The sequence below is a fragment of the Thalassophryne amazonica genome, chromosome 11 (assembly GCF_902500255.1).
Source record: "Thalassophryne amazonica chromosome 11, fThaAma1.1, whole genome shotgun sequence".
NCBI classification, from domain to species: domain Eukaryota; kingdom Metazoa; phylum Chordata; class Actinopteri; order Batrachoidiformes; family Batrachoididae; genus Thalassophryne; species Thalassophryne amazonica.
In genome coordinates this window covers 107,105,153-107,249,331 of record NC_047113.1, presented here as the reverse complement: position 1 = coordinate 107,249,331, position 144,179 = coordinate 107,105,153, and the positions used below count along the sequence as shown (strand labels likewise).

Genomic DNA, 144,179 nt, shown 5'->3' with positions numbered 1-144,179 from the left:
GCAGTCCATAGATGCATGGAGTGCTGCCCCCTGGTGTCTAGTTAATTATTACATCCCTGTGTCACTTTCCGTTTCATTCATATTCATGTATGGCCTGTTCCTCTGCTGCCCCCTGGTGTCTTAGGTTAATAATTACAGCACTTCAGTTTGGTTCCAGCTGTGTTGAATTTGCTCATCAGTCCTTTAGTATTTAGTCTCACCTGTGTTTGTGTTTCTTGGGGGTTCATTGTGTGTCTTTGACTACTGAGTGATGGTGTAGTGTTCATGTCTGCTCTCTACGGCTTATGGTTTTTTGGCTCGACCTTTTGGAATTCCTGGTTTCTCCACTACTCCACAGTTTGTAAGTAATTTATTTTGTTTTTGCACTTCCCTAAAGATTGACTGCTTTAGTTTGGTCCTTGATGTCTCACACCCTGGATTCACATCTCTCTGAGTGGAAGAAGATTGTATTTTTGTTGTTCCAACCCCTCATCAGTTTTTGTGCCCTGCACCCCTGTTGTAAATAAAGTCTGCTGTTTTGAAACTCATCCCATGTTTGGTGTGACCTGCATCTGGGGTACATCCTTGACTCTGTTCCTGGCACCCTTTAACATAACACTTTGTCTTTTGCAGTGGGATAGATGCACCCAAGATGACCTCTCTGCAATTTTCACTGCAGTGGGGGTGGTTAGCAGCATTTGGAATGGACCCTCCCACTTCGGAGATGGCCAGTTTTTTCTCTTAATGGTCTTTATCAGGACCTAATCGCCAATCTGGATCGGATTCTCAGGGTCCTGCACAGAAACAGAAGAGTCTGGTATCTTGTTAGCGTGTATGATACTCTTGTGGGACAACACTCATCTCATATAGTCAACTAATCCCTCATCTTCACTGTCAGGCCCCATTATTTTCTGTAAGTCTGGTAACCTATAGGGCCTGCCATACAGAATTTCAAATGGTGTAAGAGATAGATGGATCTTTTGACCCATCTATATAGATCTCACAATAATGCCTGTATTTATACCTCATTTCTCCAAATTTGTTCAAAACGATTAAATCATTGGTACAACTCTTTTTTTTTCTTTTTTTTTTTTTTAGAAATATGTTTATTGCCTTTTTCATTTTATACACAAGGTCATACTAGGAGACAATAAACAGAAATAATAAAATAAGTTACAAGATAAACAAAGCAACCAACAAGCAAACAAACAAACAGTGGCCCGTACAGAATGTGGCATTTTTCACTTCAAAATACAAATGCTGATGAAATTTCCAGTCCCATGTATGTTATGAAAAGTTCCGAAGTTTTATGGAAGACATCATCCTTGTGGTGTAGTCAGCAGGTGAGAGATAGTCCAAGGAAACATAACTGAAAACAGTTTTATGCCATTGTGTCTTACTGGAAATGTGGTCTGAAATCCAATTAATAAGCAAACACTTTCTGGCACAAAAAGTAAGCATTCGGTACAGTTTCGTATGAAATTTGTCAGTAATAATAGGGTCATTTAACCCAAGCAGCAAAAACAAGGGGTTGCAGTTCAGATTGGTTGAAAATATTTTGTTCAGTTCCTGTCCGATCATCTGCCAGAAATGTTGTACCTTTGAGCACGACCAAAAACAATGAGTAAGAGTGCCAGTCTCAACTTTACACTTTAAACATAACGGGGAAGAATCAGGTTTGAATTTGTGGTGAAGATATGGAGAAATAATGGGCTCTATGGAGAATCATGAGTTGAATCACTCTAACTCTATTACAGACACATAAAGTTTTTGCATTTCTCCAAGTAACCTTCCACTCATCCTCAGAAATGACACGGTTAAGTTCCTTTTCCCCCACTTCCCTCAAATGTGAGGTGTGAACTGTAGAGTACCTTTTAAGAATATTATAAAATATTCTAATGGAGCCAGGTGACTCATTTGAAAAGATTTGCCTTTCTGTGTCTGATATGTCTAGTTGCACAGAATCCGAGTTCAGAACAGTGTTTGATCACCCTAACAGAGGAGAGACCGCTTCAACAATGCTGCTGTCAATGCGACAGGGGCGCCGGTGCGCAGCCGAATATGCAGTCGACTTCCGCATCGCGGCTGCGAGGTCCGGCTGGAATGACGTTGCGCTCCGCGCCGCCTTCATAAATGGACTGTCATCGGTCCTGAAGGAGCATCTGGTAGCTAAGGAAGAACCGCGGGATTTAGATGGGCTTATCGATCTCGTTATACGGTTAGACAATCGGTTGGAGGAACGCCGTCGGGAGTGAGGCGGAAGACGTGGCTGGGTACGCGCCGTCCCTCTCCCTTCCGGGTTCGAAAAGGGGCCGCCCTCCCCACGCTTCACAGCCGCAGCGCTCCGTGGGGCAACAGCTCCCCCTGCTGACGTTGCTAGGGAAACGCACAAGGCCAAACCGAGAACAGATGACAGAATGAGGAGGCTGGTCCGCGGGGAGTGTTTTCTCTGCAGCTCAAAGGAGCACAGACAGAAAAACTGCCCCAAACGGCCACAACGACAACAACCGATCTTAGAGACTGGGCTAAGGGGGGGTCATAACATTCACGTGGGACACACACATATTGCCACACGACTCCCAGTTACAATCCTGAGCGAGGATTCAACCCTTCAAGCCCCAGCACTGGTGGACACGGGGTCAGAAGGGAATTTGCTAGACAGCAGATGGGCAAGGGAGGTAGGGCTCCCTCTGGTGGCGCTTCCTTCGCCATTGCAGGTGCGGGCACTAGATGGCACCCTCCTCCCTTTAATCACACACAGGACACAACCAGTAACTCTGGTGGTGTCTGGAAACCATCGGGAGGAGATTGATTTTTTTGTAACTCCTTCTACCTCCCGCGTGATTTTGGGCTTCCCATGGATGTTGAAACACAATCCCCGGATTGATTGGCCGTCTGGAGTAGTGGTTTATCATCTCCTCTAACTCCGTCGCCCCTGATCCGGCCAAGGTTGCGGCGATGAGAGATTGGCCCCAACCAACAAGCCGTAGGAAGCTGCAACAGTTCCTCGGCTTCGCTAATTTCTATAGGAGGTTCATTAAGGGCTACAGTCAGGTAGTTAGCCCCCTGACAGCCCTGACCTCTCCAAAAGTCCCCTTCACCTGGTCGGATCGGTGCGAAGCCGCGTTCAAGGAGTTGAAACGACGGTTCTCTACTGCGCCAGTTTTGGTGCAGCCCGACCCTAGCCGCCAGTTCGTGGTTGAAGTGGACACCTCTGACTCAGGGATAGGAGCCGTGCTATCCCAGAGCGGAGAGACCGATAAGGTCCTTCACCCATGTGCCTACTTTTCTCGCAGGTTGACCCCGGCTGAACGGAACTATGACGTCGGCAATTGAGAACTCCTTGCGGTGAAAGAGGCTCTTGAGGAGTGGAGACACCTGTTGGAGGGAGCGTCTGTGCCGTTCACAGTTTTCACGGACCATCGGAACCTGGAGTATATCAGGACCGCCATGCGGCTGAACCCCAGGCAAGCCCGCTGGTCACTGTTCTTCGGGCGTTTTGACTTCCGGATCACCTATCGCCCCGGAACCAAGAACCAGAGCTCGGATGCCTTGTCCCGGGTACACGAAGAGGAGGTCAAAACTGCACTGTCGGATCCACCGGAGCCCATCCTGCCTGAGTCCACTATCGTGGCCACCCTCACCTGGGACGTGGAGAAGATCGTCCGGGAGGCCCTGGCACGAAGCCCGGACCCGGGAACTGGACCAAGAAACAAACTATACGTCCCACCAGAGGCCAGGGCTGCGGTCCTTGACTTCTGTCACGGTTCCAAGCTCGCCTGTCATCCGGGGGTGCGAAGGACCATGGCAGTTGTCCGGCAGCGCTTCTGGTGGGCGTCTATGGAGGCCGACGTCCGGGAGTACATCCAGGCCTGCACCACCTGTGCCAGGGGCAAGGCTGACCACAGGAAGTCCCAAGGTCTGCTCCAACCGCTTCCTGTGCCTCATTGCCCCTGGTCCCACATCGGCCTGGATTTTGTCACGGGTCTCCCACCGTCCCAGGGCAACACCACCATCCTCACGATAGTGGACCGATTCTCCAAGGCGGCCCACTTCGTGGCCCTCCCGAAGCTCCCTACGGCCCAGGAGACAGCGGACCTCCTGGTCCACCACGTCGTCCGTCTGCATGGGATCCCCACTGACGTAGTCTCGGATCGTGGTCCCCAGTTTTCCTCTCACGTCTGGAGGAGTTTCTGCAGGGAACTGGGGGCCACCATGAGCCTCTCGTCCGGGTACCATCCACAGACGAACGGACAGGCAGAGCTGGCCAACCAGGAGCTGGAACAGACCCTTCGCTGTGTGACATCCGCGCACCCGACGGCCTGGAGCAACCACCTGGCCTGGATCGAGTATGCGCATAACAGCCAGGTGTCTTCTGCTACCGGCCTCTCCCCATTTGAGGTGTGTTTGGGGTACCAGCCCCCATTGTTTCCCGTGGTGGAGGGAGAGGTCGGTGTGCCCTCGGTCCGGACCCACCTTCGGAGGTGCCGTCGGGTGTGGCGCACCGCCCGTTCTGCCTTGTTGAAGGCCCGGACGAGGGCCAAGACCCATGCAGACCGCCGGCGGTCCCCGGCCCCTGCATACCAGCCCGGGCAGGAGGTGTGGTTGTCGACGAAGGACATTCCCCTTCAGGTACAGTCACCAAAACTGATGGACAGGTTCATCGGACCATTTCACATCCTCAAGGACCTTAGCCCTGCCGCAGTGAAGCTCCAGTTCCCAGCTTCACTGCGGATCCACCCGGTGTTCCACATCTCCAGAATCAAACCGTACCACACCTCACCCCTCTGTGCTCCCGGTCCGGCGCCGCATCCTGCCCGGATCGTTGACGCGGAGCCGGCTTGGACGGTGCGCCGGCTCCTGGACGTCCGTCGAATGGGCCGGGGGTTCCAGTATCTGGTGGACTGGGAGGGGTATGGACCCGAAGAACGCTCCTGGGTGAAGAGGAGCTTCATCCTGGATCCTGCCCTCCTGGCCGATTTCTACCGTCGACACCCCGATAAGCCTGGTTGGGCGCCAGGAGGCGCCCGCTGAGGGGAAATCGTGTGGTTCCGGCTCTTCTCAGGACAGACGTCTTCTATCCTCGAGCCTGCCCACACGTCACCTTTGTGGATTGACTGTTATCAGATTCTGAGATTGTCTGTATATTCGTTGTGCACCTTCACAACATTAAATTGTTACTTTTTTGGCTCATCTATTGACCGTTCATTTGCGCCCCCTGTTGTGGGTCCGTGTCACTACACTTTCACAACAATACTGATAAAAATCCTTCCAAGAAATATCAAATTTTCCTTTTAACTGATTAAAAGACATAAAAACATGTCCCTCGGAAAAGCCCTTCATTTTAGATAAACCTTTATGGGCCCAATTTTGAAATCTGTTATCTGCCATGCCAGGTGCAAACTCTAGATTCTTCCATAATGGTGTGAACATAGACATTATGTTTGTGCGGCCTTCAAGGCTTCTTACTGTCCGCCATGCTGTAACTGTAGGAAGAGTAATCGGATTAGAGCAAGCGAGCCTTATGGATCGGATCTTTCTGAGAAAGAGTAGGTTTGCTAATGGACATTCAGACATGGAACTTTCTATGTCCATCCATAATGAGTTAGCTTTATTATGCACCCAGTCAGCTATAATTCGTAAATGCGTACTCAGTAGGTAATTTTTAATTTCTGGCAAATCTAATCCTCCCTCTACTGAGGGACGGCATAGTATGGCCATCTTGAGATGTGCCTTCCTTTTAGACCAAATAAAGGAACTAAACCAACTGTATAACTGTTTGTCTTATGAGACAGCATTACCGGTACCATTTGAAGTGGGTAGAGTAACCTGGGGAGAACATTCATTTTTAGTAATGCAATTCGGCCTATCCAGGAAATGGGAAGTGTATTCCATCTCTCCAGGTCAAGCTGAATGCAGTCGAACAGAGGGGGAAAGTTTGCTTTGTACATCTGCTCAAATTTAGGGGTTACTTGTATTCCCAAGTAAGTAAAACCCTCCGGAGACCATTTGAAAGGAAAAGGTCTCACAGAAGCTTGTTGCAAATTAAAAAGGCCCAGAGGCATAGCCTCAGACTTGGTAAAATTTATTTTGTGAACCGAAAAAGTACTGAAAACATTAATTGCCTCAATAAGGCAGGGAATAGAGGTCTCTGGATTGGTCATAACAATCAAAACATCATCAGCATAAAGTATAATTTTATGTTCCTTATCTCCAATTCGAAGACCACTAATGCTATCATTGTCTCTAATAGCCTCAGCCAAAGGTTCTAGAGCAAGAGCAACGAGCAGAGGTGACAAGGGGCACCCCTGCCTTGTTCCTCTAAATATGGCAAAGTAGGGTGAGCGCAATCCATTTGTGAGTACTTCTGAGAGAGGACTTTTATACAGAATTTTAATCCAGTTTATAAAGATTGTTCCCAGACCGAACTTATTTAGTGTGTAAAATAAGTAAGGCCACTCTATGCGGTCAAATGCCTTCTCTGCATCTAGGGAAAGCACAAGGCCGCTTTTAGAGTGATGTTGGAAGTATCGAATTATATTTAGTATACGGCGCATGTTGTTATGAGAATTCCGACCTTTTATGAATCCAGTTTGGTCCTCTTTAAAACACTTTAGAAATAATTTTCTGATTGACGTTTAATAATGAGATGGGTCTATATGATGCACAGTCTTCAGGAATCTTGCCTTTTTTAACCCCTTAACGCCTGAATTTATATAGCTGTATATAAAAAAATGTTTTGTGTGTATTTTTGCATTTAAGTAGATGGTAAATAATGTTGAGATTATTAATTTCACTTTTACACAAAAACTAGATAGTAATATTGGGTATTCTGGTAATGACTTTATGTTATAATGTTATAATAATAATGATGGTATGTTGCAAATTTGCGATAACAGGCATACAGGTCAATATGGTAAGTTGCATATTTGAGTCAGAGATTGTAGCATATATGTGACGATGGGAGTTAAGGGGTTAAGAATCAAAGAAATATTTGCTTCTCTAAGAGAGTGTGGTAATGTGCCTTTAGTTAGGGAGTCATTCAGCATGTTCAACAGAGGATCAAATAATATATCATGAAATTCTTTATAAAACTCCACACTGAGTCCATCTGGACCAGGGGACTTATCAGATTGTAACTTTTTAATGGCATGAAGTACCTCTTTTTTAGAAACAGGGGCATCAAGAGCTGTTTTCTGACATGCAAGGCAGGTTCAGCGAGGGAAAGAAATCATTCATTTTCTGAGATGAGTTAGGATGTTGTTCAGACTTATATAAATGTTCATAAAAGCTTTTAAAAGCATTATTGATGCTTAAGATGTTGTGTGCTGGGGTGTTTGGCTGGCTTGGTTTTTGTTTTCTGTTTCTCCCACCAGGTGGTATGCATTCAGGACTGAGTGGCTGAGCATTAGGACCTCATCCTGAACACCTGAGGCTTGTTTTCACGTGCAGGTCATCAGGACTCACAGCTGTGGTGTATTTTGTCTTGATCAGAGATTGCTGCATTTAAATCTTGAATGCACAGTGTGTGATTGCCAGAGACTCGACCTTGTGAGCAGATGTGTGAGATCGACGTCAGGAGAACAATCTCACCATCACGGACGCAGAGACCGCTCCAGGTTTGACGCCACAGTCTGTGAAGGAGGATTGGGTGAGGTCTCACGCTCTTCAGCACACTTCCTGAGGTAATTTGGTTTTGGTGACTTTTATGAAGTAATGACAGTGGATTTGGTGTCCCTCACACTGTTGTGTGGGCCGCCAGAAGAGGAGGTACTGCTGGCCCACCACCAGCGCTGCCGCCTCAAGCCGTGGTGACAGCTGTCACCCATCATCTATGACAGCTGTCACTGATCATCTCATCCACATCTGGAATAAAAGCAGGAAGACACCTCCACCACATTGCCGAGATATCATCTTCTACAAGAGGTAATATCCTCAGCCGTTCTGTAATTGCAATATTTGTATATTGTGAGTGTTTGCAGGAGTACCAGTTCCTCCGTCGGTGAAAGCTGTACAGTACTCAGCAGTGTTTGAGTGAGAGGTGGAGGTGGAATTCCCACCAGGATTGTTACTGGGTGTTCACACACCCACACCCTTGACTGTCTTTGCTTTCTGCCAGCAGTACCAGATCCGACATGCCGTGACGGTGGCCACCTGGGGACTTCGGGACTTGGCGGCTCCAGTATTCCTCGGGTTCGGTGGCAGTGGAAATCGTGTGGTTCCGGTTCGTTTCCAGACGGGCGTCTCCTATCGTCAAGCCTGCCCACACGACACCTGTATTGATTGACTTGTGCACATTCTGTAATCTGCTGTGTTTGGTTGCGTCATTCACAACAGTAAAGTGTTATAATTTGACTCCTTCCATTGTCCGTTCATTTACGCCCCCTGTTGTGGGTCCGTGTCACTACACTTTCCCAACAGGATATCTCGGCCAGCGTCATGGACTCCGAGGGGCGTCACCAGGCTGTTGAACGACCAATGGGAGAGCAGGGAGCGTAGGCGTCTGCAGGAGGCGTGATTGGTGAGCTACAGCATATTCTCACCGCCTTTACGGCTCGGATGGATCAAATAGCCGAGCAAAACATCCTCCTGAACCGCAGGGTGGAGGCTCTCTCCGCGCAAGTGGCGGCGAGCGCTCAGGGCGCTGCTGCAGCTCCTCCTCCTGCCGACCCTGTGCAGGATATAAATGTTCCAGTGGTGGTTCAACAACCCCTCCCACCATCCCCTGAAGCATACATAAGCCCTCCTGAGCCGTACGGAGGTTGTGTGGAGACGTGCGCGGACTTTCTCATGCAGTGTTCGCTCGTCTTCGCACAACGTCCCGTCACGTACGCGTCAGACGCAAGCAAATAGCTTATATGATCACTCTGCTTCGAGGAGAGGCACGCGCTTGGGCTACGGCGCTTTGGGAGCAAAATTCACGGCTCCTTCACACGTACACTGGGTTTGTGAGGGAGTTCAGAACTGTGTTTGATCACCCTAACGGGAGAGACCGCTTCAACTGTGCTGCTGTCAATGAGACAGGGATGCCGGAGCGCAGCCGCTTATGCAGTCGACTTCCGCATCGCGGCTGCGAGGTCCGGCTGGAATAACGCTGCGCTCCGCGCCGCCTTCGTAAATGGACTGTCGTCAGTTCTGAAGGAGCACCTGGTGGCCAAGGATGAACCGCGGGAATTAGATGGGCTTATTGATCTCGTTATACAGTTAGACAATCAATTGGAGGAACGCCGTCGGGAACGAGACGAAGGACGTGGCCGGGCGCGCGCCGTCCCTCTTCCTTCCGGGTCCGAAAAAGGTCCGCCCTTCCCACGCTCCCTGGCCTCTACGTCCCGTGGGGCGACAGCTCCCCCTGCTGACGAAGCTATGGACACGAGCAGGGCCACATTTAGACCACCTAATAGACAGAGGAGGCTTCCCCGCGGGGCGTGTTTTGTTTGTGGCTCAATGGAGCATCAATTGAGCAATTGCCCCGAACGGTTAAACACCAACGCCCGCCCCTAGAAACTGGGCTTAGGGTGGGCCAAGAAATTCACGTGGGACACACACATATTGCCACACGGCTCCCAGTTACAATCCTTAGTGAGGATTTAACCCTTCAGGCCCCAGCACTGGTAGACACAGGGTCAGAAGGGAATCTGCTAGACAGCAGATGGGCCAAGGAGGTAGGGCTCCCTCTGGTGGCGCTACCTACACCATTGCAGGTGCGAGCACTAGATGGCACCCTACTCCCTTTAATCACACACAAGACACCACCAGTAACTCTGGTAGTGTCAGGGAATCATAGGGAGGAGATTGAGTTTTTTGTGACTCCTTCTACCTCCCGTGTGATTCTGGGGTTCCCCTGGATGTTGAAACACAATCCCCGGATTGATTGGCCGTCCGGGGTGGTGGTACAGTGGAGTGAGACCTGCCATCGGGTGTGTTTGGGATCCTCGGTTCCTCCCGGTTCCCAGGCTAAGGAGCAGGTCAAAGTTCCCCCCAATCTGTCGGCGGTGCCGTTGAGTACCACGATCTTGCTGACGTTTTTAGCAAGGATCGGGCACTCACTCTTCCCCCGCATCGTCCGTACGATTGTGCCATCGATTTGTTGCCAGGCGTGGCGTTCCCGTCCAGCAGGCTGTACAACCTCTCCCGACCTGAGCGCGAATCAATGGAAACCTACATCCGGGACTCCTTAGCTGCCGGGCTGATCCGTAACTCCATCTCTCCGATGGGAGCAGGTTTCTTTTTTGTGGGCAAAAAAAGATGGCGGTCTTCGTCCATGCATTGATTACCGGGGGCTGAACGAGATCACAGTTCGCAACCGATACCCGTTGCCTTTGTTGGATTCGGTGTTCACCCCCCTGCATGGAGCCAAAATCTTCACAAAGTTGGATCTTAGGAACGCATACAACCTAGTTCGGATCCGGAAGGGAGACGAATGGAAGACGGCATTCAACACCCCGTTAGGTCATTTTGAGTACCTGGTCATGCCGTTCGGCCTCACTAACGCCCCCGCGATGTTCCAAGCTTTGGTTAATGACGTCTTGCGGGACTTCCTGCACCGATTCGTCTTCGTATACCTGGATGATATACTCATCTTTTCTCTGGACCCTGAGACCCATGTACGGCATGTACGTCAGGTCCTGCAGCGGTTGTTGGAGAACCGGCTGTTTGTGAAGGGCGAGAAGTGTGAGTTTCACCGCACTTCTTTGTCCTTCCTGGGGTTTATCATCTCCTCCAACTCCGTCGCCCCGGATCCGGCCAAGGTCGCAGCGGTGAGAGACTGGCCCCAACCTACTAGCCGTAGGAAGCTGCAACAGTTCCTCGGCTTCGCAAATTTTTACAGGAGGTTCATTAAGGGGTATAGTCAGGTAGGTTAGCCCCCTGACAGCCCTGACCTCACCAAAAGTTCCCTTCACCTGGTCGGATCGGTGCGATGCCACGTTCAGGGAGTTGAAACAGCGCTTCTCGACTGCACCTGTCTTGGTGCAGCCCGATCCTAGTCGCCAGTTTGTGGTTGAAGTGGACGCCTCTGACTCAGGGATAGGAGCCGTGCTATCCCAGAGCGGAGAAACCGATAAGGTTCTTCACCCGTGTGCCTATTTTACCCGCAGGTTGACCACAGCAGAGCGGAACTATGACGTGGGCAATCAAGAGCTCCTTGCGGTGAAAGAGGCTCTTGAGGAGTGGAGACACCTGCCGGAGGGAGCGTCAGTGCCTTTCACGGTTTTTACTGACCACTGGAACCTGGAGTATATCAGGACCGCCAAGTGACTGAACCCCAGGCAAGCCCGCTGGTCACTGTTTTTCGGCCGTTTTGACTTCCGGATCACCTACCGCCCCGGGACCAAAAACCAAAGATCGGATGCCCTGTCCCGGGTGCAGGAACGGGAAGTCAAGACCGAGCTGTTGGATCCACCGGAACCCATCCTACCGGAGTCCACTATCGTGGCTACCCTAACCTGGGATGTGGAGAAGACCGTCCGGGAGGCCCTGGCACGGAGCCCAGATCCTGGAACAGGACCGAAAAACAGATTGTACGTCCCACCAGAGGCCAGAGCTGCCGTTCTGGACTTCTGTCACGGGTCCAAGCTCTCCTGCCACCCAGGGGTGCGTAGGACCGTGGCAGTGGTCCGGCAGCGCTTCTGGTGGGCGTCCCTGGAGACTGATGTCCGGGCTTATGTCCAGGCCTGCACCACCTGCGCCAGGGGCAAGGCAGACCACCAGAAGGCACAGGGACTTCTACAGCCACTTCCTGTGCCTCACCGCCCCTGGTCCCACATCGGTCTGGATTTTGTCACGGGCCTCCCGCCGTCCCGGGGACACACCACCATTCTCACGATAGTGGACCGATTCTCCAAGGCGGCCCACTTCGTGGCCCTCCCGAAGCTCCCGTCGGCCCAGGAGACGGCAGATCTCCTGGTCCACCATGTCGTCCGGCTGCATGGGATACCTACAGACATCGTTTCGGATCGTGGTCCCCAGTTCTCCTCGCAGGTGTGGAGAAGTTTCTGCCGGGAACTGGGGGCTACCGTAAGCCTCTCGTCTGGGTGTCACCCACAGACTAATGGACAGGCTGAACGGGCCAACCAAGAGTTGGAGCAGGCCCTTAGGTGCACGACCTCCACACACCCGATGGCTTGGAGTGAACATCTGGCCTGGATCGAGTACGCTCATAACAGCCAAGTGTCCTCTGCCACCGGCCTCTCCCCGTTCGAGGTGTGTCTGGGGTACCAACCCCCTTTGTTTCCTTTGGTGGAGGGAGAGGTCGGTGTGCCCTCGGTCCAGGCCCACCTGCGGAGATGCCGTCGGGCGTGGCGCACCGCCCGTTTGGCCTTGTTGAGGGCCCGGACGAGGGCTAAAGCCCATGCAGACCGTCGACGGTCCCCGGCCCCCGCATACCAGCCCGGGCAGGAGGTATGGCTTTCCACCAAGGACATTCCACTACAGGTCAAGTCTCCCAAACTGAAAGACCGCTTCATTGGACCCTTCACCATCCTCAAGGTCCTCAGTCCTACCGCAGTGAGGCTCCAACTCCCGGCCTCACTGCGGATCCATCCGGTCTTCCATGTCTCCAGAATCAAACCGCATCACACCTCACCCCTCTGTGCACCCGGTCCGGCGCCGCCTCCTGCCCGTATTATCGACGGGGAGCCGGCTTGGACAGTATGCCGGCTCTTGTACGTCCGTCGAATGGGCCGGGGCTTTCAGTATTTGGTGGACTGGGAGGGGTATGGACCCGAAGAACGCTCCTGGGTGAAGAGGAGCTTCATCCTGGACCCGGCCCTCCTGGCCGATTTCTATCGTCACCACCCGAACAAGCCTGGTCGGGCGCCAGGAGGCACCCGTTGAGGGGGGGGTCCTGTTGTGTGGGCCGCCAGAAGAGGAGGTACTGCTGGCCCACCACCAGAGGGCGCCCTGCCTGAAGTGCGGGCTTCAGGCACGAGAGGGCGCTGCCGCCTCAGGAACAAGCCGTGGTGACAGCTGTCACCCATCATCCATGACAGCTGTCACTGATCATCTCATCCACATCTGGAATAAAAGCAGGAAGACACCTCCACTACATTGCCGAGATATCATCTTCTACAAGAGGTAATATCCTCAGCCGTTCTGTAATTGCAATATTTGTATATTGTGAGTGTTTGCAGGAGTACCAGTTCCTCCATCAGTGAAAGCTGTGAGAGCGCTGAAGGCACTCTTTTCCCCTGAGGAATCTACAGTACTCAGCAGTGTTTGAGTGAGAGGTGGAGGTGGAATTCCCACCAGGATTGTTACTGGGTGTTCACACACCCACCCTTGACTGTCTTTGCTTTCTGCCAGCAGTACCAGATCCGACATGCCGTGACGGTGGCCACCTGGGGACTTCGGGACTTGGCGGCTCCAGTATTCCTCGGGTTCGGTGGCAGTGGAAATCGTATGGTTCCGGTTCGTTTCCAGACGGGCGTCTCCTATCGTCGAGCCTGCCCACACGACACCTGTATTGATTGACTTGTGCACATTCTGTAATCTGCTGTGTTTGGTTGTGTCATTCACAACAGTAAAGTGTTATAATTTGACTCCTTCCATTGTCCGTTCATTTACGCCCCCTGTAGTGGGTCCGTGTCACTACACTTTCCCAACACACACCTTGTGTTAGTGAGCTGTCACGTTATGCTAATTGTCTAATCAGCTTCTGCTGCAGTGGAGATTTGAACTGAGTTGTTCCGTGCCTGCAGGGTGAGAAGCTGATGTATAGCATTACGCCAGGAAGTGTTTGCTGATTGCGTGCACCTTTGAGTTGTGTCTCTCTGTGTGGAGTTGGACTCACCTCCATGTTTTCTTTCTTCACAGACTCGGTTTGTTGTGGCCAGCTGGGGGTGTCGGCGGGGTCCCTGGGTCCGAACTGCTGTGGCTCCGGACCGTTTGCGCTGTTAAGAGCGCGCCGTGTTTCCACCTCACCAAACCGCGGACTGTTTAGTTGTTTAGCACTTCTCACTGTTATGTTTATTAAATTCTGTTATCCTTTGAACCGTGCTCTGCTTATTTTATGCTGGGTCCTTCAAACGCTGGGTCGGTGCTCCGACCGCGTCCGAAACATAACATAAGGCATCAAAACATTGGTTGCCTTGGTTATCCACAACTGAGCCAATAGTTTGAGAGTCAGATTTTTTTTTTTAAGTATGCCAATATTTCCCTGCTTTGTCACCACTTTCATACAATTTTTGTTTTGCGAATCTGATCTGATTTGAAGCTTCCATTGTCAGGAGGGAGTCTAAAGCACATCGAATTGCAGATACCTCTTTAATTTTCTCTGAAGAAGGCCGCGCGCCACATTCTCTTTCAGCACGTCTTGGATTCCAGAATTTTTTTTTGTTCAGCCTGTCTTTTCCTTTTAGTTGAAGCGTAGGATTTAATGATACCCTGAGAAAAGGCTTTTGAAGTCTCCCACAAAAGGGATGAGTCATTAGTAGAGCTAGAATTTGTAGAATAGAAAAACCTAAACTCGTCCCTAAAGTATGAGGAAAACCTCTCATCTGACAATATAAGGGGGTTAAATTTCCAATATCTAGTTTGAGTTAATTGGTATGATAATTTATACTGCAAAAAAACAGCAGCGTGGTCAGAGATTATAATTGGGCCTATTGAGCAACTAACAGAGCACAATGAAGATCTAGGGAGCAAAAAATAGCCATCCTTGAAGATGAGTGTGAAGCACCTGAGAAAAATGTATATTCTTTTTCAGTGAGATGCTGAGCTTTCCACACGTCTGCATAATCCATGTCCTCACAAAATGCATTAACTATCTTGGCATGTGAGGAAAGTGAGGGTCCACCAGGTGGAGATTTATCTATAACAGGGTTAAGATGGCAGTTAAGATCACCTCCTATAATAATATGTTTAGTGCCGAGATTAATTATTTCAGAAAATGCAGAGGATAGAAAATGTGTTGGGTAACCAGGTGGGTTGTAGATGTTCAATATTGAAATTTCTTCTCCAGAAAGAGTTCCCTGTAAAAGTACATAACAGCCTGAATTATCTTTTATACAGTCCAGACATTTGAAAGAAGATCATTTTGTATCAAAATAGCTACACCACGGCTCCTTGGTGTGAAAGATGAAAAAAAAAGACCTGATTAAACCCCCCTGTTGAAGTTTTAAATGTTCACTGTCATTTAAATGTGTTTCCTGCAGTAATACTACTTGCACCCCCTCCTTTTAAGATAGTTCAGAACCTTTTTATGCTTTATAGGTGTATGTAAGCCCTTAACATTCCAAGTACACAATTTAAGCCCTGACATAAAGACAGTTAAAGCGCAGAACAGCAAAGCAGGAGTCAGTCATCAAAGTTTGGAGCATTGCAATAATGAACACTGGGCCAAAAAAGACACACTGAACATTTAGAACAGAAAACGGTGTACTCAGGGTACACACTATTAAACATAGAACAAAACGCTGTCCTCCTCCCGAACACAGAGGAAATCGAGCATTGGGACCTCTAGCGGTAAAAAGAAACATCAGTCCGCGAACACCTGTCTTTCCCTACACAGTTATTTGCTGATGTACAGCTCCATTCTTATTAAAAGTTCTCATCAGCCTTTTCCTGATTCACTTACAAGTAGATGAGAGTCTGAGATGTTCCATGCTGTGCTGAGCAGTTTAAGCGTCACTCGTCATCAAGAGCGCCTCCATCGAGCGCGTGCACATATTGCTCAGCCTCAGCGGGGTTATTAAACACTTGGCTCGAACCATGGTACGTCACCTTCAGTTTGGCCGGGTAGATCAGCCTGTATTCTGCACCAAAAGCCTGGAGACGCTTCTTCACTGTGTTGTATCCTTTCCGTTTGCGGACCAGAGCCGCCGAAAAATCCTGGAGAAACATAACCATGGAGTTTAACCACATGATTCTTCCTTACGAGTTCCCGGGAAGCATCCATCACGTGTTGTTCGTCCTGGAAGTTATGAAAACGAGCTGGTCTCGGTCTCTGTTTAGGTGAGGGTTTCGGACCGAGCGCGCGGTGTGCTCTCTCCAATTTGATACGTCCGTTCTTCGTTTTAATTTGCAGCACTTCGGGGAGCCAGCGCTCGAAAAAAACGCGTTGGGTCCGTGCCTTCCACATCCTCAGGCACTCACAGAATACGGACATTCATTCTGCGCCCCCTGTTCTCCAGTTCATCCACACGCTCAGCCACAAAGTTCACAGTCTTTTCCAAAACATCAGCCTTGGTTTTAGCTGGGTTCACTACGTCCTCCAGTGCCGAAATCCTCTGCTCTGTATCAGTTAGCCTCTTTTCGTGGCTGTCCAACGTGTCGCCGAGTTTTTTTTAGCAGCTCTAATACTCGTGCGAGTTTCTCATCAACAATTTTAGTGACACTTAATGTCACTTTGCGCACCTCACGCACCACATCATGCAGCGCAGCCTGGAGTCCAGCATCAGTCCCCCGTTCAGCACTAGCATGCTGCTCTGCCACATTAGCTTCATTAGCACCCTCTTCAGCCATGGTTACTTGCCGTTCGTCAGTAGTATCCAAGGTTGTATTTTTCTTCCTTGGTCGCGCTTCTTGTCTCAAAAAATAGCTGTTAATGCTCATCTTAAACAGATCTATCACCAGATGAGTGGAGTTGTGGTCTTTAGTAGGGTTAGTTGAAAATATTAATGAATAGATTTACCAGCACTCCCGGACCTGACTTCTCTCTGTGCCGCCATTTTGAAGTCCCCGGTACAACTCTTTTTAAATGTTCTTAGTGATAAATCAATTAATGGGTCAACGAGCTTCCAAGGGGGAATATTAGGTATGCGGAAAGAAGCTATATTAGTAGTACCGAGTATGCATAATAGAGTGTCCTTACTACGTAAGCCAAAAGGTTTAATAGCTGACAGCCTACACGCATAGAAAGTAGAATATCGAGGCATAAAAGTACCATCATACGTCAGATTACGACAGTTATTTTTTAATTTAATTGCGTAGTGAAGAGATAACTTTTCGAATCTTAAATGTAACGGTAATTCATTCACCTCCACATAAAGGCTCTGCATAGGAGAGGTACGAAATGCTCCTAGACAAATTCGGAGACCTTGAGTCTGAATTGGCTTCAACCTGTCAAGGTAAGACTTATGGGCAGAGCCATAAACTGCACAACCATAATCCATTTTAGGTCTAACTAGAGATCTATAGAGTCGGAGGAGTACAATGCGATCAGCACCCCAATCCATTTTTGACACAACCTTTAGCAGGGCTAAGGCTTTAAGGCATTTTTGCCGCACGTAATCAATATGTGCTTAAATAAAGTAAGTTTATCATCAAAGATCAGGCCAAGATATTTAGTCTGACGAACCACAGGAATAATAGTGCCATGTAGTTTAATGTCTGGGTCAGGGTGCACTGATCATTTAGCACAAAAATGAACACACACAGTCTTGGTTTTAGAGAAGCAAAAACCATTCTCATCAGCCCAACTTCCAGTTCTATTTAAACAATTTTGCAGCACCGTTTCCATAAATAACATTTTGTGACGAACAAGAAATACAAAAGTCATCCACAAACAAAGATCTATCAAACCCAGGATTTACAACGTCAACAATGCTATTTATCTTCAATAGGAACAGGGTAACGGATAGGATGCTGCCTTGCGGCACACCCATTTCCTGATCACGTAAATCGGAGAATGTTGACCCGCGGCGAACTCGAAACACACGATTGGAAAGAAAATTCTGAATGAAAATGGGCAGTCTGCCCCTCAACCGCAGATTGTAGAGGTCTCTCATAATACCATACTTCCATGTAGTATCATAAGCCTTTTCAAGATAAAAAAAAAAAAAATCGACACAACATGATGCCACGAACAATACCATCACGAATGAAAGACTCAAGATGAATGAGGTGATCAAGAGTGGATAATGGATGTCATCTGGACCAACCGCCGTATCATGGCATTTACTGAGAGAAGTATTCAATTCAGTAATAGTAAATGGAATATTATATGTAATCTTCTACACTGGTCAATAAAAAGCTGAGTGCCAGGCTCTCAGCATGGGATTTATAAATCTGAAATGTAGGAGAGTAATGATCGGAAGACGAATTATGCCCAAATTCCTCAGCCAATAAATTCACAATGTCCTGTCCATACACTTAACACCGTTTGGTTTAATTAAATATGTTACAGAACAGCATGTGTATTTCCCACTTATTTTTCTCACCATCTCCCACACTTTAGTCATGGGAGTATTAATAGTAAGCTTAGAAACATAATTCCTCCAAGACAGTCGTCTCTTTCTCTTAATGACATTCCAGGCTTTTGCCCGCATCTCACGATATATTCGTAAATTATCCTGTGTTGGGTACTTTTTGAATTTTCTTAAGGCTTTTTTACAGCACTTGACAGCTTCATTACAGTCGGCATTAAACCAAGGATTATGTTTACGACATTCCGTACCTGATTTTGGTATCGTATGTGTAGCTATATCAAGTAATGTGCGAGTAAATAAAATCAAAGGATCCTCTGCATCCTGAAAATAGAAATATCGTGTGTACACTGAAGTAAAAAAGCATCCCAATTTGCTTTGCGAAGTTGCCATTTTGGGACTGTCTCCTCTGGCAAAGGTTGGACAATGTCAATAAAAATAGGGAAGTGGTCACTGCCACACTGATCACCATGAATACTCCATTGAAAATCCAGAAAAATATTTGGTAACAAATAGATAAATCGATAGCCGTCATGGAACCAGAGGCTGGATGGAGATATGTCAGAGAATCATAATTTAAAAGACATAAATCAAAATGAACAAGTGTCAATTCGGCAATGGTACCTAATCTATTTGAGTTTTGACAGCCCCAAAGAGAGCTGTGGGCATTAAAATCCCCCACTAACAAAAATGGCACTGGAAGCTGACTGACCAGTCCGTCCAATTCAACTTGTGTAAGGCCATACCTCGGCGGAATATACACCGAACAAATAGTAAATGTGCGATGAAGAGTTATCGTAACTGCGACAGCCTGGAGATTCGTACGAAGCTCAAGAGCTTCGCGAGGAACACCGTTCCTAATCAGTATAGAGGAAACCCCAATAGGTCTGCCGTCTGCTAAAGAAGCACTCGTTTTATTAAACATATCATAACCTCTAAACGAAACATTATCTGAATCATTCAAAAAGGTTTCTTGTAGACAAATGGCATATGGATTATGATCAAGTAAAAGACACTTAATTTCTTCAAAATTAGGCTTAAGCACTCGACAGTTCCATTGTATAATTTCTGCCTCCGTGTTGAAGTCTCACAGGACATGTTGTGACATGTCCACCTCTTCCACAATTTCTGGGATAGTCACACGACTGAAAAGCCACCGAAAACCGTCTGAATCTTCCGAATGGTGGAAGAAGTGGGCATCATTTTTCGGAGTCCAGCATGTCCTGTGAGACTTCAACATGGTGGCGCTTTTGTTCCACCATCAGCTTCATGCCGAAGCCATCTGCATGAATTTCGCTGCAACTCTTTTCATGGCCAAATCTTCTGTCACAGTGGAATGTGCAGAAAAAGTGCTGATGTCCACCTCTTCCGCAATTTCTCGGATAGTCACACGATGGTCCCACATCACCACTGCGTTCACTTTGGAAATAATCCGGTCGTTTCAGTATGTTGATGGCTGACCGGCGCGTGACTCGCTCTCCACCGTTGTGCGGCCGTCTTTAAACCGGTTGTACCGCTCCTTAATCTGTGTGATGCCCATAGGATCGTCACCGAAAGTCATCTGAATCATCCGAATAGTTTCCACCTGGCTGTCACCCAGTTTCTGGCAAAATTTGATGCAGTCGTGCTGCTCCAGTCGTTCTGTCTTTTTCCTTGCAAAGAAAAACGACGAGAGACTCCACCCATCCTCACACAAAGGCTGCTTACAAGCAAATGACGCAATCGACAGGCGTGAAAAAATTCACGAATGCGCACAAAGGTTCAAGGTTGGCTCATGCAAGCTCACGTGATTCAAATCCATCAGGTTTTTGAAAAAATAAAAAGGTTGGATACTTTTCTAACAGACTTCGTATATTGTCACCCTTATTCCCTTCATTAACTTGCAGGCTTCGGTCAAGGCTATGAGCTCTGCAGCCTGCGCTGACAGGGTAGGTAAAGATAGAGCATAAAGGCTCAATAAAGCATAAAGATTTTGTCAGAGGAGACTGCTGCATAGCCTGTAGCGTTGGTACCTTCAGGATGTTTCTTACAAAAACCACCAACAAAATTGATTGATTGGATGATTGATAAGCATTGATTAATATTGATTATTACGTGCATATGAGTATATATATCCTGCATATCCCCGCTGCTACCTCAGTTATCTGAGGTGAACACTTTAAGGCATGGTCTCCAATACAGGCTGATCTTAATATGACAATTCAATTCCCGACAATGATCCAATACTCCAATCAAATCAATACACTGCCTACCATGTAGGCATATGGGCAAATTTTTTCCCCACCACAGTACCCCAGTGCCATACCCTCATGTCCTAGTGAGTCAGAGCGTCACAGGGACAAGGTCGAGTAATCGTGACTGGGCCTGCCTTAGGTTGTCCCAGGGTTTAAGATGGGATCTTACCCGTCATGGGCTCGCAGCCTTCCATACTCACTTGAGAAAGGATATCAACTGGGCAGGGGCTCCAACGTGTGGGGGAACACCCATTAAAAGGTCTAATGTCAAAACAGTTTTAATTGCACAGAACATCAAACATGCAGGATCATTGAAAGTGAATTGAAGTATCTTTTAGTAATTTATCCCAGAATAGATCTGTTGGATTAATCAATGCTTAAACACCAGTAATAAACAGAAATAATGACAGAATCAGATACACAAACAATGTTTGGTTTGCAGGAATAACTATGGGTCAGGATGGACAATAATCATGTGAAAAGTTGTCCAACAATCTCTATCCTTTAAGGCCAAACAATCTGCATACATCAAATAATAATCAATAAGTGCTTGTCCACATATCATACAACCTTCTGCTCTGCTCTCTGGCTGGAGTGTTTTAATCACACTTTATCCAAAACAAACCACACTCTAAAAAAATAAAACGCTGAATTTAATTGGTAAAGTTAATGTAACGTTTCCCACATAACACTGTCTATTAAATGCAAAACAACATCGTTGCTGAAATTAATGACATCAAATAAAACAGTATCTTCCTTAATTTAGCAATTAGAAGCATACTGAAAATAATAGTATCAATCACATGTAAAACCCCTGTGTTTCATGTCTTAGAGCACGACAACACTCCGCTGCAGTGTTTCTCAATTTATGAAGCAGTTGTGTGGGGGGGGGGGGGGGGGTGAAAGTTTAGACCAGGGGTGGCCAAGTTCAGTCCTTGAGATCCACCTTCCTGACACTCTTAGTTGTCTCCCTGCTCCAACACACTTGAATCCAATGAAAGACTCATTAAAAGTCTGCTAATGAGTCTTTCATTGGATTCAGGTGTGTTGGAGCAGGGAGACAACTAGGTCTTGTCGGCAGGTAGTACGTAGACCGAAGTTCGTGGTAGTTCCGGCTATTTTCGTGGTGGAAAGGGGCGGAGCATTTCGCAGGCGTTTTGAGCGCAGTACTAGCCGCTAAATCCGCTGAATAAAGCGTCGTTTTGACGCCGTAGCATCCGGCACACGTCAGGAAACAGGGGTTAATACCCAGTTCTATCCTTTACAATCGCAGGTTAAGACACACGTGAGAACGGTGGTGTTCTGCTGCCGCCGATAATGCCCTGTGTACCACTGGTTTTATCCAGGCAAATCCTGTGTTACTCCAGGAACTTTTGCATATAGGCACCGCCCCCAGAGTACAAGGTCTGTCCAAAAAGTAACGGACCTTTTTATTTTTTGTAAAAACCATATGGATTTAAATCACGTGTGATTGCATCAGCCAAGCTTGAACCTTCGTGCGCATGCATGAGTTTTTTCACGCTTGTCGGTTGCGTCATTCGCCTGTGAGCAGGCTTTGTGTGAGCAGTGGTCCACCCCTCTCGTCGGATTTTTATTGCGAATAAATGTCTGAACAATTTGGAGCTTTGCTGCATCAAATTTTTCCATAAACTGTGAGAGACCTCCAGCTGGACACCATTCGGAAAATTTAGATGGCTTTCAGCGACAATTTTATGGGGATTACACAGATTAAGGAGTGCTCCAGCCGGTTTAAAGACCACCCACAGCGTCTGAGAGCGCAGCGCCGATCGACAGACTGAAACCCCACTTAAACAACCAGATCATTTCCAACATGAAGGCTTTGTTGATCCGGGACATCGTCTAACTTTCACAAAAAAGGCAGAAGGTGTGGACATCAGTACTTTTTCAGCACATACTACTGTTACAGGAGTTTTTTTCATGGAAAGAGAAGCAGAGGATTGCGCCACCATGCCGCTCATGGTGCGGGACAAAACTACCTCCGTGTTGGTCTCACAGGACGGCTTTCAGGTGGCTTTCAGACGGCTTCCAGTTGCTTTTCAGTCGTGTGAGTATCCGAGAAAGTGTGCATGAGCTGGACATGCCCCAACATGTCCTGTGAGGCTTCATCACGGCGTTGCTTTGCGCCATGTGGAAACGTCCCGACGCGTGGAATTCCTCCGCACGTCTGTCTCACTGTGCCAAAAAAGTGCTGATGTCCACGTCTTCCGCAATTTCTGTGCTAGTCAGACGACGTCCCGGATCAACACAGTGTCCAGTTTAGAAATGAACGGCACAGTCCACTGTTACAGGAGCTTTTGTCATGAAAAGAGGAGCGGAGGAATTCTGTGTGTCGTGATGAAGCCTTACAGGACATGTTCTGGCATGTCCAGCTCATACACAATTTCTCAGATAGTCACACGACTGAAAAGCCACCGGAAGCCGTCTGAGTCCTACTTATCTTTGTTGGTAGGTGGGGCCCCAGAGGCAGCTGACAGGTACCGGCAGGCCAAGCGTGCCGCAGGCCAAGCGTGCCGCAGGCCAAGCGTGCCGCAGGCCAAGCGTGCCGCAGCCCGTGCGGTCGCAGAGGCAAAAACTCGGGTCTGGGAGGAGTTCGGGGAGGCTATGGAGGAGGACTATCAATCGGCCTCGAAGAGATTCTGGCAAACCGTCCGACGCCTCAGGAGGTGGGAGCAGCTCTCCACAAGCACTGTTTACGGTGCGGGTGGGGAGCTGTTGTTCCAACTATAGGGGGATCACACTCCTCAGCCTCCCCGGTAAGGTCTATTCCAGAGTACTGGAGAGGAGAATTCGACCGATGGTTGAACCTCAGATTCAGGAGGAGCAGTGTGGTTTTCGTCCTGGTCGCGGCACCCTGGACCAGCTCTATACGCTCCATCGGGTGCTCGAGGGTTCGTGGGAGTTTGCCCAACCAGTCCACATGTGTTTTGTGGATCTGGAGAAGGCGTTCAACCGTGTCCCTCGGGGCACCCTGTAGGGAGTGCTCCGGGAGTACGGGGTCCGGGGTCCTTTGCTAAGGGCTATCCGGTCCCTGTACGACCGCAGCAGGAGCTTGGTTCGCATTGCCTGTAGTAAGTCAAACCTGTTTCCAGTGCATGTTGGCCTCTGCGCCAACTGGGGCAGTTTGCAGCTGAGTGTGAAGCGTCCAGGACGAAAATCAGCACCTCCAAATCAGAGGCCATGGTTCTCGACCGGAAAAAGGTGCTTTGCCCTCTTCAGGTCGGTGGAGTGTCCTTGCCTCAAGTGGAGGAGTTTAAGTATCTCGGGGTCTTGTTCACGAGTGAGGGACGGATGGAGTGAGAGATCGATAGACAGATCGGTGCAGCATCTGCAGTGATGTGGTCGCTGTATGGGACCGTCGTGGTGAAGAGAGAGCTGAGTAGGGGGGCAAAGCTCTCTATTTACCGATTGATTTTCGTTCCGATCCTCACCTATGGTCATGAGATTTGGCTCATGACCGAAAGAACGAGATCGCGAGTACAAGCGGCCGAGATGAGTTTTCTCCGCAGGGTGGCTGGGCGCTCCCTTAGAGATAGGGTGAGGAGCTCGGTCACTCAGGAGGAGCTCAGAGTCAAGCCGCTGCTCCTCCATGTCAAAAGGAGCCAGTTGAGGTGGCTCGGGCATCTTTTCCGGATGCCCCCTGGACGCCTTGCTGGAGAGGTGTTCCGGGCACGTCCCACTGGGAGGAGGCCCCGGGGAAGACCCAGGACACGCTGGATGGACTACATCTCTCGGCTGGCTTGGGAACACCTTGGGGTTGTGTGTGGATCGCGAGGTCTGGGCGGCTTTGCTTGAGCTGCTGCCCCCGCGACCCGACTCCGGATAAAGCGGAAGAAAATGAATGCATGGATGGAGTATCATCATAATATTATTTATCTTTTACTGCGCTAACAATATATTGTTACGAGTGTGTTTTAATGTTTAGAAGTCATCATTTATATATTAATAGAGCTTGTTGCTGTTGAAGAATATATTACTCATTTGCTCATAGTGATCAATATTTATCAATGCTTATTAAACACGTAATCAATAGCTAAGGTTAATTACATGGTATCTATACCAAATTAAAGGTATGTTATGTTTATGATTACATTTGCTTTTGTTCTAAGATTTGCTTTTGCTCAAATATTAGTTTAGTTTTTTAGCAAGCTGTCATGAAGATATGTTACTTATATCATCATTTTCAAAAGTCTTGTAAATGTGATGTGTCCCTGTTTCAGTGAGGCCCTGAAAATATGCTGACAGTTTTTCAGTTAGCAGTTGTTGCCCGAAAACCTTTGGACAGGACCATGCCATGAAATGGAGGGATCAAGATGACCCAGGTGAAGGACACCGCCCAAGATTATCAGAAAAAACCGTTGTAGTAGCATAGGGTGTATAAATACAAAGCCAGCCCACTGTTCGGGGTTCCTGTTTGCTGTCGGGTTGCTGGAACACCAGATTGCTGGTTGGAAGCTTGCCATAGGTATTAAAGGCACTGCGCTGTGGTGGTTTGAATCATATTTGTCTAATAGATTACAATTTGTTCATGTAAATGGGGAATCTTCTTCACAGACTAAAGTTAATTATGGAGTTCCACAAGGTTCTGTGCTAGGACCAATTTTATTCACTTTATACATGCTTCCCTTAGGCAGTATTATTAGACGGTATTGCTTAAATTTTCATTGTTACGCAGATGATACCCAGCTTTATCTATCCATGAAGCCAGAGGACACACACCAATTAGCTAAACTGCAGGATTGTCTTACAGACATAAAGACATGGATGACCTCTAATTTCTTGCTTTTAAACTCAGATAAAACTGAAGTTATTGTACTTGGCCCCACAAATCTTAGAAACATGGTGTCTAACCAGATCCTTACTCTGGATGGCATTACCCTGACCTCTAGTAATACTGTGAGAAATCTTGGAGTCATTTTTGATCAGGATATGTCATTCAAAGCGCATATTAAACAAATATGTAGGACTGCTTTTTTGCATTTACGCAATATCTCTAAAATCAGTGATGCTGAAAAACTAATTCATGCATTTATTTCCTCTAGGCTGGACTATTGTAATTCATTATTATCAGGTTGTCCTAAAAGTTCCCTAAAAAGCCTTCAGTTAATTCAAAATGCTGCAGCTAGAGTACTGACGGGGACTAGAAGGAGAGAGCATATCTCACCCATATTGGCCTCTCTTCATTGGCTTCCTGTTAATTCTAGAATAGAATTTAAAATTCTTCTTCTTACTTTTAAGGTTTTGAATAATCAGGTCCCATCTTATCTTAGGGACCTCGTAGTACCATATCACCCCAATAGAGCGCTTCGCTCTCAGACTGCAGGCTTACTTGTAGTTCCTAGGGTTTGTAAGAGTAGAATGGGAGGCAGAGCCTTCAGCTTTCAGGCTCCTCTCCTGTGGAACCAGCTCCCAATTCAGATCAGGGAGACAGACACCCTCTCTACTTTTAAGATTAGGCTTAAAACTTTCCTTTTTGCTAAAGCTTATAGTTAGGGCTGGATCAGGTGACCCTGAACCATCCCTTAGTTATGCTGCTATAGACGTAGACTGCTGGGGGGTTCCCATGATGTGTTTCTTTCTCTTTTTGCTCTGTATGCACCACTCTGCATTTAATCATTAGTGATCGATCTCTGCTCCCCTCCACAGCATGTCTTTTTCCTGGTTCTCTCCCTCAGCCCCAACCAGTCCCAGCAGAAGACTGCCCCTCCCTGAGCCTGGTTCTGCTGGAGGTTTCTTCCTGTTAAAAGGGATTTTTTCCTTTCCACTGTAGCCAAGTGCTTGCTCACAGGGGGTCGTTTTGACCGTTGGGGTTTTACATAATTATTGTATGGCCTTGCCTTACAATATAAAGCGCCTTGGGGCAACTGTTTGTTGTGATTTGGCGCTATATAAGAAATTTGATTGATTGATTGATTGATTGAAGCTTGCAGCTCCTGGGACCCTCAGAACTTCTGGGTATGTTTTTGTTTTATGTCACTCATTCTGTAAAACTTAAGTTCTGTCAAAATCTGTGACATTTAATTTCTGTTTAATAAATCTCTGAGTGGTGGTCTAGCCCTCAGAGTAATTGTGTTCAAATTTAAATGACTGGTTAATACCTTCTTTCAAATCAACGGACGCGCGGGATAAGAGAGGCAGGGGGAGGCGAGGTCACAGGAGACCCCTGAAATATCCCAAGACTTCGTAGTAAAAGAGTGCGGGTACTAGACTGGCCTGCCTGCAGTCCAGACCTGTCGCCCATTGAAAATGTGTGGCGCATTATGAAGCGCAAAATACGACAACGGAGACCCCAGACTGTTGAACACCTGAAGTCGTACATCAAGCAAGAATGGGAAAGAATTCCACCTAGAAAGCTTCAACAATTAGTGTCCTCAGTTCCCAAACGCTTATTGAGTGTTGTTAGAAGGAAAGGTGATGTAACACAGTGGGGAAACATACCACTGTCCCAGCTTTTTGGAAACGTGTTGCAGGCATCCATTTCAAAATGAGCAAATATTTGCACAAAAACAATAAAGTTTATAAGTTTGAACATTAAATATCTTGTCTTTGTGGTGTATTCAATTGAATATAGGTTGAAAAGGATTTGAAAATCATTGTATTCTGTTTTTATTTACATTTTACACAACGTCCCCCATTGTAATTGGGGTCGTAATACATATCTGGGGGAACTTAATTCCTATTTACTGATAATCTAGGTGAAATTGATTTACATTTACTAATTAAGTGGGTGAAATAAATTTACCTTTACTACATATCTGCATAAAAATGATTTGGATTAAGTAAATAAAACAAATTATATTAACTAATATTCCAGCACAGAAGTAAGTAAGCCCCTTCAGCTGCTCCCTTGTTTTCACTCAGGGTCACCACAGCAGATCCGAGGTGGACCTGCAAGTTGATTTTGGCACAGTTTTTATCCCGGATGCCCTTCCAGACGCAACTCAACATTCCATGGAGAAATGTGGCAGGGGTGGGGTTTGAACTGGGAACTTTCTGCACTGAAACCAAGTGCACTAACCACGTTCATACTGATGTAGTAAGTAAACTTGTAGCACTGTAAGCCTTTTCACTTGTATCACAGTAGATAGGCAGTTTTACTGTGTGTGACTCTTGGTGAATCTCAATGTGGTACCATCTGGGAATGGCCACCAGGTGGAGCAGTGGTAGATCTGTGCACCACTCTGTCCATTTCTCAATCAAGTCAGTGGGTAATGGTTCGTCCCAGCTGAGCCCTCTCTCCCACATTTCTTGGAAAAGACACTTCACTCTCACAGTAAAGGGAGTATGAAACCCATTGAGGTCAAATATGTGGGCTGATGCCTGTAATACACTTCTCTTTGTGTTTTCTTTGTCCTTTAAAATGTCCTTTAGCCCCCTTTGATCAAACACAAAATCATCAAGTCCTAGCACCTTGAGTACATTGTCACAGGACTCTGTATGTCCATTTACCTCTAATCCAGTCTCTTTCCACATGACTCTCAGATCAGGTGAGTTGGTAACCCATTTGCAGAGGTTCATGCCTGCCAGAGTGAGAAGGTCCTTTGCTGCTGTTGTCACATGTAGAGCTTCCTGCACAGTAGGTGAGCTGGAAATAAAATCATCTACATACAGAGAGTCTCTGAGAGTCTGTACAACCTTTGGCTGTTCTGTTTCAAACAGTTTGAGATGTTTTCTAATGGTGGCAGCGAGCAGAAATGGGCTGGGAGACGCCCCGAAAACAACTCTGTTCATTCTGAGGACTCGTACCTCATTTTTACACTCCTTGACTGGAGGTCCATGCACCCACAGGAACCTAACAGTGTCAGCAGTAAAGGCTCTTCCTCATGCAGTCTGAACTTAATGAGCACCTCCAGTAGGTTTGGGTTTAGGTTCGGCCCAGTGTGCAAACAGTCAGTGAGGGATGGGCTGTCTTCATCATGTGAGGATGCATCAAATACCACTCTGAGTTTAGTTGTGGCCTTGTCCTCTCTTACAACAGCGTGATGTGGCATTTAATATTTTACAGTCTCTTTGTTCCCTGCCACCGTTTTACCCTCTGAAACCTCCTCACAGATCCCTTGTTGTAGGTAGTCCTGTATTATGTTGTTGTACCTGGCGAACAAGGTTGCGTCAGTTTTCAGTTTTCTCATAAGGCTCTCAAAGCGTCTCTTTGCCAGTGGTGTCAAAAGTACACACATTTGTTACTTAAGTAGAAGTATAGATACTGCAGTTTAAAAACACTCTGGTAAAAGTTGAAGTATCAACTTGACCTCTTTACTCAAGTAAAAGTGAAAAAGTATGTGCTCCAAAACCTACTTAAAGTATAAAAGTACAAAGTAACCTTTAAAAAAAAAAAAGGTAGATGCCACTATATGAATTGAAAGCTTAATTTAAAAACTGATTCGTTCTACATGTGGCTCAAGACCCAAAACCCCAAATTACCCCCCAACACCACCTGCATGAAAATGTTTCAATTCTAGAAGCTCTGAAATGCAATCTGGGACTATTCCAGACAATAAACTGCAGTGAGTGCAGCATCCATTTAGTGAGAAAAAAACCCCCCCAACTTTCCTTATTCAGATTCATTCCAGTAGTATTCTGCTCTTACTAGGATGCAGCAGTTTTCTAGTTTGTCAGATAGTTCTGGAGAAAATAACTGAAGAAATTAACACAATGAAAATATGGTTTGACCGAAACAAACTGTCATTAAATAAGACAGTGATGAAGTGGAGGTGGAAGAGTCACTAGGTGTTCACAGGAAACACTTATTTATGTATGTATTTATTTATGTATGTATTTATTTACGTATGTTCATTGTTAGTTGCTTTTATATTTTCTGTTGTGTTTCTATTCAGGTTCTTTTTGTCTCTTTCTCTAAAATTGTATATAATAATCATTAGATTATTAATATATAAACAAAAATAAATTTAAGAAATATTACAATTTGAAAACAAATGCACCCGAACGTTATGACAGCTGCAACTGCATAATGCTAACTTTTAACATTGAAAATGCCATAGACATGCTAAAGCGTTAGCGTCGCTCCCGTTTTTAAGTTATAAAATACATCTTTCAACTGTTTCAGAAGACCATAACAGGTCAGTTTAACGTAGAAAAGGTAAATAATACTCACAGAAGTATGCTCTTTAGGATTTTAGCGGGGGAAAATTAAGCGAAAGAAAGAAAGAATAAACGAAGCAAAAGGTCGAAGCATTGCTTCAATCTGCGAACCACTGCTTCGATTGGTTCACGGTTCACAGCAAAGCCGCGCTGCAGAAAAGTTGATTACAGGCGCACATGATGTGAAATATATATATATAAACATTAAACTGAAGCCAAGAGTAACGAGGCTGTTTGTTTTAAAAATGTAAGGAATAGAAAGTACAGATACTTGTGTGAAAATGTAATGAGTAGAAGTCAGAAGTAGGCAGAAAAATAAGTAATGGAGTAAAGTATAGATACCTAAAAAGTGTACTTAAGTACAGTAACGAAGTATTTGTACTTCGTTACTTGACACCTCTGCTCTTTGCTACACTAAAGTTGTCTGGAAGCTGGTCTTTGTCGCATCGCCACAGTAACTCAACTTGGTAGCGTCCATTTTCAAATGTAGTCTGTTCAAAGCCTTGTAGGACGTCTGAGTCCTCTGGGCTCTCCGCCTGTTTGTTTACTGTGCCCAGGGACTCTACCTCCCAGAATACATGTAACTGCTTAGAGATCTGGGTGTCTTCAGTCAAACCAATGTGCATGCAAGTGGTCTCTGTAACACTGGAGGGAGTCACTGGTCCCTGTAAAGGCCCTCCAAAAATACTTTCAACTGCCACCAATGAATTGGTGACCTTTTGTGACCTTCCCAGTGACTGCCTGCCAGTAGTAGTCTGCCCCTACTAACACCTGCAACTCTTGGTCATTAGCACCCTCTAGTGGAAAATCTGCAAGGTGCAGTCCTCTTTTCTTTATCTCCGCTTGAATGGACTCACCTTTATCACAGCAGTACACACCTGAGGAGCCTCTAACTCACCATCTCCGGCACGGGAGTCGGACTCTCTAACCAGAAGGCTAAAACCCAGGGCTCTGGCCTTGTGACCAGAGAATCCTTTTGAGCTGTTGGGAGTGAGGTTTACTAACTACATCTGCACAGCGACACCTGCTGGCCTCCGTTACATATATACATACGCATATATGCATATATAAACATGATTGGAATTAAAAAAATAGGAGCATCTTATTTACAATATGTGAAGTAGAATTTAGATGTGATCCAGATGTGCCTCTACAGCTTCTGTCTCAAGTCTCTGTTCAGTGTTCCACACATTCTCAAGCTCAACTCTCACATCATTGTGTTTCTCTGTTACAGGAGTGGTGGAAAAACACGGACGTTCAGCGTCTCCTGCCTTACAACTGGCTGTCCTAATGCTCCAACAAGGCTTCTGTGAATGAAACTACGCTGGCTGCCTCCATCTAACAGGCAGCGAGTTATCTTTCTCTCTTTTGGCCCTACAGTCCATGTCTTCACAGTCTGCAGCAGTACCGTGTTCTATTTGTCTTAATCCTTACAGGGCTTGACACTGAAGACAACACAGCATCTGTATTTTCACTATTATCACTCGTGTCAATATCTGGCTTAGCTTCAGATTGTTCACAAACTGACAAAGGGGTGTTTACAGTCAGATAAGCTACACAAAACCTTCACTCTGCAGTATTTTGTATTTGTTTTGGGCCTAAGCAGACGAAACACCGTCCAAGTTTCCTCAGTTCATCCTTGCATGTGCTCAATGTATGTTCAGGACAGTTCTCTGGTTTGTGGTCACTCCTGTCACGATACACACAGGTCCGGGGTACACCACTGGCTGTCTGCAAAGCGGCCGCTGATGTGACGCTCCACTTTCTGGGTTTCTCTCAGGCGTAGGACGGCTTGTCCACATGCTTGTGTTGTGGGCTCGGGTCCTTCGATGTGTGGCCTGGTCTGGTAAGCTGAAGCGCCTGTTCTCTGCTTTGCACTTCAGTCTCCAGAAACTGAATCAACTCTGGCACCTTCCACTTGTTGGTTGAGTTCGGTTGGTGAGTGTAGGCAAGTGTGATGTCCTCCGGAATGAGCTGTAGTAGCACTGGACACAGCAGGGAGCCGTACGTGTCACTCTGCACTCCAAGGGACTCCAAGCTACGTGTCTGGATCTCACATTCGTCATAGAAGTGCCTCAAAGCTGTAACATCAGATGATCTTTTAACAGGTGTCAAGTTCAGTAGTTTGAACATATGGACACTGATCACAATGTCCTCTCTCCCAAAGCGGCTCTGGAGTAACTCTGTTCCAGTGTCGTAGTTGTCATCTGTCATTGTGAGCCCCACAATAGTTCTTGCAGCTGCTCCAGTCAGGTAGGATCTGAGGTAAGTAAACTTGTCCGTCTTGCATAGTGCATCGTTTCTGTGAACAGCTGTTTCATACTGTGACCAGAATTCATGCCACTGTCTTATTTCACCATCATACTTTGTTATCATTAACTTGGGGAGTTTAATAGTTTGTCTGGACTGTGATGTAAATGAACCACTGCTTACATCACTCACGCGCTCTCACAGTGTCTCTGGCGGTCTCCTGTGACCCGATGAAGGTGGTGGCGCGAACCTTCCACGTGAGAACCCGGTCCATATACTCCTGCGTGTTTGTTATCTCAGTGTCCAGGTCGTCAATGGGCGTCTGATCTTCAATGCCCTTATCCAAATCCAATAAACTTTCATACTTTAATGATAAAACTGCCAGGAACTCACGTATTTTATTAATATCTGGTCTCTCCTTACCCACCTCCTCCTCTAGGCGGGTTAACAGCTTGGTTGTCGTGGTGCGAATAGTCGACCTCTTCTTCTTCATCCACTCCAATCCCTCCGTCATGACGGCTGCTTAGCCGTTAGCTGTTCACTTCGTTCGAAAAAAGTTCATCAAGTCCTCAAGGTGTGTTTACACATAAGCAAGACATGTTATGAATGTCATTTTTCTGTCATTCCTGACATTCTTAATGTGACTTAACACATCTGAATATGTTTCTTAATAGTGCGTGTTGGTGTGTGATATTCTTGATATTCGTGAAGCATGTTTTTTTTTTGTCAAAAAATCTTCCACGAATGTCACACACCACCCTCATTTCGTTTCACGTCGTGGAGGTCGCAACTGAGCGTATTGATCCGTCTTGATGAGTATTGATCCTTAATAGAACGTGACAACGTTCATAGTGGTTCCTGTGATGGTTCTTGGAGCCCAAACTGTCACGTGTTATTATGAAGTGACACGGAAACTGTCAAGTTTTGACACGACTTGTAACGCAGCGTCACATTTCACTGCGCGCCACGACGAATCAGTTTTCTGTCACGTGTGCACAATTAAACTCGGCTCCAAATGTCGTTCCACAGTTCCTGCTGAAGCTCCTCAGGACGCTCCTGCAGGTGTTCCACCTGCTGTTGTAACCGATGAGCAGGAGAACGAGTCTGAGCAACCAGAGGAGCGAGACTCACGCGCAGCCAGACATCTCTGCACCTCCTCCAGTCCTGCGGAGGAAGAAGCGCGCGCATAATTAAACCCTGCTGCACAACATTCAGTTTGATTGCTGACACCAAGTCGGCTAAAAGTCTAATTTCGGTGCTCTTCAGCGCGCTTCTGCAGGTGTTCCACCTGCTGCATGTGCCTGATGTTTGGGAAAATGCGCCAGACGAGAGCCGCATGAAGCCACACATCTGGCTCTGTCCTCCTCCTCCTCTCTGCACCACTCCATGGCACAGAGCCCAACTACACATGCAGTCACAAAGTTCTTCTGAAAAACTGGAGCGATCTGAATTCAGTTGGATGAATATGGGTGTGTGTGTGGAGACAATTCACCTCGTTCACAACATGACAGAACTTAATGATGGGCTGTTACGCGCAATAGCACGCGATAGCGTGTAACAACACGGAACACTATTCTTGACTGTGCGTTATGGTTCCTGATCATTCTCCAGCAACATGTGCCATTAATCGTAACGCGTGGTAACAGGTTGCAGCAGTTCCTGAGGACACCTGACGCCTCTGCCCCAAATCATCAAATTCGTGATCAGCGGCCAAGAATGTGTACTTCGTGGCATTTGTGACTTGTCGTCGTTATGTGTAAACACAGCATTACTTCCCAGGTTTCGACACCAAAATGTTACGCAGTGAAAGCTTCTGCAAGCACGACGGAGGCTCAAATGCCTTTGCTGACCGTTTAGTTCAGCATTTATTAACAGAAAACAGGTGACGTGAACTTGCCGTTTCAAAGAAAAAAGGAAGTCAAGCTATCATCACAAAACTTGTTTGGTTCCGGTTTAGTACCCTTCACAATAAAACATTTCCAGTTTTCCAAAATAAATCATTCAATGCTCAGAATACATTCCACTGTACCTTATTGTAATTAATATACAATCATGTTAAAATCAGTTAATAATCATGTAAACTATATTCTTATAACATACAATTGTAAATAAGTCACAACAGCTAACGTTAAGAATGGAGCCACAGATTAATTCCAAAGTTTACACAAGTCAATCAATCAATCAATCAATTTTTTTATATAGCGCCAAATCACAACAAACAGTTGCCCCAAGGCGCTTTATATTGTAAGGCAAGGCCATACAATAATTATGTAAAACCCCAACGGTCAAAACGACCCCCTGTGAGCAAGCACTTGGCTACAGTGGGAAGGAAAAACTCCCTTTTAACAGGAAGAAACCTCCAGCAGAACCAGGCTCAGGGAGGGGCAGTCTTCTGCTGGGACTGGTTGGGGCTGAGGGAGAGAACCAGGAAAAAGACATGCTGTGGAGGGGAGCAGAGATCAATCACTAATGATTAAATGCAGAGTGGTGCATACAGAGCAAAAGAGAAAGAAACACTCAGTGCATCATGGGAACCCCCCAGCAGTCTACGTCTATAGCAGCATAACTAAGGGATGGTTCAGGGTCACCTGATCCAGCCCTAACTATAAGCTTTAGCAAAAAGGAAAGTTTTAAGCCTAATCTTAAAAGTAGAGAGGGTGTCTGTCTCCCTGATCTGAATTGGGAGCTGGTTCCACAGGAGAGGAGGCTGAAAGCTGAAGGCTCTGCCTCCCATTCTACTCTTACAAACCCTAGGAACTACAAGTAAGCCTGCAGTCTGAGAGCGAAGCGCTCTATTGGGGTGATATGGTACTATGAGGTCCCTAAGATAAGATGGGACCTGATTATTCAAAACCTTATAAGTAAGAAGAAGAATTTTAAATTCTATTCTAGAATTAACAGGAAGCCAATGAAGAGAGGCCAATATGGGTGAGATATGCTCTCTCCTTCTAGTCCCCGTCAGTACTCTAGCTGCAGCATTTTGAATTAAATGAAGGCTTTTTAGGGAACTTTTAGGACAACCTGATAATAATGAATTACAATAGTCCAGCCTAGAGGAAATCGATGCATGAATTAGTTTTTCAGCATCACTCTGAGACAAGACTTTTCTAATTTTAGAGATATTGCGTAAATGCAAAAAAGCAGTCCTACATATTTGTTTAATATGCACTTTGAATGACATATCCTGATCAAAAATGACTCCAAGATTTCTCACAGTATTACTAGAGGTCAGGGTAATGCCATCCAGAGTAAGGATCTGGTTAGACACCATGTTTCTAAGATTTGTGGGGCCAAGTACAATAACTTCAGTTTTATCTGAGTTCACAAGTGTGATGTTGTGTTATGATGACACGTTTTAAAGTGATAATTGATCATTTTGATGCAGTCACTGTAAAAACAGGAGCCGTGAGAACATTTAGGGCACCTGCATGGCCATCCAGGGCCCTGAGGCATACAAAGAAGATTGTGGCCAATCTCTCCCACCCAGGTCAATTTCAATTTTTCAATTTATTTTCCTTTATATAGCGCCAAATCACAACAGAGTTGCCTCAAGATGCTTCACGCAGGTAAGGTCTAACCTTACCAACCCCAGAGCAACAGTGGTAAGGAAAAACTCCCTCTGAGGAAGAAACCTCAAGCAGACCAGACTCAAAGGGGTGACCTTCTGCTTGGGCCATGCTACAAACATAAATTACAGAAATAACTTACAGAAAAATTCACGGACGAATATACAAGAATTGCTGTTTGTGCACAGGACAGGAGGATCGCCAACACAAACACAACTCCCATCTCTGGATGGAGCTGCACCTTAAACAGAGAAAAAACAGAATCAGGCATCAGAAAGACAAAAAATACTGTGTAATTTGTCAGCATTAAACAACAAGAAAAACAGAGAAATACTAAGGTGATCGCCGGCCACTAGCCCTAAACATCACTAAAAGACCCAGAATTTAGGTGAAGTTGAGGCCACGGCACGCTCCAATTGCTAATAACATGAATTAAAAGAGTAAAAAGCGTAAAACAAAACTGTACCAGTATGCTAGCCATATGAAAGGGAAAATAAGTGCGTCTTAAGTCTGGACTTGAAAGTCTCCACAGAATCTGATTGTTTAATTGACGCAGGGAGATCATTCCACAGAACAGGGGCACAATAAGAGAAAGTTCTGTGACCCACAGACTTCTTATTCACCCTAGGGACACACAGTAGTCCTGCACCCCAAGAACGTAAAGCCCGGGCCGGTACATAAGGTTTAATTAGGTCAGCTAGGTAGGGAGGTGCCAGCCCATGAATAATTTTATAGGTTAGAAGCAGAACCTTAAAATCTGATCTCACTGGGACAGGAAGCCAGTGAAGAGACGCCAAAATGGGTGTAATGTGGTTGAACTTTCTGCTTCGTGTCAAAGGTCTGGCTGCAGCATTTTGAACCAATTGGAGAGCCCTAATGCTAGACTGCGGTAAACCAGAAAATAGAACATTGCAGTAGTCCAATCTAGAAGAGATGAACGCATGAATCAGGGTCTCAGCATCAGCCATAGACAGGATGCGAAGAATCTTCGCTATATTTCGCAGGTGGAAGAAAGCAGTCCTAGTAATATTTCTAATATGGAGGCCAAAGGACAATGAAGGATCAAAAATTACCCCAAGGTTCCTCACTTTGTCAGAGTGATGTATGACACATGAACTGAGGCTGAGTGTTAACTGGTCAAATTAATGCCAATGTCTCACTGGACCAAGAACCATCATTTCAGTCTTTACAGAGTTTAAGAGTAGGAAGTTTCTAGACATCCAACTTCTCACTGCTGCGAGGCAATCTTCTAAGGATTTTAGGTGAACGAGATTACCAGCAGTTATTGGCATATATAACTGAGTATCATCTGCATAGCAGTGACAGGTAATCCCAAAACGCCGCAATATGTGCCCAAGGGGTGCTATATAAAGGGAGAAAAGCAGGGGGCCTAAGACAGACCCCTGAGGAACCCCAAATTTCATGTCACTAAGGTTAGAAGTAATGTTACTGTACAAAACACAGTGAGAATGACATCAGCCATGCAAGGGCACTCCCAGTAATCCCAAAATGATTTTCCAGCCTATCAAGTAGAATATGATGATCCACTGTATCAAATGCAGCACTGAGATCTAACAGCAACAGAACTGTAGTGGTGTCTGAATCCATTGTAAGCAGAAGATCATTCACCACTTTAGTGAGAGCCGTCTCTGTGGAATGATATTTTCTAAAAGCAGACTGCAGTGGCTCAAAGAGATTATTCTCAGTAAAATAGTCTACGAGCTGCCGTGACACCACTTTTTCCAGAATTTTAGAGAAAAATGATAGATTTGATATCGACCAATAGTTTTTCAATACACTAGGGTCAAGATTAAGTTTCTTAAGTAATGGTTTAATCACTGCAGATTTGAAACATTTAGGAACAGATCCAGAAGTTAAAGGAAGATTAATAATTTCCAGCACAATCGTCCCAAGAGTGGACCACAGGTCTTTAAACAGTTTTGTTGGTATAGGATCAAATAAACAGGTTGTGCTTTTTGTTGACGTTACGAGTTTCGTCAGCATGTATAGAGAGATACTATTAAATTCTGTAAATCTAGGTAATACCTCAGTAGTGGCGCCCACCTCAATAGCAGGGTGTAGTGGCTGGGTTAAGGCATGCTGGGATATGTTCAACCTAATGTCATCTATTTTCTTCTCAAAGTAATCTAGGAAATCTTGTGCTGTGAAAGGAGAGCGAGCTACAGGTGGTTGTCCATGAATAAGTGTTTCCACCGTGTCGAACAAGAACTTTGAGTTATGCTTGTTTTTGTTGATCAAATCAGAGTAATAGGTCCACTTTGTAGCCAATAATGCATGCTTATAGTCTAAGATAGCATCATGCCACGTGAGGTGGAATACTTCTAATTTTGAACAACGCCATTTCTGTTCTAGACCTCTTGCTTTATGCTTGAGGTCACGCAGGTAATCATTGAACCAAGGTGACTGCGATTTGGGGGAGCGCGGTTTCAACACAGGTGGTGAAATCATGTCGAGTGTCGTTTTGAGCACCGAGTTTAAACTATCCACAAGTCTGTCTACTGACTGGGTATTTGTCAAAAGTGAGGCTAAGACATCAGGCAGTCTAGCCTCTAGATCAGTCTTAGTTGAGGAGTTGATGCATCGCTGCAGTGATAAATAAAGTTGTTGTTCCACTAAACACGGCAAGGAAACTGTAACCTTAATAAGTGAGTGATCAGAGACCACTGATGTAAGAGGCATGATGTTAATATTCGTGACAGCAATATCATGTGCGAGAACCAGATCCAGGGTATTTCCACTAATGTGCGTCGAATCCCGAATGCATTGCTGAAATCCTAATCAATCAATCAATCAATCAATTTTTGATTGATTGATTGATTAGGATTTCTGACAGTTAGTGTGACTCGGGGGTGTTGACTCATTTAAACTAACATATTCATCCTGCTGTAACCAGGTTTCTGTTAGGCAGAATAAATCAATATGTTGATCAATTATTATATCATTTACCAACAGGGACTTAGAAGAGAGAGACCTAATGTTTAATAGACCACATTTAACTGTTTTAGTCTGTGGTGCAGTAGAAGGTGCTATATTATTTTTTCTTTTTGAATTTTTATGCTTAAATAGATTTTTGCTGGTTATTGGTAGTCTGGGAGCAGGCACCGTCTCTACGGGGATGGGGTAATGAGGGGATGGCAGGGGGAGAGAAGCTGCAGAGAGGTGTGTAAGACTACAACTCTGCTTCCTGGTCCCAACCCTGGATAGTCACGGTTTGGAGGATTTAAGAAAATTAGCCAGATTTCTAGAAATGAGAGCTGCTCCATCCAAAGTGGGATGGATGCCGTCTCTCCTAACAAGACCAGGTTTTCCCCAGAAGCTTTGCCAATTATCTATGAAGCCCACCTCATTTTTTGGACACCACTCAGACAGCCAGCAATTCAAGGAGAACATGCGGCTAAACATGTCACTCCCGGTCTGATTGGGGAGGGGCCCAGAGAAAACTACAGAGTCCGACATTGTTTTTGCAAAGTTACACACCGATTTAATGTTAATTTTAGTGACCTCCGATTGGCGTAACCGGGTGTCATTACTGCCGACGTGAATTACAATCTTACCAAATTTACGCTTAGCCTTAACCAGCAGTTTCAAATTTCCTTCAATGTCGCCTGCTCTGGCCCCCGGAAGACAATTGACTATGGTTGCTGGTGTCGCTAACTTCACATTTCTCAAAACAGAGTCGCCAATAACCAGAGTTTGATCCTCGGCGGGTGTGTCGTCGAGTGGGGAAAAACGGTTAGAAATGTGAACGGGTTGGCGGTGTACACGGGGCTTCTGTTTAGGGCTACGCTTCCTCCTCACAGTCACCCAGTCAGCCTGCTTTCCCGGCTGCTCGGGATCTGCCAGGGGGGAACTAACGGCGGCTAAGCTACCTTGGTCCGCACCGACTACAGGGGCCTGGCTAGCTGTAGAATTTTCCACGGTGCGGAGCCGAGTCTCCAATTCACCCAGCCTGGCCTCCAAAGCTGCGAATAAGCTACACTTATTACAAGTACCATTACTGCTAAAGGAGGCCGAGGAATAACTAAACATTTCACACCCAGAGCAGAAAAGTGCGGGAGAGACAGGAGAAGCCGCCATGCTAAATCGGCTAAGAGCTAGTAGCTACGCTAAGCTAGCGGATTCCTAAAAACACGCAAAGTGAATAATGTGTAAATAATTTAGAGGTGATTCAGCAGAATGAGTGCTTTAGTTAAGGCACGTAAAGATTACACTGGGAAACAAATCATAATCTAGATAACTAGATCAATCTAACTGCGCAGATTAAACAGCTAACAGATACAGAAAACACCGCTGTGCTCCGGAACAGGAAGTGATACAATACCGCAGTGAGAGCCAACCACCAAATGCATCCACAATTTCCATAAATGATTTGCAGAGGGGATCAGAAGGCTTATTTATATGAATGTTAAAGTCACCAATGATCAGAATGTTATCTGCATTAGTTGACAAGTTAGAGATGAACGCACCAAATTCATCTAAGAATTCAGAATATGGGCTAGGAGGCCTATATACAGTGACAAAGTATTACGGCTGATTTTTATTCTTCTGACCTTGGCAATGTATAATATCCTGACTGGAGTGGAGAATCAGATGCTCAAACGAGTTATATTTGTGACCCCCAACAGCTAATAAGCTAAACCTAGATTTATAAATAAGAGCAACACCCCGCCTTGCTTCACATCACGAGGGGCGTGACTAAATGTATATGCTGGTGGGCAGACTTCATTTAAGGGGAGGACAGCTGTAGGTTTAAGCCAGGTTTCACATAACCCAATCATATCTAAGTGATGATCAATAATTAAATAATTAACCAACAATGACTTTGAGGACAGTGATCTTATGTTAATGAGACCTAGTCTAAGGACCTCAGTGGGGTTGACAGTTGAACTGTTTGGGTTTAGTGGTGGTTCCAAAGTAGCATATATAAGATGCCTAGAAGTAGGTTTAGGTTTGAGACATTCCACGCGCGTTGTGGGTAGCAGACACAAAATCTTTGTTATTACTGGAACAACCACTGGGCCATCCTCAATTTCAACATGATATATAGTAATGGGTATTAAGTTTGCAAAGCATATCCCTCTATGATTTTTATGGACACGTCTACGGAAGTAGGCCACAGTCTCAACTTGTTGAATTTCCCTCCCTGGCAGATGAACTGCACTATCACCATAGTGGATTTTCTGCACTAATTTCCCCGCTAAGCTAATGGATTCCACACCCACATTTGTCATAAGCATTGCAGGGTCTCTAATCACCTGCTCGGTGGCCTGCTGTAGATTCCTAATCTTACCCTCCCTGTAGAGCTCTATCTATGTTCGCAGACAAGATGGTGGCGCCTTCCCCAGTAGGGTGGAGGCCGTCCGGCATCAGCAGGCCACGGCGGCCCCAGAACGAAGGCCAGTTATCAATACAGCTAAAGCCTTGCTGTTGACAAAACTGTGCCAGCCACCTATTTAATGATGTCAGCCTGCTAAACACCTCATCAGTACCCTGGGAGGGGAGGGGACCAGAGACTATTAATCGATGCTGACACATCTTTCTGGCAAGGTCACATTCCTCTCTATGTCCATTTTTGTGACCTCTGAGTGCTTCATCCTGATATCATTGGTGCCGACGTGAATAACTATGTGACTACAACTCATGTCATGTTCCTTCGTCTGTCTTCCCTTCTGCAGCGTCAGCACCCTAAGATGGGATGCAATGTCGGGAGCTCTGGCCCCAGGAATACATTTAACATCAGCCGGCGCCTGTAACCTGACTTTGCGGGTGATAGAATCCCCTATTACTAAAGTCCCGTGTTTCGACCTGGAGATAGGAGTGGAAGTCACCTGTGGGCTCGGAGAATTCACATCAGGTAAATCCAAGGGGGAGAACCGATTCACAGTTCGCAGTGGTGAGTGTGATCGGGGTGCCACAACCGGGCACCTAGCCCTACTGGGCTTCCTCCACCTCGCCACAGTCTGAAAACCGTCCATGCACAGCCGGCATTTCTAGGGTGATGCTAATTGGCTCACTAGCTGGCCCAGCACTAACCTCATCTGGAGTGCCCGTAACATCTAACTCAACTGCGCTAAGAAACTGCTCTAACTTACGGACACAGCTCTCTAAGAGAGCCACCCTATCTTCCAACATCACGCAGGATTTATGGAGGGTGTAAAGTAGGTAGTGTACTTTGTGCACTAGGAAATTCAAGAGTATAGCCAAGCAAGCCAAGCTAACCAATAATGGATAAGCTAACCACTCCTAAGGCTCACACAGATGCAAATAAATGAATTTAAGTTCACAGCAGTTACACTGAAAGAGTAGAAGTATTAGAAATGTAGGAACAGTAAATATATATATACCACTCCTAAGATTACAACAAGAGTAAAGTACTAAGCTAAAGTTTACAACAGTTACACTAACAGTTAACTAACAGAAGTATATAAAAAAAAATGAAATGAAAAAATGAAAACGAGGGTCCGAAGTTGTTAACACAAGCTAACTGCTAGCGAAAATGCTAGCCGCGCCTAAGATTTACACAGGAGTAAAATAATTACTTAAAATTCAATCAATCAATCAACTTTTTTCTTGTATAGCGCCAAATCACAACAAACAGTTGCCCCAAGGCGCTCCACATTGCAAGGCAAGGCCATACAATAATTATGAAACACAGTCTACGTCTAAAGCAACATAACCAAGGGATGGTCCAGGGTCACCCGATCCAGCCCTAACTATAAGCCTTAGCGAAAAGGAAAGTTTTAAGCCTAATCTTAAAAGTAGAGAGGGTATCTGTCTCCCTGATCTGAATTGGGAGCTGGTTCCACAGGAGAGGAGCCTGAAAGCTGAAGGCTCTGCCTCCCATTCTACTCTTACAAACCCTAGGAACTACAAGTAAGCCCGCAGTCTGAGAGCGAAGCGCTCTAATGGGGTAATATGGTACTACGAGGTCCCTAAGATAAGATGGGACCTGATTATTCAAAACCTTATAAGTAAGAAGAAGAATTTTAAATTCTATTCTAGCATTAACAGGAAGCCAATGAAGGGAGGCCAACACGTCAGTACTCTAGCTGCAGCATTCTGAACCAACTGAAGGCTTTTTAGGGAACTTTTAGGACAACCTGATAATAATGAATTACAATAGTCCATCCTAGAGGAAACAAATGCATGAATTAGTTTTTCAGCATCACTCTGAGACAAGACCTTTCTGATTTTAGAGATATTGCGTAAATGCAAAAAGGCAGTCCTACATATTTGTTTAATATGCGCTTTGAATGACATATCCTGATCAAAAATAACTCCAAGATTTCTCACAGTATTACTAGAGATCAGGGAAATGCCATCCAGAGTAACGATCTGGTTAGACACCATGCTTCTAAGATTTGTGGGGCCAAGTACAATAACTTCAGTTTTATCTGAGTTTAAAAGCAGGAAATTAGAGGTCATCCATGTCTTTATGTCTGTAAGACAATCCTGCAGTTTAGCTAATTGGTGCGTATCCTCTGGCTTCATGGATAGATAAAGCTGGGTATCATCTGTGTAACAATGAAAATTTAAGCAATACCGTCTAATAATACTGCCCAAGGGAAGCATGTATAAAGTGAATAAAATTGGTCCTAGCACAGAACCTTGTGGAACTCCATAATTAACTTTAGTCTGTGAAGAAGATTCCCCATTTACATGAACAAACTGTAATCTATTAGACAAATATGATTCAAACCACCGCAGCGCAGTGCCTTTAATACCTATGGCATGCTCTAATCTCTGTGCTTGTTCTGTTGGACCTCAGTGCTGCTTTTGATACTGTTGACCATAAAATTTTATTACAGAGATAAGTCCACTGTCCGAAGCCATAAGAAGATCATTTGTAACCTTCACTAATGCTGTTTCTGTACTATGATGAATTCTAAAACCTGACTGAAACTCTTCAAATAGACCATTCCTCTGCAGGTGATCAGTTAGCTGTTTTACAACTACCCTCTCAAGAATCTTTGAGAGAAAAGGAAGGTTGGAGATTGGCCTATAATTAGCTAAGATAGCTGGGTCAAGTGATGGCTTTTTAAGTAATGGTTTAATTACTGCCACCTTAAAGGCCTGTGGTACATAACCAACTAACAAAGATAGATTGATCATATTTAAGATTGAAGCATTAAATAATGGTAGGACTTCCTTGAGCAGCCTGGCAGGAATGGGGTCTAATAAGCATGTTGATGGTTTGGATGAAGTAACTAATCAATCAATCAATCAATCAATCAATTTTTTTTATATAGCGCCAAATCACAACAAACAGTTGCCCCAAGGCGCTTTATATTGTAAGGCAAGGCCATACAATAATTATGTAAAACCCCAACGGTCAAAACGACCCCCTGTGAGCAAGCACTTGGCTACAGTGGGAAGGAAAAACTCCCTTTTAACAGGAAGAAACCTCCAGCAGAACCAGGCTCAGGGAGGGGCAGTCTTCTGCTGGGACTGGTTGGGGCTGAGGGAGAGAACCAGGAAAAAGACATGCTGTGGAGGGGAGCAGAGATCGATCACTAATGATTAAATGCAGAGTGGTGCATACAGAGCAAAAAGAGAAAGAAACAGTGCATCATGGGAACCCCCCAGCAGTCTACGTCTATAGCAGCATAACTAAGGGATGGTTCAGGGTCACCTGATCCAGCCCTAACTATAAGCTTTAGCAAAAAGGAAAGTTTTAAGCCTAATCTTAAAAGTAGAGAGGGTGTCTGTCTCCCTGATCTGAATTGGGAGCTGGTTCCACAGGAGAGGAGCCTGAAAGCTGAAGGCTCTGCCTCCCATTCTAATGAAAATAACTCAGACAGAACAATCGGAGAGAAAGAGTCTAACCAAATACCGGCATCACTGAAAGCAGCCAAAGATAACGATACATCTTTGGGATGGTTATGAGTAATTTTTTCTCTAATAGTCAAAATTTTGTTAGCAAAGAAAGTCATGAAGTCATTACTAGTTAAAGTTAATGGAATACTCAGCTCAATAGAGCTCTGACTCTTTGTCAGCCTGGCTACAGTGCTGAAAAGAAACCTGGGGTTGTTCTTATTTTCTTCAATTAGTGATGAGTAGAAAGATGTCCTAGCTTCACGAAGGGCTTTCTTATAGAGCAACAAACTCTTTTTCCAGGCTAAGTGAAGATCTTCTAAATTAGTGAGACGCCATTTCCTCTCCAACTTACGGGTTATCTGCTTTAAGCTACGAGTTTGTGAGTTATACCACGGAGTCAGACACTTCTGATTTAAAGCTCTCTTTTTCAGAGGAGCTACAGCATCCAAAGTTGTCTTCAATGAGGATGTAAAACTATTGACAAGATACTCTAACTCCCTTACAGAGTTTAGGTAGCTACTCTGCTCTGTGTTGGTATATGACATTAGAGAACATAAAGAAGGAATCATATCCTTAAACCTAGTTACAGCGCTTTCTGAAAGACTTCTAGTGTAATGAAACTTATTCCCCACTGCAGGGTAGTCCATCAGAGTAAATGTAAATGTTATTAAAAAATGATCAGACAAAAGGGAGTTTTCAGGGAATACTGTTAAGTCTTCTATTTCCATACCATAAGTCAGAACAAGATCTAAAATATGATTAAAGTGGTGGGTGGACTCATTTACTTTTTGAGCAAAGCCGATAGAGTCTAATAATAGATTAAATTCACAGCAGTTCGACTGAAAAACTAACAGAAGTATTAACCAGGTAAAAAGAACCATCTATAAAAATAACGACGGGTGAGAAGGGAGGAGTCGACCTAGCTAGTGAAAGCTAAATGCTAGCGAATGCTAACTGCTAGCGAATTACAACAGGACTATAGTTAAATAACGTTCAGAGTAGATACAATTAATAACCAGACGTAGTGCAGCGGTTAACTGAAAAAAATTCTTCAAACTGTGATGCAAGCACCAAATTTGGCACACATACTCCTTAGACATTACTCTTTTAAAAATGCCGGGTACCCACGTGAACTTTCAATAGGCGGCCAAGAAGGGGTCAATTGAAGTATTACACGGGGTCAAAATTTAAAAATGCTCCAATCATATTCAATCAATCAATCAATAAATTTTTTTTATATAGCGCCAAATCACAACAAACAGTTGCCCCAAGGCGCTTTATATTGTAAGGCAAAAGCCATACAATAATTATGTAAAACCCCAACGGTCAAAACGACCCCCTGTGAGCAAGCACTTGGCTACAGTGGGAAGGAAAAACTCCCTTTTAACAGGAAGAAACCTCCAGCAGAACCAGGCTCAGGGAGGGGCAGTCTTCTGCTGGGACTGGTTGGGGCTGAGAGGGTAGCATATCAATCAATCAATCAATTTTTTTATATAGCGCCAAATCACAACAAACAGTTGCCCCAAGGTGCTTTATATTGTAAGGCAAGGCCATACAATAATTATGTAAAACCCCAACGGTCAAAACGACCCCCTGTGAGCAAGCACTTGGCTACAGTGGGAAGGAAAAACTCCCTTTTAACAGGAAGAAACCTCCAGCAGAACCAGGCTCAGGGAGGGGCAGTCTTCTGCTGGGACTGGTTGGGGCTGAGGGAGAGAACCAGGAAAAAGACATGCTGTGGAGGGGAGCAGAGATCGATCACTAATGATTAAATGCAGAGTGGTGCATACAGAGCAAAAAGAGAAAGAAACAGTGCATCATGGGAACCCCCCAGCAGTCTACGTCTATAGCAGCATAACTAAGGGATGGTTCAGGGTCACCTGATCCAGCCCTAACTATAAGCTTTAGCAAAAAGGAAAGTTTTAAGCCTAATCTTAAAAGTAGAGAGGGTGTCTGTCTCCCTGATCTGAATTGGGAGCTGGTTCCACAGGAGAGGAGCCTGAAAGCTGAAGGCTCTGCCTCCCATTCTACTCTTACAAACCCTAGGAACTACAAGTAAGCCTGCAGTCTGAGAGCGAAGCGCTCTATTGGGGTGATATGGTACTACGAGGTCCCTAAGATAAGATGGGACCTGATTATTCAAAACCTTATAAGTAAGAAGAAGAATTTTAAATTCTATTCTAGAATTAACAGGAAGCCAATGAAGAGAGGCCAATATGGGTGAGATATGCTCTCTCCTTCTAGTCCCCGTCAGTACTCTAGCTGCAGCATTTTGAATTAACTGAAGGCTTTTTAGGGAACTTTTAGGACAACCTGATAATAATGAATTACAATAGTCCAGCCTAGAGGAAATAAATGCATGAATTAGTTTTTCAGCATCACTCTGAGACAAGACCTTTCTGATTTTAGAGATATTGCGTAAATGCAAAAAAGCAGTCCTACATATTTGTTTAATATGCGCTTTGAATGACATATCCTGATCAAAAATGACTCCAAGATTTCTCACAGTATTACTAGAGGTCAGGGTAATGCCATCCAGAGTAAGGATCTGGTTAGACACCATGTTTCTAAGATTTGTGGGGCCAAGTACAATAACTTCAGTTTTATCTGAGTTTAAAAGCAGGAAATTAGAGGTCATCCATGTCTTTATGTCTGTAAGACAATCCTGCAGTTTAGCTAATTGGTGTGTGTCCTCTGGCTTCATGGATAGATAAAGCTGGGTATCATCTGCGTAACAATGAAAATTTAAGCAATACCGTCTAATAATACTGCCTAAGGGAAGCATATATAAAGTGAATAAAATTGGTCCTAGCACAGAACCTTGTGGAACTCCATAATTAACTTTAGTCTGTGAAGAAGATTCCCCATTTACATGAACAAATTGTAATCTATTAGACAAATATGATTCAAACCACCGCAGCGCAGTGCCTTTAATACCTATGGCATGCTCTAATCTCTGTAATAAAATTTTATGGTCAACAGTATCAAAAGCAGCACTGAGGTCTAACAGAACAAGCACAGAGATGAGTCCACTGTCCGAGGCCATAAGAAGATCATTTGTAACCTTCACTAATGCTGTTTCTGTACTATGATGAATTCTAAAACCTGACTGAAACTCTTCAAATAGACCATTCCTCTGCAGATGATCAGTTAGCTGTTTTACAACTACCCTTTCAAGAATTTTTGAGAGAAAAGGAAGGTTGGAGATTGGCCTATAATTAGCTAAGATAGCTGGGTCAAGTGATGGCTTTTTAAGTAATGGTTTAATTACTGCCACCTTAAAAGCCTGTGGTACATAGCCAACTAACAAAGATAGATTGATCATATTTAAGATCGAAGCATTAAATAATGGTAGGGCTTCCTTGAGCAGCCTGGTAGGAATGGGGTCTAATAAACATGTTGATGGTTTGGATGAAGTAACTAATGAAAATAACTCAGACAGAACAATCGGAGAGAAAGAGTCTAACCAAATACCGGCATCACTGAAAGCAGCCAAAGATAACGATACGTCTTTGGGATGGTTATGAGTAATTTTTTCTCTAATAGTTAAAATTTTGTTAGCAAAGAAAGTCATGAAGTCATTACTAGTTAAAGTTAATTGAATACTCAGCTCAATAGAGCTCTGACTCTTTGTCAGCCTGGCTACAGTGCTGAAAAGAAACCTGGGGTTGTTCTTATTTTCTTCAATTAGTGATGAGTAGAAAGATGTCCTAGCTTTACGGAGGGCTTTTTTATAGAGCAACAGACTCTTTTTCCAGGCTAAGTGAAGATCTTCTAAATTAGTGAGACGCCATTTCCTCTCCAACTTACGGGTTATCTGCTTTAAGCTACGAGTTTGTGAGTTATACCACGGAGTCAGGCACTTCTGATTTAAAGCTCTCTTTTTCAGAGGAGCTACAGCATCCAAAGTTGTCTTCAATGAGGATGTAAAACTATTGACGAGATACTCTATCTCACTTACAGAGTTTAGGTAGCTACTCTGCACTGTGTTGTTATATGGCATTAGAGAACATAAAGAAGGAATCATATCCTTAAACCTAGTTTAAGGATATGACATATGCTACCCTGTAACATGATAACTAAGCATGACACATGATGCAAACTATTCCTTTTTAAAACCGTATTCACCCAACTAATAATTTGCATCACTTTTTACCAAAATTGGAGCAAATTTAACTTTTGACCCCTGTACAAATTGAAATTGACCTTTGTCACCGTTCTTGCTGTTTTTACCCCATAACTCCGGAACATTCATTCACAGATAGTCCAAACTATACCTTTTTGGAATCTTTATGATCAGACAAATAATATGGAATACCTTTCAATATGATTGGAGCATTTTAAAATTTTGACCCCTGTGTAATACTTCAATTGACCCCTTCTTGGCCGCCTATTGAGAGTTCACGTGGGTCCCGGGCATTTTTAAAAGAGTAATGTCTAAGGAGTATGTGTGCCAAATTTGGTGCTTGCATCACCATTTGAAGGATCCCTCAGTAAATATTCACTTATCTGCTGCACTAAAGAGTGCTAAACAGAAATAAAAGAAACGTGTATAATACAACAAATAATACAACCGTGTGAAGTTCAGAATAGCATCACAACAACAAACAATCCGTCCGAAAGAAGTTGCCATATCTGTGAGCCAGCGTCAGCAGCAGCAGGTCACAAACTTATTGTCACCCTCCCCTCTGGCAGGTGGCTGAGGTCCATCAGGACCAAAACCTCAAGACACAAAAATAGCTTCTTTCCAACTGCAGCTAGATTCATAAACAATGCCACAGACGCCCACTTACCCTGCCTTCCTCCCCCATTACCACAAAGTACAGACTGGTTATTCTTACACTGTAAGGTCCTGTACATCTGTACTCCAATCACCTGTTTTTGCACAGTCGCATTCCAGTCCATTATATTTATTTAACAGTGAATATAGTTTTGCCGTTTTGACTCTTTTACTTAAAGGAAGTGTTTTTTTCTTTTCTTTTCTTATTGTTTATACACCAGTAACACCATATTAAATTCTTTGTATGTGTGAACTTACTTGGCAATAAATTTGATTCTGATTCTGAGAATTCTTCTTCTTCTGATTCTTTTATCTGAGTTTAAAAGCAGGAAATTAGAGGTCATCCATGTCTTTATGTCTGTAAGACAATCCTGCAGTTTAGCTAATTGGTGTGTGTCCTCTGGCTTCATGGATAGATAAAGCTGGGTATCATCTGCGTAACAATGAAAATTTAAGCAATGCTTTCTAATAATACTGCCTAAGGGAAGCATGTATAAAGTGAATAAAATTAGTCCTAGCACAGAACCTTGTGGAACTCCATAATTAACCTTAGTCTGTGAAGAAGATTCCCCATTTACATGGGGAATTTTCAAATAGACCATTCCTCTGCAGATGATCAGTTAGCTGTTTTACAACTACCCTTTCAAGAATTTTTGAGAGAAAAGGAAGGTTGGAGATTGGCCTATAATTAGCTAAGATAGCTGGGTCAAGTGATGGCTTTTTAAGTAATGTGTTGTGTGTTGGGCGGTTTGGCTGGACATTTTGGTGTTCTTTTCTTTTCTTTGCTCTCCAGGTGGTATGCAAACTGATTTATTGTCTGTGGAGAAGGTGCTGGCAGAAGAGTCCTTCACCCTCATCAATGTGATATGCAGCACCTGTGGATGATGCTCACGTGCAACCTTAAAGACTTTTAGCTGAAGCAGATAATGAGATGGCGTTCTGCATTTAAGCCATGTGTGATTCGAGCAGAATTGCCGGGAACTCGACCTTGTGATGTTCATTTGTGAGACGCTGAGGACCGCGCCTGGGTTTGACACATGCCTGTGAAGGAGGACGGGTGAGGGACACATGCTGTCAGCACACATCAGAGGTGATTTGATTGTCTGAATAATTGTTAACAGTAATTTGGTATTTTGTTACGCAGTATATGTGAATATTGATAAGAGTTGTGCAGCTTGCTTCTCACGGCCGTGGCGTGCGGACAGATGATCCTCCACCTGTTGTGAGAAGCTGCTCATTTACATAAGCTTAAATTCAGACCTGAATGTGTTGCTGATAGTGTGTGCCTTTGAAGGATATTAGTTGTAGCTGTTGACTTACCTCACCTTTTCTATCCTTCACAGAGTCGGTTTGTCGTGTCCACCTGGGGGGTGTTTGGCGGTGAACGTGGGTCCAGAGGCGCCGGGCTTCGATCCCTTTGGGCACTGGAGAGCGCGCCGTCCTTCACTCCGCCAGACAGATGCACTTTATGTTTGTACACCGAGTATTGCACAAAAGGGGGAAAATAAATTGTTTTGTTATTGGAACCGCTTTCTGGTTATTTTAGCGCTGGGTTCAGTCAGACACAGGTCTGCTCCTCAACCTGCGTCGACACATAACATAATGGTTTAATTACTGCCACCTTAAAAGCCTGTGGTACATAGCCAACTAATAAAGATAGATTGATCATATTTAAGATCGAAGCATTAAATAATGGTAGGGCTTCCTTGAGCAGCCTGGTAGGAATGGGGTCTAATAGACATGTTGATGGTTTGGAGGAAGTAACTAATGAAAATAACTCAGACAGAACAATCGGAGAGAAAGAGTCTAACCAAATACCGGCATCACTGAAAGCAGCCAAAGATAACGATACTGTTATATGGCTGGGGGGGCCTGGCTGCCGGTTTGTTTGTCTTTTTGTTTTCCTCCCAGGTGGCGTGCATTTGGGACTGAGTGGCTGTGTTGCTGAGGCTGTCAGGACCTCACCCTGATCACCTGCGACTCGTCAGGACTCACAGCTGAGGTGCATCTGGATGGATTGGAGCATGTTGGCATTTAAGACTGGAGTGCACAGTGTGTATTTGCCAGAGACGCGACCTTGTGACCAGACGGGTGAGATCGTCGTCTTGGGAGCCATCTCATCAGCAGCGGACGCTGAGAATGTCCAGGTTTGATGCACGGTCTGTGAAAGAGGAGGGGGTGAGGTCTCACGCTCGTCAGCACACTTCCTGAGGTACGTTGGATTTTGTGACTAACAGTTATACAGTCAGTAAATGTGGTGTCCCTCACACCTTATTGTATTGAGCTGTATGTTAGTCATGTATCAGCTTCCACTGCGGTGGAGTTTTGTGAACGGGATGTTCCATGCCTGCAGGTTGGGAAGCTGATCAGTAATCAAGCCAGGAAGTGTTTGCTGTTTGTACACCTTTAAGTGTTCTGTGTGTAGAGTGTGGACTCACATAATGGTTCCTTCTTTCACAGACTCGGTTGTTGCGGCCACCTGGGGGGTGTCGGCGGGGTCCTTGGGTCCGAAACAGCTTCTGGCTCCGGACCGTTAGCGCTGCTGGGAGCGCACCACGCCAGGCCGCACCTTTCTGTTATTACATTTTCACTGTTATGTATTAAATTCAGTTAGCCTTTGTACCGTGCTCTGCTTATTTCATACTGGGTCCTTCAAACGCTGGTCGGTTCTCCGAGCTGCGTCCGACACATAACAGATACGTCTTTGGGATGGTTATGAGTAATTTTTTCTCTAATAGTTAAAATTTTATTAGCAAAGAAAGTCATGAAGTCATTACTAGTTAAAGTTAAAGGAATACTCGGCTCAATAGAGCTCTGACTCTTTGTCAGCCTGGCTACAGTGCTGAAAAGAAACCTGGGGTTGTTCTTATTTTCTTCAATTAGTGATGAGTAGTAAGATGTCCTAGCTTTACTGAGGGCTTTTTTTATAGAGCAACAGACTCTTTTTCCAGGCTAAGTGAAGATCTTCTAAATTAGTGAGACGCCATTTCCTCTCCAACTTACGGGTTATCTGCTTTAAGCTGTGAGTTTGTGAGTTATACCACGGAGTCAGGCACTTCTGATTTAAAGCTCTCTTTTTCAGAGGAGCTACAGCATCCAAAGTTGTCTTCAATGAGGATGTAAAACTATTGACGAGATACTCTATCTCACTTACAGAGTTTAGGTAGCTACTCTGCACTGTGTTGGTATATGGCATTAGAGAACATAAAGAAGGAATCATATCCTTAAACCTAGTTACAGCGCTTTCTGAAAGACTTCTACTGTAATGAAACTTATTCCTCACTGCTGGGTAGTCCATCAGGGTAAATGTAAATGTTATTAAGAAATGATCAGACAGAAGGGAGTTTTCAGGGAATACTGTTAAGTCTTCAATTTCCATACCATAAGTCAGAACAAGATCTAAGATATGATTAAAGTGGTGGGTGGACTCATTTACATTTTGAGCAAAGCCAATTGAGTCTAATAATAGATTAAATGCAGTGTTGAGGCTGTCATTCTCAGCATCTGTGTGGATGTTAAAATCGCCCACTATAATTATTTTATCTGAGCTAAGCACTAAGTCAGACAAAAGGTCTGAAAATTCACAGAGAAACTCACAGTAACAACCAGGAGGACGATAGATAATAACAAATAAAACTGGATTTTGGGACTTCCAATTTGGATGGACAAGACTAAGAGTCAAGCTTTCAAATGAATTAAAGCTCTGTCTGGGTTTTTGATTAATTAATTAGCTGGAGTGGAAGATTGCTGCTAATCCTCCGCCCTGGCCCGTGCTACGAGCGTTCTGGCAGTTAGTGTGACTCGGGGGTGTTGACTCATTTAAACTAACATAATCATCCTGCTGTAACCAGGTTTCTGTAAGGCAGAATAAATCAATATGTTGATCAATTATTATATCATTTACTAACAGGGACTTAGAAGAGAGAGACCTAATGTTTAATAGACCACATTTAACTGTTTTAGTCTGTGGTGCAGTTGAAGGTGCTATATTATTTTTTCTTTTTGAATTTTTATGCTTAAATAGATTTTTGTTGGTTACTGGTGGTCTGGGAGCAGGCACCGTTTCTACGGGGATGGGGTAATGAGGGGATGGCAGGGGGAGAGAAGCTGCAGAGAGGTGTGTAAGACTACAACTCTGCTTCCTGGTCCCAACCCTGGATAGTCACGGTTTGGAGGATTTAAGAAAATTGGCCAGATTTCTAGAAATAAGAGCTGCTCCATCCATAGTGGGATGGATGCCGTCTCTCCTAACAAGACCAGGTTTTCCCCAGAAGCTTTGCCAATTATCTATGAAGCCCACCTCATTTTTTGGACACCACTCAGACAGCCAGCAATTCAAGGAGAACATGCGGCATATACTGTTATGTGTCGGACGCGGGCGGAGGACAGGCCAGCGTTTGAAGGACCCAGTATAAAATAAGCAGAGCACGGTTCAAAGGATAACAAAATTTAATAACATAACAGTGAGTGCTGAATTACAAACAAATAAGTGCGCGGTCTGGCGAGGTGGAAAGACGGTGCGCTCCCAGCAGCACAAACGGTCCGGAGCCAGAACAGTTCGGACCCAAGGACCCCGCCGACACCCCCCAGGTGGCCGCGACCAACCGAGTCTGTGAAAGAAGAAACCATCATGTGAGTCCACCACTCCACACACAGAGAGACCACTCAAAGGTGTACATAAACAGCAAACACTTCCTGGCTTAATCACCAATCAGCTTCCCACCCTGCAGGCATGGAACACCCAGTTCAATTCTCCACTGCAGTGGAAGCTGATTAAACGACTAACATAACAGCTCAATATAATAAGGTGTGAGGGACACCACATTTACTGACTGTACTCATGTTAGTCACAAAACCTAAAGTACCTCAGGAAGTGTGCTGACGAGCGTGAGACCTCACCCCCTCCTCTTTCACAGACCATGGCATCAAACCTGGTACGGTCTCTGCATCCATGATGATGAGATGGCTCTCTAGACGACGATCTCACCCGTCTGGTCACAAGGTCGAGTCTCTGGCAAATACACACTGTGTACTCCAGACTTAAATGCAACCATGCCCCAATCCATAAAGATGCACCACAGCTGTGAGTCCTGATGAGCTGCACATGACCAGCCTCAGGTGATCAGGGTGAGGTCCTAATAACTCAGCCACACATCCACTCAGTCCTGAACGCATGCCACCTGGAAGGAAAAATAAAAGACAGAGAACAGAAGACAGAAACAAAAGGCAGCCAGGCACCCCAGCCATACAACATATACTCCCGGTCCAACATATAGCACCAAATCACAACAAAGCTGCCTCAAGAAGCTTCACACAAGTAAGGTCTAACTTTACCACCCCTTATTGCAAGCACACAGGTGAGTGTGGTAAGGAAAAACTCCCTATGAAGCCTTTTTTTTATCAATCCTATGCTCCTGTGTGCAGTGTTGTGGAAAGTAACTTTGACAAGTTACTTTTTTAGTTACTTTTTTAGTTGCTTTATACAGGTGCTTTATGCAGTTACTTCATTAGCAGCTTTATGCAATTACTTTATTAGAATCTGCAGAAAACTTGCAACTAATAAGTAATGTAACTAATAAGATAACGAGTAATCTAACTTGGTTACTCGTAAAATTGAGCAATCAGAAAAGTAACTAATCAGCAAAGTAACTAATAGTTACTTTTCTGAGTACTAAATCTTAAAAATAACCAAATTAGATTATGAGTAACTTTATTAATTACATTCAGCAGCTGCTGACAAGGTGTCTGCAGCTGCTAATGAAGTAAATGTAAGAAGTAACTGTAAAATATAACTGTATAGACTAACTAATGAAGTAACTTTCCAAAGTTACTTTCCCCAACACTGCCTGTGTGTGAGTCTGCTTTTGTGCCCCCACTGTCTCTGAGCCATGTTGCCTTACAGCATGACACACAAGTAAGGTCTAACCTTACCAACCCCCAGAGCAACAGTGGTAAGGAAAAACTCCCTCTGATGATTTGAGGAAGAAACCTCAAGCAGACCAGACTCAAAGGGGTGACCCTCTGCTTGGGCCATGTGACCAACACAGTTGACAATACAAATATACAGGTAATTTTGGGAAATTTTGAGAGTCCATGCTGGTGCACAGGATGAGAGGCCTACAAAAGAAGACTCCCACTCCCATCCTGGATGGAGGCGCACCTCAAACAGAGAGAAAAAACAGAATCAGGTGGCAGAAAGACAACAAATACAGTATAATTTTTCAGCATTAAACAAGAAGAAAAACAGAAGAAATACTAAGGTGATCGCCGGCCACTAGCCCTAAACTTCACTAAAAGACCCAGAATTTAGGTAACGTTGAGGCCGCAGTACACTCAGTTTACTAATAAAATGAATTAAAAGAGTATAAAGCGTAGTAACATACTATGTCAGTATGCTTGACATACAAAAGGGAAAATAAGTGCGTCTTAAGTCTGGACTTGAAAAGTCTCTATGGAATCTGACTGTTTTATTGATGCAGGGAGATCATTCCACAGAACAGGAGTATGATAAGAGAAAACTCTGACCTGCAGACTTCTTATTCACCCTAGGGACACAAAGTAGTCCTGCACCTGAGAACGCAAAGCCCGGGCTGGTACGCAGTCTCATCAGAGTTAAAAAGTAGGAAATTGCTAGACATCCAGCTTCTCATTGAAATCTCAAAGTAAAATAAAAATAAAGCCTACCAGCTCCACTAAGGACAACAAAATACAAAAGGGGGGAAAAAAATTGAACAGGGCACTCACCCAGTTGTAGAATGATTTTGCAGATTAAATATGTAAAGTCCACACCATCAAAGAAGACCCCCCACACACATTGTGAACGGATCACCAGCCAGAGAACATGTCCAGGTCCACTATAAGTCCTCATGCACGGATCACGTGTAAGATCGCCGTCAGAGAATAATGTCCAAATGCAGCTCTGCACAAAGCTCGCTCAAGTTCTCTCACAATTCTGGCACACTAGGTTCCAAAATCCGACAGACTTTGAAAAAGTTAAGTGTTTTGGGGGTGAAGTGTGTCTTCTCCTGTCTGTATGAATACGAGCCATCACTTTCTAATGAAAACTCAAAAGCTTCGTTATCGGACGTAGCAGGTTAATTTAACTCTGTCTGTCAGACATCGGGATGTTTCTGCTTTTACTAAAATGTACATCACATGCAGAGAGTTTTCCGAAAATGCACCTCAGAGTGAGAGGAATAAATACCAATAAAATACATCTGCCACCACTAATTACTAGCACATTGGTGCAGAGACATACAATCATAAGTACTTTTTTTTCTTGCTAAAGGCCCTGTCACATCATGATGATTTAGGCAGCATATGCCAACCATGTTAAAAACACTGGCATACATCTAATAAGTTATGGGTAAGTTCTGAGTAAGTTCTGAACATGTTAAAGCACGTTGGAGTACATCGTCATATGGCGAGTAGCTGGAAAAATTTTGGCCATGCTGAAAATTTCCAACAAACGGCAGCTTGTCACTCATATGTCCTGCACACATGCGACATAAGTTGTAGATAGGTTATGCTGTTGTTGACACAAGTTTCTGGTTAGTTGCTCATAAGTGGAAATACATTGAGATAATGTGTAGCGTACCCAAGAACCTGGATCGATCGGGAGGCGATGGGAGTTTGGGATGTATAACCAGCTCATGGTTGAACTGTTGTGTGGGCCACTGAAGAGGAGGTACTGCTGGCCCACCACCAGATGGTGCCCAGCCACACTGGCACTTTTTGGCCCATAGAGGGCACACGGGCCGGTTGGCCTTTCTGACATCACCAGGTGTGCTCGTTGGCTGTCAGCTAATTGTCATCACTCATCATTTCCATCCATAAAAGCCTGAGAAGGACACCATAACTCTGCTGAGTTATCAGCTTACCATGCAAGTAAACCGACTCAGCCGTTTTGTGCCGTACGCACATTCATTGTTTCTGAAGTCTTTGCAGTTGTGACTTATACTTGCAGCTTGTAGCCGAGTTTGTGGAAGTTGGAGGAGTTGGCGTCTCCACTCCTCACTTCTGACTTACTAAGTATAACAACTGACACTGCACGTCCTCCAGTTTTTCCTCTGCACTCTGGGAGTATCAGGATTTATTCCTACAAGAGGATTACTGTGAGTTGCTGACTGTTTGCTGGGTGTTCACACACCCACCCTTAACCTGTTTTTGTTCCTGCCAGCAGTACCGGGTCTGACTGCCACGAGCGGTGGCCACCTGGGGAATCAGGACTTGGCAGCTCTGGTGTGTTGTAGGTCTCCGCTGGCGGTCGAACTTTGTGGGTTCCGGCTCTCCTCTGGATAGGCGTCTCCTACCCTCGGGCCTGCCCACGCGTCACCTTTTTGATTACTGATTGACTGAAGCATATTTGGTTTGTTTGCACATTTGCATAATAAATTGTCATTTATTTGACTTCCTATTGGCCGTTCATTTACGCCCCCTGGTGTGGGTCCGTGTACTTCACTTTCCCAACATGAACTCCTTAACGAGGACCATGCATCCTTCACCAACTTCCTTTTTATGCCCCCAGTGACGTTCAATGAGCTGCTTGCCAGAGTGGGTCCAAGGATAACCAAGCAGTACACCTTCTTCAGGGAGCCACTTGAGCCTGACTTGAAGCTGGCCCTGACTTTGCGTCACCTCGCATCTGGGAACTCATACACTTCAATGACGTTTGGATGGAGGGTTCCTCACAACACCCAGTCCATAGTCATCAAAGAAGTATGGTAAGCTATTTTGATGAGTATGTGAATGAGGTCATGCTTTGCCCAACTACTTCTGATGGTTGGTGCACTGTAGCTGAGAATTTCTTCAGCAGATGTAACTTTCTACACACTTGTGGGGCACTTGATGGGAAACACATGGCCTGCCGCTGTCCTCCAAAGACTGGGTCCCAGTACCTCAACTACAAAGAATTCTCCTCCATTGTTGTACTGGCCCTTGTAGATGCTGACTATAAATTCATTTGAACAGATGTTGGTGGAACTGGATCAGCATCAGATGCTCAGATCTACAATCACAGTGAGCTGAAGGAATGTACTGAGAATGGAACCCTTGGTTTTCCCAACCCTGGGCACCTTCTCAATGACAACCAGGATGTGCCGTTCTTCTTCATTGGGGATGATGCCTTTACCCTACGGCCAACAGTGATGAAGCCATACAGCCTCTGGGCTATGACCAATGAAGAACGCATCTTCAACTACAGGCTTTCCAGAGCAAAGAGGGTAGTAGAAAATGCATTTGGCATCCTGGCAACAGATTCCAGGTTCTGTTAACTACCATGCAGCATCACCCCTCCACTGTCAAGGTCATTGTGAAAGTCTGTTTGATCCTGCACAACCTAATGAGGATCAGGTAATTCATACATAGCATTATTTTATACAGTATATAATGCATGTAAAAATTGTTATTGTAATTGTATTAATAATTAAGTTCATTTTTAATGTTATTATTGCAGGTACTGAGGACTACAAAACCAGCAGCTTGACCGCGAAGAGATGAAATCGTGACTTTACACCAGGAGCATCTCTTGGAGGACCCAAACACAGCTACTGGCCCCAACGCTGCCTCCAAGGATGGAAATAAACAGAGGAATCTTCTGAAGCACTTGGTTAACTCCCCAGCTGCAGTTCCATGGTAAAATAAAATGATATAGTTCATGTTTGTGTTAATTGACTCTATAAAATTATAGACTTTTGATTTCGGTGAAGGCCTCGGTGAACCTCATCCTGACCAGGTCCGCATAATCACAGGTACACCGAAATCAAAAGTGTATAACTGTTTTATTTTTGGTAAACAAGAAAATTGGGAGTTTGTCAAACATACTAAAACTGAAAAATCAATCTCAAGTTTCAACTCTTTATTATTCCTGTCATACTGCACCAACAGGTCCAAAATACTTCATGAGCACAATCTCTGAAGCCCCTTTCACACCGGGGCTGCCTAGAGCTTCCTGTGGCGTCATGATGACCCAGGAATGTCTGCGTCAGGTGCGCGCAGCAGGGGGCAGAGAGAAGGTGAGAACACAGCCTGCAGGTTCTCGATTGAAGGCGTCACTCGATTGGCTAGCGCTACGCTGCACGTGAGGTGTACTCGGCTCCACCAGCGGTCAACTCGCCATGTGGTACAGCTCAGAAAGTGGCGAATGGGCCACTCAGAACTTGGCAAAATCACATACCATATAATAAAAACAATAAAGGACCTACATTCTTGATATTTGGCCATATATCACCTGCAGTGTGGTGGGTTTGTAGTCATGAAAATTGACAATAAAACACAATGATGGTATGTAGCATCAAAAAATGTGAAAATGACAAGCAATTCATTTTTAATTTGGCTTAAAATTAGTTGTATTTCAAAAAGTTTTTGATTCATGATAAAAAGGAAAATTTATTTTAAGAGCAGCAAAGAAAACATAATTAAAAAAATGAAGCTTATGAGGGGGAGAAAAAAAAATACAAAAAAGGCACTAAAACAGTTTTAGAATCCTGACAAAAAAGTAACATTTAAAAAGCAGCATAGAAGAAAACAGATCTTCATATAAACTTGCTGAGGTGAAAAAAAGTTATAAAGAAAAAAATACCACACAAAATAGCACCAAAGCATCTGTACCGCAAAACCAAATTCTAAAAAAAAACAAAAAAAACAAAACACAGTTTTACAATCTGTATAAAAAGTAATATAGTATAAGTAGTATATTTATTACACAGCATTCCAGAAAAGTATTTCAAAGTTCCATCAAAGGTATAAAAACAAAAATTTATTCATAGAGCTGCATTGCAGAAAACAGTTAAAGTTGTTCCAATGGTATAAAAAATATAAATTATTTTTAGAGCAGCATTGTAGAACAGATTGTCAAAGTTGTACCAAAGGTGCTGAATTTGTTTAATAAATAAAACATGGCATAAAATCAGATGAATTACAAAACCAAATACAAAAAAGGCACCAAAACACTGTTTTATAATCATGATAAAAAGTAAAATTTACTTCAAAAGCAGAATAGAAGAACACACAAGAAAAAAAAAAAACTACAAAATTGCAAATAAATAAAAAAAACTGCAAAACCAACAATGGGAGGAAAAAAATCTTCAAAACCACGAAACAATAAAATTACGAAGAACTATCTATCTACAAAGCTTAATATATATATATATATATATATATATATATATATATATATATATATATATATATATATATATATATATATATATATATATATATATTCCTGCTAGCTTCCCACTTGGCTGACCTGGTAGAGTTCTGGTCTTCAGTTCGAGCAGTCCAGTGTTTGAATTGCCGCCGTCCTGGCCACAAAGATAGGTCCTCTGGTCACAGTCTGGCATTGTCGGCAGGATTCTCATAGGGTGAAAGCAGAGACCTGTGTCCCTTAATCTGTTTTTTTTTTTTTTTCCATTGGTTTGTTATTGTGTTTTGAGGCAATTCAACAGTGGGTTCGCAATTTGAAAATTATCGCAATCTGGTTTTTCTCTTTTATTTATTCCAAGACCTTCTTTGCAGTGGTTAAGTTAGTGAAGTGGTTAGGTTGGTGAAAGCTGGTTGCAGTAAGAGGGCCTCAACGCAAAGCTCGCCAAATGCTCCTTTTTCCAGAAGGAGGTGTGTTATTTGGGGCATGTAATTTCTGACAAGGACGTTGCAACAGACCCCAGTAAGGTGGAACTGGTGGCTAACTGGCAGCCTCCCACTGCAGTCATTTCTGGGCTTTGCCAGTTATTCCCGCTGGTTTGTGGAAGGCTTTGCCAAGATAGCGGCACCACTACACAGGTTGGTGGCTGAGCTGGGAGGAAAAAGGTCCAGGAATAGATTGCACACCATGGCTGAGCACTGGTCCAACGAGTGTCATCACAGCTTTGAGTCACTGAAGACCAAACTCACCACAGCACTTGTGCTAGCTTACACCAACTTTTCCCTCCCCTTCATCTTGGAGGTTGACACAAGCTACAGTGGTTTGGGAGTAGTACTCTCACAGGAGCAGGGTGGCAAGGTGAGGCCAACTGCTTATGCCAGCAGAGGTCTGTGGCCCACTGAGCCCAATATGGAAAATTATAGCTCCATGAAGTTGGAGTTCTTGGCACTCAAGTGGGCCATGACTGAAAAATTTAGAGAATATCTGCTTGGTCATAAGTGTGTGGTCTACACCAACAACAATCCATTGGGCCACTTTTCCTCTGCTAAGCTCGGTGCCACAGAACAACGCTGGACAGCCCAACTCAGGCAGTTCGATTTTGACATCCGCTGATGCAATGTCCTGTCAGCACCCTCTTGGTCCATTGGACCTGGAAGCTATGCTCTCTGGCATGTCCATTCCTGTACCCTTACAGCAAGCACTGCAATCTAGTGCAGCTGACGTGATTCAGGGTACTGTTGTTGTTCTGCCTCACTATGCTCCCCATGACATCTCCAGACTCCAACAGGCTGACCCTGTCATCCAGGAACTCTTGGCCTTTTGGGTGCAGAAGCGGCGCCCAACTCATGCGACACGCAAAAAACTCTCTCACCCTGCACTGGTTCTGCTCCGCCAGTGGGACCGCCTGGTGGAGAAGAGTGGCACACTGTATCAGCGGGCCTTTTGCCTCGATGGTGCCGAGGGGGTTTTGCAGCTGTTGTTGCCTGTGGCATTAAAAGAAGAGGTACGAACCGAAGTACACCAGAGACATGGTCACCAAGGTGTTGAATGGACCTTAGAACTATTGCGTCTACGCTGCTACTGGCCAGGCATGCCCTCTGATGTGGCACAGTGGTGCCAGTCCTGTGATAGGTGCCAGGTTGCCAAAATCACTCAACCAGCTGCTCAGTATCATGGGGCACCTGCTTGCATCTCGGCCAAATGAGATCTTGGCCATGGACTTCACAGTGCTGGAACCTACTAATACAGGCTTTGAGAACGTCCTTGTTATGACAGATGTTTTCAGTAAATACACACTGGCCATTCCCACCCGTGACCAATGCGCACCTACGGTGGCACAAGTCTTGGTCACGGAATGCTTTTGTAAGTTTGGGGTCCCCATTCGTATTCACTCTGACCAGGGTCGTAACTTTGAGAGCTTATTGATCCAGAAGCTTTGCAGTTTTTATGGCATTGACAACGCCATACCATCCAGCTGGTAATGGGCAGTGTGAACGGTTCAATCAAACCCTCCACAACCCGCTACATACTCTGCCCGTTTCTCAGAAATGTGAGTGGCTCTCCTGTCTACTTCAACTCCTATAACACCACTCCCCATCGGTCAGCTGGTGAATCTCCAATGGGGGAGCAGTTAGACAAACTACACGGATAACAGCAGGCTAGCACTCCAACAGGCACCGGCTACGTAGGCCTGTGGGTCAAGCGGTGGACAGGGCAGTGGGTGTTTCAGGGCCAGTGTCCAATGCTATGCTTGCACTCTTTAGACCTTGGGATTAGTTTTAGGCTGAATTGATGCATCGTTGGGGCAACGATGAAAAAGACGGGTAGAATGTAGCAGGAGGAGTGTCCTCCTTCTCTCCCCTGATTGCCATTTGGTTCACCCAATCCTTGCTAGGTACGCACTTTAAAAAGAGTAGTAGTTGCCTTAGTGGTTGTCTCCCTCCTAGCTCTGTACAGCATTGAGCAGGCATCGTTAAGCCTGGGTCCCACCGAATAATAAGCCATGAATAATGAGCCACGCATGGGTGTGTCAGCAATAATCGAAGAATGACCCACGTTTTCATCTATCATGTATCCGCTATGAAGGTGCCTCTATGTGCCTCTCTGTACCCCGCATGTGCCACGTAGCAGCCTCTAGTGAGCCACGACCGACCGGTCATTAGAGCCTCGAATGGCTCGCATCAGCCACACTAAGCGACATAGTGCCGTGATAGCACCATGATAACGGGATGTTGGCGCACGTTTAACCATGATGGGTTTGGTCCAAACCTCCAGCCCTCCCACACCTGGTCCCTTTAAAGTGTGGGTTTTCAATTCACAGATTCACAGCAGCATTTAAAGATGTCACATTTTTTAAATGCAGTCCAAAAATAGACGCTCCAGTACAGAACCACGGTTGTGTGCTGTGCGCCAGGCTGCTGTCCACCTGTAATGCACCAGACCAGCTAGAACCGAAGCAAGGGCTCCTGGAGAGCCGCCTCTGTGCTCCTCGCTGGCTTTATTTCTTCTGCGGCTTTAAACACACACACCGTAGATCCCACTTTTAATTTTATGTTTGTTCGTTTATTTCTGCAAAATTGCTCTTTTGTGCGCGCGCTGCTGTCCATTCCTGCACGGCGGCCTCTGTGCTCCTCCTCACTGGCTTCCTTTCCATCCGCAGCTTGCTGGCTTTATTTTTTTCCCTGGCTTTAAACACAGTCATTTTTACACAGTGATCCCACTTTAAACTTTGTGTTCGTCTGTTTATTTCTGCAAAAGCGCTCTTTTGCACATAGTGCTGTTCTGCATACACAATGAGGTGGCCACTTTAATTACCTGTGGATCACTTTCATATATATATATATATATATATATATCTTTATGTCTTCCGCAGCTTATAAGTCACCGTGATACAACTTTGAACTTTGTGTTATGTCTTCAAAATCGCTCTTTTGCGTGCTCTCCTTCTGTGTTGCTGCACAGCTCTGCGCTGCTTTTAGCGGCTTCACTGGAGTTATTTCTTCCGTGGCTTTAAACACACATCCACTTTCACACAGTCACCCAAATTTTAACTTTGTGTTCGTCCAATATTGACTGAAAAATCACTCTTTTGTGAGCTGACGTTCTGCCTAAATGCTCATTTGAAGCGTGATGATGAGTCACTGCCTCAGTGCGCACACACAGCGGAGCTCATGTGATCCATTAACAAGATATTAAATCAACCATAGACATACTTTTACAGCTAGGAACTGTTTTATCAAGCTTTAAACACATTAAAAATAGTTACCTTAAGCTGTTCCACATGGAGCAGGAAAGAGGGGAAAAAAAGCGTCCAGATGAAACAGTCCTCTGTGATTCCAGAAGCAATTAGAGGTGTTTTCAGCATCCAAGGATTGGCAGAAAATGATTAATCTGCTACAAAATAATTATTTTATACATTATTATTTTATTACATTATTATTTTTTATAGCGTCCAGCGGACAGAGCAGGTGGAATTGTGTGTGCAAGAGGAGAGCTGCTCCAAAAACAGCCTCTCAGGTCCTGCGCAGCTGCCAGGCGCACGGATAACAGCCTTTTAGCAGACTTGCAAGAACCACGCACACTAAGTCATCGCAGTAACTCGTAACACAAACTGCGCCATGGTGTTGCTAAATTTTGAACTTCTTGAAATTAGCGCCACACTCAGAGAGGAGCCTTGCTAACTGAAGATAATGCATTCAAGAGCCACTTAGAGCCACAAAACGTCCATGATAATTGAAGAAACCCTCTGGTAGCAAAGAAAACATGCTGCGTGGCTCCTTATTCATCCTTCATTATTTGGTGGGACCAGGGCTTTATCCGCTCCACTTCCACCAACTGGTTTCTTGCCTCACTCTCAGCTCAGGTATGTAGCAGTGCAACGCTTCTTATCAACCTCATTGTTTGTGCTTACTGCTAATGATTTAATTCTGCAGCACCTCATCATGCAGCTATTTGCCAGCCTCCTTGTTAAATAAAATGTATTGTACAAACATGATTCATTTATTATCTTATTATTACATCTGCTCTTTTAAATTCTGCAAGCTATTTCTCTCAGATATTCCCAGATAGATAGCAGAGCTGCAGGAGCCAAGTCAGCCTGTTTACAGTTTGACATTTAGCAAGCTTCAGCAAAATCACTCACTCTGTACCTAAGATTGGAATGATTCAGTTGTTTGCAAACGTATCTGCACGACTAATAGCACATGTTGTAACCGTGGATGTTATGTGGGCCGCTCGAAGAGGAGGTACTGCTGGCCAACGCCAGAGGGCGCCCTGCCTGTAGTCGGGTTTCAGGCACCAGAGGGTGCAGTCACCACCCAGGAGCCAGGACTACCAGCTGTCAGTAATCATCATCACTGCACCATAAAAGCCTAGAGGAGACACCACATTTCTGCCGAGATATCAGTTTACCACTCAGGTAATTCTCTCAGCCGTTGTTTCTGTGCCGAACGCACATACCTTGTTTGTTCTGAACTTTTTGCAGGAGTACCTGGAACTCTACTTACAGCTGGAGCTGGGTTTGTGGACGGTGGGGGAGTGACGATCTTCACTCCTCATTCCACTTACGTTAAGTAGTAGTTCAGGCTCTGCCGTTAACTGGTTCCAGAGTTGGGGGTGGAGGTGTTCCCTCCAAGTGGATAAACATTGTGAGTTGCTGACTGCTTACTGGGTGTCCACACACCCACCATTAACCTGTTTTTGTTCCTGCCAGCAGTACCGGATCTGACAGCTGAAGTAGAGGCCACCTGGGGACTCGGGACTTGGTGGCTTCGGTGTACTGCAGGTCTTTGTTGGCAGCGGAACCTTGTGGGCCCCGGCTCTTCTCTGGATAGGCGTCTCCTACCCTCGGGCCTGCCCACACGTCACCTGTTGTATTTTGTAATTGACTGTCTAAAAGCAGTATTCGACCTGTTGTGCACATTTGCCACAATAAATTGTATTTATTGGACTATCTATTGACCGTTCATTTGCGCCCCCTGTTGTGGGTCCATGTCATTACACTTCCCCAACAGTGGACTCATGTAGCCACCCTTATCTTTGTTTTCTTTACACAATAAAAGGGCCTCGCGAGGATGTCACAGTTAGAGAACTGCACGAAGCTGCCAGCCTCTGCTGTGTCTCTCCTTTGCAAAGCTCACTAAAGACATCTCAACTCTCTGTCTGAGTTCTTTCTGGTATGTCTAGGCGAGGTCAAACCTGACACTCCTTCCTTGCGCCACCTGGCTACGTGTCTCACTTTCCGCACCTCAGGTATGTTGCTGTAATCGCGCTGCCTGCAAGAAGGCTAAAAGAGGCTATAGCTCACTATTGTATTTGAACTTTACAGCATAGGGGAAACCCGTATTATTGTGCTGTGGGGAAACGTAATCCGCAGGCTGTTATGGTGGCATTATCAGCTGTGGCGCTCCTCCCTCCCTTCCTATGTGTATGTAGCTCTACACATTAGCAATGCACATATTATGGCCTCTCAGCAATTTAATAATTCGTAATGTCAATGCAGATTCCTGGGGTGGACAGCAGCTCCGTGATTGGCTGCACTGGACCGCTGCTGCTTTGCCTCACGTTGCTTCAGCGTGTGTTTGGTACTGCATCTGACTGTGCTAACATTAGCATACCCTTCAGTGGCTAACTTAGACACCCTCAATATACCCAGGTCTTCTGGTGCAAGAACCCTTGTGGGTGCCAGGTTTAGAGTTCCTTTTATTATTGTTTATTTTGTTTTCATCTGTTGGCTTGTATGTTGTTAGCTTAGTTTGTTGGTGGCCAAACTTAAGTTTCTTTTTGTGGATTGTGTTTCATTGTTAATTGTTTTTTTCTTGGTTTATTTCAGTTGCTGGACAGTGGTGGTGGTGTAGGGGCCCAGGGTGTTGGATCCCCTCCTTTGGTGTGTTGTGTTTCACCCCTGCAAGATTGGACCTTCACAGTGTAGGTGTGGATGTGTGTGACTGGGGTGCTTACATTTTCTTTTAGGGTCCATCACTGTTGGTGTCTCCTCCTCCTTCCCACCCGTAAGCCCTCAGTCCTGAATAATCTCTCAATTCTTTTGTGTTGATTATTTGCTGATCATTTTTAATTATAAACAAACTGCTTTTAATTTTATATATTTAGAAATAAAATTTAGAATTATTGCAACTTTGAACCATGTCTCTGCCTGTCCTTTTTACCCAATTTTTAGAGTCTCCCCTTGGTGACCTGTAGGGGTCGCCACATCTGGAAGCACAGAAATCAAGATTTAGTAAAACTCAAAAGAGGCAAATTAAAGGGTTAAAAAAAACCAACAACAACAAAAAACTTAAAACAGTTCATCAATGAACTCAGGCCCAGTCCCATTGTACTACCCACTCTAGATAACTATAGCTACTTGGGCAGTGGTGGCACAGCTAACCAAAACGTTAGCTTCGATAACCATTAATCAGATAACTGAAAAGTTATCTTATATGATGATAAACTGATAAACTGCTAAAAATAAACATAATCAATAACTTTTAGTATTGATTTGGACGCGGCCACATCAGGTTACACCGTCAGCTTCTGATAAACCAGTTTCACTTTAAGCGCCACAGGGGCTGCTGGGTAAATTCAAGGATCACAAACACACAACACACGAAAATGAATAAAAAAAAAAAACCCCAAACACTGTCATCATCTTTCAAAAGCAGTAAAACACAGTATTAGAAGTCCCAGTTTATCTCAGTATTAGATACATGAAGTAAAAAGCTGCTGCTTTTTTCACACTTTGAACACTGTGGCTTAAACAACCGAAATACGTCCATTAATGCATTGATTGGCAGAATAAAATACACATAGTAAATATAAATTCTTACCTGATAGTTTCAATGGGATTCATCTGAAAAAATAATCATCCTGAGATGATCCAAAACGGTCTCAACGGTAAAGAAACGTCCCAGTCTGTACACAGCTGCATGTGAGAGCTCCTCTCTCCCACCGAGTCTAGGCGATACAGTCAGCCGCAAAGAAATGAATAAAATAATGTTAAAATGAGTCCTTTTTGTGTTGAGCGGACACTTCTTCTTCTTTTGGATCCAATGGCGGACGGCACCAGCCTAAGGTTTACTTACCGCCACCTACCGGGCTGATAAGTGATGGCTGAGATTTTAGAAAACCTTAACTCCTGATGTAACAGTCCATTTTAATAGTATTTTAGTAAATGTATTTTACCATAGATAACGGGTCCTTTTTTCTCTCTCTTCGCTCTCATGTCATGGACTCGGCCCGTTGTGCAATATCCAGTAACCTGTGGTAAAGCTGGCAACTTGTCTTTTTTTCTTGGTAAATAAACTGGTGCCTTGTGGAAATCTATAAGTTGTGCTCTTTTTGCTATCCAGCAGCACACGTCCATGGCTAGCTACAGCCCGCACCACCACACGGTACAACTGGCACCCGAACATTGTTTTTCTCTGGACCTCGATGAAGTTTTTGGATCCTGTCATGAGCGGAAGCAATAACGTGACTACCATGTAGGTTGTACTGAATAGAACTGCCTGTTTATTCTGAACGTGACCCTGTGACGTCATACATAAGAGCCACTACGGTGGCCCACACGTTCACATATCATCACATCTCCCCCTTTTAAGTTAAAGACTCCCATTAACTACCCAAGACAGAACAGGTACAATTTCATATAAACTAGGATTTTGGGGTAGACTGCCCGCCATCCACAGCAACGTAGGGATTTATTCTGCCCTCAATAGTTGCTGTTCCTATCACTCAAAACAGTTCAAAGAGTCACTGGGTGTTTAACTTCGGCAACAGCCATGCAGTCCATGTCCATAGTCCCGTGCTATGGCAGAAGAATGCATCGTTCATTATAACACATAATAACTCATAACCGTCGGCATGAAAATTGTTAAACCTCATCAATAACATATGAATACTGTCAGTTGATAATAAAACTTAAAATAGCAAATCGTGTTGTTGTTTCGCACTACATCTGATACATTTCCTCCCCCTTTTATTTTTTTTTTCAAAACACATTCCCTCTGTTTTTTTTTTTTTTCAAAGTATTATAACAAGGCAGGCCTAACTAAGTGTTTCTATACCCGCATGGAAGTCTGACCTCACGGCCCCTGGAAGTCACCTGTACCCCGCTCTGTGCTGGTGTATGCAGGGTTGCATGCCCCACAGCTCGTTCTGGGGCCCTCTGGTCTGGTGGTTTGTCACTGCGCACTGGACTGGCCGCAGGTGAAGGTCTACCTGGCGGCGGTGTTGGTCCCTCAACTGGTGGCTCTTGTTGGTCAGATGAATCCGAAGACTCTGGCCCGGCTTGTAGATGTCACTGATTGTGATGCAGCACTGCACTGCCGTCCGTCTTCACCAGGTACGACCGGGGCTCTTTGCACTGGCCAATGACTTTGGCAGGAGATTTCCACCCCTTCTCTCCATCGATCTTGACCCTGACGTCCTGGCCCTGATGAAGCGGTGGAAGATGATGAGCAGAGTGGCCGCGGTCGTAGTAGAACTGGTATGATGACTTTGTCTGTGCGTCTTTCTCATGAACCTGTTGTTTGTCAACAGGTGCAGGCTGTAGCTTCTCTTCCAATATAGGAAGTGTAGTTCTGATGCATCTTCCAGTCATGAGCTGAGCTGGGCTCACGCTGGTTGCTGCACTGGGGGTTGCTCTGTAACATCAATCAATCAATTTTTTCATATAGCGCCAAATCACAACAAACAGTTGCCCCAAGGCGCTTCATATTGCAAGGCAAGGCCATACAATAATTATGTAAAACCCCAATGGTCAAAACGACCCCCTGTGAGCAAGCACTTGGCTACAGTGGGAAGGAAAAACTCCCTTTTAACAGGAAGAAACCTCCAGCAGAACCAGGCTCAGGGAGGGGCAGTCTTCTGCTGGGACTGGTTGGGGCTGAGGGAGAGAACCACGAAAAAGACATGCTGTGGAAGAGAGCAGAGATCAATCACTAATGATTAAATGCAGAGTGGTGCATACAGAGCAAAAAGAGAAAGAAACACTCAATGCATCATGGGAACCCCCCAGCAGTCTACGTCTATAGCAGCATAACTAAGGGATGGTTCAGGGTCACCTGATCTAGCCCTAACTATAAGCTTTAGCAAAAAGGAAAGTTTTAAGCCTAATCTTAAAAGTAGAGAGGGTGTCTGTCTCCCTGATCTGAATTGGGAGCTGGTTCCACAGGAGAGGAGCCTGAAAGCTGAAGGCTCTGCCTCCCATTCTACTCTTACAAACCCTAGGAACTACAAGTAAGCCTGCAGTCTGAGAGCGAAGCGCTCTATTGGGGTGATATGGTACTACGAGGTCCCTAAGATAAGATGGGACCTGATTATTCAAAACCTTATAAGTAAGAAGAAGAATTTTAAATTCTATTCTAGAATTAACAGGAAGCCAATGAAGAGAGGCCAATATGGGTGAGATATGCTCTCTCCTTCTAGTCCCCGTCAGTACTCTAGCTGCAGCATTTTGAATTAACTGAAGGCTTTTTAGGGAACCTTTAGGACAACCTGATAATAATGAATTACAATAGTCCAGCCTAGAGGAAATAAATGCATGAATTAGTTTTTCAGCATCACTCTGAGACAAGACCTTTCTGATTTTAGAGATATTGCGTAAATGCAAAAAAGCAGTCCTACATATTTGTTTAATATGCGCTTTGAATGACATATCCTGATCAAAAATGACTCCAAGATTTCTCACAGTATTACTAGAGGTCAGGGTAATGCCATCCAGAGTAAGGATCTGGTTAGACACCATGTTTCTAAGATTTGTGGGGCCAAGTACAATAACTTCAGTTTTATCTGAGTTTAAAAGCAGAAATTAGAGGTCATCCATGTCTTTATGTCTGTAAGACAATCCTGCAGTTTAGCTAATTGGTGTGTGTCCTCTGGCTTCATGGATAGATAAAGCTGGGTATCATCTGCGTAACAATGAAAATTTAAGCAATACCGTCTAATAATACTGCCTAAGGGAAGCATGTATAAAGTGAATAAAATTGGTCCTAGCACAGAACCTTGTGGAACTCCACAATTAACTTTAGTCTGTGAAGAAGATTCCCCATTTACATGAACAAATTGTAATCTATTAGACAAATATGATTCAAACCACCGCAGCGCAGTGCCTTTAATGCCTATGGCATGCTCTAATCTCTGTAATAAAACTTTATGGTCAACAGTATCAAAAGCAGCACTGAGGTCTAACAGAACAAGCACAGAGATGAGTCCACTGTCCGAGGCCATAAGAAGATCATTTGTAACCTTCACTAATGCCGTTTCTGTACTATGATGAATTCTAAAACCTGACTGAAACTCTTCAAATAGACCATTCCTCTGCAGATGATCAGTTAGCTGTTTTACAACTACCCTTTCAAGAATTTTTGAGAGAAAAGGAAGGTTGGAGATTGGCCTATAATTAGCTAAGATAGCTGGGTCAAGTGATGGCTTTTTAAGTAATGGTTTAATTACTGCCACCTTAAAAGCCTGTGGTACATAGCCAACTAACAAAGATAGATTGATCATATTTAAGATTGAAGCATTAAATAATGGTAGGGCTTCCTTGAGCAGCCTGGTAGGAATGGGGTCTAATAAACATGTTGATGGTTTGGATGAAGTAACTAATGAAAATAACTCAGACAGAACAATCGGAGAGAAAGAACCTGGGGTTCTTATTTTCTTCAATTAGTGATGAGTAGAAAGATGTCCTAGCTTTACGGAGGGCTTTTTTATAGAGCAACAGACTCTTTTTCCAGGCTAAGTGAAGATCTTCTAAATTAGTGAGACGCCATTTCCTCTCCAACTTATGGGTTATCTGCTTTAAGCTACGAGTTTGTGAGTTATACCATGGAGTCAGGCACTTCTGAATTAAAGCTCTCTTTTTTAGAGGAGCTACAGCATCCAAAGTTGTCTTCAATGAGGATGTAAAAATATTGATGAGATACTCTATCTCACTTACAGAGTTTAGGTAGCTACTCTGCACTGTATTGGTATATGGCATTAGAAAACATAAAGAAGGAATCATATCCTTAAACCTAGTTACAGCGCTTTCTGAAAGACTTCTAGTGTAATGAAACTTATTCCCCACTGCTGGGTAGTCCATCAGAGTAAATGTAAATGTTATTAAGAAATGATCAGACAGAAGGGAGTTTTCAGGGAATACTGTTAAGTCTTCTATTTCCATACCATAAGTCAGAACAAGATCTAAGATATGATTAAAGTGGTGGGTGGACTCATTTACTTTTTGAGCAAAGCCAATAGAGTCTAATAATAGATTAAATGCAGTGTTGAGGCTGTCATTCTCAGCATCTGTGTGGATGTTAAAATCGCCCACTATAATTATCTTATCTGAGCTAAGCACTAAGTCAGACAAAAGGTCTGAAAATTCACAGAGAAACTCACAGTAATGACCAGGTGGACGATAGATAATAACAAATAAAACTGGTTTTTGGGACTTCGAATTTGGATGGACAAGACTAAGAGTCAAGCTTTCAAATGAATTAAAGCTCTGTCTGGGTTTTTGATTAATTAATAAGCTGGAATGGAAGATTGCTGCTAATCCTCCGCCTCGGCCCGTGCTACGAGCATTCTGACAGTTAGTGTGACTCGGGGGTGTTGACTCATTTAAACTAACATATTCATCCTGCTGTAACCAGGTTTCTGTAAGGCAGAATAAATCAATATGTTGATCAATTATTATATCATTTACCAACAGGGACTTAGAAGAGAGAGACCTAATGTTTAATAGACCACATTTAACTGTTTTAGTCTGTGGTGCAGTTGAAGGTGCTATATTATTTTTTCTTTTTGAATTTTTATGCTTAAATAGATTTTTGCTGGTTATTGGTAGTCTGGGAGCAGGCACCGTCTCTACGGGGATGGGGTAATGAGGGGATGGCAGAGGGAGAGAAGCTGCAGATAGGTGTGTAAGACTACAACTCTGCTTCCTGGTCCCAACCCTGGATAGTCACGGTTTGGAGGATTTAAGAAAATTGGCCAGATTTCTAGAAATGAGAGCTGCTCCATCCAAAGTGGGATGGATGCCGTCTCTCCTAACAAGACCAGGTTTTCCCCAGAAGCTTTGCCAATTATCTATGAAGCCCACCTCATTTTTTGGACACCACTCAGACAGCCAGCAATTCAAGGAGAACATGCGGCTAAACATGTCACTCCCGGTCTGATTGGGGAGGGGCCCAGAGAAAACTACAGAGTCCGACATTGTTTTTGCAAAGTTACACACCGATTCAATGTTAATTTTAGTGACCTCCGATTGGCGTAACCGGGTGTCATTACTGCCGACGTGAATTACAATCTTACCAAATTTACGCTTAGCCTTAGCCAGCAGTTTCAAATTTCCTTCAATGTCGCCTGCTCTGGCCCCCGGAAGTCATTTGACTATGGTTGCTGGTGTCGCTAACTTCACATTTCTCAAAACAGTCGCCAATAACCAGAGTTTGTTCCTCGGCGGGTGTGACACCGAGGGGGAAAAACGGTTAGAGATGTGAACGGGTTGGCGGTGTACAGGGGGCTTCTGTTTAGGACTATGCTTCCTCCTCACAGTCACCCAGCCGGCCTGCTTTCCCGGCTGCTCGGGATCTGCTGGGGGACAGCTAACGGCGGGTAAGCTACCTTGGTCCGCACCAACTACAGGGGCCTGGCTAGCTGTAGGATTTTCCAAGGTGTGGAGCCGAGTCTCCAATTTGCCCAGCCTGGCCGTTACTGCTAAAGGACGCCGAGGAATAACTAAACATTTCACACCCAGAGCAGAAAAGTGTGGGAGAGACAGGAGAAGCCACCATGCTAAACCGGCTAAGAGCTAATAGCTGCGCTATGCTAGCGGATACCTAGAAACACACAAAGTGAATAATGTGTAACTAATTTAGAGGTGATTCAGCAGAGGGAGTGCTTTAGTTAAGGCACGTGAAGATTATACTGTGAAACAAATCGTTATCTAGGTAACTAGATCAATCTAACTGCGCAGATTAAACAGCTAACAGATACAGCAAAACACCGCTGTGCTCCGGAACAGGAAGTGATACAATACCGCAGTGAGAGCCCACCACCAGTAGAGTGCAGTCAAGACGTCAAGCCATTCCAACCATCTCCAGCGCCTGGTCCCACTGACTCAGGCCAACACAAAATCAACAATGACAGCGCCCAGGCCCCAACACAAAACAAGCAATCTGGAAATTGCAGGGGAGGGAGGACATTTCACAGAGGCCAACCTCCCTTCAGCCACTAACAGAGCCTCATTCACATATGACACCCTAAGATGGTCCAATTCTCAGACACTTAGAGGACAATTTTTCCAAAGCCCACTGGAATACTCTTCTGAGAACAAAAGTCAACTTCAATGCTACATCTGTGGAGGCTACTCTTGACACGGGTGCTTCCCTCTCAGCAGTAAGAGCAGCTCTCATTCAAATCAATGGCACCTACCCCAGCAAAACAAGTGAGTGGATTGGCCCTGCAGTCAACCTCACCAATAATGCTCCTTGCATCCCTGAGGGTGTCACTTGGCTCAACATTAGATTCATGAACAAGAACTTTTACCAGTGTTTTGCAGTAATACCAAAGTTATCTTCTCCTTTCATCCTGGGAATGGATTTTATGTCCAGAGCTTCAGTTTCTATTCACATTCCCACAAGGACAGTCTACATGGATGATATTCCCTGCCCCTTTTTGGATGAAGAGGAGGACTGCTATAATGATTACTTGCATTCAGCAGAAACAGTAATGTCAATGGATTCACTAAATTCAAACCTTCAAGCAAAAGTGTCCAAAGCCAGCCTATCAGAGGACAACTAAGACGCTTTGCTCAATCTGCTCACCAACTTTGGTCCCATGTTTGACGGTGATCTTGGTCAAACATCTCTCGCCGAGCATGTCATAGAGACTGGCAATGCTACGCCTGTGAATCTGCCACCCTATCGCACGTCACCTGCAAAGAAGCGTATGATTGAAGAACAGGTGCAGCAGATGCTAAAAGACAATATTATCAAACCTTCCACAAGCCCCTGGGCTGCTCCCATGGTCATCATCAACAGAGCCGCTACTGACCCACGGTTTTGTGTAGACTTTCGAGGTCTCAACCAAGTTACTCAAAAGGACTCCTATCCCTTACCACAAATAGATGAGTCTTTAGACTTCTTGGATAAGGGTAAGTTTGTCTCAACACTGGACTGGACGAGGTTACTGGCAAGTTGCTGTTGCAGAGGACTCTAAGCCAAAAACTGCCTTCATTTCACACAGTGGCCTCTTTCAGTTTCGGGTGCTACCTTTTGGACTCTGCAACGCACCCACGACTTTTCAAAGACTCATGAACTCTGTACTTGCCAGCCTCATTTATAAAATGTGCGTGGTCTACCTCAACAACATTGTTATTGCCTCACCCACCTTTGAACAGCACTTGGCAGATCTTAAAGAAGTGCTGGACAGACTCTGAGATGCTGGCCTGTCAATGAAGCTCAGTAAGTGCCAGTTCTGCCTCAAAGAGTTCACCTTCCTCAGCTACCGCATCTCCTCATCAGGTATTAGAGGGGATCCCGACAAAGTTAAGGCAGTTAAGGAGTTTAACACCCCCACCTCAGTGAAACAAGTCCGTCAGTTCCTCGGCCTGACTGGCTATTATCGTTGCTTCATTCAGGATTATCCTTAATGCAAAAGGATGACAAAGGTCGTGAGTATGCTGTTGCCTTCGCTAGTTGCTCCCTTCACAAAGCTGAAATCCCCTACTGCACTTCAGAAAAAGTGTGCCTCGCTGTGATATGGGCCCTGGAGCACTTTCGCCAGTATGTTGAAGGTATGCATGTTACTGTCTACACTGACCACAGCAGTCTTAAATGGCTGATGTCTCGTCCAAACCCCACTGGCCGGTGTGCCCGTTGGTCACTTCGCCTTCAAGACTTTAATTTCATGGTTATGCACAAACCTGGCACACACAACAAAGTGCCAGATGCGCTGTCGTGTGACCCCTTACCTCTGACTTGTGACAGCCTGACAGATCTCTTGCCTGAGCATGCTGTGATTGGCAGTTTGGACATTCGTGCCCTGCCCCCTGTGATGCTTTCTGATCATTTGCAGTTGAGACAGTTACAGTTAGATGATCCTGTCACAGGCCCACTACTCAGAGACACCGAAGCAGACTCACGGAACAACTCAGACAGTGAAAATGTGTTTCATTATGTTGTGTGCGACTCTTTACTGTATCGTAAAGATTTTAAGTCCAAATGTGCTTTGCACCCTTTGAAAGAGCTAAAACGGTTTGCCCCTAAGTCTATTAGGGGCACCTTGCTTGAGTATTACCATGACCATCCCACTGTGGGTCATCTTGGTGTTTCTAAGCCCTTATGCTCTATGTATAGGATGCTAGTGGGGGTGGTATAGTGCATCTTCAGCTGTGTATGGCTGGGGACAGCCTTTTCTCACTAGGGGGAACTATGTACTAGTCCATTTTAATTTCTGTGAAGGCTCTCAGTTGTCCAGGTGGTTTCCATAGTAGAGAAGCTTGAATCTTCGACTGGACTGGGTTGCTTGACTCGAGGACGTTTCGCTTCAAATGGCAGAAGTTTCCTCAGCTAAAATTCTTGCTCTGGTAGTCTGACTTCTTTCTTGACCCTTGTATAGAAGAACAAACAGAAGCCACAAAAGCTGGAGTTTTAAACCTAACCAGACCCCTCCTACCAAGAGGCAGACTGCTATTGGCTAGTGACTAAACAATTGCTTTGATTAGCACCTATTGTGCTCTAGTTAGCACCCTCCTAATGACAGGGCAGCTGTCCCTCCTAACGATGGGACTGACGCCTTTCCTGATGACATGAATGACTCATTACCATGAAGAAAAGACTGAAATTGCTTTGACCTGAGTACCCCATTGTAAAGAGGGGACAAAGCATGTCTCAGACCCCCTCCCTGGTTAAGACTGGGTTTCAACTGTTTCGCATAAATGGGTGAATCTCAATTCTACCCCTTGGCCCTTCCCCTCTGTTTTGCACGGGCACGAATGATGGAGGGGTGTCTCAATTCTCTTTTTGGAGCGAGGCGGAGGGGTAGTAGGAGGGCTACAAACCCCTCTGTTTGGAGTGAATCTGGATGCACACTCTGTTTGGAGGGGTAGGAGGAGCTTACCGCTGTCTCCAAAGAAACAAACATGGCGCCGAAAGAGCTGCACAAATGAAGTGGCTTTCATTACAAATTACACTGTTTAGAAAGTTATAACTTGCCAAAAAACTCTCTTCGCTCTCATGTCATGGACTCGGCCGTGTGTACTCAGACCGCTGTGCAATATCCAGTAACCTGTGGTAAAGGTGGCAACTTATCTTTGTTTTTTGTAAATAAATAGGTGCCTTGTGGATATCTACAACTACAAGTCGTGCCCTTTTTGCTATCCAGCAGCACACGTCCATGGCTAGCTATAGCCCGCACCACCACACGTTACAACTGGCAGCCATAGTCATTTGTTTAGATCAATCAATCAATCAATCAATTTTTTTATATAGCGCCAAATCACAACAAACAGTTGCCCCAAGGCGCTTTATATTGTAAGGCAAGGCCATACAATAATTATGTAAAACCCCAACGGTCAAAACGACCCCCTGTGAGCAAGCACTTGGCTACAGTGGGAAGGAAAAACTCCCTTTTAACAGGAAGAAACCTCCAGCAGAACCAGGCTCAGGGAGGGGCAGTCTTCTGCTGGGACTGGTTGGGGCTGAGGGAGAGAACCAGGAAAAAGACATGCTGTGGAGGGGAGCAGAGATCGATCACTAATGATTAAATGCAGAGTGGTGCATACAGAGCAAAAAGATGCGATGAAGTAATCCAGTGTCCATTAGATATTTAAATAATTCTTTTTGCATGATGTGTGATGGGTTTTGAAGCAGATTTCCAAGAGATAATGATGGTAACACTGTAACGTCCAAAGTGAACCTGAACTACACTACTGGCCAATCAAGTTTTGCGCTTAATGGTGATGTCATCAGCGACAGCCAGTCTGCCATAAACAAATACACAACAGACGGACTAAAATGTTTGATTTTAGGGTTTCCAAATATTTTTGACCATTAAAGTTTGCTCACGTCACCAGCAAAAAAAAAAAAAAAAAAGTTATTGGACTGAAAGTTATGGGAACTAAATTTATCAGAAAATAATTGGTCTGATGATGGTTTTAAAACTTATCTGAAAAGCTAATGTGCCATATCTGCTATCAGATTAGCTGAACTGTGCCCACCACTGGACTTGGGTTACATCTGTTCAGTCGTTCCCACTGTGTTCTGTACAATAACACTACCTCTGATCTTAGGGACGTGAAGTTTGGGGTTCTGCAGGGACAGTGTTGCCACAGTTACTTTGAAAAAGTAATCCAATTACTGATTACTCCTTGAAAAAGTAACTTAGTTACTTTACTGATTACTCAATTGTAAAAGTAACTAAGTTAGATTACTAGTTACTTTTTTAGTTACTTTCCCCAGCTGCCGACAACAACCCTCTGCCACCTCAACATGACAATGATACCTGTTTTGCCAAAACTCACTTTATAGTCACCCTTTCTTGACTTCAATGAAAATAAATACTTGTTTTATAAAAAGTAAAATAAAGACCTCTTTCTTGACCTCATATTTAACTGTTGACAGCACTGTAACAGTAAAACTTGCAATTTCAAACCTACATTGTTTAGAAATGTAACTATTAAATTCATTCTAGCATTTTTCTAACATTTAAATTCTCTCTAAATATTTTACTTGTCGAAATTAATATTATTTTAAGTAGTATTAGTAGTTGTAGTAAAAAAAGGCTTCAAAACTGGACCTTTAATCTAGGGGTGTTGTGGGGGGCACATCCTTGCCCCACGCCCCCATTCCATCTGGATTCGCCCCTGCTTTGGCGTTTGAGCACAAAGAATGGATAACATTTATTTATGCAGAAAACAGGACCAGATTTACAGGTAAGAAAGTTTTATTGTGTTTTCACATCATGTGGTCCTCAGAAAGAGAGTTTAGGTGCATTTGAGTGGAAAATAGTGTTGGTTGTTGACGCATCGCGGAGGATCAGCTGTTTTTAACGAGCAGATACGGAGCGGCTCAGATCAGAATTCTAAATAAAGGAGGGAAAAAAGTATAAAAATGTCTTTGTAAAGCTCAGTGCAGGTGTGCTGATCACCGCGCTTTAAGAGGAGACGACGAGTCGAGCAGCTGCAAAAAACCGTGGATGAAAAGCTCACAGCTCGCTTAAAGTGGGACGTTCAGTTGAACCCCGACCTCCTGCCCACAGACCAAGTTTAATGCTGCTGTCGACCCACAATGAAAAATAATAGTAACGCACAGTGACATGGAGAAGTAACTTTAATCTGATTACTGATTTGGAAAGATTAACGCGTTAGATTACTCGTTACTAAAAAAAGTGGTCAGATTAGAGTAACGCGTTACCGGCATCACTGTGCAGGGATCCGTTTTAGGCCCCCTGCTTTTTCCCTTTATATAGCACCCCTTGGGAATATATTGCGGCCTTTTGGGATTACCTTTCATTGCTATGCTGATGATATTCAATTGTACATGCCAATAACTGCTGATAATCTCATCCACATGAAAGCTTTAGAAGACTGCCTTGCAGTAGTGAGAAGTTGGATGTTCAGTAACTTTCTACTTTTGAACTTTGATAAGCCTGATGTGATGCTTCTTGGTCCAGCAAGACATTGGCATCAATTTGATCAGCTAGTGCTTAGCTTGGGTTTGTGTGTTATACATCATACGGACAAAGTAAGGAACCTTGGGGTAATTTTTGATCCTACGTTGTCTTTGACCACCACATTAGAGATATTATCAATCAATCAATCAATCAATCAACTTTTTTTTTATATAGCACCAAATCACAACAAACAGTTGCCCCAAGGCGCTCCATATTGTAAGGCAAGGCCATACAATAATTATGAAAAACCCCAACGGTCAAAACGACCCCCTATGAGCAAGCACTTGGCCACAGTGGGAAGGAAAAACTCCCTTTTAACAGGAAGAAACCTCCAGCAGAACCAGGCTCAGGGAGGGGCAGTCTTCTGCTGAGACTGGTTGGGGCTGAGGGAAAGAACCAGGAACCAGGAACCAGAACTGCTTTCTTCCATCTGTGATATACAGCGAAGATTCGTCCCGTCCTGTCTATGGCTGATGCTGAGACCCTGATTCATTTGTTTGTCTCTTCTGGATTGGACTTTGCAATGCTCTGTTTTCCATTTTAGCTCAGTTCAGCATTAGGGGTCTTCAACTGGTTCAAAATGCTGCTGCCAGACTTCTGACACTAAGCAGAAAGTCTGACCACATTACACCGGTTCTGGCGTCTCTGCATTGGCTTCCAGTCTCGCTGAGATCAAACTCAGGTGTTGCTACTGGCCTACAAGATTGTTCACGGACTGGCACCTCCCTACCTGGCAGACCTGGTTGAGCCCTATGTACTGGCTCGGGCCCTGTGTTCACAGGGTGCAAGTCTGCTGTGTCCCTAGGGTGCATAAAAAGTTGGCGGGTTACAGAGCATTTTCATACCGTGCCCCTGTTCTGTGGAACGATCTGCCCGCCCAGATACGTCAGTCAGACTCTGTGGAGACTTTTAAATCTAGACTGAAGACACTATCACTAGTATTTTATGTTACTGCATGTCTTCTTTTATTGTTTTTACTTATTTATGATTTTATTTTTTTATTGTGTTTTTAATCTTCTAATTCATTTTGGTCTGCTTTTGAAATGATGTTCTGTGAAGCGCCTTGAGGCGACCTCATCGTGATTTGGCGCTATATAAATTAATACATTTGATTTGATTTTGGTTGAATTTTGGCTTTTGTTCTTCCCTTAAGTGGTCATGCTGTTGGTCATAAGAATTATTATTGCAGAATTTTGTGGACTTTTCCTGAAAACCTTCTGAACAATCTTTGAAAACAGAGTTCAGGAACATGGCAAGAGGATCAGTGTTGCCTGGAAACACAGAATGCACGAAGGTACTTCAGTGATGAACAAACGAGCGTGCTGCTCAGTGGGTTCAGTGAAAAACTGCCCCCTGTTGGCCTGTTCTGGAACCACTGCAGCAACAAAAACCCAAACACTGGTGCAAGCAAACCTACGTTAGAGAGGACAGGAGGAGTTTCTGTGGCCTGTGTGTGACTGAGACATGATGTCTTCATCTGACAGATGAGCTGACACGCTCTCTGTGCGCTCCTCTTGGGATTGGTGACATTTTTCAAGGGTGGTATTTAATTGTGCAAAGTTTCTATAATGAGTTGGAATGGTGTGTGAGTCCAGAATGGTTTTAGAACCTTAGACCTCAACAGTTTTTAGAAGAACTCAACTGTTTTATTTCCTGTTAAATATGGAATTTTTAATGTTAATTTACTGTCTTAATGTATTTCTAAATTGTTTAGGTTGTTGTTATCATTTACACACTATTCATATTGTTATTATTATCAGTGGAGTAAGTTTACGTCAAAACTACTGCATGGATTTGCACCACAGACAGACCTGGCGCCAGAAAAAAAATATTAAGGGGCAGGGTCACCCCCCCCCCCCAAAAAAAAGTGTGCACTGGAGGAGACGTGCACTCCTGGAAAGCTCGTGTATTTAGGCTTGTAAGAGACTAAGAGTGAAGAGTGATGACAGTATTTTTTTAATTATTATTTGAACGTATAGACCCTCGGTCAAGTGATCTCCTGCATACCACAGAGCCGGTGTTCTGTCGAGATGAGGTGCGCCAACTTTTGACACTCTGAGCTGTGACGTACCTTCATGTTGTCCAATAGGAACGATGCCTCGGGCCAAAACACGGAAGACTCGTGGCAGAAACCACTGATCTGTACAAAATGGATTGGACCAATCCGATTGGTGCAGAAACCACTGATCTGTACAAAACATTAACGTGTGACAGGACTGCTCATTTAGAGAGCAGTTTTCTGAAGAAAAATCATTGGAAATGTTTTTTTGTTGTTATCTCAAAATTTCTGATTACTGTTAAAAAAAAGTTTAGAACACTTGTAATTAAAACAGCTAAATAAATCAATAAATGGTTCTTTAGAAACCTTTCATCTGTAAATTAAAACCACCTGTTATTTCAGATTAGATAATTTCTTGTTTAACATAAGGAACCTCAGACATTTATTTTTAGACAAATAAAATAACATGGAAACGAACATTTTTTGAAGTCTGGTAGATTATTTCTATCTCATTTCAACCAGAAAAACAAACACTAAATAAATACAAATGTTTAAACTTGTAATTTCATCAAAATATGTAATTGCCTTTAATGTTATCAGGACAGAGTCATTTCTAAAATATGAATTTGAGCACATTGGACCTCATGTATCAATGTTGCGCACTTGTGATGTAAATTTACGGCGTAAACTTGAAATACACCAAAGTCGCAGTGACATATATCAAGCAGTGCTCACCTGCCCATTTCTGGCGTACGCCTGAGGTGATCTTGATAAATGTGGCAGGTGGAAACGATCGTAATTATAATAAACACGCCCATAAATATTCAGACTCTGCTTCAGACACACCCTCATTTTACAACATGGAAGCCAGGAAGACGGCAATGAAAAAGAACTCCACCAATCACGACGCGTGCCAATAGAGCGTCAAAAGCGGCCGTCGTTATTAATTGTTTTGTAGTATATAATCAATAAAGTGTTACAGTGGTCCCTCATTAATCGCTGGAGTTACGTTCTAAAAAATAGCCTGTAATATGCGAAACCGCGACGTAGTCAGTGTTATTTTTTATAATTATTATAGACGTTTCAAAGCTGTAAAACCCCTCACTACACAGTTTATACACTTTCTCAATCAGGCATGAACATTTTCTCACTTTTCTCTCGTGTGTAAACACTCTCAAAGTTCAAACCTTAGTAGGAAAATAAGACCAAACTGTTTCAGGCCCAAACATTTGTTTGAGAAATAAAAATAGAACGTTTTCCTATAAATAATTATGATGGCATTTAGAACTAACGAATTAATTTTAACGATCAACCTACGAGTTCGGACACATAAGAAATTATTAATAGTGACTCACCAGTATTTCACAGATCGCGCCTCTGCGTCCTGACGCCTTTTCCCACTCACACCTGGCTGCAGGTGTCTGTTTCCGTGTGACAAACACAGTTATGAGTAGTTGTTGGCGCTCTTTTCTCTTCTGGGCAACAAAATTCTTATAAACAGACACGTAGAACACAGAACACTGTAAAAAAAAAAATAGCATGCAAAATTGGACTAAATACTCCGCGAGACTCCGAGGCCATGACAGGTGAACGGCGTTATAGCGAGGGACCACTGTATTCTCTTTTCACATGTCAATAATTCTTGACATGTGGATATTTGCTCGCTCAATTAATAAGACGCGTAATCTGTCAGATTTCTTTATTTTTTTAAATGTATTTCTGTATTTATTTTATTGTGACAAACGAATTGAGACGACAAAACCTGGTTGCAGCACGAGCGAATTAAGGGAATGATGAAACTACAGTTATTATCAATTTCATTGTCTAAAACGATCACACCCTATAAAGTTAAGCTCAGCGCTGCTCTGGCTCCAGGCTGGAAGTCTGGAGAAAAAGGCGAGCAGCGCTTTCTTTGCAGTCAGCGCTGTGACCACGGATCGTGCTCCATAATAATCCCGCAAAGGCGGGATTTGTATTGATTATTATGTAGTATAATCAGGAAAGTGTTATTTATGTAACATATGCATTGATTTGTATAATGGCACTGTTTATGTTGATCATTTTCTTCAACTTCCACCAAAGATTTTCAATTGGATTAAGATCCGGACTATTTGCAGGCCATGACATTGACCCTATGTGTCTTTTTGCAAGGAATGTTTTCACAGTTTTTGCTCTATGGCAAGATGCATTATCATCTTGAAAAATGATTTCATCATCCCCAAACATCCTTTCAATTGATGGGATAAGAAAAGTGTTCAAAATATCAACGTAAACTTGTGCATTTATTGATGATGTAATGACAGCCATCTCCCCAGTGCCTTTACCTGACATGCAGCCCCATATCATCAATGACTGTGGAAACTTACATGTTCTCTTCAGGCAGTCATCTTTATAAATCTCATTGGAACGGCACCAAACAAAAGTTCCAGCATCATCACCTTGCCCAATGCAGATTCGAGATTCATCACTGAATATGACTTTCATCCAGTCATCCACAGTCCACGATTGCTTTTCCTTAGCCCATTGTAACCTTGTTTTTTTCTGTTTAGGTGTTAATGATGGCTTTCGTTTAACTTTTCTGTATGTAAATCCCATTTCCTTTAGGCGGTTTCTTACAGTTCTGTCACAGACGTTGACTCCAGTTTCCTCCCATTCGTTCATTTGTTTTGTTGTACATTTTCCGATTTTTGAGACATATTGCTTTAAGTTTTCTGTCTTGACACTTTGATGTCTTCCTTGGTCTACCAGTATGTTTGCCTTTAACAACCTTCCCATGTTGTTTGTATTTGGTCCAGAGTTTAGACACAGCTGACTGTGAACAACCAACATCTTTTGCAACATTGCATGATGATTTACCCTCTTTTAAGAGTTTGATAATCCTCTCCTTTGTTTCAATTGACATCTCTCGTGTTGGAGCCATGATTCATGTCAGCTCACTTGGTGCAACAGCTCTCCAAGGTGTGATCACTCCTTTTTAGATGCAGACTAATGAGCAGATCTGATTTGATGCAGGTGTTAGTTTTGGGGATGAAAATTTACAGGGTGATTCCATAATTTATTCCTCAGAATTGAGTGATTCCATATTTTTTCCCTCTGCTTGGTCTAAAAAAGTAACCGTTACTGACTGACACAATTTTTTTTTCCTGATTTCTTTTAGTGTTTCTTAAAGCCAGAAAGTTGCCATTTGAAATGACTTTAGTTTTGTGTCATGTCTGTGATCTGCTTTTTTTCTACAAAATTAAACAACTGAATGAACATCCTCCGAGGCCGGTGATTCCATAATTATTGCCAGGGGTTGTATAAAGAAACACTAAACAGTTTACATATTATAAAAGGGGGAAAAAACAGCAAAAAATGATGGACAAAATGCCTGAAAAAATAAGTTATTTAAAGTTGAGCTTTTGTGGTGTCTGAAAAAAAGCTGTAGCTTTATTTGGTAAAAATAAAAAAGACTGAACCATTTAGAAATTAAAGTGTTCACTCAGATCATCTGTGCTAAAAGGCTAAGCTAACGTTAGCTGATCATTAAACCTTCACAGTTCAGTAAACGTCACGTTTTATTTTTACATTATTCTCACCTCGATAAAGCTGCAGAACTAAACTCCGTTGGGCAAACTGGGGCTTTACATACGAGGTCTGTTAGAAAAGTATACGACCTTTTTATTTTTTTCAAAAACCATATGGATTTGAATCACGTGTGATTGCATCAGACAAGCTTGAACCTTTGTGCGCATGCGTGAGTTTTTTCACGCCTGTCGGTTGCGTCATTCGCCTGTGAGCAGGCTTTGTGTGAGCACTGGTCCACCCCTCTCATCGGATTTTTATTGCGAATAAATGTCTGAATGATTTGGAGCTTTGCTGCATCAATTTTTTCCAGAAACTGTGAGAGACCTCCAGCTGGACACCATTCGAAAAATTAATATGGCTTTCAGGGACGATTTTATGGGGATTACACAGATTAAGGAGTGATCCAGACGGTTTAAAGACCGCCCACAACGCTCCCAGCGCCGATCGACAGGCTCACACCCCGCTGAAACAACCAGATCATTTCCAACGTGAAGGCTTTGTTGATCCGGGACCTCATCTGACTTTAACAAAAAGGCAGGAGACGTGGACATCAGCACTTTTTCGGCACATTCCACTGTTACAGGAGTTTTCTTCATGGAAAGTAAAGCGGAGGGATGCGCCACGGAGCCGTTCATTACGCGGGACAAAACCACCTCCGTGTTGGTCTCACAGGACGGCTTTCAGGTGGATTTCAGATGGATTCCGGTTGCTTTTCAGTCATGTGATTATCCGAGAAATTGAGCATGAACTGGACATGCCCCAACATGTCCTGTGAGGCTTCATCACGGCGTTGCTTTGTGCCATGCGGCTCCACCGCGACGCACGGAACTCCTCCGCACATCTGTCTCAATGTGCTGAAAAAGTGCTGATGTCCACATCATTTCACAATTCCTGTGCTAGCCAGACGACGTCCCGGATCAAGACAGCGTCCAGTTTAGAAATGAACGGCACATTCCACTGTTACAGGAGTTTTTGTCATGGAAAGAGGAGCGGAATTCCGCACGTCACTGTGGAGCCGCATGGCGCAAAGCAACGCCCTGATGAAGCCTCACAGGACATGTTGGAGCATGTCCAGTTCATGCTCAATTTCTTGGATAATCACACGACTGAAAAGCAACCGACAGCCGTCTGAAATCCACCTGAAAGCCGTCCTGTGAGACAAACACGGAGGTGGTTTTGTGCCGCGTCATGAACGGCTCTGTGGCACGTCCCTCCGCTTTTCTTTCCATGAAAAAAACTCCTGTAACAGTAGAATGTGCCGAAAAAGTACTGATGTCCACGACTTCTGCCTTTTTGTGAGTCAGACGACGTCCCGGATAAACAAAGCCTTCATGTTGGAAATGATCTGGTTGTTTCAGCAGGGTTTGAGCCTGTCGATTGGCGCTCGGAGCGCGCCGCGCTCTCAGACGCTGTGGGTGGTCTTTAAACCATCTGGATCACTCCTTCATCTGTATAATCCCCATAAAATCGTCCCTCAAAGCCATTTGAATTTTCGGAATGGTGTCCAGCTGGAGGTCTCTCACAGTTTCTGGAAAAATTTGATGCAGCAAAGCTCCAAATCGTTTAGACATTTATTCGCAATAAAAAAATGACGAGAGGGGTGGACCAGTGCTCACACAAAGCCTGCTCACAGGCGAATGACGCAACCGACAGGCGTGAAAAAACTCACGCATGCACACAAAGGTTCAAGCTTGGCTGATGCAATCACACGTGATTCAAATCCATATGGTTTTTGAAAAAAATAAAAAGGTCCGATACTTTTCTAACAGACCTCGTATATCCAAAAAGTGGGAGATTTCGGACTGAGTGGGTTTGCTCCATCACCCCAGCTGCCTGCCTTGGTCTGACTAGTGATGATGCCTGAAGGCCGGCTTCTCCGTGCGGGTCGGCCCGCTGTCGCAGTTCAATCGATATCCCACCAAGTCGTCAGTCCTCCCTCGGTCGGCGTCACTCCGAAAAGTAGCTGAAAAAAAGCTTCTCCCAGCAGGGTGATGGAGAATCGCTCTACTGCTGTTTTTTAAAGGTTTTTTTGTGGTTCAGGCGACGCAAATTCAAGATGGCGATCGCTGAACTTTTTTCAGATTGTGGAAACAGCCAGAGTGTGACGTAGCAATCTCTGCCCCCCCCCCTTTTTTTCAAAACCCCTTGCCGCTTCCGAAGCGACGCGTCTGATGTCACAACGCGTTGGAAACGCACCGCCCTCTGCCGCACTGACAAGCGCAACCCTCAACCTATCAAATCGCTTGAACAGACACACGCCATATCCGTTTGTTTTAAAATTAATTACTTTAGTTAATTAATTTGGTTTATTTGTTAAATACGTGATATTATTGAATAACTAATATTTTGCTATATTTTCCAGTATTTCTTTTTCTTTTTTTTATAACTCTAACATCCGAGGGGGCGAGGTTGACAACGTGAGGGGGCGTCGCTCCCAAACGCTTCCTCGTGGCGCCGGGTCCGACCACAGATAGATATTAGGCCATGTGGAAAACTCCATTAATTTATGGAGGTGATCCAGATCCAGATCCTGGATCGTGTTTCACTTTATATATAAAATACTTTGAAGGATTAAGTCAAAACTACTTCATGGATACATATTAGTCCAGGGAAGACCACTGAATTTTGGAGGTGATCTGAATCCAGTTTGGCAGACATCAGAAATCTGATTCCTCTTATTATTTTATTTTATTAGTGCTATTTTGTGATTTGATTTTTAAATGGACCACAATGGAAATAAGTGTTTTCATTTTGTGTCATTCATGCATTTTTAATGTATTTACAATTATGTTATGTACTTACATTGAACTTACTAAATAAAATCACTCACGCTTTTAAAATAAAGATGATTTCCTGCCCCCTGCTGGAATGGTGTGTGAATCCAGAATGTAGTTAGCAACACTGGCTAATATTCATAGCTTCTCCAAAATATTAGTCCCATCAATGTTCTGTTTTGGCACCATTCATCCATGATCCAAAATACATAAACATACCAAACGGCAAAAGTCAGCTCTCCCCGGTTTCTCCATGGTCAAAGTTACACACACACATATATGTGCACGCACGCATGCAGGGCTTTTTGTTTTTTCCACATTCTGCCGGCAGCAGGTGCTTCTAATTTTAGACACAAACAGAGATGGTGGCGTAATACATCTCATTTATGGTACCAGAAACAAAACTAACTAAACTGAGTAAACCAACTGAACTACAAAATGCTATGAATCAGTAACACTAACCACTGTCAGGTTCTGCCCTGGCCTGGGGTTCATGTCCAGGCTTCCTCTGATAATTCTACTGTTTTATTTTCATATGATTATACTTTTGTCATTTAAGTCTTAGTTTGGTTGTTTATTTCTTTTCTTTGTGTAATGCTTTTGTCACTGGTTTTGCTCTGTCTTTTATTTTTTGTGTAGTCCTTAGTTGCATAATCTGTTGTACTTCTGCCATTGTGAGTTCTGTTCTAGTAATACAATTTTATTTTCTTGTCCTCTTTTCAGGTTTGCCATTTTATTTCCTAGTTTGCCACTTTGTACTGTTCTGGTTAATTATTGTTGGTTTTTGGGTCTTATCTTTCTTTTGGCATTTTATGTTATTCACCGCTGGTTTTTCTGTCACTTAATTTCTCCTGCTTCAGTCTGCTTTGGTTTTTCCTAACTACACTTTCTTGCACCTGCCTTCACTCATCTTTGTCTTGCTGTCACACCCCCTTTCCAGAACCTTCCTCACACCTGCTCCACATTCATGCCCTGATTACCCTGCCCATTATTCAAGCCCACACCGTCTCTTAGTCTATTGCCAGTTTGTTGAACTTCATTTACATTCCAGCCTTTTGTCAGTCCTGTTTGCTTCACCGTGTTATTGACCTTGCTTGTTGTTTCTGATGTCCGCCACGTCGTGTCCCCGAACTCTGCTTGTTTTTTTGGACCTCGCCTCAGCTGCACCCCTGCATTTTACCTGCGCCACGCTGACTGCTATCTCATGTACCGAACCCGTTACCAGATAAAGCCTTTTTATTTACTCCTACACTTGTGTCTGTGAGTCTACTCTGCATATGCCTCCTACGGCCTTCTGTGTCAAGTCACCTCATATCATGAGAACATTTAAAACCCCAAACTCCCATGATGCATTGCAGCACCACATCCATTGGTTACAGGTTAGCTAAAATTGCTAATTTCTAAAAAAAAAAAAAAAAAAAGATTTGTCCTATCAACTTTGTCTTTGCAGTGTTCATCCATGACCCAAAATACATCAGCATTCCAAATCAATCAATCAATCAACTTTTTTTTTTTATATAGCGCCAAATCACAACAAACAGTTGCCCCAAGGTGCTCAAATGACAAGTCAGCTCTCCCTGGTTTGTCTGTGATTTAAGCCACCCACACCCAGGCCACTTGACTATTATAATATATTTACCCATAATGACGTCACACTGAGCTAGCTGTCATACCATGGTGCATCTTATAATTCCTCTTGGACCCCACCGCACAAAACAGAAGCGACGTGATGCGGAATGATTTTAAAAACTCGTCAAAGTGGGTTTTTCTATGAATGTACACTTGTTTTGTGGTTTCATCACTTTATTACACATTCCGCTACTGACGGCTTCTTTATTTGTCATTATTCAGAAAGGTAAACAGAGGACACGGGACATGCCTGAAGCGTCCGTGTTCTTAGACCTTGTGTCAGTGTAAGTCTGTACAACATCAACGTGCACCAACATCAAGCTGAGCCCGTACACGTTAGCCCATGTTCTGGCGGTTTCCGTAACCTCTGCGATGAGTGTCTTTCCAGTCGTCCCAGCTTCGGGCTTTGTGCAGAGACTCTTCATCCTCATCGTGGTCAGTCTTTTCCTCCTCCTCCTCTTCTTCTTCTTCCTGCTCAGGCCTCCTGGCTATTCCTTGGTCAGGCAGCGCTCCGTGTTTCTGGTGTTCTTCATACCACTCGTCTACGGTCATGGTGGGGAGGCTGGGGTAACCCGGCCCAAACACCTGGGCCTGCAGAACAAACATCTGTGTGTCACAGCGGTGCACACCACATGAAACATCTACAGAGACAAACTTTCTGCTCCTCAAAAATCTGTCAGACTGATTGAAATTGAACGTTTGCAGCTCTCAGGAACATTTAGCTCTTCGTACCTTACCTGATGAACACCAGAGGAAAGCAGTTTGGTCTCCGGGTCTGGACAGGAGTTAGTCTACATTACCAACTGTAACCCAGACAGCGAGTCTGACCAAGCCACATCACATACGATGGCACAAACAGAGAACCAAACCCAAACTTGTCCCAATCAAGTGTTTTACTTTGTTTTGTTCTGTTTTGCCTCCAATCCCCAAATAATCCAAGTCATCAAATATCGAGTATCTGCTAATGCCAAGTTCAGATATGACACGTGTTTTTCTAGATAATTCACGTGAACTGGGCACACTACCGGTACTTAAAGTCAATCCAGTCGAGCCACCTTCAATGTCAGACTGGGGAGGGCAAAGGGGGGGTCAAGACACTGCAGGATTCCTTTTCTACCTCAGCGGGTGGGTTTGCTGATGAGCTTCTTCCCTCAACATAAATACCTGATCATCAATGAAGCCACCTGCTGAGGTGATTGTCCTGGCCCATCAGGGCACATGATTGCCCACCTCTGACCTCAGATGAGCTTTCATGGGCCTATTTCACAAAACTAAGTACCGCATTTTCCAGAGTATAAATCACACCAGAATACAGGTCAACCCTTTTAGTGTATTATGAGCTCTTTAATTTGTATTTTTTATCATTGCTGCAGTTTCATTTTTATAATTGGCATTTATTCTTTTATTATTAGAGTTGATTTTGTTTAGTGCTTAGATTTGTGACAAAGTCTTATATAAATGATGAGAATTATTATGATAAATAACAAACTTGTGATTTTTTAGTATATACACGTCACACGGGTGTATAAATTGCAGAGCCTCAAAAACTAGTTTAAAAAACAAAAGTGTACTCTGGAAAATACAGGAAACTATTTTTTAAATGTGGTTCTAATTATATTTGTTACTTTTTTAGAAAGTGAAGAAAAATGAAAATGAGGCTGTTTATGTTTATTTGAAATGGAACAGGTCATATTAATGAACGTAGTTACATGTAAATATGCCAGATTATAGCAGGATGCTAATTTCCATCTGTAGTCCCAGTAACATAGAAACAGACAGCATAACAAAGTAAATTAATCATGACAGAAAGACAATTAAAACACAATATACATACAAATATTTACAAATTCAAAGTAGCAATAATCGACAGATAATAAGCAGCCGACAGGTGGAGGAACCAAAAGAGTTTTATGATGATGGGTGTTGAGGTGCAAAAGTACTGCATTAAAGTGACAAGTGCTTCAGTGTCTGGTTGAATTGCATATTACAGTACTGGGTTGTATTGCACGTTGCCCAGTACAACCGCATTTACACGTGCACAAGTGTAAATATTGCACAGGGTGTCATACACAAGTTTTTTTTTTCAGTGTGAAAAATACCTGTAGATTTCTCTTTCCTGTGAATGACACATTTAGTTGTATGAACACTGTTTCCGCAACCCGCTTGGCATCTGTGCTTCCGCGGCCCGCTTGGCGTCTGTGCTTCCGCGACACGCTTCATGTCTGTGTTTCATGGAGTCGACCAGCTTCTGTCCCTGTGGACAGGTTTTCCAGTCCAGGTCCTTTGGACTATAGTCCACAGTTCCTCTGTGTTTCTTGGTGTTTCCTCAAATAGTATTTTTGACGTCACCCCACAGGTTTTCTGTTGGATTGAGGTCCGTTAATCTGGTGGGTCTGGAACCAAGATGCTGTTGACTTAACTGGTGTGTTTGGGGTTGTCGTCTTGTTGAAACATTTCCGCTTCATGACCTCTTCAAGTATCCTGATGTTTTCAAACTGATCCTGATCCTGGTTTGTGATCAATAGACCAGAGAAATCTCCAGATCATGAGGCTCCACCAGGCTTCACTGTCTTCACAGTGGACAGTGGCTTCAATTCAGTTTTTGGGGGTCGTCTGTCAAACTGTCTGTGACCCCGAGACTCAAAAACAACAAAATGTTGCTCCATTTCTCTTCAGTCCAGTCAGTTAGAGGAAGTTAAAATTAGAGGAAGGAGCAGGGCTAGAAATGATAGGCTTTTTTATTGTGCTCCCGTCACAAAATCAGTCACATTTGTGTGACTGGTTGTTTTTATTCTGAGACTGTTTTTTCCACAGTGGGACCTGTGTGGGGTCTCTTGTCCATCGTTTGTCTTCACACAGACGTCTTCCGTTCAGACCTTCTCTGATTCCCCTGGAGCTGATCTTCTGTCTGTTTCAGTGGTGTCCAAAGACATGAAGGTTTTCTCTGCAGCTGCTCACTCCACCAGGTGGTTTCACCCACAAACATCTGCCCAAAGTGACGTTAAATCACCTGCTGTAGTCAGTGGCTGCAAAGAAAACCTGCCCCCTCTTGGCCCTTTCTGGGATGTCTTTCATTAATCAAGGTACGGTATTCTTCTGAAGGTCTGGAACGACACATTTTACCTAGATTTTCACAGAGGAACACACAAAAACCAGCAGGTGCAACATTTTGGTTTAAATAAAGATCACAGAAAGAAATGTGCAAACAGATACTTTTTCAACAGGTTATTAATACTTTTTCTTCACTTTCTGTAAAGTAAGAACAAATCTGACAAAAGTTTCTTCATGTGGAATAGAATCATGTTCCCAAATGAACACCTTTTTCAGGAATTTGAGCTTTATTCACTTTTTAAAACACTGCTGTTCTTTGGAACACAAGTCTAAGTATGATTCTGCGTCATGGTGACTTGATTTTAAAGTGATGACTGCGTTCATTTAGATACCGTCTGATTGGAAGAAATGCCGAAACTCACAGCCTGTGAAAAAAAACAGCCTTGCAGAGACACAAGCTCCTGCTGTAGCGCACAGCCTGTTACAGCCTCATAATCTCAGCACTTCAGATCCAAGCACATATAAACAATATCCGTTAACGTTAAGGACAAAGTGTCCGTCGTCTCTTCCCTGTACAGCCCAGTGAACCCACAATCATGCTCAACCCACACGTGTAGCCAAGCTGGCTGCAAAGTCTTGAAAATAACGAGTTCTTCTCGCCTGTGTGCTGATCAGGACCGCTGACCCGAATGATCAGTGGGTAGGACGTATGTATTTATCCAGCAAGGGTTTTGAAATAAAATTACTCTTCGCCTTCTCACCAGACAACGTGGACATTCTCATCTCTTGTTCAAAAAACAAAACAACAACAAAACTTAAACTCAGATCAGTTTTGCTCTTTTGCCCTCTTTGGTACTTTTCATGGATTTGATAAAAGGCAACTTTTTTCATTCACTGAAACTGTACAAACAAACGTTTCTTATTTTTGACTCGTTAACCCTCTGGGGCTGACACCATCATATACGACGGCTAAGACCAAGCTTTACTAGATTATAAATAACTTTTTAATGATATGAGATAGAAACTTAGTTTTTTTTTTGCTGAAAATTTAACTCCGCTGACTTTCGAGCCAGCCAGCAGGCATCTTTGTACTCCTCATACAAGCTGTGTGATGACGTGCGCAATGTGAGTGTCTAATCGGAATTGGTTCACCGTCACATGGTTTTCCAAAATCCAATCACAGGGCAGATTTACCTCACGTGAAAAGCCAAAGATCGTTTTCAGGAGTGATGTGTTACTAGTTGGCCCGTTTGAATAGCCCCCTGGATGCTCCAATGAGTACATACTATTAGTACATACTCAGTGCGCCCTGCGCCATTACGCACAGCGAGAGTGAGCATTATTTTTCGCTATATTTTTTCCTTGCCTATTTTTGATTGTAAACCTTTATTACACTTATAAAACACAACAAAAACATATATATTCTGAAAGCACAGGTTGTCCTGAAAAAAAAAAGAGACATAAAACCTGATTGTGGGATGCAGGGAGAGCTGTTAACAGCAATAATAAAACATTTATGCCAGGCGAGTGAACTGTCCAAAAAATGCCCTCGGACCCCAGAGGGTTAAGATATTGTTGACGTGCATCTTTATTATTGGTACTTACAGTAGTGTTCAGAATAATAGTAGTGCTATGTGAGTAAAAAGATTAATCCAGGTTTTGAGTATATTTCTTATTGTTACATGGGAAACAAGGTACCAGTAGATTCAGTAAATTCTCACAAATCCAACAAGACCAAGCATTCATGATATGCACACTCTTAAGGCTATGAAATTGGGCTATTAGTAAAAAAAAGTAGAAAAGGGGGTGTTCACAATAATAGTAGCATCTGCTGTGACGCTACAAACTCAAAACTATTATGTTCAAACTGCTTTTTTATCAATCCTGTGAATCACTAAACTAGTATTTAGTTGTATAACCACAGTTTTTCATGATTTCTTCACATCTGCGAGGCATTAATTTTGTTGGTTTGGAACCAAGATTTTGCTTGTTTACTAGTGTGCTTGGGGTCATTGTCTTGTTGAAACACCCATTTCAAGGGCATGTCCTCTTCAGCATAAGGCAACATGACCTCTTCAAGTATTTTGACATATCCAAACTGATCCATGATACCTAGTATGTGATATATAGGCCCAACACCATAGTAGGAGAAACATGCCCATATCATGATGCTTGCACCACCATGCTTCACTGTCTTCACTGTGAACTGTGGCTTGAATTCAGAGTTTGGGGGTCGTCTCACAAACTGTCTGCGGCCCTTGGACCCAAAAAGAACAATTTTACTCTCATCAGTCCACAAAATATTCCTCCATTTCTCTTTAGGCCAGTTGATGTGTTCTTTGGCAAATTGTAACCTCTTCTGCACGTCTTTTATTTAACAGAGGGACTTTGCGGGTGATTCTTGCAAATAAATTAGCTTCACACAGGCGTCTTCTAACTGTCACAGCACTTACAGGTAACTCCAGACTGTCTTTGATCATCCTGGAGCTGATCAATGGGTGAGCCTTTGCCATTCTGGTTATTCTTCTATCCATTTTGATGGTTGTTTTCCATCTTCTTCTACGCGTCTCTGGTTTTTTGTCCATTTTAAAGCATTGGAGATCATTGTAGATGAACAGCCTATAATTTTTTGCACCTGCGTATAAGTTTTCCCCTCTCCAATGAACGTTTTAATCAAATCAAAATCAAATCAATTTTATTTATATAGCGCCAAATCACAACAACAGTTGCCCCAAGGCGCTTTATATTGTAAGGCAAAGCCATACAATAATTACAGAAAAACCCCAACGGTCAAAATGACCCCCTGTGAGCAAGCACTTGGCGACAGTGGGAAGGAAAAACTCCCTTTTAACAGGAAGAAACCTCCAGCAGAACCAGGCTCAGGAAGGGGCAGTCTTCTGCTGGAACTGGTTGGGGCTGAGGGAGAGAATCAGGAAAAAGACATGCTGTGGAAGAGAGCAGAGATCAGTCACTAATGATTAAATGCAGAGTGGTGCATACAGAGCAAAAAGAGAAAGAAACACTCAGTGCATCATGGGAACCCCCCTGCAGTCTAAGTCTATAGCAGCATAACTAAGGGATGGTTCAGGGTCACCTGATCCAGCCCTAACTATAAGCTTTAGCAAAAAGGAAAGTTTTAAGCCTAATCTTAAAAGTAGAGAGGGTGTCTGTCTCCCTGATCCGAATTGGGAGCTGGTTCCACAGGAGAGGAGCCTGAAAGCTGAAGGCTCTGCCTCCCATTCTACTCTTACAAACCCTAGGAACTACAAGTAAGCCTGCAGTCTGACAGTGAAGCGCTCTATTTGGGTGATATGGTACTATGAGGTCCCTAAGATAAGATGGGACCTGATTATTCAAAACCTTATAAGTAAGAAGAAGAATTTTAAATTCTATTCTAGAATTAACAGGAAGCCAATGAAGAGAGGCCAATATGGGTGAGATATGCTCTCTCCTTCTAGTCCCCGTCAGTACTCTAGCTGCAGCATTTTGAATTAACTGAAGGCTTTTTAGGGAACTTTTAGGACAACCTGATAACAATGAATTACAACAGTCCAGCCTAGAGGAAATAAATGCATGAATTAGTTTTTCAGCATCACTCTGAGACAAGACCTTTCTGATTTTAGAGATATTGCGCAAATGCAAAAAAGCAGTCCTACATATTTGTTTAATATGCGCATTGAATGACATATCCTGATCAAAAATGACTCCAAGATTTCTCACAGTATTACTAGAGGTCAGGGTAATGCCATCCAGAGTAAGGATCTGGTTAGACACCATGTTTCTAAGATTTCAATCAATCAATTCAATCAATTTTTTTTTTATATAGCGCCAAATCACAACAAACAGTTGCCCCAAGGCGCTTTATATTGTAAGGCAAGGCCATACAATAATGATGTAAAAACCCCAACGGTCAAAACGACCCCCTGTGAGCAAGCACTTGGCTACAGTGGGAAGGAAAAACTCCCTTTAACAGGAAGAAACCTCCAGCAGAACCAGGCTCAGGGAGGGGCAGTCTTCTGCTGGGACTGGTTGGGGCTGAGGGAGAGAACCAGGAAAAAGACATGCTGTGGAGGGGAGCAGAGATCGATCACTAATGATTAATGCAGAGTGGTGCATACAGAGCAAAAAGAGAAAGAAACAGTGCATCATGGGAACCCCCCAGCAGTCTACGTCTATAGCAGCATAACTAAGGGATGGTTCAGGGTCACCTGATCCAGCCCTAACTATAAGCTTTAGCAAAAAGGAAAGTTTTAAGCCTAATCTTAAAAGTAGAGAGGGTGTCTGTCTCCCTGATCTGAATTGGGAGCTGGTTCCACAGGAGAGGAGCCTGAAAGCTGAAGGCTCTGCCTCCCATTCTACTCTTACAAACCCTAGGAACTACAAGTAAGCCTGCAGTCTGAGAGCGAAGCGCTCTATTGGGGTGATATGGTACTATGAGGTCCCTAAGATAAGATGGGACCTGATTATTCAAAACCTTATAAGTAAGAAGAAGAATTTTAAATTCTATTCTAGAATTAACAGGAAGCCAATGAAGAGAGGCCAATATGGGTGAGATATGCTCTCTCCTTCTAGTCCCCGTCAGCACTCTAGCTGCAGCATTTTGAATTAACTGAAGGCTTTTTAGGGAACTTTTAGGACAACCTGATAATAATGAATTACAATAGTCCAGCCTAGAGGAAATAAATGCATGAATTAGTTTTTCAGCATCACTCTGAGACAAGACCTTTCTGATTTTAGAGATATTGTGTAAATGCAAAAAAGCAGTCCTACATATTTGTTTAATATGCGCTTTGAATGACATATCCTGATCAAAATGACTCCAAGATTTCTCACAGTATTACTAGAGGTCAGGGTAATGCCATCCAGAGTAAGGATCTGGTTAGACACCATGTTTCTAAGATTTGTGGGGCCAAGAACAATAACTTCAGTTTTATCTGAGTTTAAAAGCAGGAAATTAGAGGTCATCCATGTCTTTATGTCTGTAAGACAATCCTGCAGTTTAGCTAATTGGTGTGTGTCCTCTGGCTTCATGGATAGATAAAGCTGGGTATCATCTGCGTAACAATGAAAATTTAAGCAATACCGTCTAATAATACTGCCTAAGGGAAGCATATATAAAGTGAATAAAATTGGTCCTAGCACAGAACCTTGTGGAACTCCATAATTAACTTTAGTCTGTGAAGAAGATTCCCCATTTACATGAACAAATTGTAATCTATTAGACAAATATGATTCAAACCACCGCAGCGCAGTGCCTTTAATACCTATGGCATGCTCTAATCTCTGTAATAAAATTTTATGGTCAACAGTATCAAAAGCAGCACTGAGGTCTAACAGAACAAGCACAGAGATGAGTCCACTGTCCGAGGCCATAAGAAGATCATTTGTAACCTTCACTAATGCTGTTTCTGTACTATGATGAATTCTAAAACCTGACTGAAACTCTTCAAATAGACCATTCCTCTGCAGATGATCAGTTAGCTGTTTTACAACTACCCTTTCTAGAATTTTTGAGAGAAAAGGAAGGTTGGAGATTGGCCTATAATTAGCTAAGATAGCTGGGTCAAGTGATGGCTTTTTAAGTAATGGTTTAATTACTGCCACCTTAAAAGCCTGTGGTACATAGCCAACTAACAAAGATAGATTGATCATATTTAAGATCGAAGCATTAAATAATGGTAGGGCTTCCTTGAGCAGCCTGGTAGGAATGGGGTCTAATAAACATGTTGATGGTTTGGATGAAGTAACTAATGAAAATAACTCAGACAGAACAATCGGAGAGAAAGAGTCTAACCAAATACCGGCATCACTGAAAGCAGCCAAAGATAACGATACGTCTTTGGGATGGTTATGAGTAATTTTTTCTCTAATAGTTAAAATTTTGTTAGCAAAGAAAGTCATGAACTCATTACTAGTTAAAGATAATGGAATACTCAGCTCAATAGAGCTCTGACTCTTTGTCAGCCTGGCTACAGTGCTGAAAAGAAACCTGGGGTTGTTCTTATTTTCTTCAATTAGTGATGAGTAGAAAGATGTCCTAGCTTTACGGAGGGCTTTTTTATAGAGCAACAGACTCTTTTTCCAGGCTAAGTGAAGATCTTCTAAATTAGTGAGACGCCATTTCCTCTCCAACTTACGGGTTATCTGCTTTAAGCTACGAGTTTGAGAGTTATACCATGGAGTCAGACACTTCTGATTTAAAGCTCTCTTTTTCAGAGGAGCTACAGCATCCAAAGTTGTCTTCAATGAGGATGTAAAACTATTGACGAGATACTCTATCTCCCTTACAGAGTTTAGGTAGCTACTCTGCACTGTGTTGTTATATGGCATTAGAGAACATAAAGAAGGAATCATATCCTTAAACCTAGTTACAGCGCTTTCTGAAAGACTTCTAGTGTAATGAAACTTATTCCCTACTGCTGGGTAGTCCATCAGAGTAAATGTAAATGTTATTAAAAAATGATCAGACAGAAGGGAGTTTTCAGGGAATACTGTTAAGTCTTCTATTTCCATACCATAAGTCAGAACAAGATCTAAGATATGATTAAAGTGGTGGGTGGACTCATTTACATTTTGAGCAAAGCCAATAGAGTCTAATAATAGATTAAATGCAGTGTTGAGGCTGTCATTCTCAGCATCTGTGTGGATGTTAAAATCGCCCACTATAATTATCTTATCTGAGCTAAGCACTAAGTCAGACAAAAGGTCTGAAAATTCACAGAGAAACTCATAGTAACGACCAGGTGGACGATAGATAACAACAAATAAAACTGGTTTTTGGGACTTCCAATTTGGATGGACAAGACTAAGAGTCAAGCTTTCAAATGAATTAAAGCTCTGTCTGGGTTTTTGATTAATTAATAAGCTGGAATGGAAGATTGCTGCTAATCCTCCGCCTCGGCCCGTGCTACGAGCATTCTGGCAGTCGGGGGAGTTGACTCATTTAAACGAACATATTCATCCTGCTGTAACCAGGTTTCTGTAAGGTAGAATAAATCAATATGTTGATCAATTATTATATCATTTACTAACAGGGACTTAGAAGAGAGAGACCTAATGTTTAATAGACCACATTTAACTGTTTTAGTCTGTGGTGTAGTTGAAGGTGCTATATTATTTTTTCTTTTTGAATTTTTATGCTTAAATAGATTTTTGCTGGTTATTGGTGGTCTGGGAGCAGGTACCGTCTCTACGGGGATGGGGTAATGAGGGGATGGCAGGGGGAGAGAAGCTGCAGAGAGGTGTGTAAGACTACAACTCTGCTTCCTGGTCCCAACCCTGGATAGTCACAGTTTGGAGGATTTAAGAAAATTGGCCAGATTTCTAGAAATGAGAGCTGCTCCATCCAAGGATACAAAAAGTTATCTCAGAGATTTCAGCTGTCAGTTTCCACTGTGAGGAACATAGTGGGGAAATGGAAGACCACAGGCACAGTACTAGTTAAGGCCCGAAGTGGCAGGCCAAGAAAAATCTCAGATAAGCTGATGGTGAGAACAGTCATAGTTAATCCACAGACCTGCTCCAAAGACCTACAACATGATCTTGCTGCAGATAGTGTCTCTGTGCATCGTTCAACTATATAGCGCACTTTGCACAAAGAGATTCTGTATGATGCTATAATGCAGAGGAAGCCTTTTCTGCATACACGCCACGAACAGAGTCGCTTAAGGTATGCTAAAGCACATTTGGACAAGCAGCTTAATTTTGGAATAAGGTGCTGTGGACTGATGAAACTAAAATTGAGTTATTTGGACATAAGGGGCGGTATGCATGGCTGAAAAAACACAGCATTCTAAGAAAAATGTACGGAGCCCTGGAAGTGTCATCGCAAAATGTTTTGCATGTGGAGAGAACGTGTGCACGTTTTATTATATTGTGCACACGTTGTTATATTGTGCACTCATTTTATTATATTGTGTGTACATTTTATTATATTGTGCGCATGTTTTAAGCATTGTTTGAGTAAAACGAAGCCACGATCTACTTAAACGTGGCCACAATTTGTAAAACATGCACTCAATATTACTGTGACACATAAATGTTGGCTATTAGTGAACAAACCAGCAGACAGTGTGATACATTTCCCCATTAGAAATGGATCTGGTCAGGGTGTATCATCATGGTTTGGGCGCACAAGGACATACAGAGAACTCCAGCTGCCCAGCATGACATCATCTGGAGTTTAAGCACATTAAAAAGGATGCTGAGGGCAAATTAAGCATCTCCCCGTCGTGAGGATGACAATTTAGGTCATATTATGGAGTTCATTTTGAATGAAAGGAAAACGTGCGCACGTTTTATTCATTTGAGGGCTCGATTAAAGGAAAGCGTGCGCACGTTTTATTCATTCGAGGGCTCGATTAAAGGAAAACGTGCGCACATTTCATTAATTTGAGGGCTCGATTAAAGGAAAACGTGCGCACGAATTATCACAGCCATTAAAACGTGTACACGAATTATCATGGTCAGGAAAATGTGTGCACGTTTTATTAATTTGAGAGCAAGTTTTATTATTTCATGGACTCAATTAAAGGAAAACATGTGCAGAAATGATCATGGCCAGAAAAAAATATCACTTTAAGTGACCTCTCCTGGGTTCCGTAAAAACACTTGCTACCTACAGTAAAATTTGGAGGTGGTTCCATCATGCTGTGTGGCTGTGTGGCCAGTGAAGGTACTGGGAATCTTGTTAAAGTTGAGGGTCACATGGATTCCAGTCAACATAAGCAGATTCTTGAGAACAATGTTCATGAATCAGTGACAAAGTTGAAGTTGTACCGGGGCTGGATCTTTGAACAAGACAACGACCCTAAACACTGCTCAAAATCTACAAAATCTGTGGTGTGATTTTAAGCGGGCTGTCCATGCTTGGAAACCAACAAACCTGAGATGTTTTGTAAAGAAGAATGGTCCATAATACCTTCAACCAGAATCCAGACTCTCATTGGAAGCTATAGGAAGTGTTTAGAGGCTGTTATTTCTGCAAAAGGAGGATCTACTAAATATTGATGTTTTTTTTCTGTTGGGGTGCCCAAATTTATGCACCTCCCAAAATTCAAATTCAAATTTATTAATTGATATAGCGCCAATTCACGACAATATCGTCTCAAGGCGCTTCACAACATAAAAACAGTTAAAAATTTAAAACACAAATTTAAAACTCCCTAAATTTGTTTAAATAATTATTGCACTTTCTGTAAATCCTATAAACTTCATTTCATTTGTCAGATATCACTGTGTTTGTCTGCTATATGATATATTTAACTGAAATTGCTGATCCAAACAACCAATGATTTATAAAGGAAAATCATGGAAATCATCAGGGGGGCCCAAACTCTTACATACAACTGTAAATCAACCTTCTGATCCCCTCTGCAAATCATTTATGGAAATTGTGGATGCATTAGGATTCCAGCAATGCATTACAATACCCTGGATTTGGTTCTCACACGTGGTATTGCTGTCACAAATATTGACATCATGCCTCTTACATCAGTGGTCTCTGGTCACTCACTTATTAAGTTTACATTTTCAGTGCCGTGTTTAGTGGAACAACAACCTTATTTATCATAGCAGCGATGCATCAACTCCTCAACTAAGAGAAGCTAGACTGCCTGATGTCTTAGCTTCACATTTGGCAAATGCCCAGTCAGTAGACAGACTTGTGGATAGTTTAAACTCAGCAGCACCGCCGTTCGGCATAAGCAGACTACGCAGCCTGCGTGGGGCACCAACCATGTTGCATTAGTTTGCAGGGCCTCCAATTGACTGAAAAATGTGTTGAAATTATTACATTATTACATTTCAAAATCAATATGAATTATTTATGAATAGGCCCATCGTTTTTGTCTTTAAACATTGTGTAGGCCCCTACCCCATTACGTAATTGGAGCAAATTAACAGTTTTTTTTTTTTTGCCTAATATAAAGCCCCCATCCACCCCCGCCCCGATTCCCTGTAATGGTACAGCCCTGTTTGCGTCTTTCTCTGTTCGCTGTGTCGCCTAACCAGGGTTGCCAGATGTGACGATTTCCTGTCCAATAAATGCTAAAAAATGCTTGGAGGCACTAAATCCTGCGCAATTTGAACTGATTTTTAAAATGTGTGTGGCAATTCTATACAAAAAACTCGTCCAGGACCAGTGCCATATTTTTACCCTAAACCATAGGTGTCAAAACTGATTCCAGAAAGGGCCAAGAGGGTGCAGGTTTTCTTTGTAACCACCAACTCTACCAGGTGATTTTACTGATGAACTCTTTCCATCTGCTCAAAGTGATGTTCATCAGTGAAATCACCTGCTGGAGTTGGTGGTTAAAAAGAAAACCTGCACCCTCTTGGCCCTTTCTGGAATCAGTTTGACACCTATGCCCTAAACAAACCAATTGGATGGGAAAACACCCAATCTGGCAACCCTGCGCCTAACTGAAGCAGCACTGCTAGCCCACATTTGATTCTGACACGAGAGGACAAGTTGCCACTATGCCACAATTAAACAATGAAGCGACAGCAGGAGTCTGGAGCTGAAAAACGGAGGAAAAAGAAACAAAAAGATGATGCCCGTGCATCCCTTGTTGGTAAGTACGTGTTAAAGGTTTAAATTGTTTTGATTACTTAATGTTCAGTGGTGCTAGGTTGCGTTGACTTTGCTGATTTTATGTAGCTTTAAACGCTAATCTGGATATTACAAGGCATGTGGCACATTTGCAAATAGTTGGGCAGTGTAGTTTGAAGATTTTGAGTGCCTTATAAGTCAACAAAGTCCTAGTTAGCCGTCAGTGCACTACTTAGGTCCAAATCTATTCTGCCTGACAACATGATCAGATAGCAACTATAAATTTGACAGGCTGATAAATATACCAAGAATAGTGAGAATAATTTCAGAACTTTTATTTAAGGCATATGTATGTAAATTACGTATGCACTGCTTAAAATAGACATGCATTCTTGCGTGCAGTCAGCAGAATGCTGGAAAGAAACGCAGTTTAGTTGGTGGGGTACTGTAGAGTGCTCCATACCCCCTTAGGGTAAGGAAAGGGTGACACCTGCTGGTAAACTTTAGCATTTGTTGTGGCTGTGTATGATTTCACAATGCCACCACTGTTTTTCTTGATGTGTAGTATTGAGCATTTTAATATTTAGGTTTTTTTCTATGTGTCCATAATTTAATATAATGGTTTCATGTAGTTTTCCTATCATTATGGAATACACCGGATACTAGATAACATAATATAATGAAGTGTTTAATGGGGGGGGGGGGTCTCTCATATGGGGGTGGGGGGCCTCCCTGACCAGTTATGCTTAAGGCCTCCAAAACCTTAGCAGCGGCCCTGAAACTCAGTGCTCAAAACTACACTCAACATGATTGCACCACCTTTATTAAAACCATGCCCCCCCTCCCCCCCCAAAAAAACACAGTCACCTTGGTTCAGTGATTACTTGTGTGACCTCAAGCATAAGGCTAGAGGTGTAGAACGGAAATGGCGTAGTTCAAAATTAGAAGTATTTCACCTTGCGTGGCGTGATGCTATCTTAGACTATAAGCATGCATTACTGGCTACAACGTGGACCAACTACTCTGATTTGATCAACAAAAACAAGCATAACTCAAAGTTCTTGTTCGACACGGTGGCAACACTTATTCATGGACAACCACCTGTAGCTCGCTCTCCTTTTACAGCACAAGATTTCTTAGATTACTTTGAGAACAAAATAGAAGACATTAGGTTAAACATATCCCAGCATGCCTTAACCCAGACACTACACCCTGCTATTGAGGTGGGCACCACTACTGAGGTATTACCTAGATTTACAGAATTTAATAGTATCTCACTAGGTGTGCTGACGAAACTCGTAACGTCTACAAAAAGCACAACCTGTTTATTTGATCCTATACCAACAAAACTGTTTAAGGACCTGTGGTCCACTCTTGGGCCGACTGTGCTGGAAATTATTAATCTCTCATTAACCTCTGGATCTGTTCCTAAATGTTTCAAATCTGCAGTGATTAAACCATTACTTAAGAAACCTAATCTTGACCCTAGTGTATTGAAAAACCATCAGCTGATATCAAATCTATCATTCTGTTCCAAAAATTTTAGAAAAGGTGGTGTCACGGCAGCTCGTAGACCAACTTATTGAGAATAATCTTTTTGAGCCACTGCAGTCTGTTTTTAGAAAATATCATTCCACAGAGATGGCTCTCACTTAGTCCTGGTTTGACTACGCATTAGAAATTTGGTGTTTCCATTAATAAAAAGAACATAACAGTGGTGGTGGTGTGGGGTTAGTTTCAATATGGGTAGTACCTCGGGCCCAGAATTTGGTGCTATGCTGCTGCCGCTGACTCTGTAAAATGGAGATATTCATCTTGCTGGTTAATTGTGATGCCAACGACTTAAACAAAACCATAAAATAAATTGCATATTGTGTGGTAAAAAATGGCAGCGGCAGGGGGCGGACATGACTGTTCTCTCCATTGGGTCCCTCGCAGCCCTGATGCGGACGGAGTGGACAGATAAGAGTACATGTGCTCCAGAGGACAGCAGCAGCTTCCAGGTAGAGGGTCTACTGTGTGTGAGAGAAACTGAATTCTGATATATCAAAATTATCTCTCAATTTACTCTCAGAGTACTTCAAAACTTTGTACCAAAATTGCGTTGATGACTGACTTGCTAATTTTATGATGCCATGAAAGAAAAAAATAAGCTCAGTAATTTGTCTTTTATTTTGGGGTGCCAAATACTGTAAATACCAAATTTGAGCTTTATGCTTCCATTCAAAGCTGATATATTACTCTCTGAATATGCAAATACAGGTTCAAAATTGGTTTGTGCCATGTTACGGTACCCTACTTTGCTAACTGTTTTCACTATGAAGGCATTTGAGCTAGATTAAACAAAAAACTGACAAAGTTGGTATATCAATATGCTCTCCACAAAAAAAAAAAAAGAAAAAAAAAAAAGAAAGATGATGAAGTGGCTGAGCACTTGCCCACATGGTCAAATCATAAAGAGACTGGAGGCATTTTTGACATTCAAGGTCAAGGTCAACTTTATTGTCCCATTAGGGAAATTTGTCTTGGGCGTTGCACTACATTATCACTTCAAAGGGCAGAGAAAAATTTAAAAAGGACACAAATCACATAAAACACAAGAATTAAAATCTAGACTAAAATCAGGAAATACATTACAATGACAACACAGAGACATTCAACTGTTTAAAGTGCTGAGAAAAGTGCCAGATGCTAAAGTGCTGAAGTTTATTGTACGTTGTTCTATTGCACTAGTTATTTGCATTATTTAGCAGTTTGATAGAAACTGGAACAAATGATAATTTGAGACGATTTGTTTTACACTTTAATCTTCTTCCTGAAGGGAGAAGTTCATACTCTGAGGACAGTGGGTGAGTGGAGATTTTTGTTGCCTGCGTCATAACTGACTGGTTAAACAGCTTCTCAATGGACTCATATTTTTTCATACCAATTATTTTCATTGCTGTTTTGCGCATGTTAGACAACCTAGTTTTAAGTTGAACTGTAAGGTCACCAAACCAGGCAGTGATTCCATATCTAATTAGGCTCTCTAAGATAGCTTTGTAGAAAATTAGCATGATCTGATTGCTAACACCATAAAGCCTCAGTCGTCTCAAAAAATACATTCTTTGCTGCAGTTTACTGCACAAATGATCAATGTGTGATTTCCAGTTTAGCAAATTATTGATATGGACCCCTAGATATTTATATGTTGCCACCTGATTTATAGTTTGGTCTGAAATGACTACTGGCTTGTGTGCTGTCACTTGTCTTGGGTCAAAAGCCATCTCTTGTGTTTTTGACACGTTTAAAATCAGATGGTTTTTGTCACACCACTTAATAAAGGTGTCAATCTCATTGTAGTAGACAAAAGGGTCCATGTCCTTATGCAAGAGGCTCACGATTGCTGTGTCATCTGCAAATTTAAAAATAAAATTATTGGGGTGTACTTTCCTGCAGTCATTAGTATAAACTGTAAAAAGTATTGGTGAAAGCACACGGCCTTGTGGAACTCCTGTATTAGTGTTTGATATCTGATAATGTCTGATTAAGCTTCACTTGCTGTGTGCAGTTAGTTAAAAAAAGAATAAAACCATTTTATAAGAATTACATTCATGTCCTTCAATTTCCTAAAAACAGGTGGAGTTGCACAGTATTAAAAGCTGAGCTAAAATCAACAAATAAAGTGCGAACATAAGTTTTTGTTCCTTCCAGATGCTTAGAAACAAGGTGCAACATGCATAGAATGGCATCCTCAGTGCTACGCTCATGCTTATAGGCAAACTGACATGCATCTAACATGGGTTGTGCTTCTGTTTTAAGCAGTGACAAAACTAATTTTTCAAAACATTTTGCAATAACTGAGGTCAAGACTACAGGGCGAAAGTCATTGTTTTCTGTAGCACAAGGCTTTTTGGGCACTGGTATTATAATAGACCTCTTCCATAGAGCTGGGACAGTATTGGCGTCTAATGAATGCTGAAATATAGGACACCATGCTGGTGTCAGTTCCTCTGCACAGCTTTTGAGCAGAAAAGCCGGCAGTCCATCAGGGCCAGTGGATTTACCAGTTCTCACAGTACGGAGAAGACACTGGACACTAGGTGGAACCACTTCCAGCCAGTCAGTGGTACTGATTTCTGGTAGTGACTGCATCACTCCATCACACGCCTGAGAAAAGTTATCTTTGTCAAATCTCAAGTAGAAATCATTCAACTCATTTGATCTTTGCTGTTCATCCAAGGTAATAATTTGCTTTTTTGTAGGATTCATATTAGTAGCTAGTTTCATTGTGTCCCAGAGTTTTTTAGTATTTGAAGTTAAGAGGCCATTATTTCCATTATTTGTCTGTATCATTTGCTTGCTTTAGTTAAGAGTTGTTTCAGTTCCTTTTGAATTTCTATCAGACTTACTCTGTCTTTATTACGAAACGCTTGCTTTTTCCTATTTATACACTCTTTGATTTCTTTAGTTATATAGGGCTTGTTGTTAGGATAGATGATGACATCCTTCTTAGCTACCACATTATCAACACAGAATTTCACATAGTCTGTAACTGTGTCTGTGGCCTCATCAAGCTCTAAAGTGTGAAATATGGACCAGTCTGTACACAAGAAGCATCCTTTTAGTGCCTCAATTGAATCATCTGTCCAGACATTAACGGTCTTATGTACAGGTTTACATGGTTTGAAGACTGGTCTCTATGAAGGATATTATGGTCCGAGTTAGAGAGAGGAGGCTTTCAAATTGCCGAGTATGCGCCCTTGATGTTGCTTGATGTTGCCATAGCCCTTGTCCAATATCCTGTTATGTCTTGTGTGACAGTTTACATACTGTTCAAAGCCTGATAAAACAGAAAAAAAGATAGGTGCTCCCGGTGTGCGCTGTAGCTGTTCATGCGCGCACTCTGCAATGTGCGTGGCTGCTTTGCCTGCGTTGCCGCTGGGGGGTATATAAATGGCGCCTATAATGATGTTGCCAAACTCCCTTGGCAGATAGTGAGGTTTCATTGATACACAAAGCAGTTCTATATCTGGGGTGCATACTTTGTCTCTTATTGTATACTGTTTACACCATTTGTCACTCACATGTATACACTCGCCTCCTCCATTCTTCTTGCCGGATGCATCAGAACGGTCACTGCACACCAGGGAAAAACCATCCAGATCCAGCAGAGCGTCAGGGATTCCTTGGTGACACCATGTTTTGGTGAAAACCATCAGGTTAGTTTCCCGATATTCAAAACAGCTCTTTTGGTTCACACGGAGCTCGTCCGTCTTGGGAATCAGTGGCCGCACATTATCCAGAATGATCGATGGCAGCGGTGGCTTGCTGACTCTCCGGCAGAGACGTTCCCGGATGCCTCTTCGCCTCCCTCGCTTCTGCAGCGGCCGTGCACCAATGTGCGTCGTTGGTAGTTAATCCGTTGGTGTAAACTGGCGTGATCGGAGGGAAAGAAGTGCATCTCTGGTGTATACACGTCGTAGTCCTTGTTCCCACTGCGAAGCTGTTTGACAGGTACTGAGGACGAAGAGTTTGCTGATAATCAGCGGCAGCAGAAAAAGGTGCAGGCTAAACGCCATTGTTCGAGACTACCTCCTGTCGGCTTCTGTCAACTGTCAAACTTCAAAGTTCATAAAGTGATCACCAAATGCCTGCTGTCTAAGGTAGCTCAGTCACAGTCTCAAGCACTTTCAGAACAGATTGTTACGGACAACATGAAACACTTACGTTTAAAACAAACAGAAGCAACAGTAACACAAGCCTAGGTCACTACGGAGCAGCGCCTCCATCCATCACATAAGGCAACGCCAAACAAAAAAATTCCACGATCATGTTCGATTTTCAAGAGTCAATAATTCAAAAACCTTTCAAGTTATGACCAATGTTTTACACACATATCACTAGTACCCCAGATATGTGTATTCTACAATATGAAGATTATCCATTAATCCCTTCTTCAGTACAGCTCTTTGAAATTTTGTATTTTTTTGCGAGAATGGACAAACTGCCATTTTTGTAATGCTACAGAATGAAAAATTAGCTCTGTATCCCATTTGGTAAATTTAATACTGTATCTGCAGTGCCCAAAGGGTGTATTCCAAATCTGAGCTTTATATCTGCATTTTAGCTGAGATAATGTCTTCCAAAAAAAAAGCTCAAAATGCGTTCACAAGTGAAAAACAGGATTGTGGGCACACTTATTAACAATAAAATTATATCTAAAAAAAACTACTTGGAATTAAGCAGAAATATTTTGCATGTGTTCATTAGACATATGTAGGTAGGTACTTGTAAAAAAAAAAAAAAATCATGAGAATCTGAGTCGGTGATCTGAAGCTGCTTGTCCTCTTCTTCTTCTGTCAACTTGATTGGTGATTTGCAAATGGACAGGGTTCACTACCACCACCTATTGATTTTTATTTCAACTTCCATTTTGTTTTGCATTCTTTTGCTGCGTTTTTCTGTTTGCTGTTGTTTTGTTAAGTTGTTGTTGTCCATTCAGCTGCTCCCGGTTTTGTGTTCGGGGTCGCCACAGCGGATACAGCCAGCTCTGCATTGGTAATTGGCACAATAATTGGCACAAGTTTTAATGTCATGTCATTCAATGCGCATACTAAACAAATATGTAGGACTGCTTTTTTGCATTTACGCAATATCTCTAAAATCAGAAAGGTCTTGTCTCAGAGTGATGCAGAAAAACTAATTCATGCATTTATTTCCTCTAGGCTTGACTATTGTAATTCATTATTATCAGGTTGTCCTAAAAGTTCCCTGAAAAGCCTTCAGTTAATTCAAAATGCTGCAGCTAGAGTACTGACAGGGACTAGAAGGAGAGAGCATATCTCACCCATATTGGCCTCTCTTCATTGGCTTCCTGTTAATTCCAGAATAGAATTTAAAACTCTTCTTCTTACTTATAAGGTTTTGAATAATCAGGTCCCATCTTATCTTAGGGACCTCGTAGTACCATATCACCCCAATAGAGCGCTTCGCTCTCAGACTGCAGGCTTACTTGTAGTTCCTAGGGTTTGTAAGAGTAGAATGGGAGGCAGAGCCTTCAGCTTTCAGGCTCCTCTCCTGTGGAACCAGCTCCCAATTCAGATCAGGGAGACAGACACCCTCTCTACTTTTAAGATTAGGCTTAAAACTTTCCTTTTTGCTAAAGCTTATAGTTAGGGCTGGATCAGGTGACCCTGAACCATCCCTTAGTTATGCTGCTATAGACTTAGACTGCTGGGGGGTTCCCATGATGCATTATCATTAGTGACTGATCTCTGCTCCCCTCCACAGCATGTCTTTTTCCTGGTTTTCTCCCTCAGCCCCAACCAGTCCCAGCAGAAGACTGCCCCTCCCTGAGCCTGGTTCTGCTGGAGGTTTCTTCCTGTTAAAAGGGAGTTTTTCCTTCCCACTGTCGCCAAGTGCTTGCTCACAGGGGGTCGTTTTGACCGTTGGGGTTTTTATGTAATTATTGCATGGCCTTGCCTTACAATATAAAGCGCCTTGGGGCAACTGTTTGTTGTGATATGGCGCTATATAAATAAAATTGATTGATATATATATATATATATATATATATATATATATATATATATATATATATATATATATATATATATATATATATACACACACGAGGTCTATTAGAAAAGTATCCGACCTTATTATTTTTTTCAAAAACTATATGGATTTGAATCACGTGTGATTGCGTCAGACAAGCTTGAACCGTCATGCGCATGTTTGAGTTTTTTCACGCCTGTCGGTTGCGTCATTCGCCTGTGGGCAGGCTTTGAGTGAGCACTGGTCCACCCCTCCTATCGGAGTTCCTTTGTCTGAGAACGTCCTGAGAGATTGGCGCTTTGCTTGATCAAAATGTTTTCAGAAACTGTAATGCACATCCAAGTGGACACCATTCGAGAAATTCAGATGGTTTTCTGTGAAAATTTAATGGCTGATGAGAGATTAAGGAGTGTTACTATTGCTTTAAGGACAGCCCACGGCGCCGGACGGCATGCCGCGCCCCGAGCCTCCGTCGTCAGCCTGTTTCGAGCTGAAAACGTCCAAATTTAAGCCTCTGTTGACCCAGGACGTCGTGAGAGAACAGAGAAGTTTCAGAAGAGGTCGGGATCAGCAGTTTATCCGGACATTCCACTGTTAAAGGAGATTTTGTAATGAAAGACGTGCGGACGGATTCGCTCGTCAGCATCCAGCCGCTCATGGCGCGGCACCACAGCAAAACACCTCCGTTGGAAGTCTCACAGGACAAATTTGAACATGCCCAGCTTTTAAACAATTTCTCGGATACTCACTCGACTGAAAGCCATCGAGAACCGCCTGAATCTTACGAATGGTTATCAACACGGAGGTGTTTTTCTGTGGCGCCGCGCGATGAGCGGCTGGGTGCCGACGCGCGAATCCGTCCGCACATCTTTCATTACAAAATCTCCTTTAACAGTGGAATGTCTGGATAAACTGCTGATCCCGACCTCTTCTGAAACTTCTCTGCTCTCTCACGACGTCCTGGGTCAACAGAGGCTTAAATTTGGAAGTTCTCAGCTCAAACAGGCTGACGACGGCGGCTCGGGGCACGGCGCGCCGTCCGGCGCCGTGGGCTGTCCTTAAAGTGATAGTAACACTCCTTAATCTCTCATCAGCCGTTAAAATTTTCACCGAAAAGTGTCTGAATTTCTCGAATGGTGTCCACTTGGATGTGCCTTACAGTTTCTGAAAAAATTTTGATTAAGCAAAGCGCTAGTCTCTCAGGAAGTTCTCAGACAAAGGAATTCCAACGGGAGGCGTGGACCAGTGCTCACTCAAAGCCTGCCCACAGGCGAATGACGCAACCGACAGGCGTGAAAAAACTCAAGCATGCGCACGAAGGTTCAAGCTTGTCTGATGTAATCGCACGTGATTCAAATCCGTATAGTTTTTGAAAAAATAAACAGGTCAGTTTCTTTTCTAATAGACCTTGTATATATATGATATATTTAACTGAAATTGCTGATCCAGACAGCCAATGATTTCTAAAGGAAAATGATGGAAATCATCAGGGGGGTCCAAACTTTTACATACAACTGTATGAAAATGTAAACATATGAATAAAGTACAGTTCAAAAAGCATCTGTAAAGATTTAAGGCAGTGACTGTGAACAGAATCCAGTGCTGTTAAGGTGCTAAAGGCAGGAGGAGCGATGGTGGCTTGGTTGTTGTTGTTGGGGGGGGGGGGGGGGGGGGGGGTATTACAATAACTAAGTTGCACTGGTATTATTTTGTAGCCTGTAATTCTCAGATGGATGACTTTATTTCTGTGTTCATATACTAAACATTACTGTAGAAACATGACTTGCTATAATCCTTTTAATTGCTTAAGCCGGGTTCACACAGCAGGATAATTAGGCTGATATCGGACCCGATCTTCCCCTTCCGACAGTCTTAAGGACGCCCAGACAATCGTGATGATGCTAAAGATAATATTATCAGATATTCCTGCCGTGTCTGGTGTGTTCAGAGCACTCAGATCTGCTCAGAAGGACATCAGCGGCGCTCCGATCAATTCTGGGATATTCAACATGTTGGATTGTCTTGGCCCGATATCGCAGGGTGTGTTGTGTCCTCCGACCATTAACGAGCAGCCTGCTGAATCAGAAAGTGACGGATGCACGGAGTGGGAAATAAAATCAAAACAGCTGTTCTGACTTAGCAGAAAGTCCGGTGGTGGTACTGTCTCCACTCCTTTAAAAAAACACCTTTTCTTTTTGTGTCTTTTTTTCCCCTCTGTTTTAAATACTCCACAAAGTATCTCCATCTGTTGACTCTGAAGTCACGTTTAATCTCCAGAGATTTTGCGAGATTTCCTGTCTGACCTGGGAATGTTGGTATGTGAAATCTGCTCGTGTGTAGTGTTGTTACCGTGTGGCTGAACACCACACACTGTACCACCAAACCTGTTAGATCCATGATCTTTTATCTCCACGTGTGTGGTCTCTCAGGTTTTGGAAACCTACAGCTAATTTTAAGATCCTGCCGTGTGAACCAGGCTTAAGTCAAAGTTTGTATAATAATTTGTCAAACTCTGTGTTTTTTATTAGATCAAGTGAATATTGAAGAACTTGGATACTTTTACTGCTGTGCATGTGTTAGGCAGACAGATCAGGGTTCTCCCCAGACAATAGAAAAACAGTACTGTGCCGCTATACTGTCATCCAGTAACGCTATACTGTGGCGTCATCTCGCAATGTTTTAGTGTGACTGACTGGAAAATTCACAAGCAGCTTCAGCTCAATTCAATTCAATTTATTTCATTTTTATAGCACCAAATCACAACAAAGTTGCCTGAAGGCGCTTCACACAAGTAAGGTCTAACCTTACTAACCCCCAGAGCAAGAACACAGGCAACAGTGGTGAGGAAAATCTCCCTCTGAGGATTTGAGGAAGAAACCTCAAGCAGACCAGACTCAAAGGGGTGACCCTCTGCTTGGGCCATGATACAGACATAAATTATAGAACAATTCACAAAACAAATATACAGGAAATGTTACGACAGGACAGGAGGGTTACAGAAACAGACACCACATCATCTCTGGATGGGTGTGGTGTCTGTCAGAAGAAAATTATAGCCCTCAGGCTGGACAGAGTCAACCAGCTCCTCTCTCAACCAAGTCTCAGTAATTGCAATAACGGAAAAATGTTTATTGGATATTTTTAAGCAGTCCTGAATTTTTGAAAAGTTCATGAGAAGACTTCTACTATTAAAATGTATTATGGAGAAAATCCCATTTGTCAAAGAATAATCCTTCAATTGTTCTTCAGTAAAGTATTTACAGTGATGAGTAACATTTTCACGAAAGAAAAAAAAAAAAATCAGGATCAATATTATTTTTGCTATTGTGAAATCCATGAACTATCAGTCAGAGTGTGATAAAAGAAGATGAGAAGTCCATGCAGGTATTAGCACCACAGGCAGGGGTCATCCAGCATTTCTTGCGCCGTCATGGGGCCTGTTCCTGTGACAAGGTCATTTTCAAATGTAGCATGCAGCACCTGCTTCAGGCTTTGATCTCACGATCAGTCCGGCATCTTGCACTTTGGATCCGTCAATCCTGCAATCCTACAGTAGTGTTCAGAATAATAGTAGTGCTATGTGACTAAAAAGATTAATCCAGGTTTTGAGTATATTTCTTATTGTTCCATGGGAAACAAGGTACCAGTAGATTCAGTAGATTCTCACAAATCCAACAAGACCAAGCATTCATGATATGCACACTCTTAAGGCTATGAAATTGGGCTATTAGTAAAAAAAGTAGAAAAGGGGGTGTTCACAATAATAGTAGCATCTGCTGTTGATGCTACAAACTCAAAACTATTATGTTCAAACTGCTTTTTTAACAATCCCGTGAATCACTAAACTAGTATTTAGTTGTATAACCACAGTTTTTCATGATTTCTTCACATCTGCGAGGCATTAATTTTGTTGGTTTGGAACCAAGATTTTGCTGGTTTACTAGTGTGCTTGGGGTCATTGTATTGTTGAAACACCCATTTCAAGGGCATGTCCTCTTCAGCATAAGGCAACATGACCTATTCAAGTATTTTGACATATCCAAACTGATCCATGATACCTGGTATGCGATATATAGGCCCAACACCATAGTAGGAGAAACATGCCCATATCATGATGCTTGCACCACCATGCTTCACTGTCTTCACTGTGAACTGTGGCTTGAATTCAGAGTTTGGGGGTCGTCTCACAAACCGTCTGCGGCCCTTGGACCCAAAAAGAACAATTTTACTCTCATCAGTCCACAAAATATTCCTCCATTTCTCTTTAGGCCAGTTGATGTGTTCTTTGGCAAACTATAACCTCTTCTGCATGCCTTTTATTTAACAGAGGGACTTTGCGGGGGATTCTTGCAAATAAATTAGCTTCACACAGGCGTCTTCAAACTGTCACAGCACTTACAGGTAACTCCAGACTGTCTTTGATCATCCTGGAGCTGATCAATGGGTGAGCCTTTGCCATTCTGGTTATTCTTCTATCCATTTTGATGGTTGTTTTCCGTTGTCTTCCACGCGTTTGTTTTTTTTTTTTGTCCATTTTAAAGCATTGGAGATCATTGTAGATGAACAGCCTATAATTTTTTGCACCTGCGTATAAGTTTTCCCCTCTCCAATCAACTTTTTAATCAAACTACGCTGTTCTTCTGAACAATGTCTTGAACGTCCCATTTTCCTCAGGCTTTCAAAGAGAAAAGCAATCAATCAATCAATTTTATTTATATAGCACCAAATCACAACAAACAGTTGCCCCAAGGCGCTTTATATTGTAAGGCAAAAGCCATACAATAATTACAGAAAAACCCCAATGGTCAAAACGACACCCTGTGAGCAAGCACTTGGCTACAGTGGGAAGGAAAAACTCCCTTTTAACAGGAAGAAACCTCCAGCAGAACCAGGCTGTTATGTGTCGGACGCAGCTCGGAGAACCGACCAGCGTTTGAAGGACCCAGTATGAAATAAGCAGAGCACGGTACAAAGGCTAACTGAATTTAATACATAACAGTGATAATATAATAACAAAAAGGTGCGGCCTGGCGTGGTGCGCTCCCAGCAGCGCTAACGGTCCGGAGCCAGAAGCTGTTTCGGACCCAAGGACCCCGCCGACACCCCCCAGGTGGCCGCAACAACCGAGTCTGTGAAAGAAGGAACCATTATGTGAGTCCACACTCTACACACAGAACACTTAAAGGTGTACAAACAGCAAACACTTCCTGGCTTGATTACTGATCAGCTTCCCAACCTGCAGGCATGGAACATCCAGTTCACAAAACTCCACTGCAGTGGAAGCTGATACATGACTAACAAACAGCTCAATACAATAAGGTGTGAGGGACACCACATTTACTGACTGTATAACTGTTAGTCACAAAATCTAACGTACCTCAGGAAGTGTGCTGACGAGCGTGAAACCTCACCCCCTCCTCTTTCACAGACTGTGCATCAAACCTGGACGTTCTCAGCATCCGCTGCTGATGAGATGGCTCCCGAGACGACGATCTCACCCGTCTGGTCACAAGGTCGGGTCTCTGGCAAATACACACTGTGCACTCCAGTCTTAAATGCCAACATGTTCCAATCCATCCAGATGCACCACAGCTGTGAGTCCTGACGAGTCGCAGGTGATCAGGGTGAGGTCCTGACAGCCTCAGCAACACAGCCACTCAGTCCCAAACGCACGCCACCTGGGAGGAAAACCAAAAGACAGAAACAAACCGGCAGCCAGGCCCCCCCAGCCATATAACACAGGCTCAGGAAGGGGCAGTCTTCTGCTGGGACCGGTTGGGGCTGAGGGAGAGAACCAGGAAAAAGACATGCTGTGGAAGAGAGCAGAGATCAATCACTAATGATTAAATGCAGAGTGGTGCATACAGAGCAAAAAGAGAAAGAAACACTCAGTGCATCATGGGAACCCCCCAGCAGTCTAAGTCTATAGCAGCATAACTAAGGGATGGTTCAGGGTCACCTGATCCAGCCCTAACTATAAGCTTTAGCAAAAATGAAAGTTTTAAGCCTAATCTTAAAAGTAGAGAGGGTGTCTGTCTCCCTGATCTGAATTGAGAGCTGGTTCCACAGGAGGAGCCTGAAAACTGAAGGCTCTGTCTCCCATTCTACTCTTACAAACCCTAGGAACTACAAGTAAGCCTGCAGTCTGAGAGCGAAGTGCTCTATAGGGGTGATATGGTACTATGAGGTCCCTAAGATAAGATGGGACCTGATTATTCAAAACCTTATAAGTAAGAAGAAGAATTTTAAATTCTATTCTAGAATTAACAGGAAGCCAATGAAGAGAGGCCAATATGGGTGAGATATGCTCTCTCCTTCTAGTCCCTGTCAGTACTCTAGCTGCAGCATTTTGAATTAACTGAAGGCTTTTCAGGGAACTTTTAGGACAACCTGATAATAATGAATTACAATAGTCCAGCCTAGAGGAAATAAATGCATGAATTAGTTTTTCAGCATCACTCTGAGACAAGACCTTTCTAATTTTAGAGATATTGCGTAAATGCAAAAAAGCAGTCCTACATATTTGTTTAATATGCGCTTTGAATGACATATCCTGATCAAAAATGACTCCAAGATTTCTCACAGTATTACTAGAGGTCAGGGTAATGCCATCCAGAGTAAGGATCTGGTTAGACACCATGTTTCTAAGATTTGTGGGGCCAAGTACAATAACTTCAGTTTTATCTGAGTTTAAAAGCAGGAAATTAGAGGTCATCCATGTCTTTATGTCTGTAAGACAATCCTGCAGTTTAGCTAATTGGTGTGTGTCCTCTGGCTTCATGGATAGATAAAGCTGGGTATCATCTGCGTAACAATGAAAATTTAAGCAATGCTGTCTAATAATACTGCCTAAGGGAAGCATGTATAAAGTGAATAAAATTGGTCCTAGCACAGAACCTTGTGGAACTCCATAATTAACCTTAGTCTATGAAGAAGATTCCCCATTTACATGAACAAATTGTAATCTATTAGATAAATATGATTCAAACCACCGCAGCGCAGTGCCTTTAATACCTATGGCATGCTCTAATCTCTGTAATAAAATTTTATGGTCAACAGTATCAAAAGCAGCACTGAGGTCTAACAGGATGAGCACAGAGATGAGTCCACTGTCTGCGGCCATAAGAAGATCATTTGTAACCTTCACTAATGCTGTTTCTGTACTATGATGAATTCTAAAACCTGACTGAAACTCTTCAAATAGACCATTCCTCTGCAGATGATCAGTTAGCTGTTTTACAACTACCCTTTCAAGAATTTTTGAGAGAAAAGGAAGGTTGGAGATTGGCCTATAATTAGCTAAGATAGCTGGGTCAAGTGATGGCTTTTTAAGTAATAGTTTAATTACTGCCACCTTAAAAGCCTGTGGTACATAGCCAACTAATAAAGATAGATTGATCATATTTAAGATCGAAGCATTAATTAATGGTAGGGCTTCCTTGAGCAGCATGGTAGGAATGGGGTCTAATAAACATGTTGATGGTTTGGATGAAGTAACTAATGAAAATAACTCAGACAGAACAATCGGAGAGAAAGAGTCTAACCAAATACCAGCATCACTGAAAGCAGCCAAAGATAACGATACGTCTTTGGGATGGTTATGAGTAATTTTTTCTCTAATAGTTAAAATTTTATTAGCAAAGAAAGTCATGAAGTCATTACTAGTTAAAGTTAAAGGAATACTCGGCTCAATAGAGCTCTGACTCTTTGTCAGCCTGGCTACAGTGCTGAAAAGAACCTGGGGTTGTTCTTATTTTCTTCAATTAGTGATGAGTAGTAAGATGTCCTAGCTTTATGGAGGGCTTTTTTATAGAGCAACAGACTCTTTTTCCAGGCTAAGTGAAGATCTTCTAAATTAGTGAGACGCCATTTCCTCTCCAACTTTAAGCTGCGAGTTTGTGAGTTATACCACGGAGTCAGGCACTTCTGATTTAAGGTTCTCTTTTTCAGAGGAGCTACAGCATCCAAAGTTGTCTTTAATGAGGATGTAAAACTACTGACGAGATACTCTATCTCACTTACAGAGTTTAGGTAGCTACTCTGCACTGTGTTGGTATATGGCATTAGAGAACATAAAGAAGGAATCATATCCTTAAACCTAGTTACAGCGCTTTCTGAAAGACTTCTAGTGTAATGAAACTTATTCCCCACTGCTGGGTAGTCCATCAGAGTAAATGTTATTAAGAAATGATCAGACAGAAGGGAGTTTTCAGGGAATACTATTAAGTCTTCAATTTCCATACCATAAGTCAGAACAAGATCTAAGGTATGATTAAAGTGGTGGGTGGACTCATTTACATTTTGAGCAAAGCCAACTGAGTCTAATAATAGATTAAATGCAGTGTTGAGGCTGTCATTCTCAGCATCTGTGTGGATGTTAAAATCGCCCACTATAATTATCTTATCTGAGCTAAGCACTAAGTCAGACAAAAGGTCTGAAAATTCACAGAGAAACTCACAGTAACGACCAGGTGGACGATAGATAACAACAAATAAAACTGGTTTTTGGGACTTCCAATTTGGATGGACAAGACTAAGAGTCAAGCTTTCAAATGAATTAAAGCTCTGTCTGGGTTTTTGATTAATTAATAAGCTGGAATGGAAGATTGCTGCTAATCCTCCGCCTCGGCCCGTGCTACGAGCATTCTGGCAGTCGGGGGAGTTGACTCATTTAAATGAACATATTCATCCTGCTGTAACCAGGTTTCTGTAAGGCAGAATAAATCAATATGTTGATCAATTATTATATCATTTACTAACAGGGACTTAGAAGAGAGAGACCTAATGTTTAATAGACCACATTTAACTGTTTTAGTCTGTGGTGCAGTAGAAGGTGCTATATTATTTTTTTCTTTTTGAATTTTTATGCTTAAATAGATTTTTGCTGGTTCTTGGTGGTCTGGGAGCAGGCACCGTCTCTACAGGGATGGGGTAATGAGGGGATGGCAGGGGGAGAGAAGCTGCAGAGAGGTGTGTAAGACTACAACATGTTCAACAGGTGCTGGCTTCATCCTTAAATAGGGGACACCTGATTCACACCTGTTTGTTCCACAAAACTGATGAACTCACTGACTGAATGTCACACTACTATTATTGTGAACACCCGCTTTTCTACTTTTTTTTACTAATAGCCCAATTTCATAGCCTTCAGAGTGTGCATATCATGAATGCTTGGTCTTGTTGGATTTGTGAGAATCTACTGAATCTACTGGTACCTTCTTTCCCATGTAACAATAAGAAATATACTCAAAACCTGGATTCATCTTTTTAGTCACATAGCACTATACTGAACACTACTGTATCATTGTCATGTTGAGGTGGCAGAGGGCTGTTGTCACCAGCTGGGGAAAGTAACTAAAAAAGTAACTAGTAGTCTAACTTAGTTATTTTTTCAAGGAGTCATCGGTAATCAGTAATTGGATTACTTTTTCAAAGTAACTGTGGCAACACTGGCTGTTGTTTACTGCAGGAGGAGATGAGACATGAATCTGCATTAGAAGCAGTTTATCAGTGTTTCCCAGCAGCTACGATTTCAACCCATGTGGAAAATCTTTTGTGTGTGTGTGTGTGTGTGTGTGTGTGTGCGTGCTGGTGAAGGCTGGAAAGGACTTTGTTGCAAAAACTCCTGTCAAGTTAGTGGAAGCCACTGACCATTTTTACACTGCTCTGCTTAACATTAAAATAAATAAATAAATAAAATTAAAAAACTATTAAAACTGTAAATTTGCAGGTCATGCACACGACTTGTTTTAAAAAATAAAGCACACTGACTCAAAGATTTGGTCACAATTTTGAGCCCTGCATCATTTGTGTTGAGTACTGTTTGCATTTTCTACCAATTAGAATGCAGCTCCATTGAGCCTGAAGAAATCAACAAAATTAAATAAAAAGAAAAAAAAAAGCCCAATGTTTATATTCCAGCATCAGCTCAAATATCAGTAAAAATCCAACACTGTGCATCCCTGACTGTCTTGGTAGTCAAAAAGCCTCATTATTATTACTGTCATATCTTCAAAAGTGGCTCATTGGAATCTACCAACCAGTTGGGCGGAGTTACAATCAGGGTGAACCCCGCCCCCAGCTTTTATGGTTTTGGGATTGCAGATACTTAACGTTGTTGCCATTTGATACCCGCACACCCCTAGAGGGTGATAAGAAGAGAGCGACTGCTGTTTTTTGTTTTTTTAATGAAGACCAACCTGTGACCCCCTGCAGGATTTTCAGCAGCAGAAAATGAATCTAAAGAGCAACTGAAAAAGCTCTTTTCTGAGTTGAGACCAGCGCCTCACCTGTGCAGCAGTCTTGGTCAGAATGAAGTTCTTCATGGGAGCCCGCGCTGGACGGGGAGGCTTCTCATGAGCTTCACGCCCCTGAAAATTCCTCGCCTTCAGTATCAGCACCTCCATGTCGACGCTTTGTATTTCTTCCAAGCATATGCCAACCCATCTGCGTACGCTGAGAACGTAAAACTCTCTGCTGACTTCATCATCTGCCTGGCCACTGTCCACAGCTCGCTGCATCTCAGCCAGCCTGGCTTCCAGCTCCTTCTTCTGACGGTACCGTTCTATTTTGATGTTTCTTTGTGCTGCCATGGCAACTAGATCTGATGAGCCAGGACCAGACTGGAAGAAGAAAGCAAAGCCTTTTAATTGAAAAGAGTAACACGTTCAGGGGCGTCGGACTGGGGGGGTAAAGGGTACTATGTACCCAGGGCCCAGAGCATGGGGGGGGGCAAAAACTCATGTTGTAAAACAATATAATGAAACACAATTCTGCTCTAACAATAATAACGAAAGATCTCTGAGGGCCCCTCCCACCCCTGCACTGTTGTACAATGGTTTAGCTCAGGCGTACAGGCGACGTGCTGCCACACACACACACACACACACACACACACACACACACACACACACACACACACACACACAGGATCTGATAGCATGAGGAGAGGTGAAGTCAAGCTGAAACAACTGCCGGTAATTGATTTAATCAATTAAACTCAATTATTAAAATAGTTGTCAACTAATTTAGTCATCGATTAGTTGCTAAATATCTTTGTTATACCGCAAGTGTTTCATTTCTTCCATGTAATCAACTGTTTCTGCAGCACGGCTTTACTTTGAACCTTGAGCCAATGAAGCAGTGCTTCGGTCTGCTGCTTCGTTGGTTCATTGTTTTATTTCAATTTATCTTAATTTTTCCCCACTAAAATCCTAAAGTGCATACGTCTGTGAGTAATATTTACCTTTTTTTTGTTAAACCGACCTGTTAAGGTCTTCTGAAACAGTTAATAGATGTATTTTATAACTTAAAAACGGGACCGATGCTAATGCGTTAGCATGTCTATGGCATTTTCAATGTTAAAGTTAGCATTAAGCTGTTCACATCTCAGCACGTTTGTGTACATTTGTTTTCTGTATTATATAATTCATGGCTCAGCGTTTGTTGTCATCAAAGAGTCAAATGTATTACAAATTGTAATTTATTTATATATTAATAACAGCAACAATAGTAATAATAACCACAATACAATTTTAGAGAAACAGACACCCCCCAAAAAACAGATAAACAAAAAAACAAAGAACAGATAAAACTAACAATGAACATAAATAAATCAATATAGAAATAAATAAGTGTTTCCTGTGAACACCTAGTGACTCTTAAACCTCCACTTCATCCCTGTTTTATTTAAGTTTAATGACAATTTGTTTCAGTCAAACCACATCTAAAAGCTGTGTTTTTACACAAGAAAAAAGTAAAATGCAGTAAACTGCACATTTGTGTCTTTTTTCATGAAAATATCTTATTAAAGATCACATAATACACTTTAGTCAGCCCTTTAAAATACTTTTGTGGACTCTTGCTGTAATATGTTGTCAGTGGTTGAGACAGTTGCTGTCGGCATCTAAAAATGCTCCTAATCAGGTGAAACCTGGTGGAAATCTCTTTGTGATGTATGTATGTCTAAAATAAAACAAGACACTACTCCAGGTATGTTTCTGACAACAATATGACGTCATAACTTTGTTACAAGCTCAAACGTTGATGTTGCGTGACAAAGGCCTTTTAATAATAACTCAGAGAAATAATGCCAAAACTCACATGTGAGTAAAAAGAAAAGATTAATCTAAAAAACAGTGGACTGATTAATCGATTACTAAAAGAATCTTGAGTTGCAGCCCTTGTGTTTGGGCTGAAATAAAAAAATGTGTTTCCTAAATAAAAAAGCTGATGCTTTGTTTTAATTAAACAGTCGGATTCTCCTGGTCCGCACCAGTTCTAAGTCAGCTGCTAGGTGCCATAGAATTTTTTTTTTTTTTTTTGCATCTCTTTTAAGCTTGAAGCAATGAAGCACTGTTCCGACCCGCTTCGGTTCTTTGATTCGCTGCCTTTCAGAAGTAGCAAATCCGCTGCTGAATTCCTCTCGGAGCCATTAAAATATACCAATTGTGAGTTACTTTTGTGCAGATTACAGTCACTAACTGGGACTTCTGTTTTGTTGGGTGAAAGAACCGTTTTGTTCAAACAGCTTCAAACGGTGCACAGTTCTCTGCCGAGTCTAGATAGAGTTAGAAAGCTAGAGTCCGGCCGGAATTAATAACTTCAAAGTGAATCACCATTTCAATCAAATGACACCTCTTTCCAAATGTTATAATACAAACAATAAACTGCATCAAAAGTTGGAGACGTTCTGCGCTGACAGACAGCAGCCAGCTGGGCTCAGCTCAGATTCTATGGAGAGACATTCATGTCAAAATGTCTAGATGCTTTTGATAAAAACTACACTGTTTTCATGTGTTATTTTGCACTGGAAATTATTATACTTTGGAGATTTTCTTATACTATTTCTGTAACTTTGAAGACATTCTCCCATTTTATTGCACTTTATTATTTATTTAATTTCATTTATTTAATATTGTAATTTATTTATTTTATTTTTACTTTATGACATGGTACTTTTTCGCCTTTGAGTTGCATTCAGAATAAAAAAAAAAAAAAACCTAAAATGAAATAGCAAATACTTGATTTTTTTGGAAATTTAGTTGTTTAGATTACTCAACTAATTAGTCGTTAGAAAATTAGTCATTAGTAGCAGCACTAGTTAGCACTGTTGCCTCACAGCAAGAAGGTCAGAATTGACAGTCTGCATCATCAATAACATTGTTCTCAGTCTCTGAAAGATTCTTTGTCTCTGAAATCTTTTCCTCTGCATCACTATCCCAGTTTAAAATCTGATAAAATTTCTTCAGCTGTAAACCTTCTGGAGCTCATTTATGGTGTGTTTGTCAAAGAGATGACATGAGAACAGTGACAAGGACAAGGGCAAATATTAATCCCTCTCTTTCTTTTCCTGTCCCCTATCTTACCCGGCCATCAGTTCTGGATAGTTTTAAACCTACAACCCCTGGCAAAAATGATGGAATCACCGGCCTCGGAGGATGTTCATTCAGTTGTTTAATTTTGTAGAAAAAAAGCAGATCACAGACATGACACAAAACTAAAGTCATTTCAAATGGCAACTTTCTGGCTTTAAGAAACACTGTAAGAACTCAGGAAAAAAAATTGTGGCAGTCAGTAATGGTTACTTTTTTAGACCAAGCAGAGGGGAAAAAATATGGACTCACTCAATTCTGAGGAATAAATGATGGAATCATGAAAAACAAAACAACGCTCCAACACATCACTAGTATTTTGTTGCACCACCTCTGGCTTTTATAACAGCTTGCAGTCTCTGAGGCATGGACTTAATGAGTGACAAACAGTACTCTTCATCAATCTGGCTCCAACTTTCTCTGATTGCTGTTGCCAGATCAACTTTGCAGGTTGGAGCCTTGTCATGGACCATTTTCTTCAACTTCCACCAAAGATTTTCAATTGGATTAAGATCCGGACTATTTGCAGGCCATGACATTGACCCTATGTGTCTTTTTGCAAGGAATGTTTTCACAGTTTTTGCTCTATGGCAAGATGCATTATCATCTTGAAAAATGATTTCATCATCCCCAAACATCCTTTCAATTGATGGGATAAGAAAAGTGTCCAAAATATCAACATAAACTTGTGCATTTATTGATGATGTAATGACAGCCATCTCCCCAGTGCTTTTACCTGACATGCAGCCCCATATCATCAATGACCATCATCACCTTGCCCAATGCAGATTCGAGATTCATCACTGAATATGACTTTCATCCAGTCATCCACAGTCCATGATTGCTTTTCCTTAGCCCATTGTAACCTTGTTTTTTTTCTGTTTAGGTGTTAATGATGGTTTTCGTTTAGCTTTTCTGTATGTAAATCACATTTCCTTTAGGCGGTTTCTTACAGTTCGGTCACAGACGTTGACTCCAGTTTCCTCCCATTCGTTCCTCATTTGTTTTGTTGTGCATTTTCGATTTTTGAGACATATTGCTTTAAGTTTTCTGTCTTGACGCTTTGATGTCTTCCTTGGTCTACCAGTATGTTTGCCTTTAACAACCTTCCCATGTTGTTTGTATTTGGTCCAGAGTTTAGACACAGCTGACTGTGAACAACCAACATCTTTTGCAACATTGCGTGATGATTTACCCTCTTTTAAGAGTTTGATAATCCTCTCCTTTGTTTCAATTAACATCTCTCATGTTGGAGTCTTGATTCATGTCAGTCCACTTGGTGCAACAGCTCTCCAAGGTGTGATCACTCCTTTTTAGATGCAGACTAACGAGCAGATCTGATTTGATGCAGGTGTTAGTTTTGGGGATGAAAATTTACAGGGTGATTCAATAATTTATTCCTCAGAGTTGAGTGAGTCCATATTTTTTTCCCTCTGCTTGGTCTAAAAAAGTAACCCTTACTGACTGCCACAATCTTTTTTCTTGATTTCTTAGTGTTTCTTAAAGCCAGAAAGTTGCCATTTGAAATGACTTTAGTTTTGTGTCATGTCTGTGATCTGCTTTTTTTCTACAAAATTAAACAACTGAATGAACATCCTCCGAGGCCGGTGATTCCATAATTATTGCCAGGGGTTGTATATCACAGAAAGAGCTCACTGGTCTGGTGGACAGATTGAAACCTTCCTCTTGCCCACTTGATATCGTCCCTACCTCCTTTTTTTAAAAAGGTCTTCCATTCTATTGGCCCGGTTGTCTTATTGATAATAAACAGATCACTGCTTTCCGGTTATGTCCCTCAGTATTTTAAACAGGCAGTTATTCACCCTCTTTTAAAAAAGCCTAATGCTGATCCTTCACTCCTTCAAAATTTTAGACCAATTTCAAAGTTGCCTTTTATTTCCAAAGTTTTAGAGAAAGTGGTGGCCATACAGCTTAATGAGGTTTTAGCTGAACATAATATTCTTGATAAATTCCAGTCTGGGTTCCGTCACTTGCACTCTACAGAAACTGCCCTTCTCAGAGTTTCAAACGATATTTTAATGCGCAGAGATGCAGGTGAATATTCTGTACTTGTCCTTTTGGATCTCTCTGCTGCTTTTGACACGGTGGATCATGGAGTTTTAGTTGAGAGACTAAGGACTTGGGTGGGCATTTCTGGGTCTGCTCTGGACTGGTTTTAATCTTATCTTTCACACAGGACTTTCGCTGTTGCTACTGGTAAATTTATGTCCTCCTCTGCCATGCTATCCTGTGGTGTGCCTCAAGGTTCTGTTCTGGGACCTATATTGTTTGCTCTATATTTGCTCCCACTTGGTCATGTCTTGAGCAGTGTTTAAGATGTCTCCTACCACTGTTATGTGGATGACATCCAGCTGTATATTTCATTCACTCCTCAAACGGTCTCTAGGGTATTTGCTCTTCAGAGCTGTGTTGAGGTTATTGGTGGCTGGATGGCAGCCAAGTATTTGTCTTTAAATATAGCAAAAACTGAGGTTCTTGTTTGTGCCCCTGACGAGTTTGTTCCCACTGTGGTTGGGAATCTTGGTTCTCTGGCCCCTTTTGTTCGCTCAGCAGTGAGGAACTTGGGTGTTACGTTCGATCCCTGTTGGTAAATGATATAATAATTGATCAACGTATTGATTTATTCTGCCTAACAGAAACCTGGTTACAGCAGGATGAATATGTTAGTTTAAATGAGTCAACACCCCCGAGTCACACTAACTGTCAGAATGCTCGTAGCACGGGCCGGGGCGGAGGATTAGCAGCAATCTTCCATTCCAGCTTATTAATTAATCAAAAACCTAGACAGAGCTTTAATTCATTTGAAAGCTTGTCTCTTAGTCTTGTCCATCCAAATTGGAAGTCCCAAAAACCAGTTTTATTTGTTATTATCTATCGTCCACCTGGTCGTTACTGTGAGTTTCTCTGTGAATTTTCAGACCTTTTGTCTGACTTAGTGCTTAGCTCAGATAAGATAATTATAGTGGGCGATTTTAACATCCACACAGATGCTGAGAATGACAGCCTCAACACTGCATTTAATCTATTATTAGACTCTATTGGCTTTGCTCAAAAAGTAAATGAGTCCACCCACCACTTTAATCATATCTTAGATCTTGTTCTGACTTATGGTATGGAAATAGAAGACTTAACAGTATTCCCTGAAAACTCCCTTCTGTCTGATCATTTTTTAATAACATTTACATTTACCCTGATGGACTACCCTGCAGTGGGGAATAAGTTTCATTACACTAGAAGTCTTTCAGAAAGCGCTGTAACTAGGTTTAAGGATATGATTCCTTCTTTATGTTCTCTAATGTCATATACCAACACAGAGCAGAGTAGCTACCTAAACTCTGTAAGGGAGTTAGAGTATCTCGTCAATAGTTTTACATCCTCATTGAAGACAACTTTGGATGCTGTAGCTCCTCTGAAAAAGAGAGCTTTAAATCAGAAGTGCCTGACTCTGTGGTATAACTCACAAACTCGTAGCTTAAAGCAGATAACCCGTAAGTTGGAGAGGAAATGGCGTCTCACTAATTTAGAAGATCTTCACTTAGCCTGGAAAAAGAGTTTGTTGCTCTATAAAAAAGCCCTCCGTAAAGCTAGGACATCTTTCTACTCATCACTAATTGAAGAAAATAAGAACAACCCCAGGTTTCTTTTCAGCACTGTAGCCAGGCTGACAAAGAGTCAGAGCTCTATTGAGCTGAGTATTCCATTAACTTTAACTAGTAATGACTTCATGACTTTCTTTGCTAACAAAATTTTGACTATTAGAGAAAAAATTACTCATAACCATCCCAAAGATGTAACGTTATCTTTGGCTGCTTTCAGTGATGCCGGTATTTGGTTAGACTCTTTCTCTCCGATTGTTCTGTCTGAGTTATTTTCATTAGTTACTTCATCCAAACCATCAACATGTTTATTAGACCCCATTCCTGCCAGGCTGCTCAAGGAAGTCCTACCATTATTTAATGCTTCAATCTTAAATATGATCAATCTATCTTTGTTAGTTGGTTATGTACCACAGGCTTTTAAGGTGGCAGTAATTAAACCATTACTTAAAAAGCCATCACTTGACCCAGCTATCTTAGCTAATTATAGGCCAATCTCCAACATTCCTTTTCTCTCAAAGATTCTTGAGAGGGTAGTTGTAAAACAGCTAACTGATCATCTGCAGAGGAATGGTCTATTTGAAGAGTTTCAGTCAGGTTTTAGAATTCATCATAGTACAGAAATAGCATTAGTGAAGGTTACAAATGATCTTCTTATGGCTTCGGACAGTGGACTCATCTCTGTGCTTGTTCTGTTAGACCTCAGTGCTGCTTTTGATACTGTTGACCATAAAATTTTATTACAGAGATTAGAGCATGTCATAGGTATTAAAGGCACTGCGCTGCGGTGGTTTGAATCATATTTGTCTAATAGATTACAGTTTGTTCATGTAAATGGGGAATCTTCTTCACAGACTAAAGTTAATTATGGAGTTCCACAAGGTTCTGTGCTAGGACCAATTTTATTCACTTTATACATGCTTCCCTTAGGCAGTATTATTAGACGGTATTGCTTAAATTTTCATTGTTACGCAGATGATACCCAGCTTTATCTATCCATGAAGCCAGAGGACACACACCAATTAGCTAAACTGCAGGATTGTCTTACAGACATAAAGACATGGATGACCTCTAATTTCCTGCTTTTAAACTCAGATAAAACTGAAGTTATTGTTCTTGGCCCCACAAATCTTAGAAACATGGTGTCTAACCAGATCCTTACTCTGGATGGCATTACCCTGACCTCTAGTAATACTGTGAGAAATCTTGGAGTCATTTTTGATCAGGATATGTCATTCAAAGCGCATATTAAACAAATATGTAGGACTGCTTTTTGCATTTACGCAATATCTCTAAAATCAGAAAGGTCTTGTCTCAGAGTGATGCTGAAAAACTAATTCATGCATTTATTTCCTCTAGGCTGGACTATTGTAATTCATTATTATCAGGTTGTCCTAAAAGTTCCCTAAAAAGCCTTCAGTTGGTTCAGAATGCTGCAGCTAGAGTACTGACGGGGACTAGCAGGAGAGAGCATATCTCACCCGTGTTGGCCTCTCTTCATTGGCTTCCTGTTAATTCTAGAATAGAATTTAAAATTCTTCTTCTTACTTATAAGGTTTTGAATAATCAGGTCCCATCTTATCTTAGGGACCTCGTAGTACCATATTACCCCATTAGAGCGCTTTGCTCTCAGACTGCAGGCTTACTTGTAGTTCCTAGGGTTTGTAAGAGTAGAATGGGAGGCAGAGCCTTCAGCTTTCAGGCTCCTCTCCTGTGGAACCAGCTCCCAATTCAGATCAGGGAGACAGATACCCTCTCTACTTTTAAGATTAGGCTTAAAACTTTCCTTTTCGCTAAGGCTTATAGTTAGGGCTGGATCAGGTGACCCTGGACCATCCCTTGGTTATGCTGCTTTAGACGTAGACTGTGGGGGGGTTCCCATGATGCACTGTTTCTTTCTCTTTTTGCTCCGTATGCATCACTCTGCATTTAATCATTAGTGATCGATCTCTGCCCCCCTCCACAGCATGTCTTTTTCCTGGTTCTTTCCCTCAGCCCCAACCAGTCTCAGCAGAAGACTGCCCCTCCCTGAGCCTGGTTCTGCTGGAGGTTTCTTCCTGTTAAAAGGGAGTTTTTCCTTCCCACTGTAGCCAAGTGCTTGCTCATAGGGGGTCGTTTTGACCGTTGGGGTTTTTCATAATTATTGTATGGCCTTGCCTTACAATATAAAGCGCCTTGGGGCAACTGTTTGTTGTGATTTGGCACTATATAAAAAAAAAGTTGATTGATTGATTGATTGATCATTCCCTCAATTTTGACGCGTATGTTACCCGCCTGGCACAGTCTTGTTTTTACCATTTGTGTAATATTGCCCGTCTGCGCAGCATTGTGTCTCGGGCGGAGTTGGAGATGATCATTCATGCATTTGTGTCGTCACGTCTGGATTACTGTAACTCACTATTTTTTAGCCTTAGCAAGTCCTCTTTGGACCGCTTACAAACGGTTCAGAATGCGGCTGCAAGGCTGCTGATGAGGTCATCAAAGAGGTCACATATAACCCCAATCCTCTCCTCCTTGCACTGGCTCCCCATCCATTTCTACCTCCAATTTACAATTCTAGTACTGACTTTTAGAGCTCTGCATGGTCAAATGCCATCTTATATCACCGAGCTATTACATCCATATGTGACAAGCAGGTCTCTGAGGTATTTGGACCTGGGCCTATTGGTTGTGCCTAGGCCAAGACTGAAGACCAGGGGAGACTGTGCTTTTGAGGTGGTGCGAATTCCTCCGCACGTCTTTTCATGCCGAAAAAGTGCTGATGTCAAACTCTTCTGCCATTTCTGTGGTAGTCAGACGATGTCCTGGATCAACAAAGCGTTTACTTTGGAAATGAACGGCACATTCCACTGTTACAGGAGTTTTTTGTCATGAAAACACGTGCAGAGGAATTCTCGCGTCAGGATGGAGGTGCAGGGCGCAGAACAAAAAGCAACGCCGTGATGAAGCCTCACAGGACATGTTGTGGCATGTCCAGCTCGTCCACAATTTCTCGGATAGTCACACAACTGAAAAGCCACCGAAAGCCGTCTGAATCTTCCGAATGGTGCAAGAGCTGGGCATGTTAAGGCTTGTCCTGTGAGACCAACACGGAGGTGCTTTCGTCCCGCGCCATGAGCGGCTCCATGGCGAATTTCTCCGCTCCTCTTTCCATTACAAAAACTCCTGTAACAGTGGAATGTGCCGAAAAAGTGCTATGTCCAGCTGTCTTGCCATTTCTCTGGTAGTCAAATGACGTCCCAGATCAACAAAGCGTTCACTTTGGAAATGATCTGGTCGTTTGAGTCTGTCGATCGCCGCTCGGTGTGCGGCGCGCCATCCGCCGCTGTGGGCCGTCTTTAATCCAGTTGTAATTGTCCTTAATCTGTGTGATCCCCATAAGATCTTCACCGAAAGCCATCTGAATTTTCCAAATGGTTTCCACCTGGCTGTCTCACACACTTTCTGAAAAAAATTTGATGAAGCAAAGCGGCAGCCGATCAGCCAATTTCCTGACAATGAAAATCCGACGAGGGGGCTGGACCACTCCTCCAACAAGGCGTGCTCACAGGCGAATGATGCAACCGACAGGTGTGAAAAAACTCACGCATGCGCACGAAGGTTCAAGCTTGGCTGATGCAATCACACATGATTCAAATCAATATGGTTTTTGCAAAAAATAAAAAGGTCCATTACTTTTCTAACAGACCTCATAAAATCTGTTAGGAAATGCTTTTGACAAAAACCTTTCAGACATTATTATTGGCATGAATGTCTTTCCATATCTGAGCTGAGCTCTTGCAGCTCGCAGCGCTCCACGTCAGGTTCATAAAGAATGCAGGTCGTCTCATTTTGGGAGGAAAAAACGTTTCAGTCGATTGTAGTTTATTGTCTGTATTGCAACGTTTGCAAGAGGTGTCATTTTATTTAAAGCGGCGATTTGTTTTGAAGCTATTAATTCCGACTGGACTCTGTCTCAGCAGAGAGCCACGCAGCGTTTGGAGCTGTGCCAATGGAACGGAGGACGATTCTCGTTTGTTGACTGCAACAAGACAAGAGTCCCAGTTAGTGACTTTAATCCACACGAAAGTGACTCATGAAATTTTAATGGCTTTGAGCGGGAATAAGAAGCAGACTTACCGCTTCTGAACAGCAGCGACTCAAAGAGCCACGAGCCATTGAATCGAAGCATTGCTTCATTGATTCACGCTTCAAACTGGAGTCGCGCTGCAGAAACGGTTGATTACAGACCCGTTACACTGTATTGAAAATAAGCATAATGGTCCAAAATTATAGCATAACAGGCTGTAACACAAGTTTGCGCTAGCTAGAACCATGAAATATGTTCAATTTGGGTTTATCTACAACCCCTGGCAATAATTATGGAATCACTGGCCTCGGAGGATGTTCATTCAGTTGTTTAATTTTGTAGAAAAAAAGCAGATCACAGACATGACACAAAACTAAAGTCATTTCAAATGGCAACTTTCTGGCTTTAAGAAACACTGTAAGAAATCAAGAAAAAAAAAATTGTGTCAGTCAGTAACGGTTACTTTTTTAGACCAAGCAGAGGGAAAAAAAATGGAATCACTCAATTCTGAAGAAAAAATTATGGAATCACCCTGTAAATTTTCATCCCCAAAACTAACACCTGCATCAAATCAGATCTGCTCGTTAGTCTGCATCTAAAAAGGAGTGATCACACCTTGGAGAGCTGTTGCACCAAGTGGACTGACATGAATCATGGTTCCAACACGAGAGATGTCAATTGAAACAAAGGAGAGGATTATCAAACTCTTAAAAGAGGGTAAATCATCACGCAATGTTGCAAAAGATGTTGGTTGTTCACAGTCAGCTGTGTCTAAACTCTGGACCAAATACAAACAACATGGGAAGGTTGTTAAAGGCAAACATACTGGTAGACCAAGGAAGACATCAAAGCGTCAAGACAGAAAACTTAAAGCAATATGTCTCAAAAATCGAAAAATGCACAACAAAACAAATGAGGAACGAATGGGAGGAAACTGGAGTCAACGTCTGTGACCGAACTGTAAGAAACCCCCTAAAGGAAATGGGATTTACATACAGAAAAGCTAAACGAAAGCTATCATTAACACATAAACAAGGTTACAATGGGCTAAGGAAAAGCAATCATGGACTGTGGATGACTGGATGAAAGTCATATTCAGTGATGAATCTCGAATCTGCATTGGGCAAGGTGATGATGCTGGAACTTTTGTTTGGTGCCGTTCCAATGAGATTTATAAAGATGACTGCCTGAAGAGAACATGTAAGTTTCCACAGTCATTGATGATATGGGGCTGCATGTCAGGTAAAGGCACTGGGGAGATGGCTGTCATTACATCATCAATAAATGCACAAGTTTACGTTGATATTTTGGACACTTTTCTTATCCCATCAATTGAAAGGATGTTTGGGGATGATGAAATCATTTTTCAAGATTCAAGATCTAAAATTGTATTGTGGCATTATCAGTTATTATTACTATTGTTGCTGTTATTATTATTAATATATAAATAAATTACAATTTGTAATACAGAAAACAAATGTACACAAACGTGCTGAGATGTGAACCTGTCTGTGTGTGTATTCTGAGGTAATTACCTGAAGAACAGAGCTGTTCTGGTCCTCCGGCTCTTCCCCCGCTGACTTCGGCAGCTCGAACTGTGAGATCTTGTAGTCCTGACACCGCTTCAGGAAGTCCATGTAGTAGGTCCTGGCCGTCTGCAGCTTCTCCGAGCGTCCGCTCTGCCCGCTCAGTTTGACGGTCAGAGCTCCGAGCAGAGCCGGCAGCAGCAGGAACTTTAAATCGCTGGTAGCTATTTCTTCCAGGTCTTCGTTCCCGCTGAACAGCTGCAGCTCCTTCACCATTCTGGAAGCTTCTTCCAGCAGATGAATGCCGCGCCTCACCTTCACCTGGACGCTGCTGCAGTCAGCCGCGTCCTGCGTACTCTCCACCTCCTCAAACAGTTTGCAACCACGGTCCAGTAATTCAGCTAATTTCAGAGGGTTTGTGTCCAGAGGCAGCTGCTGAGTAGCATTGCTCTCCTCTCTGTGCTCCGACATGTTTGTTTTTGGTTTTCCTTCTTTTTCTTCTTCTTTAACAAGCGCGACAGATGAAAACCGCGCGCGCCCCCTCACGTTTACTGGATGCGTCGCCATATTATGTGGGAGTTGGCGGCCATATTTCGAGGGACTGGTCCATCCAAACACTCTCACGAGCACCACTAGCTTAGCTTATGACAAGCTAAACGTGGACGCTCTCGTTATGGCCGAACAGCTTTCCACAGTTTCTGGGTATTCTGTGTTAGTACGTGCCCGCGGCCGATGTGCTTGATGAATTCCTACGCAAGAAGTAGTTCCCAGATAATTGTGTTCTTGTGAGATAATGAGTATATCTCATCTAAATCAATTCAAAAATTTACCTGTAATTATAAAGATAAACTGGCGTTTTAAGAGTGGCCATAATAAATATTTAAGAAACGTAAAGTTTATGAGCACTTTCACCTGTTATTGCTCAAGCACATTGTAAACATCGACACGATGGAGTTTGATGCAGAAGAGATCAGAAAGACATGATTGGAATGTTTTGATGACCATTTACAGTTGGAGATGAAAGAGTTGGGTGTTAACTTGGTGTTAAAGTCAGAACAAGAAGCTGCACTGAAAGAGATCAAGCTGTGGGCGTGAGCTATCCCACAATTCCATAATAGCAGAGATGTTGCTCCAGTGAGAGCAGCACTCTGAGCAGGGTGTAATTAGCCTTTTCTTTTTCATTTGCCTTGAATTTCCTTCTACTAGTGTGCAGTGGGCCCCAGACACGGGGTCTAAAGCTGTACCCTTAACATTACTGACTTTGTATCCGAGGGGCTCTCTTCAAGATGGTGATCTTTCCTCTCCTCGAATACTGCCTTTGATCTCCTGCCCCACTTCTCATGTTTGAGTAAGCGAAGCAGTGAGAGATCTTTTTCTTCTCCCCAATGGACCAATTTACAATGATGCAGTTTCACTGGATTCTTTTAGCCCATTGATGGTGTTGTTGTTGGGGTCCAGGATCAGAACTATCTGGTGGATGACACCGCTGATCTGGTGGATGACCCAGCTGATCTGGTGGATGACCCAGCTGATCTGGTGGATGACACCGCTGATCTGGTGGATGACACCGCTGATCTGGTGGATGACCCAGCTGATCTGGTGGATGACCCAGCTGATCTGGTGGATGACACCGCTGATCTGGTGGATGACCCAGCTGATCTGGTGGATGACCCAGCTGATCTGGTGGATGACCCAGCTGATCTGGTGGATGACACCGCTGATCTGGTGGATGACACCACTGATCTGGTGGATGACACCGCTGATCTGGTGGATGACCCAGCTGATCTGGTGGATGACCCAGCTGATCTGGTGGATGACACCGCTGATCTGGTGGATGACACCGCTGATCTGGTGGATGACACCGCTGATCTGGTGGATGACACCGCTGATCTGGTGGATGACCCAGCTGATCTGGTGGATGACCCAGCTGATCTGGTGGATGACACCACTGATCTGGTGGATGACCCAGCTGATCTGGTGGATGACACCGCTGATCTGGTGGATGACCCAGCTGATCTGGTGGATGACCCAGCTGATCTGGTGGATGACACCACTGATCTGGTGGATGACACCGCTGATCTGGTGGATGACACCGCTGATCTGGTGGATGACACCGCTGATCTGGTGGATGACCCAGCTGATCTGGTGGATGACCCAGCTGAGTGCTGCTACAGAGGAGATGTCTCCCCACAGCACTGGGAGAAGTTGCACCATTTTCTTCATACGCCCTGGTGCCTAGGTGCTTTGTGGAGGTTTTAGCTGGGGTTTGTTTCTTTTGAAACATCCTCATACCAAGATCTCTCCTGGCAAACCCCTTCACAGTGGGACCGAGGACACTCGAGGCTCGTGTCCAGTGCATGCACGACCAGGTTGGTTCAAAGGTCAGAGGTGTAAAAACATAAACAGACGCTCGGACGGTCAGTGACAGCATCAGTCAAACAACTGTTTAAATCCATAGTAAACATCATTTTACAGATGCTTATAAGAAGGAGTGAAAATGCAACTGTTTCACCAAGCCATTACAATATAAATAAATAATATAATGAAGGCAAAGCCTTTGACCTAACAGCATTTTTCTCTAGGGAAAAATACTCGTATTGAAGTTGTTTGAATGACATACAGTAAAAAACTGAAGATTCAATTGGGCAATATTATTTTAATAATTTTCTTCAGGGGTTGATGATTTCATTAAAAAGTGATGGTTACACAACAAAAGATATTTATTCTCCCAATTTATGTGGCACTGACAGCTAGAGCTGGGTATCGATTGAAATTTCAAAAATTAATTCAATTCGGATTCTTAAGATTCAGAATTGATTATTTCAATTTGATTTGATCCGATATTGATTTGGGTTAATGTTATTAAAACTGTTTTTGAGCTGTTGCCTAATTGTCTAGTTATGCAACATATTAATACTAGTATTATATTGACATTTGACAGCAAATTAATGAAGTATTGGTAGTTACAAATGATGGCAGTAAGACTGATGGCACAGACCAATCCCCTGCCCAGAATGATGGAGTAGTATTTTGACCTCCGCCAATGAGGTTATGTTTTCGGTCACGTTTGTTTGTTTGTTTGTCTGTCTGTCAGCAGGATAGCTCAAAACGTTTTGAACAGATTTTGATGAAATTTTGTGGAGTCATTGGAAATGACAAGAGGAAAAAGTGATTAAATTTTAATGGTAATCCGGATCACGATCCGGATCCCGATGCTAACGCATTAGCATGTCTATAGCATTTTCAGTGTTAAAAGTTAGCATTAAGCAGTTGCTGTCATCACGTTCGAGTGCATTTGTTTTCAAATTGTAATATTTCTTAAATTTATTTTTGTTTATATATTAATAATCTAATGATTATTATATACAATTTTAGAGAAAGAGACAAAAAGAAATAGATCACTGTGCCAAGGAGGGAATGTCTTTAGGGTCAGTGACCCTATGGCCTTGTTTAGAGAAGTGTTTCATAAATGTTAAAAAATTCATGTATTTGCAGTTTAGTTGAATAATAAATTGAATTTTGTCTCTTATTTGTTTTTGTCTATAAGCACATGCAATATCAATATCAATGCTCAGATGACAGTAGCTTCTGGGAAAAGTGCAAGTTGCAATAAACTGTGATGCCAAGCGCTAAAGATACATGCTATCCAGTCACAGCAGATGAAACTTCTTTTACTACTGAGCAAACATCACTATTAGACTTTTTTAGGTTCAATGATTCCACGGCGTGTAGATGTTATGGCGTCAGTGACCCCGTGGCCTTGGCAGAGGTTTGCACTCTCTGAGTGCTTCTAGTTATTTTACAAACAGGTTGAATGGCAGCCAAAAGAGGTCGCCAGAGGTACCTGGTTCATTGGCCCTGACACAGGTACATTTCTACAGGCTTCCATGTTTTGGCTTAATGCCTTGTTTCTTTTGGGTTTAAAGTAAGGCTGTAACAAAGGTTTAAAAAAAATTAATTTAATTTAATTTTAATTTTAATTTATTTCATTTATATAACGCCAAATCACAACAGAGTTGCCTCAAAGCGCTTCACACAAGTAAGGTCTAACCTTACCAACCCCCAGAGCAACAGTGGTAAGGAGAAACTCCCTCTGAGGAAGAAACCTCAAGCAGACCAGACTCAAAGGGGTGACCCTCTGCTTGGGCCATGCTACAAACATAAATTACAGAACAATTCACAGAACAATTCACGGACGAATATACAAGAAATGCTGTTGGTGCACAGGACAGGAGGGTCTCCAACATGAATACAACTCCCATCTCTGGATGGAGCTGCACCTTAAACAGAGAAAAAACAGAATCAGGCATCAGAAAGACAAGAAATACTGTATAATTTGTCAGTATTAAACAACAAGAAAAACAGAAGAAATACTAAGGTGATCACCGGCCACTAGCCCTAAACTTCACTAAAAGACCCAGAATTTAGGTAAAGTTGAGGCCGCGGCCTGCTCCAATTACTAATAAATGAATTAAAAGATGCCCCCTGGACGCCTCGCTGGAGAGGCGTTCCGGGCACGTCCCATCGGGAGGAGGCCCCGGGGAAGACCCAGGACACACTGGAGGGACTACATCTCTCGGCTGGCTTGGGAACACCTTGGGGTTCCCCCGGAGGAGCTGGGGAAGGTGTGTGTGGACCAGGAGGTCTGGGCGGCTTTGCTTGAGCTGCTGCCCCCGTGACCCTACTCAGATAAAGCGGAAGAAAATGGATGGATGGATGGATGAATTAAAAGAGTAAAAAGCGTAAAACAAAACTGTACCAGTATGCTGCCATACGAAAGGGAAAATAAGTGCATCTTAAGTCTGGACTTGAAAGTCTCCGCAGAATCTGACTGTTTTATTGATGCAGGGAGATCATTCCACAGAACAGGGGCACGATAAGAGAAAACTCTGTGACCCACAGACTTTTTATTCACCCTAAGGACACAAAGTAGTCCTGACCCCCTGAGAACGTAAAGCCCGGGCCGGTACATAAGGTTTAATTAGGTCAGCTAGGAGGGAGGGAGGTGCCAGTCCATGAATAATTTTATAGGTTAGTAGCAGAACCTTAAAATCTGATCTCACTGGGACAGGAAGCCAGTGAAGAGATGCCAAAATGGGAGTAATGTGGTTGAACTTTCTGCTTCGTGTCAAAAGTCTGGCTGCAGCATTTTGAACCAATTGGAGAGCCCTAATGTTGGACTGCGATAAACCAGAAAATAGAACATTGCAGTAGTCCAATCTAGAAGAGATGAACGCATGAATCAGGGTCTCAGCATCAGCCATAGACAGGATGCGACGAATCTTCGCTATATTTCGCAGTCCTAGTAATATTTATAATGTGGAGGCCAAAGGACAACGAAGGATCACAAATTACCCCAAGGTTCCTCACTTTGTCAGTGTGATGTATGACACACGAGCCGAGGCTGAGCGTTAACTAGTCAAATTGATGCCGATGTCTCACTGGACCAAGAACCATCATTTCAGTCTTATCAGAGTTTAAAAGTAGGAGGTTTCTAGACATCCAACTTCTCACTGCTGCAAGGCAATCTTCTAAGGATTTTATGTGAACGAGATTACCAGCAGTTATCGGCATGTATAACTGAGTATCATCAGCAAAGCAGTGAAAGGTAATCCCAAAACGCTGCAATATGTGCCCAATGTGTTCTATATAAATGGAGAAAGGCAGGGGGCCTAAGACAGACCTCTGTGGAACCCCAAATTTCATGTCACTAAGGTTAGAGGTAGTGTTACTGTACAAAACACAGTGAGAACGACTGGTCAAGTATGACGTCAGCCATGCAAGGGCACTCCCAGTAATCCCAAAATGATTTTCTAGTCTATCAAGTACAATATGATGATCCACTGTATCAAATGCAGCACTGAGACCTAACAGCAACAGAACTGTAGTGGTGTCCGAATCCATTGTAAGCAGAAGATCATTCACCACTTTAGTGAGAACCGTGTCTGTGGAATGATATTTTCTAAAAGCAGACTACAGTGGCTCAAAGAGATTATTCTCAGTAAGACAGTCTACGAGCTGCCGTGAAACCACTTTTTCTAGAATTTTAGAGAAAAATGATAGATTCAATATCGGCCGATAGTTTGTCAATACACAAGGGTCAAGATTAGGTTTCTTAAATAATGGTTTAATCATTGAAGATTTGAAACATTTAGGAACAGATCCAGAAGTTAAAGAAAGATTAATAATTTCCAGCACAGTCGGCCCAAGAGTGGGCCACAGGTCCTTAAACAGTTTTGTTGGTATTGGATCAAATAAACAGGTTGTGCTTTTTGTTGACGTTACGAGATTTGTCAGCATGCCTAGAGAGATACTATCAAATTCTGTAAATCTAGGTAATACCTCAGTAGTGGAGCCCACATCAATAGCAGGGTGTAGTGGCTGGGTTAAGGCATGCTGGGATATGTTTAACCTGATGTCTTCTATTTTCTTCCCAAAGTAATCCAGGAAATCTTGTGCTGTAAAAGGAGAGCGAGCTACAGGTGGTTGTCCATGAATAAGTGTTGCCACCGTGTTGAACAAGAACTTTGAGTTATGCTTGTTTTTGTTGATCAAATCAGAGTAGTAAGTCCGCTTTGTAGTCAATAATGCATGATTATAGTCTAAGATAGCATCACGCCAAACAAGGTGAAATCCTTCTAATTTTGAACGACGCCATTTCCGTTCTAGACCTCTTGCTTTATGCTTGAGGCCACGCAAATTATCATTGAACCAAGGTGACTGCGATTTAGGGGAGCGCGGTTTTAACACAGGTGGTGCAATCATGTCGAGTGTACGAGGTCTATTAGAAAAGTATCCGACCTTATTATTTTTTTCAAAAACCTAATGGATTTGAATCAGGTGTGATTGCGTCAGACAAGCTTGAACCCTCGTGCGCATGCGTGAGTTTTTCCACGCCTGTCGGTTACGTCATTCGCCTGTGAGCAGGCTTTGAGTGAAGAGTGGTCCAGCCCCCTCGTCATTGTTTCATTGTCAGGAAATGGCGGAATGATTTGGGCTTTTTTTCCATCAGAATTTTTTCAGAAACTGTTAGAGACTGTCAGCTGGAAACCATTAGAAAAATTTATCTGGCTTTCAGTGAAAATGTTACGGGCTTGGTAGAGAATAAGGAGTGTTACTGTCGCTTTAAGGACGGCCCCCAGCGGCTGTGGGGCGCGCCGCGCTCCGAAGCCACCATCGACAGGCTGAACGACCATTTCATTTCTAAACGGATGGCTGTCTGGATCCGTGACCATCGTGTGCCATTTCTCTGGTTATCACAAGAGCTGGACATCAACCATTTTCCGGCAGATTTCACTTTAACAAGAGATTTTGTCATGGAAAGCGAGCGGAGGCTTCGCGCGTCACGATGGATTCTCTACTGGAGCGAGACAAAACCACCTCCATTTTGGTCTCACATGACGGCTTTGAGATGGCCGCGATGCTCAAAGCCTCCGCACGTCTGTTTCAATGTGTGGAAAAAGTGCTGATGTCCACATCTTTTCACAATTCCTGTGCTAGTCAGACGACGTCCAGGATAAAACACAGCGTCCAGTTTGGAAATGAACAACACATTCCACTGTTACAGGAGTTTTTGTCATGGAAAGAGGAGCGGAGGCTTCGTGCGTCGCAGCGGTGCCGCATGGCGCAAACCAACGGCGTGATGAAGCCTCACGGGACATGTTCTGGCATGTCCAGGCACATCCACAATTTCTCGGATAATCACTCGATGGAAAAACCACCGACAGCTGTCTGGACGCCATCTCAAAGCCGTCCTGTGAGACCAAACGGAGGTGGTTTTGTCTCGCTCCAGTAGAGAATCCATGGTGATGCGCGAAGCCTCCACTCGGCTTTCCATGACAAAATCTCTTGATAAAAGTGAAATCTGCCAGAAAATGGTTGATGTCCAGCTCTTGTGATAACCAGAGAAATGGCACATGATGGTCACGGATCCAGACAGCCATCCGTTTAGAAATGATCCGGTGGTTTGTGGCTCTCGATGGCGGCACGGAGCGTGGCGCACCAAGCGTCCTTAAAGCCGTCCTTAAAGCTGTAGTAACAGTCCTTATTCTCTGTGAAGCCCGTAACATTTTCACCGAAAGCCAGATAAATTTTTCTAATGGTTTCCAGCTGACAGTCTCTAACAGTTTCTGAAAAAATTCTGATGGAAAAAAAGCCCAAATCATTCCGCCATTTCCTGACAATGAAAATCCGCCGAGAGGCGGGACCACTCCTTCCACAAGGCGTGCTCACAGGTGAATGACGCAACCGACAGGTGTGGAAAAACTCATGCATGCGCACGAGGGTTCAAGCTTGTCTGACGCAATCACACGTGATTCAAATCCATATAGTTTTTGAAAAAAATAATAAGGTCGGATACTTTTCTAACAGACCTGTATTAGAGATACACAGGTAACACAATAAAGGGCATATATATATATATATATATATATATATATATATATATATATATATATATACACACACACACACACACACTTTGCACTGGGATACCAATTAAGTAATTATTAAGAAGACAATCCTCATACAGCTGAGGGTATTTTAGCATTGTGTTTATATTTCATAATATCAAAGCTTATGAGCAGATTAGCAGCAGCATTTAATTTGCCTTGTACATGGAATATTTTTGATAAAATTTAATTTTACTTCCGGAGAAACTTTTTCTCTGATCAAACATTAATTTAAATTAATATTTTTTTTTATTATTTTTGTATATTTTTTATCATGAATTTCCTCAGGAAATTTTATTGTAATGTGTTTATGTTAAAACTGTTCAATTTTGCTTTAAAAATTGTGTTCAATTATATTGTCATACTTCTATGTGATAAAAACTTTTGTTTTGTCGTGAATTTCCTCAGGAAATTTATTGATTGCAATGTGTTTGTGTTAAACTGTTCAGTTTCGCTCTTAAAAATGTGTGTTCAGCAAGTTGCATTGTCAAATTTGACTAATGTCATACTGAGTCTTCAAATCTGTGATTAAAAACTCTATATTAATATTTTTTCATAGGAATTTTCTCAGGGAATTTATTGAGAGTAATGTTTGTTTTAAAACTGTCCACAATTTTGCTCTTAAATATCACAAAGTATTAACTGTATGTAGATTTAAGCTGAATTTATTTTTGCTCCTAAAATGTGTAGTTGGTTGTAGATCAATAGATGAATTTTTTTTTAGGTTTCATTATTATTTCTCGAAGATTATTGTTTATTTGTCTGAACATCTTTTGGAGTAGTGTCGGTGGTGTCAAGGATTTTATATAGTTCATGCTCATATTATCATTTATTTTCTTTAGTTTATGCTTATATTTATTATCATTTATTTTCTTATAGTTTATGCTTATATTATTTTTCCTCTTAGTGAGAAGAGGAGGTTTTAGAAAGAAAGACTTGTCTGCATTCTTCATGATTGCGCAAACTATTTTTCATTTTGCATAAGTGCCTTATCCTGCTTTGACGAGCCACAAGGCTCATGTTGCAGGAATGGAAGGTTTCAGCCGTTACCTTGCTTTGCTATCACCCTCTTGCAGACATGACTCATGTGTAACCTCTCCCGACTGTCCTTGTTTGTTTTTTCTCATGTTGATGAAGTAAATAAAAGGCTGGGCCAGAGGAGGGGATTTTGGGAGAGCTTTGGAACTTAGCACATAAGCTGCTTCTTGTTCTCCTCCTCTGTGCAGAGCAAAATATGTATATATATTTGTCTCTCTCTGACTGGTTTCTTTTCAGTGTTTGTGCCTCTCATTTCTTTAAAAACAGGGTGCAAACCCAACAGTTTTTTCTTGGCGCCCAACGTGGGGCGTCGACAGATCTTCTCGAGCGAACGGAGGAAGACACGCCGCAGACTGTGCACAGCCGATTCCACTAGAGGGATCGAAGGAAAGTCCTGAGGAGTGAATTCTCCATCGGGCCGGTGACTATAGACGTCCACCTCTGCTCGCCGCAGTAGATTGACGATGCCTCCGAACCAAATGAGGGGCGCAACAAATTAACGTAAGTAATTATTGCCTGCCTGTGAGGAAAATATGTTGAGGAGGGGTTCGAGTCCCCATCCAGAATAAAGTGCGGGGGAGGGAGTTAGAGTCTCCGGTCCTGCCGGCACATTTGGCGGAGGGGTTTGAGTCCCCATCCAGAATAAAGTGCGGGGGAGGGAGTTAGAGTCTCCGGTCCTGCCGGCACATTTGGCGGAGGGGTTCGAGTCCCCATCCGGAAATAAAGTGCGGGGGAGGGAGTTAGAGTCTCTGGTCCTGCCGCCACATTTGGCGGAGGGGTTCGAGTCCCCATCTGGAATAAAGTGCGGGGGAGGGAGTTAGAGTCTCCGGTCCTGCCGGCACAGGTGGCGGAGGGGTTCGAGTCCCCATCCGGCTGAGAAATACAGGAGGAGTAAGAATAAATTTCAGGAGAAGCAGTTAGAGAGACGCGAATTAATTGATTATTTCAAAAGTGAAACTTAGTGTGTTTGTGGTATGAATGAGAGAAAATTCTGTTTTTGTTGGTTTGTTTGTAAGGATTTTGTTGTGTTATTTATGTCTTGATATTATTATTATTATTTTTTTAAGATGAGGGCTTGTCTGTAATTGCAATCATTGATGAAATCTGTAATTTATTTTGTATATGTGTGAGAGTTGGAGCGGTTGTGGGAGTGTGTGTGTGTGACAGTGTCGGACTGTATGTGTGGTATTGTTTGACTGAGTATTCCTTAGTAATGATAAAAGAATGAGACTGTGAGTGACTGAAGCACGGACAGCTTGATATCCCATTTTATCACGGGATAAAAGTGGAGCCGTTGTCTGCAAAGTAGGTCATTTTAAGTCCATACGCACCACACTCACATATTCCCGACGAGTCCTGCAAAGAGGGGGATTCCAAGGAAGGTCCGCCCCCGGGGTAGAAGCTTTGACCTGAACTTTGCAGAGTGAAGGGGAATAGGTGACCAACATGGGAAACAACATGCACAGAAAAGAAGCCCCTATTTCAGGGCGACGAACAAATACATGCACAAACGCAATCCGGAAATCTGAAATACATAACTAAATGGCAAAAGAAATATGGCTTTTCAGGTAAATTGGTTATGCCAGATTGTGAAGGTTTGGTGTTAAAACTTACAGCAGCAGCAGCAAATAAAAAGGTAACAGGAAAGCAAGAAAAGAAGGAGAAATAGAGTGTGCAAAAGTATGGCTCAGTGAAGCACAGATGAGAGTAGAGGCCATAAAGAGGAAAAAAGACCTGTGGTGACTCTAAAGGTAAATGGACAGGACATGGATTTTCTCTGTGACACA

The 144,179-nt window shown here is 43.0% G+C and overlaps 1 protein-coding gene across 1 annotated transcript; it reads right to left on the bottom strand.

Annotated features, from left to right (window-relative positions):
* Window positions 1-66,082: 66,082 nt before the first annotated feature.
* On the bottom strand, window positions 66,083-133,397 carry igbp1 (immunoglobulin (CD79A) binding protein 1). Its single transcript, XM_034180997.1, has 6 exons — window positions 132,914-133,397; window positions 120,609-120,941; window positions 89,507-89,768; window positions 87,676-87,684; window positions 78,328-78,334; window positions 66,083-66,096 (listed from the first exon to the last, which is right to left on the bottom strand). The coding sequence occupies exons 1-3, from the start codon at window positions 133,373-133,375 to the stop codon at window positions 89,514-89,516; spliced, it is 1,050 nt and encodes a 349-aa protein (XP_034036888.1). The 5' UTR covers window positions 133,376-133,397; the 3' UTR covers window positions 66,083-66,096; window positions 78,328-78,334; window positions 87,676-87,684; window positions 89,507-89,513.
* Window positions 133,398-144,179: the final 10,782 nt, after the last annotated feature.

Coding starts and splice junctions, on each gene's coding strand:
- igbp1 (XM_034180997.1), bottom strand. CDS start 133,375: ATGTCGGAGCACAGAGAGGAGAGCAATGCTACTCAGCAGCTGCCTCTG. Junction 120,942..132,913: donor AGAACAGCTCTGTTCTTCAG/GTAATTACCTCA, acceptor TTCTTCTTCCAG/TCTGGTCCTGGCTCATCAGA. Junction 89,769..120,608: donor TGACCAAGACTGCTGCACAG/GTGAGGCGCTGG, acceptor TTTGTTCTGCAG/GCCCAGGTGTTTGGGCCGGG.